We start from the raw sequence: 143,599 nt of genomic DNA, 5'->3' as shown, positions 1-143,599 counted from the left end.
TTTCATGTCACCTCATGTAAAATAAAGGTACATTGAGTGGAGAGATGGTAAACCCCTTTCCACAGTCCAACAGTAGTTAAGCAAGTTAGATGCGAAACGGATGATGAAAGGTGAAGCAACATTTTCAGATTTTTTCTTCTTCCCTGTCTGGATTTGACGCTGTGATCAAATAAGCAGGCGGTCTTTGAAAACTAATAGGTATCTATTTCAGCGTCTGTTTGCTATGTTCAGACAGCTTCCAGCATCAGAAAGGGTAGACTTGAACACAGAGTTTAATAAGATCAGAAAGAAATAATTTTGAATTATCATTTACATAGTTTGGATCATTCGGAGGCTTAAAGAACCTTTGGAATTGCGTGGCGCTTCAATCATTGAATTGTAACCTAATTTTAATAATATTAAAATTTGATTAATAACGATTAATAACGAGCTCCGATTTTATTTGTTTTGTTATAGATTATAGATAATAATCGTGTGTGAATCCTCGACGTTGAATACATCTCCCCGGAGATTGGGATAATTATTATGTGAGACGTAAACCGCACATTTCCTGAACAAACAAGAATGTAGTTCCTGTAATGCTCTGGATTTTCCTACACAAATCCTCATATCCAGGTCATGGTGACAATTCACAAGAACACACCATCTAATGATTATGTCTAATTAAGTTCAATGTCAAATCCAGGCGATGTACAGTATTTCCACCCCACACACACTGCAACAGCGACTGAACCATATCTGACATTAATGCCGGGTAGAAACAATCCTTAATAATGCTATAATGACGGTAAGAAAGAGGTTTTTACTTGAGCATCATCATGCCAGACCAAAATGAGGGAAACCTGCCTCCACTTTGAGACACCCTGAATATTTCATGACACCACAGGCTGTCCGCGGTTCACTCCATGTATGCAACAGCAGCAGAGGCCAAGATACTGTTCTTCGAGCTATAAATGATGTATTGACAATAGCAATAGCGACACACAACACTAATGGGCCACTGAATCGGAATCGGTATGTGGGCCGGTTGTGAGAAAACGGCATGGAGATCAAGACAGTGGTGGGGGTCTCGTCTTTGGGGCCTGAATTTGAAGACTGCCCATGATTTGATGATTTATTGAGGCCAGTGACAGTCTCACTGGTGCAAGTGTGTGGGAAGAGACCTGGTGCTATCTTTACCCTTCCCTCCACCTCTGCCCATCGCTCCCCTTCCCTCTCACTCTCCTCTATTTATGGAGCACTGCAGTGTATATGGCAGTTCGGCGCTGGACCGCAGCCCACGGGGGACCCTTCTCAATCTGACCAACCTCCGCTGAAAAAAAAAGCCAGCAGGAAAGATAGGTATAGGCAGAAATGGATGCGACCTATTCACCCCGCATTGGTGGCAAATGACTACAAACAGTAAACCCACATGTACGACATGCAGTGAGATGTGGGTAAGACGCCGCACGGCTCCCCGCGTCTTTGTTTTCTTCCCCCGCTGAAAAGCCGTGCAGTCTGAGACAAATTGCTGCGTGGCATTAGCACTACAGTGAAGGATGAAAGTGCACCGAGCAAGGCAAACAAGCATCCCATTACAACCGCCACTTAGCAACAAACACATCTATTACAGCGGCTGAGCAAGGCTGGAGGTGAGCCTGCACACACCTCCAACAAGCTGCTATCCAGGGCAATGAGATTCAGGATAAACTACACTGGGAATTTCAACTAGAATGAAAGGGAGAAAACAAATGGTCTCCCAGTTCCTTCCCACCGAGGAATCAAGGGCCACAGCCCACTGTTTACATACGTGGAGAAGGAGTCTCTTCATCAGCCGATGTTTTATGATTTTTTTTCCTGCTGAAGCCAGGGCCAGTCCCATTTCCACCATCATTTTTTACCATGGACATGAGCATGACATCACTTCCACAGAGACGGGCTGCTCGATTCATTGGTTCCACTGCATCATAGTGATTAATGGAGGTCTTAATACACTGGGCTACCTGATACAGTTAGCCTTCTGCTTTTCTCTTTGTACTCCAGCTCAGATAGTGCTCTTTTCTCTCCTCTGTCTTGCTCTCTCTCTCTCTCTCTCTTTCTCTGCCTCTCTACCCACAGGTTCATCCCCAGGGCTGCACCTTACACTGTGATGTGTGTCATATCAATTCTCAGACAAAGATGCATAATTCCCTCTTTTTTTTTTTTTTTAAACCACACTAATTACTCCGGTGCAAATCCTGACTGCTGTTGTCATGGTAATTGCCTTTCGGGGGTTACGGCGCCACTAATGCTCAAGTGACTGTTGCTGAGAGTGAGGGGAAAATGAGAGGAAGTTCGGATAAGCTTGCTAAGGAGACGTTCATTGTGTTCACCCACTGTGTGCCAACATATTTCATGTTTTATCTTGTTCCATAGCATGTACTATTGGCAGTTTACCTTGACTCGAAATGATCTGACCATGGTACCGCTCCGCGCCGATGCCAGAAAATGAATTTGATGTGGGTGAGTGGGGATAAGTGTTCTTTCAGCACTGAGCGGGGTGCCAGAGGTCCCAGCATAGAGATCCGCTCTCCGCCGTTTATCCACTGCATTAAATGGATGTGCTGGGTTCAAGGAGGGGTCAGGGAAATATAGGGGACAACATATGTCAAACAATACATATAGGAAGGGAAAAGTAGGCTCATAAAAAGCCTTTTATCGTTTGGCAACCTGGCCTTCCCCCGTGTAAGAAAAAAAAGAGAAAAGCCCCATGGATTGAAGCGCTTGATCATCATTATGGAACAACAAGAGGCACCTCTGACAGTTGGCACCGATATAATGCTCAAATGAGAATGGTTTAGATTCTCCAAGGTCTTAAGGTTCAGAGCATCTGTGTGTGTGTGTGTGTGTGTGTGTGTGTGCGTGCTTTGGCTGTCGCAGTGCCCTTAGGATGTCCTTGTACAGTGTCAAGTGTCCTGCTATACACCATAGAAGCATGACTGGCTTTCTGCTGCACACTGTTGTTATTTAGACACTTCATCACCATCATTATCCTAATATGACCTTCATTAACTGTTATACTCTCCTTGAGATTCTCTCCTTTTTTTGGTGTCCAGTCAGTTTAATTTTATGCGCATTGTATTTCATATTGAGGTGGATCAGCGCTACCTGCGTGGTTGAAATCCAAATCCGAACTTGTTCACATGAGAGTAGTAAGTGTATTTTCCTCTACACACACACACAAAGCGGAGGCTAATGCAATGTTCCAGCTCTTGTTTGTGTAGTCATGGGCAAACAAAAGGCTATGCTAATGGATTACTGGTCTGAATGGGATTTATTTCATTGAGTTTGAAAGGAATTGTTAAGAATCTATTTGCCAATCAATTCTACACACAGAAGATCTACACTGTGATAATAAGTACACAGCGCTGTAATACTATTCAATCCTTTATGACTGGTGCAACTACTGCAAAATCTTTGCAATAATTTCTTGCCAGATGCTCTAATGATGTAATCATGTGTTCCATGGTAACACTTGAAACTGTGTTCATTTTATCAATAAATTGGATGTTTTGTGAACTGGGTGTAAAGCATGAAGAAACTATGTATAATATTTCTGCATATTCTGACTTAATGTTGAAATATTTGCAATATAAAAATGATGTACAAAATATTAGATGGTAAGAGTATTCATTAGAGTTAGGGAATGATCTTTCAGGATGAAATGTTACATAGCCTACATAAACCCATATGAAGAGAGATTATGATTAAGTGCTTAAGCAGAGATTGCGGCGTATGCTGCTGCATGAACATATTTGACATATCTCTAACCATGGGAAGGTAAATCACCACAGTACGGTGCGGGGGCAAAACATGGCAGTGCATTAGCTCGCTAGTTGCTGACAACAAGCAAATAAAAAAAAAAAACAGCAAATGAGCAAGTCTTATACCGTTGCGTTTCACTTGAACTGATGATACAGTACAGTTAAGATATTATGTTCTGGGGAAGAGAAAGCTGCATTAAGAACACTCCCAAATTTTTTATTGAATCAGTCAAGTGTTTCGACTTGATGACCTCGTTCAGGATGAAAAGGGTTAGCGTTCTCCTATCTTTTCTGTGGACTGACTCACTCTGCCTGGCACTCACTGTACCAAGCACTGTAGCTGGTACCGCTTGTTTTCATTTCAGCTGAAGATGTTATTTATGACATTTACTCTGGAGTTTGTCTGCAGACGATTTTCATCACAACAGATAATGGATTAATCACCGCCGTCGTCCTATTGAGACGTGAAATCCTGCGGATGCACTGAAGCCTCGAGAATGTCCCGACAATATCGGTAGAAATAGAGGCCAAGAGGAGTTGCAGCCCTCACAACCGCCGCAGCTATCTCTCACTCCACGTTTTTCCGATTAATTCAAAGCATCCCACTGCCTGGGAAATGACAACACTGCGGAGACAGCCTGAAGTTACACTTTGATGGACACAGTGGTCTATCTCTGCCGTTGACTTCAGTGGTGAAATTGTGACCCCCTGGTCATTTTGGCGGGGGCCTTATCAGCGCCGGCCAAGCGCAGGGAGTCTGATGGAAGGACTAAGGAGATGATTTGTGGACAGTCTAGCACGCTAATGCTCTGCATGCTGTCCACATTGTGGCTGCAGAATACATTGTGGAAATGGGACGGGGGACTCGCATCCAATTTGATCAGGCAGAGATGGAAAACTGAACCACTGTTGGACGAGAATTCCTAATAAAGATTTTAATTATTTTTCATGCTCTTAACATGAATCAAATCATTAGTACAATGTTTTACCATAGGAACAGCATTCGAGGGCCACCACAGAGGTAAATGTCAGGCTGAAGTTTATACAGTGTGGTGCAACCTTTTAGAGTGTGATCCTACCTAACAGAGAAAATCCACTAGGTACAACCTTTAGAAGCAGGGGATCCTCAGCCCTCCCTAACTCTTGAATCAGTGGCAGAAAATCTATATCCTCTTAAAGAGGAGGAGTCACAACAGATAATAGATATATGAAATCCATCTTGTTTCTGAACTCTGTCCATTGAAGGAAACAGATCAATGGGAAAGCCTCTCCTTGAATTGCCCACAGTAACACTAAAATGATGGGCCTGATAAAAAAAACACACAGTGGAGGTAATACAGTGGTGAACCACTCTCCGCACTCTATGAAAGTCCTGGCATGGATAAAGGCATAAACCCGCGTATTAAATATCGGACGGTTTTTCAACAAGATTACCCAAAATCTTGACAGTCATCCAATGTGATACAATCTTGTAATATTCTATGCCAGTCATAAGAAGCCTTTATTTTACAGCAGTGAATTTGTTTCCAATGTTTATTTTTGACTTGCCTCGCAAATGTAATCAAATTATGATGATTCAGATGCAATCGTGATAAAGTCCCTGTATTCAAACAACCATTTAGGGATACTGGGAGATAGTGTTCTTTTATCATTTTCATTATCTCAGTGAAACGCCAAGGAACAGGAGGTCCAAAATATGTATCTCAAATGAGATGAGATGATTCATAAATACGCTTGCATTTCTCTAGGGCGAAACTATTCCAAATGTACAGTGCGAGTGTATTTTCATTTTCTACATGATAAGTGCATGTTTGTAAGTGGAGTCTACAGAGCTATGCAGACAAGTGCCTGAGAGCCTTGTTGCTCTCTCTTTCGACATGTCAGGTGCCGTGTTTGTGCAGCCTGTTGCCCGGCAACCCCCGCCAAACAGACTGGTGGATGAGGAAAGCTGTAAAGCAGCAGAAGTGGATGGTGTCATCAGTGTATGTGTCTGTGTGAGTGTGTGTGTGTTTGTGTGTGTGTCTGCGTGTGCGGGGAGTGTGTCTGCAAACAGGGACGACTGCTGCCCTCCATGGGGCTTTACAAGCTGTTGCACCTCGCCCATAAACCTTCCAAACACTGACATGGCAAAGATTGATTCTGGGGAAGAGTTAAATAAGGAGCAGAATACAGGAAGGTGCATCAGAAGGTCAAAGTTTTTAGTTATTTATGCATTTCCTCCCTTTAAATAGTGTTCAGGCAGGCTATTTTAGGAATCAATACAATCAGTGCCATTGTAATGATGGATGATTTAAAGGAGAAATCCACCCTAAAACACTAACATTGTTACAAAAGATTCCATTTCTGGGCCCATTTGTTGTTGGATGAGGTATTTTTCTCATTCACAAAAATAACTGGCCAAATCTAGACGACATGACATCACGTCGAGATGCAATGGAGTTTGATAGCAGAACATTTTCCAGCTAACATTAACTGTAAACATCAGGTGTTGGGCTTGGGCTTCTTCTAGACTGACCATTTTGCACCGACGTTCAACAATCATACAGGGAGAAATCCATCATAGAAGAAGAAGAGATACCAATTGCTCCACCGACAGTAGCCTCAATAGATCAGAATGCAATGCAGCCACAAGACAAGGGACAGGACTCTCACTTATTCTCAACTGGAAAACCTATCGCTCCAAATGAATGCAACAAGTTCTGTTCACCTGTTCTCTGGCGGTTGTTGAAAAGCATTCTGGGAAATGTAGGAAATCACTAACTGAAGTAGAAGTAGATGAGGCTGGTTGAGCGAAAGAGGGTACACCAAAAAATCACAAAATAACTCCTTGAATGCATTGAATATCACAGATTGATGATATATAGCGGTGTAATATTATAAGATTGTAGGATTTTTCCTTTAAATTCAGGTGAATCCTTATGAGATGATGAATTATTCTAAATCCACATTATCTAAGAAGGATCAGGTATGCCGATGCCTGTTGCAGAAAGCTAAGCTGGTCGAAAACATAAGAGGGAATCAATCAGCTAAGCTCCTTTGATGAGAAAAATAACCGAAGAGATTCGTCCTGACCTTAAAAAACATGTGACATTTCCCAGTCGAGGAGCTGGAACCCATCCTCTAAGATAAGGAGAGTATCTTACTTAAATGTCACAGCGCTGGACAGAATACCTCTGATATTGTTGAGGAACTGCTGTCCTGGTGAGATGCTTTTTTTTTTTTTTTTTAATCAGTCCATGTGAAACTACAAGGCAATTTGCTGTGGTATCTCATTAAGTCCTGTAATGCCTTGCTAATAATTAAACTTTCACATTTAGCTGAAAATGATTCTGCAGAGTATATCACAAGCCCGGGTTTCTGACAAACACAGTAAGTCATGCTTTGACTATAATTGACTTTTCACTCTGCCCTGGAGTTACAGGAGAATAATGGGGCTGGAAATAGCTAGTTAACCTTCTGTCAGGTAATACATAAAAGGAAAAACAAAAAAAAAAAACAGTCTTCACAGCAATATACCTAACCTTCTCTCTGAGAGGAACAGAGGGATGTCAAGGTGGGAATTGTTACACTAAGTGATTTTATTAAGTGGAACACCCACTGTGAGCTCAATCTGCCATGCAGGGATTGTTTGACGCAAATTATACATAATTCCTGGTGCATGACAAAACATCTATAACCCACACATATGGTTCAGCGGTGCGGCACTGCTTAATAAAGACAACAAATAATTGAATAGTACCTGTGAATGAAAAAAATGCCTTGATTTGCTAGTGTCTGTTTTAATTAAGGTGCTCACACCGACTGACGCTGAGCATAAGGTGTCGACATAATGTCGATCATTATAGTTGGTGTTTAAACAAGCATTATTGCATTTCCAGTGTGTGCATCGCATTGAATTATAGCAGTGTATTTGCTAACACAGTGTAGTTGCTGCATGTCAGTGTTGCAGTGATGATATTATTCCTCTCAGTAAATAGTAGCAAAGGAAACATGTTGCCAACCCCCTTCCCTCTTTCTCCCTGCACTGTCTCCCTCTCTCTCTCTCCCTCTCTCTCTCTCCCCCGTCTTCATTGCCCATGGCCTAAGGGAACAGTTGGCTTTCTGAATGCTCTTCCCCCTTTGTGAGCACACATTGATTGGCTCGCCGCTCCCCAAAGCAGAGCAGCATGGGGCGCAGGCAGCCTGCTTTCTGCTGGTGCTGCTCACCCTCGCTGTAGAGATGAAAAAGGAGGGAAAAACAAGGGGAAGGAAATCGTCGAGAGGCTCCACCAGAACCCGTCCCATGGTAGCCTTGATATGTCTCGCTCTCTCTCTCTCTCCGTGTCTGTCTCTCTGTCTGACTCCCCCGCTCTAATGAGAATCAATGGTGCTTTAATAGATTTCCCTCATGTCTTCTTGTCAAATGGCGCACTATACTGCCGCTCCTCTCCTCTGTTTGCAGATCCCTGTCCTCCTCCTCCTCCTCCTCCTCCTCCTCGTTGCCCCACTGACTCCCTCCATCCCTCGCAATCCTATTTGTTGACCGGCCTCCGCCGCTGCTCAGTCTGCGGCGCTGTCACCGGGTCACACACAATCCCATAACACAACAAACCCCAATAACAAAGTTGTTTGGGCAAGAGGCACGCGGGGGCTCAGGGGCTCTCCAAAAATGAAAGTTTTCCCAGATTGAGAGCATTGATACCATTGTCTGCAGCCAAAAAAAAAAGAATAATTTAACTCTCATGTGCTCTTTCATTTTCACGTTTCAGCTAAAGAAAGTGAGGCAAAATATGCCAGCGCAGCTCTTGAACATTGTAGTAAGTGGACCCTTGGGAATTACGTCTCCAACACAATCCCTTTCTCTCTCTCTCTCTCTCTCCATCTCTCTCTCTCTCTCCCCCTATCTCCCTCTCTTTCCCTCTTCCTTTCTTCCCAGACCTTTGGACGCGCCGCCCTGCTGCATGAGCTCTCTATCCGCAGCGCAGGCAAGTGTGCGCCGTGAACATTTTGACTGGAAGACAGCCAGTGGTTGGTTGTGGAGGATGTGGGCTGGTCTCTGGAGCCTGGCGGTTGTTCATTCATAAACCAGGTGGGAACTGTAAATGAAAACACAGACATCTCCCTCCCTACACTTTCAAAGATCACATTGTGCTTTTTTTTTTTACATGAGGAGCAGTAGGACTTGCGGGGTGAAGTCCAGAATTTGAGCTATATTTTGCATTTCTCTGAAAGGCTTTGTCTGCGTGAAGACAATTTTAGATTCACGATTTGAAAAACACAGGTGATGATCTCAGCAGGAAAACTACAAGCTGAAAACTAACAGCACAGAAATGCCAAAATATTCACTTCATTTTTACTTAAAGATTTAAAGATCTAAACATGGGTTTTACACAAAAAGTTGATCTTTTTAATGAAACTAGCATAACCAAGATAGGAGTGACATTTGGCTATAACGGCTCGACTCTCTTTCTCAACTTTCTGAATTTGGAAATGACTCATAAAATCGATACTCGCTTCCGCTTCAGGATCAGATTCACTGCTGCTAATTTTGTCATCAAACCGTTCAACATAATATGAGAGCTAGAGCTGGTGTTGCCCCTTACAGTCCATCTATCTTCACTGGCAGCCATCTGGCCGAGTCAGGAGTGCTGGGCTGAGTAAATGTTACAGGCTCTATAGTAACTACACAACATGGGGTTCCTATGGCATGAGTGGCAGACTCTTCATACAAGGTGTACATTGTTTATGTGTTTTTAAATCTGTTTTTGTTAAACACACAGTGGACAGTGACAGGAGAAGCAGACAATAACAGTTTCATTCATTCATCTTCTCTACCAGCTTAATCCCTTTGGTCACTATCCCAGCATGCATTAGGTGGGAGGCAGGGAGACACCCCGGACAGGTCATCAGTCCATCACAGTGCTAACACAGACAGACGGACACTCACATTTATACCTAAGGGCAATTCAGAGTCTCCAGTCCACCTGACTTGCATGTGTTTGGACTGTGGGAGGAAACCAGAAGAAACGCAGGTGAACATGGGAATCAAACCTGGTTCTTATTGCTGTGAGGAAACAGTACTAACCACTGAACCACTGCACCCCCATCAGTAAAGCATGTCAGATAAATTTGATGTCACACACGCACCTTAGCCTGCTGACGCTTCCCTTCCTTTTCCTAAATTTGTGCAATGAGCGCAACTGTCTTCCATTCATCAGGAATTTATTTATAACCCAAATCATCCCCATTGACTGACTGTTTTTGACTCCGTCTCCTTGACCCAGTTGATAAGAAAAAATTCCCCTCTATATTTGGACGAGTGTGCCGTCTGTGCTGGCGAACATCGCGTACGTCACATCATCTCAAGAGTGAAGGTGTCACAACGCTGTGATCACAGGTCTGACATGCTGGAAAATGTCAAGAAGAAAACATCTCACTGGTATAGTAGAGGGGAAATCCAGGGAGGATACAGTATCATAATGGACAACCATCCTGTACAGAATATTCAAATCGAGGATTTTCAATAAACCATGCATCATATCCTTAAATGTTGCCTGACTGTGGCTTTATTGTCCTCTGCATTTTAAACAGCTGCCTGGGATTAGGAAAAGCTTTTTGAACGCAATAAGCAAAATTTGAATATCCCCTCCCACGCACCTCCTCTCCCCTCCCTGTGTCCCCAAAGTACCTCTATAGGTCAAATATTTAACCATACATGCAATTCAGCAGTGTAATTAACCTAAATGTCAGTAATAAACTATTTCTAAGAGAATAGGTCTCCCAACTGAGGGTGACGAGCTGAAGTGGCTTGGAAGAACTTGAATGAGAGCTATTGAAAGCAACTAGCGCTTAAACAAGCTACAATTTAGGAATTTCTTGTGGTGAGGGCACTAAATAGCCGCCTAGCTGCATTTTAAAAAATGCTGAATGGCATGAAATCTAGATCGAAATGACTTCATCTCATACACCAGGCCTTCATTTGAGGGAATTAAATGTAGTGATTTTTTTTTTTTTTTTTTACCTCATATTCAAATGTCATTTTGGCATCTAAAATGAAATTTTAGAGATACAGAGCTGGTTGTTCTATGAAAGGATATAATATAGGTTTTAGGGTAGACATTAGCCTTTCAAATTCCCAGTTTTTGATTCACTAAGCTTGAGGCGCTTTAGCAGCTGCAGGGTCCAAAGCAAGTGAAATATTATTGAGCAGGATAGGCTGGATCTAATTAGACTAAATCATCAGGCTATCATGATGGTTTAGATTTGATCATTTCAAATTTTGTTGGTTTTGTCTTCTTGTGTTTTGTTGCTCTCTTCTTTCTCTCTATACTGTTGTGTGTGTGTGGGTTTATGCTTTTTATGTTGCACATTATTGGAATTCTCAACTGATAACGAGAGGGCTTTATTGTAGTTAACAACTCAATACTATTGATGAGGCTTCGGTGTCCTGGAATCAAAAGATAATTCCTTTATCGCAATGCAATTACTGCAAATCGCAATCAGTGAACATTTTTTCCACTTTCCATAAGTGGGGAATATTCACATTAGCCAGTTCGGGGATGGCTTACATGCCTGGAACAGGCTGAAATCAATGCTTCCTGTCACCTTTTAGCAGGACAAATGGTGCCTATTGTTCCAGCCCATCCCTCCCCCTAACTTAGACAGCTGGGGTGGATACACAGGCCAGAGGAGCAGGGGCTTGGAGGACTAACACATAATGTATCAGTGTGTAGTGTATAATTAAAAAACTATCAATCGGTACTTCAAACAGATAAGAAAAAAAAAACAATTCCACAAAAAGATTTAAAAAAACCTCCACTCTGCTTAAGCACATCCCAACTTTTAAGACTCTATTAAAGCATGCAGGCTGCTCCTGCTATTTCAGGGTGACTAGCCTGAGATAACTTTTGACAAGGAGAGCTTCCAGGCCGCAGCGGCGGCAGCAGCAGCGGCAGGTCAGGCAGTGTGGTGGTGGACTGGAGTCTGGATGCTGCTTGGCACAGTCATGGCTCCTTGACGTCAGCACTCAGCCCAGCCTGCTGCTGATGCCGCTGCTGCTCTCAAACATGTCTTTGTTATTCAGAGCTTTCCATCGGAGACCGGCGACCTGCAAAACGCGGAGGGTGGCGTCTGCTGCGAGAGGCGGATCACACGGCGACGGCGTGTGTGTGTGTGTGTGTGTGTGTGTGTGTGTGGGGGGTGGGGGGTGGGGGTGGGGGTGGATTAATGGCCTTTCAGAGTATTTACATAAGTAATAGGGGATGGATGAGGAGCTGCATTATCATCATCATCATCCTCGTCCTCATTATCGAACTATTTTCTCATTATTATTATTATTATTATTATTATTATCAGTAGTAGTAGTAATAGTAGTAGTATTAAAATGATTATTTCATTACAATTAAATAATCATATGATATCATTACAATTATATTATTCAATTATATTATTATTAGTTATTATTGCTGATACTATATTGTAATAATAAAATTACGTACGTTATGATATGATTAATTACTAGAGCTATTATTATTGTTATTAATATTAATATTAATATTGTTGTTATTATTATTATTACTAGTAGTAGTAGTAGTAGTTGTAATGATGTAATACTACATCATTAGTATTATTCTTAGTATAATTAATATTAGTATATTAATATTTTTTTATATATATATATTTTGATATTTGATTCTGTTATGCTAAAATAATTCATTATGTGTGATTAAGCTTCAATGATCAATACAGGGACACAAAATAAAATGTTTATCGCATTAGATTCCATTCTGTTGATTCAAAATATGGAGCAATCGGTGGATATCAAGCTATCAGAGTGTGTCTTCTCTACAAATCCAGGTTGTATGTGTATAATGCAGCAGAGCAGACCCAGGAAACACCACAGAGAGCACGGTGCTCCAGCAGATCCAGTGTACCAGATGGCTGCTGAGCGACAGTCCGGCTCCGGGCCCGCGCGCTTCCCAACGGCTGCTCCGCGCGAATCCGCGACACATTTTGTCAGCAGCCACCGAGCATGGGTCCCTTTGGTAATAGAATAGCCAATGTAATTTGACACTTCAACTTACTGCGCTCTCTCCTAGTTGATTCAGTTACTCACCCACTGACGTTGAGCCCATTCTCAGTGGCCGTGAGGGGGGAAGATATTTAAAAACAAGAGCCGAAAATTACCGAGGACTTTCTCTGGTTAATCATCCGGTGAGTAGTAGTAAACTTAACGTCGGTTGTTGCCAGTGTCGCGTTGCACACCTCTCGTCTCGGGGAGGTTTTGTTTCCACTTTGGCTCAGATTGTTTCTCAACAATAGAGTGACCACTTGAACAGGCACTGAGCAGCACGTCGTAGCCCGGAATAATAAACCCAGGCTTTATATTTACTATTACGCCGCTCTGTGCGACCGGGATTCAATCGCCGGTTCTTAAGCAGGTTGTGCATTTCGCCAGTAACAGATGCCGCGTTGATCTTTAAGCGTCGGGCTTGTGGAGGCTACATTGTAGCAGCCTATGCATTTCGCTTGCAGAATGAATCAAGCCGCGATGCGTGTGTGTGTTTGAGTGTGTGTGCCAGGTTTAGAGGTGGGTTTCGCTTTACTTTTTTTTGCAATGGATGTGCAGAAAACACATGGTTCGTCTAATCTGTGTTTAATCGTGCTATGGAATCGTAGTGATACATGCAAGCTGCAGACTAACTACCAAGACAAGACAGCGGTCACTGCAGTTTGAATGCCTGTGTGTCCGCATTATTATCTAAGTGAAATGTTATCTTTATTTCTCAACTTTATTAGTAGCAGCACATGTGAATACTCCGGACTGATCATTGTGTGAGAGTTGGATATCTATCTATCTATCTATCTATATATATGTCACAGGCCAGGCTGATATTATTGCTGTATAGGTCATTATTGCTTCATATGGGTTTAACAAGTTGACTCCCCAAATTCCTGGTGTCTGAATGTGGGTCCAGTTGGGACTGAGGGCCTCTCATATAGGACTGGGTTCCTTTTCACTGCTGTACATCTGTCCAGGAAGCAAAAGAACGGCCAAGTGGAAAAAAGTATGCCAGACACAGCTCCCTGATCTGCTTTCTAACCATTGTCAATGAGAGAGAGAGAGAGGGAGGGAGGAAGAGAGAGAGTGTTTCTTTCAAAAAGTCAGCTCAGTGTGAATAGTGAATGTATACATGCTTGTATGCCAGTGCTTCAGCTTCTTCAAATCCTAGTTTTGGGAGCATCCTACAAAATACACATGCAGATGTTTCTCCTCTCTTTTTGGGGCGAGCGGTCTTCCTGTTTTGTTTTTCTTGTTGCTGAAAAGTTCATTCTCCTTTTCCCTCTCTCTGCCTTGAGCTGCAGTGTCTGAATTTGTCCTGTACATGCGTAGCAGACAGCTCCGCTTGGACACAGCTGTTGTGGGTCATTTGAAACTTCTGTAGTGACACCAGCGATTGAATAGCCTCAGTCACTTCAGGGCAATTCCTACGCAATGTGTTTACATTTCTGTCATGTAACCCAAGTGTCTTGTTGGTTTCGATAGCTAGCCTGCAGCCTCCTGGAGTGAGAACCTCGTGGACGATCCCGACTGGTGCGACGTCCACCCGTCACTTATAGTAGTTTCTGAACTTTCACATACAGCACTGATGCTTAGATGCTTTGCAATGCAGGTTGGGTAATGATGTCAAACTAGGAAGTTGCCATCTTTCTTTATGCACTCGGTCCATTGTTTGCTCAGTGCTGCTCGCCCAAATCCCTGGATGGGACGACCTCCGATTTGCATGTCAGAAGCACTTGATGGTGTGTGTGATTAAGCGCTGATTGAACTCTGTTTGTCTGGGGAAACATCTGGGGAAACTTCAAACTTCCAATCAGTGGCTTGATTGGAATCAGGAGCCACGGTTAGTGTCAGACGTAGGAGGAGATTTTCTGTGCTGTCTCCTCCCCCCCCAGGTTGAGCTCCTGAATAACCATGGGGCAGACCCCACCAGGCTGACCTTCCTCTATTCAAGTTGAGGATGTTGAAACACCAGCCGTCAGACAAAAGACACATTGAGATCTGCAACCCAGCACGTGCGTCTGGGCGCTGAAGTAGACCATTTATTAACTCTGCTTTTCCTACTGACCAGTGAAAGGCGTCAGCAAGCACATAGCAAGGGGGAAATAAAACTGCAAAAGCACATTCAGCTGCTTGTGTCACAGATTAGCGCATGAAACCTCAACTTTAAACAATTCAGTCCAATTTTTTTAGCCGTTTGACCACATACATAAAAATAAATCTAAAGCCTCGTTGCTACTTCACTCTCTTTACCAAACCATACATCTGTGAAACACAAAGCTATTCAGCGTGGATCGCAGCCAGCCTGAGGTCTGCGTGTGGCACTGTGGATTGACAAAGGCAACACGTTGCCCGTGGAGGGTGGGATGTTCGCTCTCGCCTTTCCACCCACCCGATGAGGTGAGAGCATAGGCGGAAGCTGGAAATGGCTGTGCCACATGGGAAATTATTCAACTCTCAGATCAGAGAGGACACACAAGAGGCCTCATTACCTCCAGCAGCACTGCTAGCCTGCCTGTGTGGAGACCAAACGCCTGTGTCTCTCAACTAGCCACACTTGCCCACTAAAACGCTGTCCGTAGCTGTGGCTCTCGCATGCTGCCTCTGCATTACACCGATGCCTTGAAATGTCCCTGAAACGCAATATACTACACGGCGTCATTGTACACCCAGATGACAAAGAGATAGTTTAGAGATAATTGCTGCTGCTTGAAATATTGCGCATACCGCTTTGCACCGCATTGTAGCAGGAATACTAAAACCTCTCCTGTCGGTTTGCATCCATTAACCGACAATGTGTGTCTTAAGTAGCTGGTAAACACGGCCGTTTGGATGGTGTGTAATGCCATAATGTTGCTGATTTGTCTTGGGAATTCCACTTGTGGGGAGCAGCTCCTGAAAGAATGTGTACAAAAAGCCTCCCTAAGTAGTCTAACAGGGGAAAGTCGAAGGGAGTAAGAAACCAACTGCTCCTCCTCACCGGCCGGAGCCTGTGGGAGGTTTGTGTAGGTTTCGCTCAAGGTCCTTTTTGTGTTGTCTTTGCTCGGCAGAATGAACTCCTGGGATGAATCACCCCACTGGTATGGCTATTTTCACTGAGTAAGAAGAATGCAGGGCAAGCCTGGCGCTTTCCGGAGAGAAAGTGTGTCACTGGCCACTTGTAGTACCTTAACCTTGAGCTTTACAGCGGTTTCATACATGCATCCCGTACTTCCTTTTTATTCATGCTGTGTAATTATGTTATTCATGTGCAATTACAGCATCATGCGGGCTAATTCTCACAGTGAAATATCATCTCTGGCAGGGGGATTGTTGCAGGATAGCAAGGTTAGCGGTTGCCCCACAACACCATGCCTCCTCTCGCATGTGCTGGGTCACAATTCGGCATTCCTCATGCATGTGTTTGCGAGATTGGTAACGCTCCACCTCGGTGACACAGAGCCGCGGCGACATGTGGAGGGAGCAGATACCCAGCGTCGGGTGTATAGATAGAGAGAATGGTCATACTGTACCTGTCAGCTTGACTGTTGACTGTTAATACGGCGCTTCTATTTTCAAAACACGGCTCAGGGAGAGGGAATCTGTGTGTGTGTGTGTGTGCGTGTTTGCGTTTGTGCAAGAGGGAGATATAGAGACGAGCGAGGGATGGGAGAGGTGCTGGGAGTGACGCCAGACCACAGATCATTTAATCATATTAGAGTGTGCAACCACTCTGTGCGTATTTTCGGGTGCATTGGTGATAGGAGTTGTTATTGTACAAACTGAAGCAGTGCACACAGAGAGGGCCTGACAGCAGGGAAGACGGGGATGACAGTTTGACTCGGAGAGGAAAAATATCCCCCAGTTTTGGTTCTGAGATTTGTCAAATAGTGGATTTCTTTAGCCAGGCGGGTCGGCTTTTCATGTGAGGGAATAAAAGTTGAAGATGTACAATTTTTCTTGTTGATGGCACTAGTCAAGTGAGATGAGAACACATTCGAAGCAACAGCATTTGAGACCACTTAGAGAAGTTGAGCTTGTGGAAGGGTGACCGTTGTGCGTATTAGCGTTTGGATTTGAACGTGTCCTTTTGGCTTAATCCCACTGTTGACTCGTCTGCTAAGTACTGAGTGTGTTATTTTTGCTCTTTTTAGGGAGCCCCTCTCTGCATAATCTCACTTAATCTAATCTATCCCCTTCATAATAGACTGTGAATGATGTGACTTTATAGAAAAAGCTTTAGTGTAGATCCATACCAAACAGACCAGTGTGCGTGTTGCTTCCTCAGCCCCTCTGGCGAGGCTCTTGTGAAAATGCAAGTGACCTCTGCGCCCCTTGTTAGTCTGAACAATAGGCCTGCCTTCTCTTACAGCTGCAGCCATGCTGGAGGGGAAGTTAGCAGTAACAGAAAACGCACATCTCACATGATTAATAGGTCTAAATATTTCTGGCTTGATGCCATGCTTGCTTCATATTCCAGTGTAATTCTTCTTCGCTTTGAAGTCTCAATTAAGCGTAGGTTTGATTGGATTGGAGATATTTTTGCGCTTGAGCTGACTGACAGCGCTCTCGATGAAGATAGGGATGACATGGAGGCTAAATGTGAAATTGAAATGTATTTTCCAGCTGTAAATAGTTTGTTTACATCTGTATTGTTGGCAAGCACTGGAGCCAAACAGAACTGCATTTTGAGTTACAGCATGATATGATCGTGAAAAGATTAGATTCAATCAGCAAGAGCTAACCCTCAAGAATATATGTATTTAACCGTAATGGATATACTCAAAAAAATAAAAAAATAAAATCCCGGATTGGAGCTTTAAAGACCCGCACCAGTCACAGGCTCATGCATCTTAAATGTGACACGCTGTGAAAAACATACGCAGAGGATGTCACAATGCAGCGCCCCAGTGTAAGTGTAAGTGAAAGGCTTTGAATCATGAATAACATCCAGCTATTCCAAAGTCTTGGGCTCTATAAATTAAACAAGGTCCAACCCGGGGAAGCCTGAAGGAAAATATGACTGTCGAAGTCGCGGAAAAACGTGGAGAACGGCATATGTCGAGGTCGCGCGGCAGACGGTATTTCCCACCCGAATTCCCGTGTAGCCCGAGAAACCGGCAGCTCCACTTGAAATCTGAAAATGTCTCGAGAGGTGTAATCTCACTATCAAAAAATGGGCAGTGGAAAGACTCCTCTGGGGCCGGTGTTGAAGCATCGACTGTCGCCGCGGCGTCTAGTGTGTGCTCCCGAGTTTTTTAGGGGAGAAAGATCCACACACCTTCCGGTGAGTAATGAAGGTGATTCTGTGGAAGTGGTGGAATTACATTCAACAGAGCCCGCGGGGGTCCATATCTCATTGTTCTCTGACAGGGCAAATTAACTGGGATTTACTAATACACAGGGAAACGTCCCCCCCCCCCCCTCCCCTATTCTCTCTCTCTATTTTCCCTCTCGCTGTCTCTCCCTGTAAGAAAAGGTCTGAGGGTAATCTCTTTCCCCGGCAACGTTACCAAACCCCCTCACCCCACCCGAAAGACAGGAGGAGAGTCTTTGTCAGGTTTGCCTCCAAGATGTAAAACACGAGTCGATAAAGTCCCCCAACATGTTGCGCTCTTGCTCGCTCGTCTGTTGCCATACGCCGACACACGAGAGCTGTGATATTTCAATATCCGTTTGCATATCACCTGTTTTCCTTTGCATATTCAGTGCGGCAAAGCCTGAGATGACCCTCGGTGGACGGGGCTTCGTTTGAATGTCAACTGTGGCTCTCGCAATAGTTTTCTCAGGTGAAGGACGGAGCCGCGTGAAATCGTTTGTTATTAGATAAACTCAATAAATTCAACCTCCTGATGAATTCGCAGTGCGTTTGCCTGTTTGGAGTCGAGTGCCTTGTTCAGAGGCACTTCAGCAGTGTCGATGGGCACCGTAGGAGTAATCCCAGCCGTCCTCCTGTTGCCACAGTGAAAAATGCGGTGATAAGAGCTGCAGCAGCTAACGGGCTAACTGATTATATTTTTGCCAAGTGGCCTGCTCTTTGTTCAGGCTGTGACTAGTGGGATTTGGGTTCAGCTAGGCCGTTAGCTTTGCTGGATGCCATCATTACTCAGCTCTGTTTGCCAGCTATCTGAGAGGTCTTACCTGTAAAGATGTTAAATAAATTGGGCGTTAAGAGCTGAAGTTAATATCGTGTGTGATGTAATTCATGCAGATTTTCGTTCTAAATTGTGAGGCTTCTGTTTTCTGTCTACACTGGGCAAGATTTGTATGTAAAACTACAACTGCTTCATCAACCTAAATCACAAAGTGGGTCTACGACAGAGGAGAAGGTCACATCCCCTTTAAATGAGACCCTGCAGCTTCACCCTGTTCGCCCAAATGAAATTCTGGTGTCGGTTGTGGTCACTTCTCCCCTTCCAGGAAGTGATGAATCAAAGCTTAAGAGCGAAATACAAAACTGTCTCTAAAACTGTCTAAACAGCAGTGAGTGAGCGCTGGCCTCACCAATGTCAGATCTTTTGCCTCTTCTTGTCCCTTTGGTATAAAGTGATCTCAGACCGGCCGGGTTGGTAAACATGAGCGTGCTGTGTGCAGTTTACTGATGTTGGCATTACATGATTTCTGGGTATTGAAGTTGAAATTTTGCAAACGGTTATCTCTCGCTGCCATTTGGATCCGGCAGCGCGCAAAGTTGCCCGGCGCAGCTTTAAAAGTAGTTTAACAAGTTCAGAAGTGGTTTTTATCCTGATCTGACTCTTGCCTGGCATGCAGAAGCGCTGGTCAATCAAACCTGCCTAATGAATCACAAAGCGCTGGCAGCACTGACGCCACACCCACAGCCCACGCGTCAGCTCCCACCGTACCCTCATTCTAACGTGGTTTTTGTGTGCGGTTACTCAAACTTGGCTCAGGTGCAAAGCCTGCATCACGGACCAGCGCTGATACACTGACTTGACAGCGGTGGGCAATAAATGAAGACCGTAATAGAAGTCTGGGCTCTAGATGGAGCGGAATATGTTAAGAAATGGTACGTATGTGCCTCTGGATGACCTGGGATGTCAGGATGCGAGTGCGTGTTTGTGTATTGGCACGGTGCGGAGGTGACTAAAGAAATGGCATGTAGCCACGCGCGTCGCTGTCCTCCTCGGCCGGGGCCGTCCCAGCGGCGACTTTAAATAACTGTTCTGTAAACACGTCCTGTCCATTTCCTTATGTACCCCCATCCGGTGGCTGGCCGGCTGTCCCGGCCTCACCGGCAGCTTCAGGAAATGAACGGTTGCCGCCGCAGAAACAAGGGATTGTTACATACAGTAATAGTAATCAACGATAACATAACGACTACTGTTGCTGATAAATGCTAATTAATTGGGCAGTGACTGTGTATATAAATACACAGTCAGACACTCAGGCGCACACAAACACACATTCACACTCCTATTTATAGGCACAGATTGCATAAGCTTTTTTTTTTGCAGACAAGGGTGTTCTCACTTTGTCAGTATCAAACAGAGAAAGGCTGTGACTGACCAGATATTTTTACTCCTTTATGGCACACACACACATACACACACACATTGCACCTCTACTCCTTCTTGGCAAACGCCGCGCGGCCCGACGGGTCCCACGGCTTACAAAAATGTCGATGGCGAACGCTATTTTTGACCATCTGCTCTTAAAGGAGGGCATGTTTGAGTCACAGGCGCTGCGGTGTTGGGCTGCGCTGCCGTGCACTTGGCGTGTGGAGAGAGGGAGAGAGAGAGAGAGAGAGAGAGAGATGCTCAGAGGGCAAGCACCCGAGGGCCCAGCATCCTCTTTGTCGCCCCGCGCCACACCGGCCACACACACATGTACACGGTGCACACCCGCTCCTCATGTATGTTCTGATAGCACGAAGAGGAGGGGGAAGCCTTCTTCCGCCGAGAAGAACAAGAGAGGAGATATCCTTGTTCTTGACTCGTGGCGTAAACATCGTCAGCGAGATGAAATAGTTTGAGGTTAGAAGTGTCTCAACAAAAGAGTGTCTGTCTCTCATCCCACGTCTCTCCCTCCTGTGTTTTTTTTATATTTGTGAGGTAGGAATGTGAAACCTAATCTGGGCAGGCCGGGGGGGGGGGGGGGGGGGGGGGTTGGGCACAGTGGCTTTCTCCTGGAGAAATACCCTTATGTGTTGCCACTTCTCACAGGTTTCCAGCTCTGTTTTTTTTTTTTTTTTTGGCCCGGCGAAGTCCAGCCACCACACCACTTTGTAAACAACTTTTAGAACCATGCTTTTCTGTGTGTTATTTAAAATTTGACACTATTCTTTACATTTATTTATCTTCAGCTTTGCGTTTTCTTACGATTCTGTGCATTAAATGTCTTCATATTTCTGCTCGTGTCTAAATGCGCCGCCAACACTCTCTCAGCATGTTTCCACAATATTTTAAAGCATCTGTCCTCAAAATGTTCCCCCATTATTCCAATTATTAGCCGCAGCTGTTGTCTTTAAGAGTCACCGCACACCGTCCCTCTGCGGTTTTGGTTGACCCTTCCTAAGTATGAGGTCAAAGAGCGTGGCTGGGTTTTGGTGCACAGGCACGCTTATCCACGCCTACCGGCCTAATTCAGGTAAAGTACCTGCTAATAAGGCCTTGCCACTTGAAGCGCTGACACATTCACGATGGTTTATGTGGCTCTGGTTTGTTGGCACCGGCTGATCTTGATGAGCAAATTGAAAAAGCGCATTACTTGAGGCTGCCGAGCATATCTTCTTTGTGCGGCGGCAGGCAGACACTTCCTTGGAGGAGGGAGGTGGAGAAGATCATGTGAGCTGTAATTATATTTATGTTAGGTTCCATTCAATCTGTCACAGTAAATTTCGCCTGACTTGTCATTGTAAATCATTACAGCGGATTAAATGCCGGTTATGAGCTCAAAAGGACGGGGGGAAAGATCCACTTTTGTCCTCGCGATCTCCGTGTTTGTTTGTTTTTGACAAGCTCGTTGCGATGATATCAGCCATACCATACTCCTTGGATGTTTTTAATGTATAATAATTGGGAGAGGAGCGGGTAATGTCACAGGCGTTCACTTTGAAGGAAAAAAACCCCTTGAAAAGAGTGGGCAGCCCTCCAAGAGTGGAAGAATGCCTCAGAAAAGCCTCCACGTTTCACAGGCGATCCTCAACTTTTTGTTTTCTCTGTTTCTCCGGGATCAAAAAGCCGGCGATGAGCAGCGATGGAAAGTTTGACTCTTTTCTGGGAGTGGGCTCTTTGGAGGGAGCGTTTCTTTTGATTCGCGTTCATTTCAATCGGTTGCCCAATGCTGGAGCAGGGTAGACTTCTGGTGACTGATGAAAGAGAATCAAGAGTAATCGGTTCCGCATGCTTCTCCTATGCTGTGAGCCGCTCGGTGTCCAAATTCAAACAGTGATTGACTGTATACTGGCTTGTAGCAGTGCTCAGTTGACACAATATTATTCATAACTATCCTAATGATTAGTTCAATCCCTCATTCATTAGCGAGTGGTGCGAATCGTTACTCCCAATGCACTAAAAAGATTAGTTCAAAAACGAATGAATTTTTCATGCGCCGCATACTTGTCGCACTAGTGATGAGCCCCATCCCTGTTTTCTGACAACAAACTGTATTGTTAGTCTTCATTTCACTGTCCCCAGTAAATTTATGCAGTGAAATCAAGTTGACGCCATGATTTGTCATACGTGCTTTCTGCCGCCTTGAGCATAACGACAGGTGTAAGCCTCACATGTCTGAGCAGTGCCCTGATTTGTCTACGCAATCCTTTATTTAGAGAGGCCCTGCATGTTGCATCCCTCAATTTGTATGCGAATCAGATGTAGCCAAATGAAGCCTCATAAAAATTTCCCTAATGTTCACTGCAGCAAAATCACAATTTGGCCTTGTTTATACTACTGTATATACCTGGAGACATCATTTCTTCCTTAATCTTTTACAGTCACCCTAATTTACTATATATTATGGATTAAGCATGCCAGCGGTTCGAACAAGGAACTGCATGAATTATTTGTATCATTACTTTTGTTGCTGATAGGAGATATTTTGCATAAAAAACAGCCAAGACAACAAGTGAAAAATTAATGAGCAATATTTTTCTGAGATACAATATGTGCGGTTTGTGGCGTTGCGTTTGCCGATGAATAAAAAAAACTCTTCTCTTTGGAATGATTGTCCACCAATATTCAAAATGTCGTTGTTCAGCCACTGTTTGTTTTTATTAATCTCACTAGTTTGTATTGTCATGTTAATTCAGTCACAGTGCAATGAGGCTATACATAACAAGACTCACTGCATTCTGCATTTTTAAGGACAACGAGAATGAAAGCGGTGAAGGCAAGGCAGATATCAGAGTGGAGTAGGATATGGGAAAGGAGTAGTCTACACTTAGTTGAACTCCCAAAGCGTCTTTTTTTAATATTTAGCTCCTGTCAGTTAAAATCAAAAAGTTTCTCACTTTCTCTAAAGCTTGCAGAGAGGGGAAACTGCTTCACGGGTGAAAGCCCTTGCACATGAATATTTAATGGTTGCATTTTAACCAGAGTCATAAAATCCAAGAGGATGTGGCTGAGAAGAGAGCAGTGAGGAGTGTGCAAAGTAGGCTACATTGTTTCTTTATAGTCAGGGCTGGGGGCCTAAAAGTCATGTTACTCTTTTCTGGCCAAACAGTGAATCAAATATGTGGATGGTGTCAGACTAATTTAATGCCCAGGCCACGTTAGCTACGTGTTCCTGCCTGTTTTGTGCAGGGTAAGCAGCGTGTTCTACAGCACAGTGAATAAGTCTCGGACTTTAAGGGCTAAATTGAAAATGTTTCATTTTGACACTTTTTCAATGCACTCAGCAAAATGGATTTGATACACTTAATCCGTTTGGCCAATTGACCAGATTCAGAGTGGCAACATCTATTCAATACCCATCAATTTTAGCTAATGGAGTTTCAGCCAAAAATGAGTTGGGATCTTCCGATATTTAATATGCAACCTCTCCTTCATACACCATTTGCAATGTATTGGTCTAGTCTTGTCTTGCATTTTTAAAATTCTGCTCAGCCCTCCGCTGAGCCAGACTTGCAGTAGACACTGAGCTGATTGTTAAGTTTGATAAAGCTTAGTATTTGTACGTATCGCCATTATCTTGTGTATGCAAGCTTTACTTCACTGAGGTAGTCATTTGTCATCCAATATTGAATCAAGTTAAATGGACTCATAAATTGCAATCACTTAACTCAGCCCAACTATTATGTTCAATATTGCTTTGTGGAAAAGGTCAGCCAGCAGTGGATCTAGTCCCAGACACACAGACAGCACACTGATAATTCAGCAGCCTTTTATGATTCTCTGTGAGTTTTTTTTTTAAGCTCCGGAAAAATCAGCAGCCTGGCAAGCCGACGGAACTAAATTGCAATACAGGATATGCAGTGACTACTGTTTATGTTGTCTATCCTTAAGATATCCTTAATGCAGTGTTTAAAGTGTGTGGTTGTCAGGTTGCAGATAAACCACAGTGGATGCCCTTAAGGGGAACACAATAAAAGGCTTCCCCGCTGAAAGGTCCAAAGTGCAGTTGTCCACTCTGCACGGCAACAATGGAGTAGTTGTGCAAACGGAGCCATCAGCGGCGCTGGCAAGCCTGGCAAACCAGCTTATCAGGAGGCAGGGTGCAGCGAGCGCCGGGTGGGAGGGGTGGAGGGAGGAGGAGGAGGAGGAGGAGGAGGAGGAGGCAGGCTAGAGCGTGCCTGTGTGTGTGTGTGTGACTTTGCATGGGCTCCGTGATTGGTAGTGGTGGCACACAACCCCTCAATTCATTTGGAGGAGGGGGGGGGTCTGAGCGGCAGAAAGCGCCCCCTGGGACTGTGGAGCTGCAGCTGGGTAGGGCCCGCACTCTGCCCATGGCCCCTTTGTGTTCACATTCTATTGACAAATAGTTCAGAGTGTGTGTGTGTGTGTGTGTGTGTGTGTGTGTGTGTACCCAAAGAGCTTCCCACCTACTCCATTAACTCCCTTGGTCGGGGCAGCAGTGGGCAGATGTTAAATGGCTTTACCTGGACAGGTCATGTGGACGAGGGCGGCGAGGACTTATCAGAGTGTCAATATTTACATGGTTTTGCCTATCACAGTAATGCATTCACTACCGGCTCTCTCTTCTTTTTGTGCAACAACTGGATATGCAAAACCACCAAATGTGAACCCTTCCTCGTCTCGTCACACAGGAAAGACAGTGATTTTAAGTAGGATAGATTGTCGGTGGCAGAAATGTCTTTCTGCTGGCTGTTGGTGGAATGCGTTGCACGCTCAGAGTTTACTCACTTGTAAGCTAGTGTGTAGTGCTTTCACTGCATTTCCTTTGGGACACAACACTTGGAAAAAAAAAAAAGTGTGTCTCAAGGTGCCTGTGTTAGGTTTAGATGTGACTCAGGGTTGGTAAATATTTAGAGAGCAAACATTTTGATACCAGCAGCGGGATTATAGTCGAGGGAAACATGTTTTTCTAAGAATGTAAATGTCAGCATATTGCAAGGCATAATGCTACAAATTTTATTTTAATGCCAGCCTCCAAAACAGCAGTTTAGCAACTTAAATCCCAAGGAGGCATCCAAAATCAGATTTGTGTTTTCCACAAGTCCGGCCTGTTTTGATGCCGCTCGCCCACTGAAACGCGCTCCCTTTGTTCGCAAAACCGTCCAATTCATCAACAGGGATTGTTACCGCCCACAAACAACTAACATATTTGTTCTGCTGCTTCACCTTGTTGGCTTTGTGGAGGGAAGGTGCCAGAGGTGGATGTTAAACATGTCAAGTGCTATCTGCCTCATTTACTTGGTCGCTGAATATTCATGGCCCCTGATACTGGTGTCAGCCTTCAGCCAGCCATGCAGAGAACCAGAGGCAGCCACTACAGAAAAAAACAGTCTACCAGGATGAAACCAGCTTGATCCGCATGCAACTCCCTTCCATTCTCTGTGCCTCTGTCTTCCAAAAGCTCTTTTTTTTTGCGACTGAGGTGGTGATTTCCCCGAACCTGACAATTGTTTCCTGTTCTGATTTGTGTGGCATGCGAGAGGCGCTCTGGGACGAGCCGGGGAAAGGCACCCCGCGAAGAGAAGGAGGGAGGGAGGGAGGGAGGAGTGTGTGGTGGTGGGGGAGGGAGGGTAACCCCATGTTCTGCAGTCATGCCCATTTACTCCTCCTGACACCTCCGGGACGCGCTCTGACCTCCGCGGGGATCTCGCTCCCTCTCGCTCTCACTCATGCGTTCCCCCTCTCGCTCCGAGGAAACCGCACCAAATTCCTTGTGCATTACAAGAGCTTTCAGGAGGCCCCCCCCCCCCTTTTTTTGCCGCTTGGCCGTGTCTAGACTGGCGTGACTGTTGTTTGGCAGCACCGCCGGGCTGTGGTGCGGGGGTCAGGCTCACTTAGCGCGGCAGCGTAGATGGCAGTGGTCGTCTCATGAAATCTAAAGTTTCCCGTGTCAGAGAGGGGCATAAAAAGCCCATGCTTAGTCTTTGTTGTTCCTTGGCTTAGCTGAAAGAGAGAGCCTCTATAGGCACCGCGCCTCTTTGAGAGCAACGCTTGACACTGTCAACATGTTTAATGCTCTAGATTAATAATTTGCAGGATGTTGCAATGAGATCTGGGAGAGGAGGAGGAGGAGGAGGAGGGCGAGCCTGAGTGCAGGCTAAGTCCTGATACATGAGAGTTTGGCTGCAGCAGAGGGAATTTCATCCCCTGTCATCTACCCGTTGATTAGTATTGATTGGTTGGGTGAATTGGCCTCTTGAATGGGAGTTGCATCAAATAATCCCTCATTCCAGTCTCCCAAATCCATTGTGAGGATTGGAGAACGATTGCATCAGTGGCTTTCCGACGGCGCGGCGGCATGCTGAAACATTTCCTACGGGGGTCAGAAAACGCAGGCTTTTCTCGCCTCCGTGTTTTACCTCTTGATGAGATTGGGGGGAAAGTTGACCTACCAAGTAATTGTGACAAACATAGCCGAGGGGGAGCCGAGTGTCGCCCTCCCCTCCCTTTCACTGGGGTGGTAAAAAAAAACTCGCTGCACCTGTGGTTTGTATAGAAATGAATCTTTTCCCAGACAAAACCAGGAATTTGCTTGAGCTCAGAAGGCCCCCCTGTGGTGCACGGATGACACGGTCTGCTGTGTTGCTGCTGGTTGGCTTTCGATGGGGGCAGCTTGAGTGTAATGATGAAATGGAAAAGTTCCAGTGCAGTGAACACTCGCACGCAGAAGGTAATTGGAGATTGCCACCGAAGAACTCTGCACGATATGCTTTCAATTCCACTCCAGAGAGAGGGAGACCACAAAGTTTGATTATGTTTGCTGTCTACCGAGGGCCTACTGTAGTCGAGTGAAATGGAATCCTGTTCAGAAATGGAGCAAGGTGAGAAGGCAGCGGCTTGGGCTAAATGCACACGTAATTATTTGTTTTCCTATCAAAATAGCTTTGGCAAAATAGCGTTATTTCAGAGTGCCGTCTGATGCAATCTCAAGTTTGCTCTGCTGGAGTGTTTTCAAAACACGAGGAAGCGTGCAGTCAACACACACTGAGAAATGGGTTCTGGCATCCTATTCTTAATTTATGAGACCAGAATGTGATGTATCAAATTGTTGGTTGGGGATTGCTTGGAATGACCACATTTGCATAGCATTGTTGAGCATTTTGAGAGCGGGCGTTTGAGGTTCACATTAACTCATCAAATTAAGGCAAATCTTTAGATTGCGGTTCCCCACCCACTTGAAGTCTGATTTGACACTGGAGGATCGGAGTGTTTTCAATGGAAACCAGATGAATGATTGATAAGAGAAGCAAAGCTGCTTCAAGTCCTGCTCCGAGGACATTAATAATGAAGGGCACTTTCAGTGCTTCAGTGGCATATGGAAGACTAGAGATTTCATCACCTCCCGCACTTGGCACTATCATCTCTACCAAGAAATTAGTCATTTCATTTTATTTTCAGTGTAATTAAATCCACTGCATGGTTGGCCTCAGCCACTAACGCCCCTACAATACATTTGTAACTTTTTTTCTGTTGAAAAATGTATGCTACTTTTACTTGTATGTTATTTACATCATAATTTACATGCATTATAATTCAGATTTAGGTATTTTATTCTCTTCGTAGCCTCTACTGGCCTTTTTCACTCCACAAGGGTGTGCTCATATGGGCACTAAATGTTTGACTGTTCACCCTTGAGTCATAAATGGCAGAGGTGCCAAAACACATAAAAGATGGGGGAAGAGGAAAAAGGAAGAGTGGGAGATTTTTTGGCAGTATTGTTGTTCTGTGAAGCCTGCCTCTCCTGTCTGCAGTGTAGATCCTGTTGCTGTGTGTGTCTGTCAGGCTCCATGTCATCCTGCCATTGTTTAGGCCAGAAATCAGCCCAGACATCCATTGTTCTACACACAGACCCGCAGCTCCAGCCTGTTCTGTCCAATATCTCTGCACTTTGTCAAGTTTGCAAAATTGAGTGTCACTCCTGTGTCATCTGTCAGCAGGTGACGGTTCCGATAAGACGCCGCCACGAATTCTTCTCCTTGTACTTTGTGCTCCCGGTGCTCCCCACTGTCCGCCTGCTCATTGTGGCTTGGAATTGACAGTGACAATGAATGCCTCAAACATGGCATAATTAGTTTACGCCTTCATCTGAATATGGGATTGAAGAGCCAATGCGGCAAATTAGCCCGGGCTTCGGCGCGGAGGGGACGCCGGGCTTCTCCTCTCCCTCGGCGTCTGCGCGGAGCGAAGCCTGGCCCGACTCTCGGCAATAGAGGAAGACATGCCTCAAACTGGATCAAAGTGACTCTGCCCTCCCCCTGTCTAAACGGAGCAACATGTTGACATGGTCCCAGTCACAAGCGCAGTCGTTTGTGGAGGAGGAGAGCGGCGGAGGTTTTCCTCCGGCTCGTGGGAAAGCACTCTCGCTGAAAAGAAGTCCTGACATTTGTTTTCCAAACATTGTTTGTCTTGTTTCATGTTAAGGGGCAGTGAGGACCTCGGTCTGAAGGGGGAGTTTGCTCTGTAGTCTGCTCAATAGTTTTTCTGTTCTGTGGGGGGAAAGCGTCGGTGTTGATGCAGGCTGACTGCGCGCTTCTTTTATGTGGGCTGATTGTATGTACCTCCTTTCATGTGGTTTTATTTTGTGAACTACCTAACTTAACACTTTCACACCGCCGCTCCATTTCTTCAGCCCGGGAAGGCTATGTGTCCCGCTCAATGGCCGCACAGCACGGCTCCTCGGTGGGCAACAGTAAGTAACCTTTAGTTCAGAGGGAAAAATCTATTTTCTCAGTCAGACAGCCACTCCTACACCACACACACACTCCTCGGCCCGGGCAATATGTCCCTCGCACTGTTGTCATTAAGTGCTCTCACATCGAGCAAAATAAATGATTACGATTGCATTAAATCCTACAGAGCTGAAAAAGCGCTGGATGCTACTAACTCTGCAAGAAAAACAATGACAGCGGAGCGCAATATATTACACACTGTATATTTGTTCTCTCAATGCCCACTGGACTGACAACACTGCCATTAGCTCTCGCTTTCTTGGAGTGTTTTTAAGTGTGTGTGTGTACTGGGGGGGGGGTTACATCCTCATTATTCAAGCTACTGCCAAGGAACAATTTGAATGTAATCATCTACATTTAATTGAATCCTTAATTTGTCCTTGATTGATGCAGAGTGGGTAAGAACATATGGCGGTGGTGGCTGTAATGGCCTGCCGGGTTCAGAAGTTTTTGCTTCAATAAGCCGCTAGACATTTCTCAGCCGGGCGCCGCTTTCGCTATGACACGCGAAGAGACCGCAGATGAGAATCACCTGTCTGCGGTGAGCCGGGGGAAGCGGAGCCCATCTCCTCTCAAGGCGGGCTGTCACCGCGGCTATTAAGACTAATAGCGGCGGCCCGTGATAAGCGCAGTTAGCCGAATTCATGACCCGAGCGGCCGGAGCGGGCGAGATCGTTTCCACTTGTGTGTTTTTCTGCTGATGCGTTTAATTTTTATCCCGTCCGGTGGTGTGGCACAAGAGGGAAAAGCGGGGGAGTGCCAGAAAGAGAGAGAGAGAGAGTAATAGGGGATGAGAGAGAGAGAGAGGGGGGGGAGGGAGTGATGGAGCCTTAGGTGAAATATCGATCGGTACTATCCAGGGTGAAAGCATTGCAAAAATGAAGTTCTGGACCCATACCAGCAGCGGAGGTATAATGATATGAACTTAATTGCATTGTTTATTGCTGATTGCACAAGACTCACAACTCGCACAAGTCCATCCGTTATTATCACTGCCTTCCTCTTTTGTTGTTTCCATTTTCCGTATTAAGCTGATGCTGCAGCAGTAGAATAAGCTACAACTGCTGGATCACCAACATTTACAAGCAACCAATAATAATGAGCGCAAAGGTCGTGGCCTCGGTGCCCTTAACGATATTCCTGTGACTATGAGAATTATCATGTAAGAGCAAAATAAAGAGAGCTAAGGAGAGCGATGTGGAAAGGCGAGGGATTCTTTTAAAGAGAAAAATTAGAAGTGGAGGGAGGTTAGACACCTCTTTACCTTTCCTCCTCCCACTCTTTCCCTCCAACGCTCCCTGTGAAACCCAGCCAGATATGTGGAGAGCATCAGGCCCTGTCAACCCCCCTCCCCCCCTCCCCCCACCCACCACCACTACTACCACCACATGGCCGGTATTAGCCGATTTCCTGGAGGATCACTGGAGGATGCCGTCGGAGTACTTGTGTTTCCCTCTCTCTCTCTCTCTCTCTCTCTCTCTCTCTCTCCCTCTCTCTCCCGCTCTCTCGTCTTGCTCTCCGCGTAGAGTGGCCCGCTTAATGCATTGTAATGGTTGACCATTATTTACGCAGGGGATAAACAAAGAGAAGCGATGAATTGATGGAGTAATCCACTCTCGCAGTCATTAGGCATTGAGATGGAGGAGCTGGTGGGAGCAGCCTCCTCCTTATGCCTCTCGAGTCGAGCAGCTAATGGAAATGGGACTCATTAAGACACCTTATACTCCGACGCACCCAAGATCATGAGCAATTGCTAATTGATTGTCGTTAGCGCTCTCGCAATGAGACGCTCTGCCTGTTTTCTCATTTGTTATGAACGGCTTTGTTTTCTTCCTCCTCCACCCCCCTCCCCGTCTCCTTCACTTCATTATTGATGTTGCTTTTTCTTTTTTTTCCCCCCTCCTTTCTTTCTCTCCCCCCTCTCCGTTTGCCTCCTCGGCGACCGGGCGCTAGTCGTCTTCCGTTGTCATACCTGGTTAGCGGCAGCAGCACAGGCGTCCAAGTGAATGTTTCTTTATAAATATTTGACGCGCACTTAATGTATCGCCTATAATAAGGCGTATTCACATAGCAGCAGTGTTTTCAGAATCAATATTCCAGACCCGCATGTTAATGACTAATGAATGTATCTGTATGAAACACCACAAATGCCACAGGCTATAGTGTAAAAGGGCGGATGGTCATGGTTGAATAGCAGGGAGAGCCAGGTCTCCATGTGACGCTCTGCTTATTGGCTCTGGAAATTCCATACTAGCAGATTGTATTCGTCTTTGGCTTTATCATTTCCCCCCTCCTCCTCTTCCCCTTCCCAGTAGTAATGTTCTCTCTCTCTCTCCTCCTTTTGATTCCTCTGTGTATATGTCCGTTTCCCTCCCTCTCATTGCTTTTTTTCTTATTATGAGAACGGGGGGGGAAGGAAAAAGACAAGGGAGGGAGATAAAGAAAGGGGTTGAAAATGCAAATACAGGTCCTTAGCTCTTCCTTGTGACAGATCAGGCCTCATTACACCCACCTCTCCACTGCAATTGGCTCGGGATGATCTCTCTCTCGCTCTCTCTCTCTCTCTCTCTCTCCCTCTCCCTCTCATCCCCATTACATTATGAAGTCTTTCACCTCTAATAAACCCTCCACACTCCTCTCCTCCTGGGCCAGTGAAATGGTGAGAATAGCCAGGTGTCCGACGAGGACTCCTCTGGCCACGGGGCATGCGATTTGCTTTGCAGATGAAGCGGGACAGAGACAGGGGCATCATCTTTATGTCTGTGGACAGACAGCGCAGTGTGTCTTTGCTTTAGCACTCTGCCAGCAGCCTACACCTCTATCTCTATCTCCCCTCGTGGGAGTTGCTACCACCTTCTCACTCTGATAGGGAAAGACTGGAAACAAAGGAAGAAAAACACAGGCGCCCTCTTGGGTTGCTGTTGCTTTTGAAACAAGATATACTGTAGAGGGCGGAGGAGGAGAAATAATATTGAAGCCGTCAATTCCTGTAAGAGTCCTATCGAGCATTCCTGAGTCTTTTCATCTTGAAAATTATAGTTAGAATTTATTTGCGATGGAAGGAGTTGCCTTTTTTGGCGCACTTAATTCAATTTTCCATTTGTTTAGTTGAAATGTGATCTGAAATACAAACAATTGATGCTAGAGGGCAAAGTGTTTGATAACACATTGGGAAGATATGCGCAGCATGAAGTAAATTACCTGCATTTGCATAAAGAAGACACATAATTGGTGGTTGCTATGATGCTGGTGTGTGTTGGCACACGGCATGTGTGTGAGTGCTCGCCTGCTTGTGCATTGGGGTGCTGAGAGTGTGTGTGTGTGTGTGTTTTTCCCATGTGTGTACATATAAGTGCCTGTGTGAGAGGCTCCACATAATTACAACAGTGGTGGCTAACTAGCAGCAGCATATGTGGTAATCAGCAGAGAGTGAGAATTGGAGAGCTAACAGTGCTGGTGTCTCATATTCTCTAAATGTATCACACTCAAGTCATTATCTCTAAACCTATAATCACCACGTGCATATGTGTGGAATAAGCACTAGTACACTAAATTAATACACTTTATGTTTATAGCGGTACCCCCCCCCTAGGCACATGTGACTCATAGCCAACGTAAACACTCCATATGGATGTGGCATGTGTTTTTGGAAGGTGTTCGTCGGTGTCATCATTGTGAGGAGGGCTGATTACCGGTGTCGCAGCGGGAGCTCTTGTGCGTGTGACATCGGCGCTCCAGGTTTACACATAGTCGTGTTTTTATCCTCTCCAAACGAAAACCCCGCCACTTCCCTCAAAACCCATCACAAATGACTGGCTTGTCGTTCCAACGTTTGCCTTTCCAGCATTCCTCCTTTGCGCTTCAAGTGGCTCCCTTTGAGGGCTGAGTGTCTTTTGAAACGCAGAGATGCATATCGCGGTTGATCTCGCATGTCTTGAGCGTATTAACAACAGGAAGCGTCTAAAGGAGCCGCCGTGAGTCCCGCGCCGACGGAGTAACGTGTAGAAGTGCGGCGCTGCTGCGGGGGGAGGTCACTGAGAGGTCAAAGTTTCAGAGCTGTTATTTACTGAGAGCATGGTGGTGTAATTAAGAGCATTCCTTCTCTCGGTTCTCTCTGCTTTTGTCTGTGAGTCGGCTGCTTCCTCATTGCTACTTATCAGTCAAAAGGTATGTAGTGAGCAAGTAGATGTCTGAAAGTCTTCAAAAGTCTTGCCAAAGCACTTCTATTCCCTGACAGTCTCAAGCGGTAGTCAATCCAAATGATATTGAGTTCACTCAGCAAACAGTATCTTTACTTGGCCGTTAGGTTAAGTAGCTCTTTGCCATTTTCTGTTTCAGAGCTATTTTATTATTCGTTCATTATTGTTTGTTTCTCATATTCCGTTTAATGAATGCAACATTGATTGAGGCAAAAAAATACTCTTTAGTCCCTGTAACATCCTTTCCTAGTTTTCCATTGGTTCAGATGCTTCATGTTCATGTGCATGTCCATACAAAACCTACTGTATTTACCAGTTAAAATGCAAATGCGGCCCACTGGGAACAATAGCCAGTGAGAATTGGCTGGGTGGGCAGGCAGCCTGCGGTTCGAGAGAGCTTTTCTCACAGTGTTGAGAGCGGAGCCAGGTGAGCCCTCTCTCCAGGTGTCCCTCGGCTGCCATTGTCCAGGCTTGGCGGGTGGCACCCGGCACCCCCCCCCCGCCCCCTTCCACGACTCACCAGAGGGCTCGCAGGTTTCATGGCCACTTTTCACAGGATGGCTGTTCTTCATTCCCAGCAAAACCCGGCGCTGACTAGGAAGGAACAAGCCAATCCAGCTCCGGTGGCTGCAGCGACTGGGGGTTTTGATTCCATGAGGACCCAATTAAACCTGGGAGGCCCTCTCTGAAGGAATAATAACAATGATAAATGCACCTCTATGGCCGACTTAAAAGAGGCAGGGAGAAATGTTTTATTGTGTCGGCCTGTCTTGACACAATTTACTCCGGGCTTCCTTTTTCTGCCATATCAGGAGGTTTCTAGATCTCACCTTGTGCAACTGTTTTTTTCAGGAGAAACATGGTGTTATCTTATGGACATTCTGATGAGCTGGCTTTGCTTGAGCAACTTCAAACCCTTTCTGCGTGTGCTTTGAATAGGCTTGGGATGTAGTGACTGCCTGCCAAAAGTGCAAATAGAGTGTTTGTGTGTGTGTGTGTGAGAGAGAAAGAGAGAGAGAGAGAGAGAGAGAGCTGCACCATGATTAGAGATATGCAGGTGTGTATGAATATGATGTGTGTGGTTTGTTGTCGTTTGAATGAACTTCTGAATCCTAGTTAAATGAGAGAAAAACCTCATTTTACATTGGTTTCAATTTTCTAAACTTTAAACTACTATTTCAGCAAAGCCTTATGACACCAATTCTCATTTTCTCATAATAGAAAAGTGTAACTCTTTTCATTATAAGGTGACGTAGATACTAGATTTAATATATTTCACGAGCTGTTCTTAGGTTCAGTATCTTCATAAGGATCTCCAGTCATTTTACAGTTTTTTTTTATTTCTGCCAGATGGCAGTTCTTATTTGTCCATCAGAGAAAAACTCCTTTAATTAGATAACAGACCTCTGTATTCCAGATTTGCAGTTTGCCGTCAGTTTATCAATTACTGCTTGTGGTTTCATACTGCCAGTCAGTCTTTGTCTGGGCGCCTGAGCCTCCTCCTCGCCGTGCTGCAGAGCCGTGTTATTGTACTTAAACAAATCAATTCTGTTGCAGTTGAGCTTTTTTTTTTCATCCCCCGTCATTATGAACTGTTTGCAGTGCAGAGCACATTGATTTTTCACAGCCCTGGAAAAGCTGTTGATGAATAGCACAGAGGTATCTGGGGAGAATCTGGCTTTAAAAAGGAGGCACCCAGCGTCAACCCCTCCCGCGTCAACTCCTCTTTCCCCCGACCCATTGAGCCCCCAGCGCTCCTCCACTTTCTCTTTTCAGAGCGCGGCACTTCCAACAGGGGAGAAATGCTGCCCGAGAAATCTTCCAATGATAAAAAAAGAGGATTAAAAAAAAAAAAGTGCAGGGCGCAAGGGACCGCCTTCTCCCACCGAATGTGAAATTATACCTTGTGGTTAGACAGCTTTTATATATGGAGCATTAGCCTTGTCCTGTCAAGCAAAGCATGAGCTGAAGAGAAGCCAGAGGTGTTCTGGTCGGGGATAGAAATGGCTAGCATGCTGTGTGTCACTAAGAAGGCTGCCTGATGAAAATGATACTCCTAACAGGATATGGCTAGACTGAGGCAGGGGGATAAATGAGGGGAGGGGCGGGGGAAAATGGCATTTGTTACACACTCGCGCACGGCACACACACACACTCACAAACCTACAGCAGGCCCAAACACCCTCCAGACATTTTTATTTTTTTATTTTTCCATCCCATTCGCCTCCTTGAACTCCCATAGTTCAACAGTTGAGGAGTGTGAAAAAATAGTTTGATGATGCCCTCCCACTTTTCCGTCAGTCACCCGTGAAAATGGGTGTCGTGCTCTTTGAACAAAGGAGAGAGTTTAAAAAAAAAATTTAGTGCAGGACACCCCCGAAAAATGACAAGACCCTGCAAAAAAAGAAAGAGCCAACAGTTTCTGTTTATATTCTTTCACTTGCAAAGAGGCGATTCTCAGGCTACCTCACAGACTGCTGACTAAAACTATTAAACACCTAACCTTCACCTAAACCCAAGCCTCACTCAACACACACTGTCTTCACTTCACTATCGTTTTCTCTCGAGGGACAGTAAAATATCAAAGATCAAAGTTTGAGCTTTGCTACACATTCGAGGACTTACGGAACTAATAACTTAAGTCATACCATTCACACCACACACACACACACACACACACACACACACAAACTCACACACAGTCACAGTCACACCACACACACACAGGGTCTGGTGGTTTCAGCCTTTGTGTGCGGTTTAGCGCTCAACCGCTCAGTTGAATATTGAAATGGTTGTAAATATTCGTAGCCTTTTTTTTTTCTTCTGTTTTTTAATTATCTCTCTCTCAGATGCCAAGAGAGGCAAGCATGATTTATAGAAAGATAGGACATGCTAGCATTCAGACAATGCTTATTAAAGCATTTCCCATTATGCTAGTAATTATAACTACTCACAGTGATTAATTAATTAAGGAAAATTAAGTCACTGTACTTATTTGCTTGGGTGAACACAGATAAGACAGGATTATTGGCAGTGTGTGGCCCCTGCTAGATAAATCTAATTTGCTGTTATAAATTATATGTACAAAATTACAGTATTTTAATCAAAAAATTTGCTTGGTTTACTCTGTGAAATAATGACTTAACTGGCTTAGATGTAGTGTTTACTCACACGCTGGGTCTCACCTTTGGTACACCCCCAGCACCTAATGTGGGCATTTGCAGGGGGCTGAATGTCACCGGCCATATGCACAAGCCCTGCCGGCCGGGGCTAAGTGCTAAGCTATAGAGAAGGCCTCTCTTAATAGGCTTATCTGTCAATCGCGAGTGACTTGCGAGCCGCCGCGAACGTGCCACGGCGGTGAACTTACTCCGCGGCGGATGTTTACGGTGCTCGGGCGATCACGCGAAGTATCGGCCCCTCTTTTGATTCGTCCTCCATGGGCACGGGAGCGTGAAGGAGCTTATCCATGCAGCGAAGAAATGTATCACGTTAAGCATGGCAGCCGCCCGGAGCCCCGAGGAATCTGCGGGGTAGCGATACCCGCCGTTTGCACATTGAACCGGCGTGATTTTGAACCAATGTCATTACCAGGGTGGGTTTTGGAGATCGGTGGATAATGCAGTCGCAAAAAATAATACCTATTTTATCCTGTTTGGTTTTCTCTCAGGGGCAGAAGACGAAGAAGCGAGGCGCTGGAGTGTTTCTCTTCCTGGTGTGTGAATGGGTGGGGGGGTCCTTCGTGGCGAAGAATCCAGGATTGAAGTCAACACAGGTGAGTGACATTTTTTGTTTTTTTTGTTTTTCACCTTCTAAATACCATCATGATTGAAGGACTTTCCTAAGTTTGCTGAGGAAGTACCTTCCACTCCGGACAAGACACCGTGCCTCGCTATGAAAATGTCACAAGTGTCTGTTGAGGTTGGGGGGGAGCCAACCGATGAAGCATGTCACTGGAAATAGATATCAGGGGTTGGGGGGGGGGAGGAGGGCACCCAGATACCAGGCCCCCCTGTCACCAGAATGATCTAAAGGCTGCGACTCTGTTTGCGTGGCCCCCATTGAAGTGGATTTGATAAACCTGTGCGATGGCGACACGGTTTCTGTGTGGCCGGCTCACCTCACCCAGCATGTTGATTTCATCAGCAGCTCCTGGGGGGGTCGCTGAATATAACAAGCTGCTGAGATGTTGCGTCTGTTTGCGTTTTACGCCGGGGTCCGGCTCCATATGCGGGCCGACAAACAGCTACGTGTCCCGCGGCCACCCTGGGGCTCACCCACAGTCACACACACTACACACACACACACACACACACAGAAGGTCATGGCTACCCTCCTTAGCTCAGTGAAATACATCACAAACAAGCCACCAGTTCATCCCCTGTGTTTATGCAATATGTAGTTCAGTGTATCACAAAATGCGGTGTTCCACTAAAAGGGAGAATTATATCGGTGGGTGGGGGGAATGTAATTGGTCAGTCCACTCTATTATACAATACAGTTACGGCCTCATGGCTTAGGAATTGGGACATCCAGTGTGCGCGCAAACACACACACACACACACACACACAGAATAGATAAGAGTGGTTAATCTTGATTAGAGCAGTGTGAATGCTGAGAAATACGGTGCCCTGACAAACATCTGCCCACCACACAGCTGAGTGGGATAAACCAAAGCGATTATTGTGGAAATGTCAGGCGAGGTAGACAGTGAGAGCTAGCGAAACGGGGGGGGGATGTGACATGAACAGGGATATGACATGAGTGGCACCGCTTCTCTCTCTCTCTCTCTCTCTCTCTCTCTCTCTCCCTCTCTGTCTCTCTCAATGTCAGACTCTCCCTCTGTGCCGACGCAGGCTTGGGGAAATCTAGCAGGGCGTGATGGAGGGGCCGCGTTCAAAGGAAAAACAACAACGGCCCTCAGTAGAGGAGTGTAATCTCGCAGGTTAATGGCCAAATACAATCTTCCAGAAATGGGACGTGTAGTAGTTTTGACACCCGGTCTTCTACCTCCGAAATGAAACATTGCTCTCTGGAGCCAGGTAGCTCTTTGTCTCCACCAACACCGATGCGTGCCCTAATGAATAATTGCTTTCCTCTGTGAAATGTGAGGGGTGCAGACATTCTGTTAACCTCGCTAAAGGAAATGGAGGAAAAAAAAAACTCCCCTTCCTGTCAGTGGTCTCTCTCTCTCTCTCTCTCTCTCTCTCTCTCTCTCTCTCTCTCTCTCTCTCTCTGTTCTTGTGAGATCTGGAACTGATAAGTGTGAGGCCTCTGGTAACCGAACAGGAAGGATAGAGGGCCTGGCCTGGGAGCCCCCGCCTCGACACACATGTCCACCTCCCTGCACCGCTCGACAAAGAGAGCAAAGCACACCACTTCATTCCAGCTTTCAAACGATTAAAGCCTCCTAGAAGGATTATCAACAGTTTTTGCACTGAACTTTCATTCTGAGCATGTTCAATCTGAAGCCACATTTGTTTGATAAAGTAGACCGTGGCCAAATGAACGCTTTGCAGCAGCTTCACAGCTAAACACAAACGCAACTCGACTTGTTCAGTTGGCTAGTGTTGCGTCAAGTGGAAGTACTTTATTATACAAGGGCATGGCAGGCAGAGAAGTGAGAGTTTGTCATTCATCTTGACCACCCCGGGGGTCTGAATGACAAGCTGTTAAACTGATAAGCTTGATGGTACTATTGTAGTGAGTGAGAAAATCCACCCTAAAACACTTCAACGCTGTTTAAAAGAACAGGCATTAGTGGTGTACTTTGCATTTCTGGCTCCATTTTGTTGTGTGGTGGATAACTGGCCAAAATTAAACAAAGTGAATTTATATTCATATTTCCAGTGCAGCTACAATGGAGTTTAATAGCAGGTTCAGCAATCATATAGAGAGAAATCCATCGTAGAAGAGAGAGAGAGATAGCAATCTCTCCACCCACAGTAGCCTCAGCAGACCAGAATGCAATGCAACAAGACATGTTGTTTTTTGAGTATGTTTTTTTTCCTCGGCTGGAAAAACTCTCACTCCGCTCCACATACATGTATAACCCACAGCTGAATGCAACAAGTTCATGTACGTTCTCGGGGGGTTTTTCTCGAAAAGCATTCCGAGAAACGTCGGACATCACTAGCCGACGCAGAAGTAGACGAGGCGGATTAAGTGGGTACGCCGGACAAGTAAATTACGACACTTTATCACAGAATAACTCCTGGAATGCGTTGTACATCACAGATTGGCGATATGTAACAGTGCAAGAGTATCTGAGGCTGGATTTTTCCTTTTAAGCCTTTGGAAGTCAGCGCGGCAGAGTATTGACTCAAGGATTCATCATCCGTGTGTGTGTGTAGCGGGCGAATGGAAAGGATTCGCCTGTACAGTGCCGGGCGGTAGTTCTGATGATCACATTCACGTGAGACCCGGGCGTGAGAAGATAGCGCTGCCTCCCTCGTTGTCTATCACGTCGACTTTTCTGCTTTTTTCCCCCCCGTATCTATTCGTCAAACGGCGAAACAGTCAACTCTCGCGTGGGGAATTCCCCCCTCTGATCACAGCCCCCCCCCTCTCTTGCTTACATCTCTATACGTTTTGTCAGGAAAGCAACTTTGGGAATCGTAACGCATATCTTTTAGGGCAGGGCTCCGGCGGAGACGTTCCGGGGTGGTATCCTTCCACGAGAACGCGGGAGATAACGTGCCAGGGTGACAGCTGAATTATTAGCCCATTAGTCACCGGAGAGAGGTGGATGAACATGGCATCCGTCAAGAAAGTGCCTCTTTTTTTTTTTTCTTCCCAGATAGCCTCACTAACTGCCAGGCCAGGAATCTTGTAAGGAGGGGGGGAGGGGAGGGGAGGGGAGGGGAGGGGAGGGGGGGAGGGGGGGTCAGAGAGCAGAGCTGGAGCTCTCCCGGTGCTCTCTGCCGCTGCTGATGACCCGACAGCCTGTCCTAGGAACAGTGCAGCATAACACAGAGGCAGAACTCGGTGTACCGGACTAAAAATAGACCGTGGCGTCATCCCCACTTTTCCCGGCCGTCTCACACACACACACACATACACACACGCGCGCGCACACACGCACGTAGACCCCGAGCTGGTGTCTTCAAGAGAGAAGCACAAACCCTCGGTGATAGGCGGTGACATGCCGGGACACGTTTGATTGACAGGGCGACTGCGGCGGTACAAAGAGTCCGCCTGGTCGGGACAGATGTTTTCCACAGCCGTCTGATGGTCAAAGTTGACTTGTACCGGGGGGGGGGGGGGGGGGGGGGGATCTTAAAGCAGTACTTGGCTCCGAGGTGAACTTCGCTAAACTGGCGTCGAATCTTCAAGCCCCAACATCTCATTGCGTCTTTGTTTAAGCTATCCGCCCCGGCCGTACCGGAACAAAGACTCCACAACAAAGCGAACGAAGAATATTGAACAAATGAAGTAGCGCTCGCTTCCTTTGACGCGAAATTAAAGCTGATATCCCTTTGACACGCTAGCCACGGATAACTTGTCAATTTCCTGCCCGTGATGAATAGCTCGAATATGCTATGCTTCACAAGCCAACAAATTAATTAATGGCTCGGCGTAATATGTTTTAAGAACACTTGGCATTGAGATGCTGTTGGCTTGTGAATGGTCTACCCCCATGCTGTTTCTTGTGCACAGCTTGAAATACGACTACATTAACAGGCCTTTCTTCTGCCTAATGCTGCCATATTATTACATTTCTCTTTGTCAGTGAAATAGCGACGGCGGCCTCATTAGGTTAGTACATTCTTGTTGGAGAGTACAACCAAGACCCAGCAACCTTGACTTTGCACTCCAGCTACCATTTCCACACAGCTTCGACTAAATGTTCTATTTGCAAAGTGTCTCTATAAAGCAAATGAGATAATGACAGTGGCAGCACTGCAGGGCCTTGAATTAGCCATCAGCTGATCTGACTGCTGGTCAAGTGGCCCAGTTTGGAGATGTATTTGCAGCAGCGGGACAAATGTAACACCCCAGTTCTTAGTTGTTGTAGCTGAAGCACAGCCTTGGCTGTTTGACACTTGGCTATTGATTGATTGAACATAGTAGAAGATTTTTATTAATTATTTTTAAGGTCATTATTAGAGGATTCAGTCACTACGCAAAACACAGTGTAATTAAGAATATGTTTCTTTGTATTTTCACAAGGTATTTCATACAATGTGGTGGATATTACCAATTTATCTCTTCTGCTTCTTTAGCAAGACTGAGTGTTGTACAGTGATTTGCATTCAAGGCTGTTTGAAAGTTCAAGAATTTGTGGGCAGCCACGAGCTGACAGTCGTCAATTTCAAACTTGTTTGGTAATTTTGGGATCAAAGACGATGATGAGGATGATGATGCCGATGCTAATCCCGCTGAAGGAGATGATTGAATCATCATGGCGAAACAGCTGTCTTATGTGCCGCCTCTCTCCCCACTAATGGTTGATGATGATGGTAGCAGAGTGTAAGTGAGTGCAATTGACAGCGGAGTTTGAGCTTCCTTGGGGAGGAGAGATAGGCTCTGTCTGAGCGGAGGGAAGCAGGAGAGGAGGCAGGCAGGCAGCAGGGTGGCCATGAAACATTCATGCACCTGGGGACTCTTAGCACAAGGAGAGCAAGCTGAGCCAATAATGAAGTAAGGAGCAGAGGACTTTTAATGGCTCTGTTAGACCTTTTTATGAGATCAGCTTGTTGTCTGGGTTTTTATATAAATTGCATTAAAAACCTAATTGCATATTGTGATTTAATGATGACTTGTTGTCACAAAGAAATGTACATAAGTACATACAATACCAGTCAAAAGTTTGGACACACCTGATGGAATGTACTATGTTTTTCATGATCTTAAAGCCATTTTGATCTAAAGGCTTATGCTTAAATGCTTGAAATTTGTTTCTTAGACAAATATAAATAGTGAAGTTGATGCCTATGTATGAATTTCCTTCCAGAGCCTTTGCCTTTCCATCAAGGCAAAGGGCGGCTACTTTAAAGAATCTAAAATATAAGATAGTTTTGATTTGTTTAACACTTTGTTGGTCACTGCATGATTCCATTTGTGTTATTTCATAGTTTTGATGTCTTTACTGTTATTCTAAAAAGTGAAAAATAGTAAAAATAAAGAAAAATGTGGTGCGTCCAAACTTTTGACTGGTAGTGTAACTATGCAGTGCTGCAGAGCCTTAGGCGAAATAGGATTTGTAGTTGGAATAATATGATTGTGGTCAGCTATGGCACCACAGGTGTGCAGCTGGTTATAGAAGTAGCGTAGCTGGACGGCAGAATGCGAGTTATTCCCAGCCCTCGGCCGCTCTGGGCTGGACTGTTGACACAACGGTGCGCCAAATGCGGACTTCTCCACTTGCGCTGGTTGAACAGTTGTCCCTCCCAAACTGACCCTGCTCACCGGCTGCAAGACAAAAAGTGCAATGCGCTCGCACAGGGACAGAAAAGGCAAGAGAGCGAGAGAGAGAGGGACGGGGACAGGGGGAGGGAGGGAGGGAGAGGGATCGCAAGATGAAGAGGAAGAGAAGGGAGAGGCAATATTTAGACAGCTGCACGTGTAGTGTCGTGTATCCCTGTCAGTGGTCGGGGGGTAGAGGTGGAGGGATATTTCGGTGTCCTCAGCTAGGCCCGTGACACCCTCAGACAGCCACCCGCTGCACTGTTGATGTCACTGCACCCTTCAGACAATGGCCTATAAATCACACAAACATTAGTCTCAGTCGTGCGCCTGCTGCTTTGTCGTCTATGTTCATAAATGAAACTAAAAGTGTGGACACACCTGATTGAATGTACTATGTTTTTCATTCTCTTAAAGCCATTTTGATCTAAAGGCTTATGCTTAAATGCTTGAAATTAGTTTCTTAGACAAATATAAATAGTGAAGTTGATGCCTATGTATGAATTTCCTTCCAGAGCCTTTCCATCAAGGCAAAGGGCAGCTACTTTAAAGAATCTAAAATATAAGATAGTTTTGATTTGTTTAACACTTTTTTTGGTCACTGCATGATTCCATTTGTGTTATTTCATAGTTTCGATGTCTTTAATATTATTCTAAAATGGGAAAAATAGTAAAAATAAAGAAAAATGCGCCGTGTCCAAACTTTGCACATTCACCGCTTGACTATGACAAAGTTTTGTAATGACAACGGTTGGGGGAAAAGTTGCTCGAACATTCAACGGTTAATGCATCCAAAACAAAAAAACAAAACTTGATATCACAGCTCCCTGCCAAAGCCTCTATCTGTGTGCTCACCCCCTGACTGGCGAGAGGTGGTACAGTAGCCGCGGTTGTGTGAGACAGCTGGTCACATGTCTGCGGTCCTGTGCTAGACTGGCCCTGTGCCTTGACCATGAGGTGGTGGATGGCAGCTGACTGCTCTGATTCACTGGGAACTGAACTTGTGTGTTGTGCGCCTCACAATGGATTGACTCACAGGGAGTCGACACCGAGCTTTTTTCAGGCTCCATCTCTTTGCCATTTTACTGGCAATCGCTGTTTGACTTCTTTGTTACCTCTCGGTGACGGCATTTTTGACACAATGGTTATGTTCACTCTGTTTAATTCGATAATGACGGGTGAAAATAAAATTTAGATATGGGCACGAAATAAGGCCCATGTACACACAGTGTTGCCTCTTGTCTTTCAGTGGATTTTTGAGAGTGTTTTGAATCCTTCAGTCCACAGTGTCCTTGATTTGCTGCTGTCCTCCTCTGTCAGACGTCTCATTCAAGTCTACAGAGCCAGTCTCAAGGAACCACAGATTCAGTATGTTTCCCATTCAGCCGTCTGATCACCATTGGGCCGCTATTTGTCTGTGAGCTCTTGAAGGCATTGTTTTGCCTGGTGATAGCAGGCAGCCAGTGAGAAACATGGCATTAAACCACTACCTGCGGTCACACTTGCTCCCCTATCACATAATAACATGTGCAACACCCTCACAGCAGCCACTAATTGCTGCTGGATATTAGAGTGAGGTCTCCTAAGACACTGACCTTTCTTTTGCCAATCATAACAAATGCGTGTTACCGGGCTGAGCTCTGAGGAAAATAGTCCCCGCAGCACGAACAGGCCGAATTAATTATTCAGATTGGCTGCTCGCATGTTTTGCCGGCCACCGCGTTTAACGACATCTATAATGGCATCTTTGCGAGAGATTAATCGTGATGTAAGACTATCAAAGCGAGCATGCACAAAAGACAAGCCAGGCTGCTCCCTGTGTGCCAAATACAAGCACGAAGGGATAGATGGGAGCGAGTGTTCCGTGGCAACATACAGAGTTTTGTTATTGTCGTGCATTAATCGAGGATGTTCCTTATGCATAACTTGTCTCCATATTTTATCCTTTGCAATCTGGAACATTTTGTTTCAAATTGACAGCAAATGAACAAATGGTAATGAGATTTGTTTAAATATTTATCATGTGAGGAAATGGAGAGGTAAAACCCCTTGGATGGCTTTTTAAACAGAGTTTAGAGCCTTTCCTCACAATATTTACATCTCCGCCACCGCTGTTTAGGTTCTGCAGCTCGAGGAAAAGACCGATTTTTATAACGATCAGTAGTCGGGTTTCCACTGACATTTCATGAGGCGGGACAGCACTTGAATGCATTGGGAATGTATTTGTATTAGTTAGGAAAAGGGCACATGGGGCCTTTGAGGAGACTCTGTGGGTGTTTGGACTTGGTGTTTTGTTGTCTAGATGCTGATGCTTTGGCCTGGGTGACTGTCCTGCTGGTCCTCGCTATGGATGATAACTTTAACAGTCACACAATGATCATTCAGTTGAAAAAACACTTTTTAGTTCATTTATTGTGCATATAAAATGATAAAATAAAAGAAAGAAAATTCAAGAAAATTCAGTCTTGTCAATGTCAAAACATTAGTTTCGGACAGTTTCCATCAGTGCTTTTTCAGCCACATTGCTTTTGTTGATGACTGGAGAAAGTTAGTTGAAGTTCAAGGCCAGTGAATGAGTTAATATAAGTTGAAAACTTGAGTCACTATTAATGGTCTGGATATGCTGACTGCCTTAGTGAATTTGTGACTTGAAGTTGGCCAAAGGCTGGCTTCAAATATGCAGACCCAATTACAGCTATAACAGAGTTCAAAGTGTATTAAATCTGCAAGTGATATTCTATCAAGTCAAAGGCAAGCTTGAAATTGGATGTGTTTGCGTTACAGTGAAGAGTAAGCTGTTTTCTGTTCTCAAAACCATATGCTCACCATATAAACTATCGATCTATCGATCTATCGATCTATCGATCTATCTATCTATCTATCTATCTATCTATCTATCTATAAGCAGGTTAGTAAAAAACTATCAAGCACAGCAGCTCCTCTTAGTTTCTGTGTATACACTGTAAATAGTGCTGAGCAACAGCAAGGTGAGTGACTCGTTGCATCTGCATTATGCTAATGTAATGAGAGCAGGAAGCCAGTGGAGGCTAGTTGCACTGGATCGCTACGGGACACAAACACAAGAGTCATCATGCAAATTAACAGGATGGCTGATCGTTCAAAACAAAAGTTTAAAGGGAGATAAGCGGCGAAACACAACCGCACCTCCAGTGGCGGGCCGGATTCTGATGCGAGTTTTGTTTTGATATTTCTCTCTAACCAAATGTTCTTATCGTGGCCCCCGAGCAAACATGCAAACAATCTGGCCTGTGTGTTTCCAGTCACATGGGCCAGAAGTGCTGGAGAGTCAGCGTGCCTGTCCTGGTATTTCCTGAGGCTTCGTAAACATACATACACTCTCTCTCTTTCTCTCTCTCCGCCTCCCCCTCTCTCTCTGTTTCTCTCTCTCTCTCTCTCTCTCTCTCTCTCTCTCTCTCTCTCTCTCTCTCCCTCTCTCTCTCTCTCTCACACACACACACAAACACACAAACAAACACAGCAGAGGTTCCACTTAAACATACCCATAAAGCCCATTATGATCCTACATGATCACAGATGCACTCTGTACTGAACTGTTTGAAAAGCAAACATGCACACATCATTATTTCTTCTTTTTTTTCAGGTTGTCCTTATGCTAACTTCTTCAAAATTAGATGAATTGTGTCCCTTGTATTTTTCGCTACAGTTTCCAGTAGAATAGCTGCAGTCATTTTGAGGGTAAATCTTTGCTTCCGACCTGTGGTTGCCCCCAAGTCAGAATAAAAAGCAGAAGGAAGTGTGACTTTCTTTCGCTTCCCATGGTGCACTTCTCCTTTTCTTCTTCTTCTCATAGCCATCAACAAATATCAGGCTTATTTACAATATTCGCTAAAGGCAGATTAAAACTTCAAACTGCACAACTAATACACAAATCTCCAAAACTACGCTACCATGGAAAGCAATTTAGTCCCCTTCTTATGCATTTGGATTGCTAAAAAGCACATTTTTCTGATTTAGCAATTATGCTACCCTCACTAAAGAAATTAATGGATGTTGTTGCTGTGTGTGTGGGTGGGGGGGGGGGGTCTAAAGATTAGTATGATTATTGCACTGGACTTTGCCAGAGGATGGCCATGCATTAAATCATTATTCGATTTAACCAGTTGAAATGTCTGTGCACTGGTTTATCTAATTGATTTGGAGTGTTAAAGTGCAGGGTTCAATGAATACTCTAATCAAAACCTCAAAGGCTAATGCTAAATGGTAAAGAATGATTAAACGTGTCTAGAGCCTTTTTTGTGCCCACAGTTGTTAAGTGGTTTCTTCTTAACATTTTAGTTGGGTGTCCCACGGTTTAGAAAGGGTGTTAACACGCATACAGTAAACACACAAATTTTTGGATCTTTCTAATTGGAATAAAATTGAATAAATGTGGAATCGTGCACAGTCACCACACATTTCACCCTCCAGATGCGTGCGTGGTGTCAGTATCTCTTGCCAGTAATCTCCTTTTTTGCCCATTTAGTTGCCATCTAACACAATTTCATGGTGTTGATGCGTGATCTAAAATTCAATAGCTAAACATGTATGCCGGGATTATAATTTGGAGTCTCTGTGGGGGGATGTAGGTCAACTGGAAGAGTCCATTTCCTCAAATATTGTAATCCCCATTTGTTCTGCTTTGTCCACCAGAAACGCAGCTCTGGAGCCTTTGTCAGACTACAATGCCCTGGGCAGGACAGTAGCTCTTAATGCTGCTGTCTTGTTTCCAGATGATTTGTGTATTTGCATGCCAGTCTGCTTCTTTTTTTCATTTCTAAACAATATTAAATTGCTTGCTTTACCTTAAATCTCCTTTTATAACAGTTCGGATCAAATGCTGGAAAACGTGGCCTTAGTATCCTATGTATCCCTTTCAGCTTGAGCCCTTGGTGGCTGAGCTGTCCCCTCCACTCTGCTGGAGTGCACGACCGAAGCGGGTCATGTTTACGGTTGAACTGGGGAACGGGGTCAGCAGGATATACCCAGTTAACCTTGCCGGGGACCTGCTGCACACGGGAGAAGGAAGTCATTCATTTTGTCCCTGGTGATAAAGCCTGGGTGAATGGTTAGCACCGTCTGCCTGTTCATTGATAAAATGGAAAAGAAACCGGTTTTTACCATCGCTTTCTCGAACGGTTCCGCGCATTCAGTGTATTAGCGGCTGTACTCAGCCAAATGAATTTCGTGCCCATTTTTCTGGGCTCGAGGAATGGTTTTGTGAAACCATGCATGAACATGAAAAATTGATTTGTTTATATATCATTTCACTATAATGGGTTTTTGCCCTGATTCAATGACAAAACCTGATGTACCTTGTAGGGAAAAGGAAGGATTACCCTACTCCCTAGCATGTTAATATTCTGGTCCTATGGTGTCTAAACCTGATAACAAGTATGGCATAAGGCAGGCTGTCCATTGTGGAAAGAGCCCTTTCCACAAAAGTCATTACGCTGGATCAATGCTCCCCGGAGAACAGGCAGGCTCAAACGCCACACACAGAGATGGAGGATTGCGTCAAAAATATAACAGCCCAGGGCTTCCTGCTGCTACATACCACATACTTGCAATATTGTGGATTTTTTTTAAACCCAACTCGTAGCATTCATGTAACGTCTTTCATGCCTTTCTCTCTGTCTTTCCTGACAGATGAACTCCAATCTCAACAAAAGTAAAAGAGAAAAATGACGCGGAGCGATCTTTAAAAATAGGGCAGCCCTAAAGTCAGGAAACGGAGACACATGTAGACGTGTACAGAAATGTACACGGGTGTCTACCATTAAATCATGTCTGCCTGTGTGTCTTTGTCAAGTCAGCCCATGTCTTGTCTGGGGCGGCTCCACATGACAGCGGCAGCACGCGCATGTATGGGACCGCAACATTTAGCCTCCCTCCCTGTCCTCTCTGTCTCGTCTTGAACGGTTTGCACCCATGGGTCAAATAGCATGTCTTGTGTGTTTTTTTTTTTCTTCTTTTTTTAAAAAAAATCAGAGTCAGAACACTGTTTCTGGCGGGAGGGAGGGAGGCAGGGAGGGAAGGAAGAATCTCCCCGCGTTAAAGGACGGAGCTGGATGCTCTGAAAAACGAGGCGAGTCCCTCCCCATCTGTCTGCATGACTGCGTGGTACACGGAGCTGCGTGTGGTGGATCCGCTGGAGGGGGTGAAGAGAGGAGAGGGAGGGCGGAGGGGAGGGAGGGGGGGGGGGGGGGGGGGTGTAGGGAGAAAGAGAGGGGGGGGGGGGGGGTGTTTCTCTAAATAGCCCACCCTGCATTAAGAGCTGGAATGCCGGTCTGCGCAGCCCTGACCTCACCAGCCTAGACGCCGCTCACATTTCTGCGCCGGGCCGGTTTCTCCACTTTATCCAGGTCAGATCTGATCTACTCTCACTAGTAAAGCACTGACGCTCATGACCCCGGTGCCCCCCCCCCCCCCCCCCCCGCACACCCCGCACACCCCCACCCCTCCTCGCTGCCAGCCGGTGTCAAAATAACACACGGAGGGAGCTCGACGGAGGGCCTGCCTCCTGTTACGAAAGCGCGTACTCTCACTGCCCTCGTTTGGATTTGTGAATACCTGCACTCACGCCTCGCGCTCGAGTTTTTTTGGGGTTTTTTTGGGATCGAAAAACACAAAGAGCGCCGAGCCGATTCGATTTCAGCCGGTCTTCACATTTGTTCTGTTTTAAGAGAGACGGCGTCGTGTTTTTTTTTTTGCCTCGCAGCGTATGTGCAGTGGATATGTGTGTGTGTGTGCGCTTTGGAAGTAGGTCATTGATTTGGAACTTGGACACTGATTATGTGCTGGCCTAGAAATGGGCTATAATCGGTGTCTCTCATACCAAAACAGCTTTTTATAAGTGGCAGTTATTTCAAGGTCGGGACAACAATTTGTCTCGTAGCCACACATACATACAGATCTCAGATATAGCTCTCTCTCTCTCTCTCTCTCTCTCTCTCTCTCTCTCTCTCTCTCTCTCTCTCTCTCTCTCTCTCTCTCGAGTTCAACAGACTGCAGGTTGTAGAATCTGTCCAACACTGTTAAGGATGATCAGTGATCTCGCCGTCCTCCTCCACTGTAAGCAGTGCCGTGCGAGTGTCATGTTTATCTCTCTTAATAGGAACTAGAATCTGCCTCAATCTGCAGGCATGTCCTGTTCTGTCGTCCGGGCAAAGATTCCTTGATGGGGGCTCGATGTGCTCACTCAGATGCCATTTGAGCCAATAATGTAAATATCCGCGGCCTTTGAACAAGCCGAGACGTGATCTAATCGCTCTCCGACGCGAGGTCTCCGGCGAACGCGTGCTCCCGGGACACACGGGGAAAAGGGAGTTTGCTTCACGACCAAGTTGGGACTAAATCTTCCGCTCAAAGCTGGGAATTAACTGTCAGCTAGCGTCGCCGCAACTCTCTCCATCTCTCCCTCCCTTTTGTTTTTGGTAGGTTGAAGCTAGCGCCGTATTAGTATGTGCGGTAGATTTCCCCCGGAACGCCCTGAGGGTGAAGCCCTGATGTTGTTTTGTAAATGTAGCCGAGCATAGATTCAGCCCCGCGTACAGTAGGAACTGATATTTAGCCTGAACCACCAGTGGTGCTTTCTGAATGGTGGTTGAGGAGGTCAAAAGGGCATGTTTGTGTACTTCCTGTTCTCTTGCTTTGTCTTGGCTAGTGTGCTTCAAGAATAAACACAGGGAGCGTGCTAGTATGAATGGGAAAACACTCAATATGAAAGTGAAGGTATATCCACTACATGTTGCTTTACTACAGCGGCTATATTCCCCGGTGTGTTGTTGTTCTGTCATTGTAGCAGAGTTAGGGGAACGTCTCTCACAACGATACCGTATATGCAGAGGGAACAATTTGAGCCGACGGTTTGCCTATCATCTCGGGGGTTTGCGTGAGACGAGTGTTGCAAAGCGTCCCCCCCCCCCCCCCCCCCCCACATGAAAGATCCTCACGCTCTTGTTTAAATGAGCCACCGCCATGTTTGCATTTGTTTAGGCAGAGAGGCAACAACCAACAAGCAGGCGCAGACAAAAATCCTATCAAAAATGACATCACCCGCAACAGCTGCAGGCTGTGGCATTGGGAGGAGAGGAGGGAGGCGGACCGAGAGAGAGAGAGCTAGAGAGAGAGAGAGAGGGAGAGAGAGAGGGAGGAGAACAATTGACCAGAAGCGACACGGGAAAGAGAGGTGACCTGATTGCTCAGCTGGCCAAGAGCACGGGAAGGAAGCGGCAGGAAAGGCTGGTCCCCTCAGTCTGGCCCCGGCTCTCCGCTGCTTCTGGTGGGTCCCTCTGCGGCCTTCCTCTCCTCCCTCTTCCCCTCCCCTCCTCCTCCCTCCCTCCCTCCTTCCCCCCGTCCTCCTTCCCGCACTGCTGCCTGTCACGGCTCACTACGTCGGAACAAAATGATCAGCTCTCACCCTCCTCATGAACACGGGTCATCATGGCAGCCATGCAGGGGCCGGGCCCTTTGTATTAGATAGGGATCACTGATATCTGGGAGGAGGAGGAACTCTTGATTTAACAGCCAGGCTGGGGAAGTCATTTTTGTCAATATTGTTTTGGTTTTTTTACTATGCATATTTTTAGGGGTGTTTAATTTTTATTATTTTATTTATTAGCGATGGCCTTGAGGTCGCCGATTTTGTGCCGCTATGAATTTCATCTCGCGGCTCTCTAGGAATTATTGGATGTGTGCGCATTTGTGATTCTTTCCTCTACAAGGAAACACGTCAAGTACCTCTTTCACAGTTCCTGTAGCTCTGAATGTAATTAATTCTAATCGCAATCATCGTAATAGCTTTTCAGATCAAATACCCAGGAGCGGTCCTAACAAAATAATCCATTCCTCTGAAAAACAAACACCCAAACTCTCTCTCTCTCTCACACACACACATACACCCTCTCGCTCTCTCTCTCTCTCTCTCTCTCTCTCCCTCTTTGGCTTGGAGAGAAGAGCAGTCAGTTGAAGGAGGAAAAAAAACATCAGAAAAACAGAAGGACCTGCACCATTTGCATACCTTTTTAGCATGTGGCTGAGGGAGCCTTTATTAAATCAAACCCCCCCCCTGTGGGGTGGGCCATACTATGGGGGTGGGGCACGAGGGCTGAGGGGAAAAGGAGGGGTGGTCTCATCCTGGAGACAGGAGGCACCATCTGAGCCAGCGGACAAACAATGTTTCCAGACACGAGAACAAGGTGGCAGCAACGGCAAACTGTTTTCACCAGACCGCTGCCGTCCCCGCCTGCAGGAGGAGGGGGTGGAGGGGGGTAGAGGGACGGAAATTAGCTTGAGCACCCCGAGAGGGTCCCCTTAGGTAGCAAATACACTATTGACAGTCAAACCATTACACTGGCTACATGCCAAACAAAGTGTCTGCAGGTCTTAAAATATCTTAAATTGTGTTATCTAAACTGAGCTGAATATACAGTGGATCTAAAATGCTGAATATAGCATTTTAAGTCAGATTTAGAGGGCCTAAAAATGTTGTGGTTTCCTTCGGTTCTGTTTTTTTCTGGTGAGAAATCAGCTCAGTCACGCACATCTGAACCTATTATGATAGTCTACAGTTGTTTTCATTTTCGGATTTATTTCAATTGCGAAATTGGTTTTCTATTTCACTCTAACTGGCATTCAGAAAGTCTGAAATTTAACTTGATTAAACTTGCAGACACCCTGCTAATGATACCCTGTTAGCAAAGTCATTGCTTCTTGATACCCCCACTGTAGGAAACACCTATTAGGATTGGATAAGACCTCAGTGGTGCATTATGTTTGTGTGTGTATGCCTGTGTATGTGTGTGTGTATGTGTGTGTGTGTGTAATGTGTCTGAGGTGAAGTGGGGCAAGCCCAACAAGCTGTAAGTATCTGTTCAGGCAGGCTGAGGCAGCTTGTGGTTGTACCTGGGAGGTGGCTGAGATAATGAACCTATCCAGTGAAGTGAGCCTTTCCCCTGGCAGAGAGGGATGAGCTGTTAGCACGCTACGCTAGCTAGCCTGTTAGCTTCCCTAATGAGCCATTCACAAACGACTCTACAACGGCGCGGCCGCTAAATCACAGCTTATCCATAAGCAATTATCACGGAACGCTCTCTCCACCTCTTGCTTTTTGATAGTTTTGCTCTTAAAAAATGTCCGTTCTTTTCTGCTTCCCGAATTTCTCTCACAACAGCCGGAGAGAACATTCTTAACACTTGCGCTAACCAAAAAATGCCCTTGCCCTTTGCTGTTTTTGTAAGCCCCACCTTAGCATTTGCTGCACCCAGGGCGAGGGGGATGGGAGAACGCGTATGAAGTGAAGAAATATCACAGATGTTAGCCTGCATGAACTCCTTCCCCTTTACAGCCTTCCTGCTCAATCTGGCCAGTTTAGCACAGTTTTTTTTTTTTCCCCCTCCGCGAAAGACAAATGACTTCTCCTAACCTAATTTCAGTTGCAGCATGCGAGGGTCTGCCTCAGCGCCTGCCGGTCAGCACAGTTTCTTTAGACACTGTGCAGATTCACTCCAGAAGTCAGTCAGCCTGCAGTCTAGCTGGCTCGTCTGACAGTGTGCGGCTTTCAGGGGGTTTTTTCCGTGCAAAATTTAGTAAACAACGTACATTTTCTCACATTAACTTAACATAAAATTGCATCTTGTGGTGTTAAAATATCGGGTGTTTTGACATCCAAATAAACATTCCAAAGATTAGTCTGTGTGTGTGTGTGTGTGTGTATGTGTTTGGTTGGCTATTCATGTATGTGTCTTGAGAGTGTTTTCTGGGCCACATGCTGCAGGGCCAGTTGTCTGTTTGAAGAGTGGAATGGAATGAATGGATACAGCAGGCTTAGGGTTTCAACCTGTGCGACCGCCACACTGTGCGTCTGGGCCCCGACTGCGACAGGGGTCACAGTTGTGCGGCATGCCAGGGCCAGTCTGCTGCTACTGTTGTGTGTGTGTGTGTGTGTGTGTGTGTGTGTCTCTGTCTCTGTCATCACACTGTCACTCATCCGGACACTCAGTCAGTGAACCTGCGTTGTCATCCACAGTGTAATCTCGCTCGTGTTCAATTTGGTTAAAGCGAGGAAAGCCGCCTTAACCTTATCAAAATCCCAAACCAGGCTTGTTGAGATGCTCTGTGCTGATAAAGGGCAGGAAGTGGCGGAGTGTCTTTGATTATTTGGCCTTTTTCTATTTCCCCGGGGTCATTTCGCTGCTCCAAGCCTGGCAGATCCTTTGCCATTCCAGGAGGCACCTTTGATTGGTTCCTGATGTGTAGACAGCAGTGCTGTCCCAGGGGTCCACAGCAATTTATCCAGAGGATATTAAATGACCTAATGGCCATATTATTTAGACACGACTAACCTGGAGGAATCTCCATCTGTTTGTAAGGTGTGGAGACGTCTAGCCACTGTTCTGCCTGGGTGTTCAGTTGTCTGAGATGTAATTTACTGCACTGTGAAAGTGTGTGCATTCTGTATTAAAGCAGACAACTGGGTAATGTCATTGTTTAGTGTTGTTTAGTGGGTCTGTTAACTTGAAAAGACTGTGTTGTGGCTTCTCAGGCTGAAGCACAGTCTGATGGGTTATGAGTCTGTGTGATTTTGGCCCCAGCGTGTGAGGGAGGGCCGAGCAGCATGGCAGTAAAAACTGGGCCGTGTTAACGCTGGCCTCTCTCAGCTCTCTGTCCTCCTCTTCCCCCAACAGGAACTGGCTAATTTCCTGAACTTGATATACCATTTGGTCGACACAGAGGGAAACATCTGAGAGAGGGGATCTCAGAGAACTCTCCACTTTAAAAAGCTTAATGAGTGTTCAAAAACTTTGGGTCAATGCTTTTTAACGTTTTACAGGTGGCGCGCAGTTTTTCTCTCTTGACTTTTGAGGCGCCTTAAAAGGAAAAGTGTGCACTCAGGAAATGAAAGTTTTGCAGGGTAAAAAAAAAAAGAGGAATGGTTTTTGGTTCCTCAGATTCCACACATGCTCAGTCTTTTGCCTCATTAGCAAAGCAAAGATTTCCTCTGTCTCCTCTGCAGAAATCTCCATGTCAGCGTCACTGTTAGCCCCCGGGAAGGCTTTTGGATCGCCTGCTGGTGCTTCCAGAGGCTGACGCTTGTCTTGGATCAATCTCGGTTAGCGGAGAGCGACTGTATCTGTTTCTCCGGCTGTTGTGGGGCGCTCCGTGTCAAAGGCCACGGCTTCAGCTGGAGGTCGTCTCTTTGGTCGGCCGCTGGTTGGCGGGGCGACCCTCACTCTTGACGGGTTGACCTCTCCTCCCCTCTCTCTCGCTCTCTTTTCCCGCTCGTCCTACAGGGCGGCTCGCACATGCAGCACTTCCTCCATTGACTCGGACGAACCCTCGACCGCGGTGTGATCCGCTCGCGCCGATCCCCCTCAAGAACCCGGGAGCTTCGGTCGTCCTCGTCCGCGCCGTTGTGCGTGTGATGCACGTAGGAGGGCCGGCTGCTCGTGTTTTGGTATCAAACAGCGGGGCTGGCGCAATAAAAAAGGAATAATTTCCAGACAAAGCACTTGTCTGCCTCTGTACAGCTCAAGCATTAAACTTGTGCAGAGTATTACTTGAGCCTATTGATCGGAGTCCTCTGCCGGAGAGAGGGCAGTGTGCAAAATCAATGCTTTATTTTCTCCTAGGCTACCCTTGTTCATGCTTGTTTTTGTCGATGAAAAGAAGACAGAGAGAGAGAGAGAGAGAGAGAAGAGAAACCCTTTGCATCCATCATATTCCTTCTCTTCTTTTGACTTCAATTACTTATTTTGGCAAGAACTCACCCTTGTTCCCTGTAATCTCTTTGGATCATGTATTATATCATTTCACTCCTTATCTCCATCACACTCGCGAGGATGAATTCACCTCTTTATGGCGCCCAGTGGTGGGTGGGTGATGTCATGCTTGTTTTTGCAATGGCAGTGCTGTGTGGCTGTGTGTGTGTGTGTGGGGGGGGGGATGGGCATGGGCAGACCTGCTCTATGTCACTTTTGGGAATGTACCGAGGAACCACACCTGTGTGTTTGTGGGTGTGTGTTGGCGGATGCTTGTTTTTCTGCCTATCAACAGAAAGTGTCTATTCTTTTGTATGCGTGTGTGTGTACATCTGTGAAGTTCGGCCGTGGCTGGATGTGAAGTTCGAAAGGGGACAGAGGAGCACAAAAAGGGGTCAGCGGACAGGAACATGGCCGGTGACAGGCTGCCTGTATGTGGGGTGGTTTCGCTAACGAGGAGCCATTGTGCCCTCGGTGAAGGTTAACTCTCTGATTCAGGGAGGCAGGAAGTGTTAGCTGCCTCCCCTGCACTTTTCCCATCCATGGCCTCTGCCAAGCCTCAACAGAACAATCCAGTCCCTGTGACTGAGAGGGGAGGGAGGGAAAGAGAGGGAGGGAGGGAGGGAGGGAGGGGAGAGTGGAGAGAGAAACAGAGAGTCAAAGAATGAGCAGAGACAGAAAAAGGGAGGACCAGAGAGGGGGGGGGGGGGGGGTGAAAAAAGAGTGTGTGTGTGTGAGAGAGAGTGAGAGAGAGTGGTCCAATTCTGCAGGGTAACGTCAGGCTCCTACGTTATGCAAGTGTTCCCTTTTTGTTTGTCTCACCCGGGGTTTTGATACAGATTGCATGAAGCATAATGGTAATGCAGAATACTCACTCCGTCTCCTCTTCACTAAAACAGGCTCCATTCAAGGCAACCTAGGCATATTTTCTCCTGCAAATGGATTTGAAAAGTGGCCAGCGAAGGCCAGGCTCCGGCGGGTTTAAGTTGTGTACACACACCACGGAATGGATATCGCAAAAATGCACACACAGACAAACACAAAATAGATATCTCAAAATGCACACACACACACACACACGCTGACACACACACACGCGCGCATGCTCATAACTCTCGACACCTCATACCGAATCAACAATCGCATCTTTGTTAAATTATCCAGGAAATTGTTTGCGGTGCTTTGATAACACAGGTGTTTATATGGTAATAGCTTCTGGAGGCTGGGTAAGAATGAAACAATAAAGTCATTAGGGTGTTACAAGAAGAAATGAAGCCGGGCTCCTTCACACACTGCAACTCATAACCACCCCTCCTCTTGGCGGTGGAAGAGGCTTTTGGCTGGACTCTTATACACAAATTCGTTTAAAAAGAAGAAGAAGAAAAAAAAAAAAAGCCTATTGTCGGCTGCCTTAATGACGCCTGTTGTGTGTGAACCTATGCCAAGTTGTCCGTGCAAAGGCATTTTATCTTTCAGCGGTGTTGTGGTTAGATGGAAGATGAAAGAAAATAGGATTAAAAAAAAACAATAGATAATAGGTTAGGGTTGGCCTTTGTGAACACGTCATAGTTTGGTGGCGGTGTGTGTGCCAAGCCAAGCCGTTAATATGGCTCCTCTTAAGTGCTGAGGTTCATGTAAGTAATCACTGATATGAGATGCCCCCTCTTTCCCCCATGCGGTTTTCATACTGACATCAGGCGTATTTCCCATCTGTCAGCATGTCATATCCACAATAGCCTGTTATAATTCACTCTAGCCTGATAGCGTCTGTCAGTAGCTTGTGTTTCGAAGCCCAGTTACAGGTCCATGCGAAATGGTTTCGCTCGGTCCAGCCCCCTTTTGGACACAGCTTGACCTTCCCTTTACCTTTTTGGCTTGGAAACCCTTCTCCCATCTCCTCTCCTTTCCCACCCTCTCTGGATAAGTGGAATCACCTTTTTCCCAGACGACAGAAACCGAGTAAAAAGAAGGCGCGTTTTGTCTGTTCCTCTGAGCGAGCGAGTGGCAAAGAGCGACAGACAGGCAGGGTGTGAACAAAGATGTCTATCCACAAAGGTGCCCTATCTCATCTGATCCCGACACATCTCTGCTACAAAGGAAGGGCTGTGCGCTGCGTGCAGACGCGGGTAGCCTGCCTCTGTTGGTAAATAATGAATAGGTCACACCTGGTGGTCTCTTAGAGGCTTGCTGCAGCCTCCTTCCCTTTTCTCTCCCTCTACAGTGCTGGTTTGGGAATGTGTGTGTGTGTGTGTGTGTGTGTGTGTGTGTGTGTGTGTGTGTGTGTGTGTGGTGGAGGTCTAACATTAATCAAAATTCTCCTGCAGTCTCCATTTTTTTGTTGTGTTTTCTTTAACCTTTAGCTACATAGAGTGTCCTCTTGTGTCACACTCTCTAAAGTGCTTTAACCGTGTTTGTGCTCGTGTAGGTGTGTGTGTGTGTGTGTGTGCAGCAGTGACATTGAGAGGCAATGAGGGAGCGTGTAAGAAGCATGAGCCGGGCCTGTGTGTTGGATATGTAGCACGTAACGGTGTGTTTATTGCCACTGCAAGATGGCGAATGAATGACTTACAACTCTACAGGGAGCTAAAATTGAGACTTAAACGCATGCACAATATAGTGTCCATCATTAGGACAGATGATTTCTTAAGAGCCCTATTTTTAGCGCGTCGGGACCACAAATGGCCAGAAGCTAAATCAGTATTATTATTTGTGATCGCTCCAAAAGATATAAAAACGACATACATGAAAGATTTCTAAAAAACCAATTGAGATGTAGTGTATCATCACTCATGCCAGCAATCCCCCTCTATCAAGAAGGCATGTCTCATTAAAAATACATGTGGCGTATTGAGCTGAAGTGTTCCAATTATACCAGCTTTGCCTAAAAAAAAAAAAACTCCTGCCGCTGCTTACTCCTTAAAGTCGGCATGTAATGACTGGCTACAGGCTCCGGCGCGTGTTCTAGCTTTTTTTGCGGCCTTCCGGGAAAAGGAACGCCGCAATTTCGGATACGTCGCTCGTAGGTAGTAGTTTATTTACTCGGGAAGAAACTCTTACAGAGGAGGTAGATACGAGCGGTTCAGCCCTCACCTTATCAGCCATGCAGTCCATGTGTGGCGGAGATAGCGTGCGGCGAGTGCGTCACAGCGAGCGTGTGATTGGAGCCGGATTCAGGAGTCAAAGAGTGTTTTTATCTCTTGTATATCAATCGGCGGGCGCGCTGTGGCACACGAGCACCGGAGCGCACCGCCGTGTTTGTTGTAGCAACACACCCGCTGTGAAGTGGTATTGTGGTGCCCTTGGTTGTGGGTTTTTTTTTTTCTTTTTTTTTTTTTTGAAAGGTTACTGTTGCGCTGTCACGGAAAGCGTCTTGGATGTGGCGGAGCGGAGTCCCCAGACTGTACGCTCGCGAGGCTCGGAGGAGGAAATCATATGAATCCTATTGACAGCGGTTGCACCAGTCAATAGTCTGTACGGGGGCTTTTGTGTTAACACGGGCGCCACGCGAGGCGGCAAGCTGCGCTCTATGATACGCGTTCCGTTTTGCAAGATAAACTCTTGTCATCAAGGAATTAGAGTAACTATCTGCTTTTTGTGTGTTTTTCCTTGTGAGCAAACAACATAACAAATCAAAAGAATGTTTACTGGGCTGCGAGAGAGAGTGGAAGTGGAGAACAACACCATGTTTCCTGTCTGGTGATTTGTAAAACTCTTGAATTAATTTTGGCCTGGAAAAGCTGGCTGTGCTTGCAGGGAGTTTTCGCTCTCCTCTATAAACAGTGGAAAGGAGACCCTGTAACTCTCGCCCCTCTAGCTCTTTCCATTCTTTCCACTGTGTGTGTGTGTACATGTGCGTGTGTGTACATGTGCTCACACACACACACTCACAGACACACAGAGGCACATTCACAAACACACAGCCTCTCCCCTGTTTGGATTTTAATTGTTCTAAACATTAAGTCTACTTGTAGTTATTTTCATTGTTTGCACCCAGGATATTAATGATATTCACATGTTATGTTTTATAGATCAAATCAAGTGGAGGTTACTTAACAAGAAGTCATGTAGAAAGGTCCAAGTCAACCCAAACTGCTGTAGGTCATATATTATCAACAGGGTGTTGCATCCCTTTTAAGGGCCAACGATACTACTTTTCATTTGTCTTCCTTCCCTGTAGTATTTTTTGCCCTCTTTGTTTTCATGTGTGATCAAGATGCTAAATTTCTTAGCCTGAGGCAATTCTCCATTTGTGGTGTTACTCTTTGCAACACTCAAGTCCGTGGAGGCCAACAAGAAAAACAACTTTTCCAAGTTTGCTTGTTGAACATAATATTGAATCGTGAACATTCATATTGACTTGTGTCCCACTAGACCAATTTAATCTGCGATGCAGGTTGTACAGTGCATCTAGTGGAGGGAATCATGCTATTAAGCCCCCTTAATGAAACAGTTAGGATGGACTCTCCATATCTCTTCCTCTAAAAAAAACTCATCTAAATGGAAAACACATTGTCTTCATTATTTGCAAGTGGTGAATGAAGGCAGTTGCCATGGTTACAGCCATCGGAGGCTGAAGCCTGGTTTGAGGCCAGAGGAGAGGAAAGGGGCTAGAGGAACAAAGTGGCTCCTAATGGTGAGATTGTACAAATGGCTCTGTGAGAGGGTTATATAGTGCTGGCATTTCCATGTTGGCCAACACAGCAACAGCGCAACAAATGATCAGTTTCAGATCATATCCTCGTGTCAGCACCGGCTCTGGTTAATGAAACAAGATGAATCACGGCGAGTTATTTGCTATTCTACAGCATAGCCCGCTGAATGTTGTAAGAAATATAAAAAAAAACGACTATTCTGTGCCGTTTTCCATGGCATCAGCTTTTAAGAGCCGTGCGGAAACTTCCAGCGTACACCAATCAAAATGCAGATTGTCTACACAGCATGGTGTCCACCCAGGAGAATTACAGCTGAATACTAAGCAGGGGAAAGCTATCCGTTTTGACTGGTGTTTATGCTTTGGAGAGAGCGAGGCGAAATGAGAGGGAGAAATAGCGGCGCTTAATTCATTTTCATGTCTAAATGTAGGTTAAATTACCTTAAAATCCCACACAGAATTGCACGTTGCAGGTAAATGAGTCACTTGGCTGCTGATAAGCAGCAACGGCGACGCGCTGGGAATCAGGGACAAGGTGCCTTTTGCGGAGAGAAAGAGACACATTGCTAATAATAGAAGAAATGGTCGTGTGGGACCTCTCTACTCTCTGATTCATGTCAGATAGTAATTGGTTTACCTGATACAATGCCCTGTGTTTGGACGGTGATGGGGCAATGGTAAAACAAATTACCAGGGGGTTGACCTTCCATAGCATGGCGCTGACCCCAGCTGTGGAGGCTGCCTGACAGGACACCTCACACTCCTCGGTGCCGTAAGGTGCTGTGAGTTAATGCAGTGACATTCTGCCCATTCTCTAATTTGCTGGATGTTAGTGATTGAGTAGGATTTAATATATAGACTCTATTCAGAGCGACTTACAATGAGTGGAACAGCAGAATAAGCTTAAATTCCCTGATCGGCAACACTACAACCAATAGTAGGCGATACAAGGGTCAAAGCCACAGTGCCCAGACAATAATATATAAGAGTTTTGGTGTTGGGTGTTGATTTAAGGCTGTTTTTTGTAGACTTGGTATTGTAAAATAGATCAAGCGGGCTAGTGGAAGACGGCTGTATCTTCACAAGCTTTATTTTACCCTAGTGAACAGGTTGTTCGTACTTTCAGAAGTGATCCGTTTGTGCTGCAGCCGGCCTTAAAAGCCGTTTCATGTCTTTGTTTATCCGGAGAAGAAGAGTTCTCAACTCTCCAGACTTGTTTGTCCTTCCCGGGCTCAGGCTCAGACTCTATAGTGTGGCTTTTCTGTGTCCCCCCCCCCCTCCTCCTCTCAATGTTTTCCGCGAGGTGTGATTCATATGAGGCTGATGAAAGGGACGGAGAGCTCTCGAGGGCCCCGCATGACGTCCACAATATCCATTTTTCTGTAGATCAAGACGAGATAGAGTCTCAATTTGAATTTAAATCCCGGGGAATTGTCTGCGGTCCGCCGGGTAGATCCGCGCACACGCCGCCGTCTCAAACAGCCGCCGTTCAATATTGTAACACAATTTCTATGTTAAAAAGGTGGCCCCTATTGTTTGGATGTGTTTCTAAGTGTGAGTTAGTGGCAGGGGTGTGTGTGTGTGTGTGTGTGTGTGTGTGTATCGACCAGTGGAGGATGTGTCGCTGACGGGGCAGCCTGCACACCACCTCTCTGGCCATTGTGCTGGGGAGGGGCGGCTGCTTGCTTTCAATCCATTATTGACTAATCTCATTAGCCGAGGATCCTAACGCTGAATGAGCCAGAGAAACTGACTTCTCTGCCTCTCATTCAGATACACCCATCACACACACACACTTGCATATGTGCAGCATACACACTCACACAGATATTGAAGCCCTCTGCCAGAAAGAAGAGGGAGTCACTTGTAATTATAGACAGCAGTTTTGAAAGAAAAGTTTTTTTTTTATTGCCCTTAATTAATCATTTTAATTAAGTGACTGCCTATCTGTGCTTTCTACAGGATTAGCTAATTATATGTTCAGCACTTTCCTGTTGTATCCTGCCGTATGTGCGCGCCCTCTCGCCTCTCTCTCCCATGGCCGGACGCACTGTATCACCATGACAGCCTCTGGTCTCCTCATGGATCACGCTCACCTGTGTGTCTGTAAAAACAACCGCTTTGCATATCAGCTCGCTCCCGACAGCGTCAACCTTGCCGCCGTGGAAAAAGGAGATGCAAAGTATCGGTTCGATTTACACAGAGGCTTAATGGTAGACGGCGACTGACTTCAGCGACTGTTTGTTTGTTTTTTTCCTCTACCTATGTGTGTGTGTGTGTGTGTGTGTGTTTGTTGCCGGCCAGGTGACTGGGGGCCGTAACACCTCTGCAGTATCACACAGGAGAGCCGACCACTGCAGAGAGAGATTCATGACCCAGCCAGCCTGTAATTGCTGATGGTTCAGCAGTTTTCGTGGGGCTGAAACAGGAGGACACGGAATTTCTCAGCTTTTCCGCTTCTCGCAGCATTCAGTTCCTCCTTTTTTTTTTTTTTTTTTTCTTTCTGATCGAGCGCATGTCTGTGTGTCTCTCTCTGTCTCTCTCCCTCTCGCCCCATCTCTGCTTCTGTTTGTCTGTGTGTGTGTGTGTGTGTGTGTGTGTCTGTGCTTTAGACTCCTAGAAATGCGACTGCAAGCAGCATTGTTTACATTCACCTGTCAAGCTACCTCAACTTCCCTGATGGATGATGCAGACTTGTGGTGCTTGCCAACAGTTAGAGACGGGTCATAGCTAAGTTATACCTATAAATGTACAAGATAGGAATACGCGGAGTTGGTTAATATTAATATACGAGGCGTGATACTGTGCCATATGCATAGGATCCTCTCTTCAAAAGGGATGTAAACTTGATTAACATGCAGAAAAATATTGATATGTGGAAAGAAACATCTCTAGCTGTGGATTGTTTTATTTATGGAGCAATACATCAGGCCTAGGAGGCTGGGATATGATGATTTAAGCACCCTTTGATGACAAGGAATAGAAGAAATAAACAGTCTCTCGCATTATGAAGCATGTGTGCATGCTAGTTTATTTGTTGAGCATGTATGAGAGTGATTTGTGTGTGTATGTGAGGTTTGTTTGTGTGTGTGTATGTGTGTGTGTGAAGAGATGGCTGTTATCGCTTCATTTGACAGCTAAAGTCTTGAATTGCGTAACGCCTGCAAACTGCCTCCTCTGTCCTTAGCATACAATATTCATCAGATGCTATTTATAGCTAGCCGTAAGATTATATAAAATGAGACGTACAGTTCCACAAACATGTGATCCGCATCGCTGACACTACTCACATGCCGTGCGACTTGCTTTTTAATATTTTTGCACTATGGTACGCATTCACTTAGCAGGAGGACAACAGCAGGATAGGGGAAATAATGTACATTGCATGAAATATTCAGGATGCCCGCGGTATGAAGGAGACACATCCACCAAAAAAAAAAAAAAATTGAATAAATGTCTACACTGTGTGATTGAGGACTCTGCTAAGTCTGCTCCCCCTGAGAATCTCCTTTTTCTCCCCAGACACATTGGCATTCTTCACAGCCACACGCGAGATGAGAGGCTTCCTGATTCATTTACACAAGGACAATCAAAACATGGCAGCCCCACAATCTCTGGCAAATTAGAGCGGTGCAAAGCGGCGCGGCCTGGACCTGAGCAGAGGCCAGGGGCGGCGGTGGGCTGTCTGTTGCATGGGATTCATCACATGCCTGTGTGTGTGTCCCTCTCTACACCCCCCATCCACCCCCCACCCCCTTCCCCCTTCCATAGCTCCATAAGGAAGATTTGTGACACAGATTTACGGCAGCCTGTGCTGCCTAACCTCTAAATCAGCCCCCCCCTCCCACACGCTGACCCTCCCTTCCATACAGACCCGCGTCCCCCCCCCCGCCCACCCCCTCCCTGCACTCTGCCTGGTCATGCAGGGGGAGGGGGAGGGAAGAGAGGCCGAACCGCCACAGTCAAAAGCCTCCTCTCTGTGGATCAAGCGTCCGCCTGTCTGGTAATGCGTTGTCATTGACCAATTAGGAAATCCAGATCAAACAGGCGCAGGGAATGGCCCCTTGCTGCCCCTCTCTAAGCACTCTGCTCTTTTTAATTGAGCACATTTGTGGAATGAGAGGGTTCTCCCTGGAGGGACCAATGGCTGCAGATACTAGCAAGCTGTTAACACAGGATCAGTCCACTCACCAAGCTTATCAAACAATCTGCTGCTATACTGGGTATGAGAACCACAAATATGTTTTTTTTATGAGCGATGCCAGTCGGATGATCCTAACGCAGATCTGGAAAGTCTAGATGCCGGTCTTTGAAAGTATGGACGCGGCAAAAAAAACCTGAGAAAGTTAAGGAAAACGAGACGTGCTCAGTATTTGCATTAGTCCATCGTCAAAGGTGTAGAACAGCGAGTGATGCGTCTGCTATGTCTGACAACCGAAGTTTTGAAAAAGTGTGGAATTTTAAAATGGGGGAAAAATGTGTGTCGAAACGCTGTTCAGGTCATTATGAGCGCCAGCAGTGTGATGGTGTGTCTTCACGGAGTGTGTGTGTGTGTGTGTGTGTGTGTGTGAGAGAGGGAAAGCTCATGTTGTTGCTGTCCATCTTGGCAGGTTGAGCTCATGCACTATTTAAAAGCTCTCCCTCTCGCTCGCTCTCCTCCCATTCACTCAAACAGCGGGGAGAAGTCACAGCGGGTCAAAGGTCGCGTGCACAATGGAGACGAGGAGGTTCGAGGCTGACTGACCACCCGACCCCCCCCCCACACACACACACACACATACACACACACACACGCACACACACCTCTTCCCCCCCTGCCACAGCACACAAAAACATCAAACGCACACACAAGCCAACAAACACACACAACCGCCCCCCCCACCTCATCACCACCAATCCAGCGACACACAGCCTCACCATACACACTTAGTAGTGAAACTAACACACACACACACACACACACACACGCAGGCGCACCCTCGTGTTCTGCTCTCAGCCTTCTTTGAATTCCTTCCCATGTATCTTGCAGCTCGGCTGTCACTCCTCCCCCCAGCACTATCAGTCTCTCTCTCCCAGACCTCATAATGGCTCCTCCTGGGTAGCGGCTGCGTCTGCGGCTCCCGCTATTTCAAAGTTTTAGCTGGCCGGATTAAGCGCGGTATGTGGAAAATGAACAGCCACTCACAGGAGGACACATGAGCTGAATGCATAATAAACCAGGAGACTGGCAGGGAAGAAAGAAGCGGGGAGCAGAGAGAGAGAGAGAGAGAGAGAGAGGGAAAAAAAAAACACCCTCACTCACTGCAAGTTGTCTGAAGGAGTGTCGGTAACTACACACCAACAATATCACTCACCAAAAAAGGAGGGGAGGTGGTGTGTGTGTGTGTGGGGGGGGGTGGAAATAAAATGCCGTCTTGACTTTTCCCCTCTGCGCTCGCACAATCAAAAGCAATTTTTTAAGACAAAGCGTTTTTTTTCTGGGACGGAGGGGTAGCGGTGGCGTCTCTTTGTGAGATGCCGCCACGCCGGCCACGCGAGCGCAGATTCACCTCGCCGGGGAAGAGGACGGGAATCGCAACAATAGCTGCGGGTTTTACACTTCGGCGTGCCGGTTTCATCATCGCACGCCTCCCCCCAAAAAATAAAAAATAAATAAAAAATTCCTGGAGGATTGCAGAGGAGAGAGGAGCTTTGGCAGCGGCGGGAGCTGATAGAGTACCGCAGGCAAAAACGGGGGGGGCTGTTGGCAGGGAGGAGAGAGAGAGAGAGAGAGGGGGGGGGGGGGGGGAGAGAGAGCTGGAGGAGAAGGGGGTTAGCTGCGTTAGCTCCACGCTGCTCCTGGGGGTTTCGGTGGGGCTCCTGGAAGCGACAACGCAGTCATGTGGCTCATCTGTGCTTCTCTGCCCCCCCACCCCCCCCACCCGGGGGAATTGACCTCCCCCCCCTCCTCCCCTGCTATTAGCGTAGGGTTGGAAGGAAATGAAAAGAGTAGCTGTTTGGAGGGAGGTGGTAGAGGGCATAGAGGGAAAGAGAGCGAGAGAGAGAGAGATGGAGGGAGAAACCACTGTGATGCTCCTGATGATAGCATGTGGCTACTAATACTAGAGTGGACCATCTCACCCCCCCCCCCCCCCCCCCCCTACTCCTCCCTGCTCCGGAGGCCGGGGATTGGGGGTGGGTGGGGTGGGGAGGGGGCGCTTGGTGAAGAGAGACCGCCCCCCATCTGCCTTTGTCCTTTTTTTTTTTTTTTTTATCACAGCCGGTGATCGGCCTCCAAGACTTAGTGAAACGTTACACTTGGTTAGAGAGGAGATATTGCTTAGGCCCCTCCATGATCCCGACCCTGTGTTTTCTTCTTCTGCTGCTGCTGCTGTGGTGGTGGGGGGGGTGGTGGTGGTGTGGGGGGGGGGGGGGGCTTCCAGTGCGCCCGCCCCCACCATGCTCCCTTTGCTTTTCTAATCACGCTGCAGATGTGCCTGATGGCTGAACAATCTCTGTGTACTGAACGTGGGGCTCCCGCAGGAATCCAGGAGGCTTGCTTATGTGAGCTGTCATGAAAAAAAAAAAAAAAGAAGTGAGAGGGCGGGAGGGAGAGCGAGAGGAGGGAGGGAGTAAGGGAGGAATGGTGAGTGAATGTGGGTCTGCGTGAGAGAGAGAGAGGGAGGGAGGGAGGGAGGGAGGGAGAGAGAGAGAGATGGGGGCACAGAGAGGGGAGGGAGCAGAGTGAGTTAGAGGGAGAAAGGGAGATGGAGAAAGACAGAGGGGAAGAGGGAGAGATCAGTGAACAGCGACCAACACAGCAGGGCTCCTTGGCTTGAGTGTGTGTGTGTGTGTGTGTGTGTGTTCGTATGCGCGCGCACGTGTGTGTGTGTGTGTGTGTGTGTGTGTGTGTGTGAGTGCGTGGCACGGCGGCGAGCCTGCCTTCCCCTCACGGTTGCTGCTGGAGCTGCAGACCAAACCACATTAAATAAAAGAAATCCATTCCCAAGCCTGTTAAGGAGCCATGTGGGGAGGTGTGAGAGTGTGTGTGTGTACTCGAGTGCCTGCGTGCGTGTCCATATGTGTGTGTGTGTGTGTGTGGCAGAGGAGGGGCGGGGGTGCATGATGGAAGGAGAGAATGGGGGAAGGGTAGAGGAGGAGGAGGAGGCTGGGCGGGGGGGGTGGGAGGTAGAGCAGGGAGGTGGGACGGGCAGGAGGCAGCTCATATTATCCTCGGTGCCAGCGCTGGATGGAGCCTGCCGGGGATTATGGCACATTCTGTAAGGCAACAATGGAGCGCGGCGGAATAGTACACATTTCCATCCTCTCTGCTTTTCCTCCGCATAACAAACAGAGCTTTGTCCTCGCTGCCTGTCTGGCCACTTACCAGGCAGAGAAACCAGGCAGGCACCTGGAGCCTCAATACTAGCCCCCCCACCCCACCCCACCCCTCTCCAAACTAAACACCACCCCCCCCCCACCCCCTCCCCTCCACCCACCCTCCCTCCCTCTCCCCGAGTGTTAAAAGACGGCGTCTCTGCGATGTTGGGATAATTAAAGGGGGGGGGGGGGGGAGCGTTCACCCCGGCCTCGGCCGACAGTCGGAAGAAAACAAGACATATCGCGGAATCAAAGCTCATTAAAATCATTGGGGGTGAAGGGATGCTTCCTCTCCTCCTCCTCCCTCCCTCCTTCTCGCTCGTCTTTATATCGCCCCTTAAGCGAGCGCTGCAAACAGCCGAGCCCCTAGTCAATGATGGCGCAGATTAGTCCTTTATTGCCTAATTCACCTACAATAGTCGACATGCTGGGACGCAATCACCTTGAGCTGCGCGTCGCGATGTGTCCCCACGAGGTGCGAGAGTGATGCTGATTTCCTCCGCTCAGGCCACCGCGCTCCGTTTTAATAGTGTCAGCAGTACTTTGGGCTTTCGATTAGTGTGGTGTGTGTGTGTGTGTGTGTGTGTGTTTCCGTGTGTGTGTGTGTGTGTTGGAGAGGGGGGGTAGGGGGGGTCAGTGGCTGTGGGTGTGTGTGTTTCACACAGCTCTGCGGAGGTGTAACACCCTGCCTGTAGTGTTGTTGTAAAGCACATTAGGAGTGACTGAGGGTGTTGTTATGGTATCATGATGCCGATCCAGCACTCGGGGGAAGGTGAGAAGATCTGTGTGTGTGTGTGTGTGTGTGTGTGTGTGTGTGTGTGTGTGGTCGGGATGGTGGCCAACACACCCCACTAGCTCTCTCTCTCTCTTCTACTCCCTCGACCCCCTCCCACCCCCCACCACCTTCCACCCCCCCCTATCGTCGGACATACTGCGTCCGTCTCCCTCCAGCCTCGGCCACTGGAGGGAAATGTGTCTTTATTCAAGGGTTCCTTGCCCCCGGGAGCAGCGTGCGTGTCTCCCTTAATGACGCTGCGCCGGGCCCCGGAGGAGCCTGATTGTTTTGGTACACAAGCCATTTATATGAATAAATTAAATCTGTTTACCACTTCCCCGCGCCTTGACAGCTCAGCTGAGAGACTGTGTAAAGCGGCAAGGGTTCGTGATCCATTTGTTCTGCTGTGATGGCGGGATAAAGCTAATCATTGTCTCCCATTCTCCCCCTCTGAATGTTTTTATCCTGCCGAGCAGAGGCGCGCGATTCGTCTACATTCTATTAACAGGCTAGCAGCTCGCTTTGAAGATGTAGAGGACGGGTTTGGGTGTCTGAAATAATATTTAGATGTGTCTGCCAGAGTGTGTGATTGTGACAGTTCAAAGAGCAATCCCTCTTACTTTACTGGAGATATTGTTCTGCTGTAGCGTCTTTGTTCGACATTATTTAGTGTCACCGTCTTGCTGTCCCTACCGCTGCACACTTTTGTCATCAAATTAAATCTGCAGAGTCTCTTTCAAGGTACAATTATGTAACACGATCATGTAATGAGACAAACACGGACCCCGCTTGATGGGAGACGATCCCGTCCTCCGCGGGGTGCCGCGTGGAAACACAGCTTTTTTAAAGTGGTGGTACGGGGGGGGAAGAAAAACATTGTTTTACCCCAGAGGTGGGCTGATAGCACTGTGAAAAGCCCATTTGAAGAGGTAGGCCTCATCTGTCAGTGGGCAATGGAGAAGGCAGCCATGCAGAAGCCCCCTGATTATAAAGAGATAATTTCATCCAATCCTCCGGTGGTGCTCCATCGCCTCTCCGCCATACTTCACTGCCTTTCATATTTGTTCCCAGCCTGCATCTCCTCACCCGTTTCGTTTTATTACAGCTCCCACTCAATACATATATTTTAGCTCCCCCTTGAAAGGGAAAGGAAAACGAGTCCCCCCCCTCCTCCCGCTCTCCTCCTCCACCCCCCCACCCTCCCGCCCCCCCAAGTCCCTTTTGTTGTGCAGGAATCCACAGCTCTCTAACTTGTTGTGTAATGCCTGGCTTGCAATTGCAGTAAATTAAGCTCAAGTAACGCATGTATTGGCGCCGATTTGCCCCTCGCACGCGCAAAAAAATAAAAAAAAGTGTGCAGCGGGATTTCTGGGTTAACTAGCTGAATCAAGGCAAATAAGTTCACATAAGGTAATGGCGCAGAGAACATAATAAATGATAACATCTGCGAGATAGAAAAGAGCAAATAAATAGGGGAAGGCTCATAATTGCATCTGTTGTCATATCTCCACAGCATCCTGATTTTAATCTTTAATTTGGCTCTTGTTAGTCATTAAAGCTCTAACAAAGGACTGGCGTTTAATTAGAACAAGTGAATAACCGAAAATTAAATTACTCCCTGACACTGTCGTCTCATATTATTTTTTTTTTACCCCGTGGCCTTGGGAAGAAAATAAGATGTTAATTGTGATGCTTAAGTGTAAAATGGATAGAGAGGTCATCCCAATCACACGTGGTCATTCATTCTCTACCCTGCTCAGGCTTCACACTACAGGACTGTGGAGTTCAAACGTGCGTTGAACAGAAAAAAAAAAGGAAAAAAAAGACGAATAATACAGGAGCGGTAAAAAAAAAGGCAAGCCTTTCCTCTCTGTTTCCTCCCTTTTTAACTCGCTGCTGGAGGTGAGAGAGATGACATGGAGAGAGAGAGAGAGGGAGAGCGATACAGGAAGAGAGAGAGAGAGAGAGAGAGACAGGGGAAGGGCGAGAGGAAAAGAGGAGAGAGCGTGAACGAGGAAAGAGAGACAGAGAGAGAGAGAGCGGGTCGACGCGCTCATCAATAACCACAAGGTCAGACAGGCAGTGCTGGGCTGAGTGGGCCCTGTTAGGAAGCAGCAGCTGAGGATTTGTAGAGCTTGTAAAGGCTTAAAGCAACACCGCTCCGCCTTCTTTGTGCCACTGGCCAGGCCTTTGAAGGGGCAGGGAGACACCTGCTGGTGGCTCTGGGGCACGATGGCAGAGGCGGGGGGGGGGGGGGGGGGTGCCGGGGCCAAGGCTCGGCTCGGCTGCTCCGGCACAGCAGGCACCGAGGCTGCTGCTATGGAAGCACACACCAGAGAGAGAGAGGGAGATGTAATATGTGAGTGCCTGAATATATCCAGGCTCAGGGTGAGGCTCCTTCTCTTGGCTGACATTGAAGATGTCTTCATTCAAAGTAATATATAATAGGATCATTTCTCATTGGTTTTGCTGGTAATTGTGTAGGTGATGATTATCCTTGAATCATTGTTGATGCTTGGTGTAGCTGATGACTACATCCAGGTTTAAAGCTCCTGGAAGAGATACTTTAATCTGTCACGAGAAACTCCCGCAAAATAACACACTTGATAAAAACCTGTAATTACACCCCACCCCAAACTTCACACACACACACACACACACCCTCACTGTGTCCGTCCCGTCAAACCTGCCAACTCGTGAAGGTGTTAACAAACAAATACATTCCTTACTTAGGCAAAGAAGAAAAACTCATCCGATGTGTGTTTTTTTTATTTATTTTTTTTATTTTTTTATGAGCTTTCTAATTTATGGAGAGGAATGCACTAGTGTGCCCTTCTCTCCTCTCAAGTACAGGCATGAGCAGCTCCAATAGGTAGCATAAAAGCTCTTTAGCTGTCTAGTGGAGTAGATTACTGGCCCTGCCGTTAAATCCAGCTAGAGACCCCTAAGTGAGCATTATCAGTATGGTGCAGCATGCCGCCTGCTCTCTCTCTCTCTCTCTCTCTCTCTCTCCCTCCCTCGTCTCACCGGTACTTTGTGTGCTGGAATTTTTCACTGTGTGATGGTAATGGAGAAAGAAGGAGGGGTGGGGGTCTGAACAGGGAGAGTGATGAGGCAAGTGTTTGAGTGAGAGATGATGCGCCGCGGGAAGAGATGCACTGTGCAGTAGCGAAAAAGAAAGAGATAGACTGAGACAGGGTGAGATAAAACTATGGAGAGAATGGGGGGTGGAGGAGGAAGAGGAAAAGGAAAGGAGATGGGAGGAAGATGGAGAGGTACCCCCCCCCTCTCGCAGATATGTGCTTATTAATTCACTTGGCCCTCCGCTTGAAGCTGCAGGTCACTATGAGTTATAGCCAGCGCACAGAGTGTGATATTTATTTGACGTTGAATGCAACATTAAATCAGCACCCCCCCGGGCAAAATTGATAACCTTTAATGTAGGGCGTAATACTTTTAACTTGTGATAATGTTATGTAGCATGTCAGATCACAGCCCCTATTGTTTGCTTTCCGTGAAAAATTATTCCCCCCCGAAAAAAAAAAAAAGAAAGAAAGAAGAAGGAAAAAAATGTTTTCCATAAGCCGCTGCTCCAAAATCAATAGTGCGCTTTAAGGGGGTTGTGTTAGAGGAACTCTTATGTAGCTGTAGTGTGGAGGAGGAGGGGGGGAATGAAATGTAGAGCATGTCTGGGCCCAGGGTACAGATAATTGTTAACCAAAGATTACATAATGGCCAAGTAATGTAAACAGAAAGCACATGCCAAGTTAATGTTCTCACAAGGGCTGGATGGAAGGTTTTCTCTCACTCTCTCTCCCTTTTCTGAGGTAATGCTTGACAGACTCGCGGGGTGACCTGGCAGCACAATATGTGTGTGTGTGTGTGTGTGTGTATGAGTGTGTAAAAAAAAAAAGACATCCAGCGGCTCTCCTCCACCTCTGTTCATTTTCGCCCCGGGGTGCTTTAAACACGGTCAGACATCCTCTCTAAGTTGGCCAATGTGTCCTCTCAAAGGTGTGTCGGCCCGTTGTACGGCAGCGTTCGGGGCAACCGCCAGGGCTTGTTAAGGGTGTCACAGGAGCTGAGAGGAATGTCATCCTTTGAGCTCTCTGAGGTGCTTGTCACCTGCCAAATCAATATCTCCCTGCTCGGCTCCCCGGCGCGCACGCAGAGACACACACACACACACACACGCACACACACGCACACGCACACGCACGCGCACGCGCACGCACTAACCTGCAATATCCTGGCGGTGATGGGATTGGCAGCTTCCCGGGGAAGAGCCGGGCTGTAACACTTGTCTTTGTCTCTCTTCCAGAACGCTCCAGTTTAATGGCTGGCAGGTAGAGGCCAAAGAGGGACAATCAACATGAACTCGATTCCGTCGATGGACAGACACATACAGCAGACCAATGACCGTCTGCTATGTATCAAACAGGTGAGTTGGCATGGTTTGGCCAGACCGTTTGTTTTCAAGGATTTCCTCATGGAAATCTGATATATGGCCATATACTGTATGTTATAATGTGAGAGAGGTTGACATACAGTATATGCTACATACCGCATATGTTTATATATCTGGATGTAGGCAAATATATGACATATATTAGTTACATAATATGGTATGGTACGTGCAAAAACAGCCAATTCTCGTTGCTGTCAGGTAAAAACCTTGTAACTCCAATTTTGACAGTTTTCATGTTTTAACTTCAGTTGAATGATTATATGTTCCTCTATGGATTGAGAAAATTCAACAACCCTTGGGCTTATGAACTTTTTTTCCATAACCAATTAGATAAACTCCAAAATGCATGGTCGTCAAGCTAAAAACACGGCTGTTGACTCTAAAGGTGACATGTTGGAGTTATGAGGTTTTCACCTGACGACAGTGATGTGCAACACATACGGACATCTATGTCATTGCCAAAGCACATTGTAAAAATAAACACTTCACTGTTCAGGGATGTGATTCGACATACAGTACACATTCACATTCATGGCTAAAGCAGATCTGAATCCTCCTGTCCCGTCTCTTCTGGCCACTGTAAACAGCTAATCTGTTAGGGCCTTTTATCAGGACTGCGGTGGGACTCAGGTTACTGACTGGGGTCAAAGAGAGGAGACCCCCCCCTCGACCCCTTCCACCCCCTGTCTCCCCTCTCCCTTCCAACCACTATGGACTCCCCAGCAAGTCCCTTTGTTCTCCTCTCACCACCGTTTACTACAGGATGAATCTCTGGCAGAATTAAATGGGCCTACGTGCGTAACCCAGGCTATAGGTCTATCCCTTTGATCTCCCGCTTAACTGACGACCCGTTTTGTTTCTTTGCTCTGCGCTGGCTCTTGTTGTTCGGGTTCCAGCTCTCGGGAAGTACAGCGGAGAGCCTTTTGTGGACGACGTAGGGGCCAGCGTGTTAGCGCATATGTGGACGTGGCAATTTGCGTCACCCTCGGCGGGGAGTTCCCGGCTATTAGGGGGGGGCTGTGAGACAGAGAGAGAGAGAGGAGGGAGAGAGAGAGCGGGGAGAGAGAGAGAGAGATGTTCTGGGACAAGGCAAGGCAGATAGAGAGACAGAGGGAGGGTGTTTAGGGAGCAGACAGAGGGAAGCCCCCCAGTTGACGAGGCAGGCTTTGATGTTCTCAGGTAGTAGGCTGGAGAGAGGTAAACCAGACACATCCACTATTTAACTCTCTCTCTCTCGCTCTCTCTCTCTCCCTCTCCACAGTTGTTTATTGCATATTCAATATTCACTCCTTCATTAGTTATAGGGGAGGTGAAATTGAATTCTGGAATTAAGATCCTTTCATATTAATGCACTGTATGATTACGTTGCTTTCATGGCGAACAGCTGATGGATTATTCTATGAAGGCGGCACTGAGAACAGGACAAAGGGGATTTGCATCTGCCCAATACAAAAAGTGTAAACAATTCTAATGTCGGGGTCAAATGTATTAACCCCGCGAAGCAAAAATTTAAACAAACATGTCCCAATGTTAGCGGCCGGGGGAAGCAGCACATGGGTAAACATGCCAATTAGAGGGATCCATGGCATACAAGGAGGCCTCCAGTTCATCTAATAAATGGTTAAGCGGCGGGTCATTTCAAACCAACCAGTGAGAGCCAGCACCCTGCTAATAGAGGCAGCTTTGTGCCGCAGACAATCAGGGTTTGGAAGGCCCGTATAATAAATACCATTTATGTCCTGCCAATTAGACTAGCAGTGAGCCCATTCAGCCGGCCTTCTATTCTCCTCCCCGCACACAAAGATGATCATCAGGGGAGATCAGAACAATTAACTCACTATCTTCTCCCCCTGCTCCCCATTGTCCAATATCCAAGCCATTAAAATAATTAAGGAAATATTGTAAACCAATCCAGCTGTTTGCTTTAATTGAAAGTGTGCACATGCTGAAATTTGGCATCTTGAAGGCAATATGATGTGGCGGAGCAGGAATATAAATGAAGCTCCCTCTATTGTGTTGTTGTTTTCGGGGAGATGTGACACGTCTGTCTGAATAGTCCCAGCCACTGCAGCGGACAGGGGAACAAATTGATTTTGTTGCTCAAATGATGAATTACTGCTGAGCGCGATGATAAAGTGTAGGAAATTGGAATCGGTCGGCGTGATTGAATCACGGGTTAAAAGTTAAGTCAGAAATTATTACAGTGGTAATTTTCAAATTAGCGGCTTGTTGTAAGATTATATTAATGCGATTTTTCAACAATAACAACTTAGCTGGACTCTTCATAAACTATGAAAACACGGTTATTTTTCACTCCCACGCACTAATTTCAACATGTAAAGTGTTTAAAATTTAAACACTTCACTCCCTCATTAACTTCTCTATTGCTTAACATTGGTGTTAAAAAATAAGTCCATAAGTTAATGCCATGCACTTGAACGCTGTGACCCAATCCTTGCATAATTTAATATTTGGTTTGAATTAGTTTATAGCAATGAATTATCCCATTAAGATTAAATATATAATAAATAAATAATGATTATGTTAAACATTAAATAATTCGGGGGGGAAATGTAACTGAAAGTATTAATGTGAGCATCAGCTTACTTAGTGGGAGAAAGTAAGCAATGCTGATTGATTTCTTTGCTGATGCAGTGTGCAGGGGCTGCTAAACCCTCTGCCTCTGTGTGCTTTAAAAGTGATAAAGCAAAAATAAATATGTTCATTTGTTTCACCTCCAAACACAGCGGAATGTTTAAAAAGTGCTACAGAAAAAAACTGTTTATCTGATCTCAAGCCCAACACATTGTTTTTCAGTGGCAGTTTGTTTTCCTCCCGTGTCCTAGAATTGCACCATTGTGAACACTTAGGAGGAGATGGGCTGCTTGATACTGCTGGTATCTATTTCAGAGACAGTATTTTTCCTCTCACTGTGGGGAAGCCAGTTTGCTGTCAGACTCTCCAGTCGATGATATGTACGGGGGTTTTGGCGGAAACTATGAACTATCCTCTCACTGCGGGAACACTTCCTCAAACTGTAAATGTCAATATTTCAAGATAAACTGGAAGACCCCTCTCTGTATCACTGTACTGGCTGTGCAGCTGTTTTTTTGCCTGCCACTGTATCCCTTTCCGCTGTAATTGTCCCCATTAATATGTTTTCAGTGCTCCGGGGGTGTCGCTGAATGCAGAATGAGTGCGGCGGCGTAACCAAAAGCTGCGATTTCTTTTTTGAAAGGGAGGGAGGATACTTCGCCGGATCGCGCGTGCTGTCACATTGAGTTTGGCTGCAGATGTGCAGATCAAGTCGTTTTTTCCAGACGGGGACCAACAGAGGTTGATTGTATCTGTAGAAAGCGAGTATTCTCGGGACAGCGCGATTCCTGTCTGTCTTTGTTTCTCCCCTCTGGCTGGGCCCGAGCTTTAGCTGGAGTGGGGCTTAGTGTAAATGTTGGAGGATCGCTCGCACCCAGGGGGACAGTGGGTGGGTGGTGGTGGTGGTGGTGGAGGGGGGGGGGGCTGTCTCTTGGCCACTAGTTTAGGTTTGATTGGTGGGTTTTGGCCGGAGAAGGGGGAACATCTGTGGCATGGCACTGCCAAGCTCGCCGCGTGACAGCCACACTGGTGGGACCAATTGTTCTGAGTGCAAAGAACAGTAATCACTTCAAGCCGAAGTGGTGTTGTTGTTATTTTTTTTCCCTCCCCTCTACATATTCCCCCTCCTCCCCCCGTCCTCTACCCCTCTCCCCCCCCCCCCCCCCCCCCCCCCCCCCCCCCCTCCACCCCTTTTCCTCCAGCCCTCCATCCTTGGTACACTGATTGCGTGCGTTGTATAGCTTCCAGACTCATCTAAATTTAGCATCTGTGAATGTGTGTTTCTCCAGTAGACTTTATCCACTAGCAGAATTCACATGCTCAGCAACCCTCTGTCCCCCAACAAAGATTTTACCCCGTGGTGGGGAGGGAGGGAGGGGGGGGGGCACAGTCTAGGACAGCGCATAAAATAAACAGGACTGGTTTCATCCGGCCCTTGTCAAACGCTGGCTTTGTAAATTGATATGAAAGCTGCCTAATCAAATCCTGACCTCTGCTGCCCCCTAAAGAGCATACAAGAAAAAGCCCTGCGAGGCAGTGACTGTGCCACTGTCACTTCTCTCCCCTCCCCGCCTGTGACAGCGGTATCAAAGCACACAGACGCGTTAAGAAGGCAGCCATTCACTTTAAGCCGACAAACCTCTCTATTTACCTTTGATGCCACGGAGTGGGAGTCCATTTGTTTCTGGTTTGTACAAGTGCACTACAAAGGCTTGTGTGCATAATCTCTCCAAAGGCAACAGATTACCTCTGAGTGGAGGTGGTATGTCTTATTCCTCTCCTATATATATATATATATATATATATAAAGTGATGCAAACTGAGGATTTGAAGGCGTTTGGAACATAAATGACCGAGAGTATGGCCCATCTGATCATTGTAACCTGCAGTTGTCCATCCTTCAGTTTTCAGTGTGTCTTAGAGATGTACAGTAAGAGAGACAACAGGATTAGTGAGTGGGCTGCTGGATCTAGCGGGGGAATGAATGCCATAAAGGGGGGCCTGAAGGTCAAGGAGCCTGTTGTCAGATAAAGTCACACCACAGCTCAGGGCCGAGCGGTGAAATAAGGGCCTCCGCAGCTATTCACACAGCCATACAGGGAGATTTATTACACTCAATGGGAAGGCGGTGCTACAGAGACCCGGGGAGAGTGAAGTGGATGCATGATTGTGTCTGTGTGTAATGGGGACATGCCCCTTCAGCCCCATCCATTAATGCCGTTAACCTCCGCTGTAAGCCATCTTAAATGTGATAGGCAAATTGTCTGGTGCCACTTCCTGCCAGCAAGTGCCATGGAACTTGGTTGTGAAAATGCTGCTTATTTTTGTGCTTTTAATTATTCATCATGCTATTGGTTTGCCCCCTCTCCTTGGTAACAAGCCTCTTCCGCAGGTTTGGTAGTGATTTTCTGTCTCCGCTATTCTCTAACAACGCCAGTGTATTGCTTACTCAAATACATAAATCTAAATTGAATCTTCATTGTGAATATTTGACCTCTGAATGTTATTGGTCCCATGATGTAGTCCTAATGTTTCTCTTTGCCCCACCAGCACTTACAAAATCCAGCAAATTTCCAAACGGCAGCGACCGAGCTGCTAGACTGGTGCGGCGACCCCCGGGCCTTCCAGCGTCCCTTCGAGCAAAGCCTGATGGGATGCCTAACGGTAAGACGCCAGTCACACACACACACACACACGCCCCCCCACACCCCCTCCACGGTCTCACACTTGAGGGTTCAAGGACAGGGAAGGGCTGGTAAAACAACTGCTGCATTGGCTCTTTGGAGAACTCCCATAGGGAAATGAGAATACGAATGTTTTGCTGCTGCCTGATCTTCACTAAGGTCATTGGCAAATAGCAGGCGCTTCACCCCATAGAAAACTACTGAAATGTAGTCACCTTTCACTGACTTCAGTTACAGTTTGCGCTGTGGCTTATGAAATCGGCACAGTGAAACGCTGAAAGGACAGGTGCAGCAAACCACAAAGCAATCAATGCTCTTAAAGAAATAAGGCTCCAAAGCCTTTAATTCTCCCACTTAAATGCCTAGGGGCTTTTGATTAATTGAATAATTAGTGTCCCAGGACATTTGGGAAAAAAAAAAAGTATTTCATAGTGTATCCTGTAAACTTAACAAAGACGAAATCTGGGCAAAAGAAATTCATAATGCATAATAGCAGCTGGGCATGTTTTGACTAGATCTCAGACACATAGGGAGAGGCTGTTTGTCTACAAGGTTGCACCAAACTGCCTAAAGACAAACACCTTGTCCTTGCACTCTCAGGTTCAATGTAAATGTAATAACAACCTCGTCTGAATCATCCCATGTCAATGCAGACAGACAAACTGCCACACTCCATTACCCTTTTAGGGGAATTACTGTGTCTTCCGGAAAGTTCGGGCCTCGCACCTCTCCGTCAGATAGAATATGGATGGACTGTGGAAGTGTCACTCACATGTCACCTTGGGCCATACCGCGCTGTAACATGCAGATTGTCACGCGAGTGCCTCCAGCGCTGGTTAAGAGATACGTATAGCTCCTCTCAGGGGTACAATTTGTAACCCCCGCAAGAGCAAACGCGGTTACAGCCGGCGAAGGAGCGCGAGGGATTTGAAACCACTGTGACGGATCTCACCGTTCGAGTGATTGTTTGTATTATTGCTTTAATGTGCCAGCAGCAGGTGCCTTTTCCTCCATTTCGCCAATTCAATTTGTTTCCTGCAGTGAAAATCTCAAGGCTTTTCAAGCAGCGCGCAGGGAAACTGTCCTTTTAGTTTATAGGTTGTATAGACCTTACCCTGAACTGCATGAAGAGGGAGGGAGCACATAGATTCTGATGCGGCTGCGAAATTGCCAGCTCCCATATCTACCTAGGTAAACACTTAACCCTGGTGCCTGCGTTTTTGTGGCTCTATTTAGTGCAGTCAGGCGGTTGACTAGTAAGCACAAACAGTTTAGGACTGAGCTAGTAAATAATGTAATTGAGCCTAGTGATTTTTAGATTATTCACTAATCGTAACATGGCAATGCATTCATTTTCAAACGCATTCATTTAAGTTAGCACACTGCTGGGCTTTAAAGCTACACCATGCATGCCCAAATGATTGGATTTATGTCTGTCAAACAAATGAGAAGATGAATGCTGCTTAAAGGCACATGTTTACCTTACAGTAGGAAATCCACCGCAATTCTACTGACCGTGTACAATTAAGGCGCCGAAATTAGAACTACTTGTTGTAACATCTAACACTAGAATTACCATTTAGGAAAATGAGTTTAGAGTCTAATTAGACAGCCTGCGCTCATATATCTTCTTCTTAATGGGAGATTGCTATAAATAAGGGCCAGATATGCTCTTTTTTGGTGTCACGTCGGGACTATACTTACAGAAGATAATGACACGGTACGGGCAGCGGCGTTCGGCTGTAGTACCTCGGGGCTCGTCTTGAACTTCTGGGTGCGACAGCGGGATCGCGGGTATGAAAAAAGCCGCGGAAGGAAGGATCCGTCTCTCCGTGGCTCGGGCCGTAATGTGTCCTTAAGGTCAGAGGGAGCGGAGGAGGCCTCTTTGAGCAGATAATGGGACTGGTAAATCAAAGCAGCGTGTGCCACATAAGGGTGATTTACAGGGCCTCCCCGTGGCATGTGGAGGTTTCCCTTAATGTTTCCTCTCAGTGGGCATCGCCGCACTCCGGAGGCCGCGTTCTCTCCTCCTCTTTCTGTCCACCGCCTCGTATGGAACTGATAACCCCATTAGTGCCTTTGCATAGCTAGAACTGGATCTTTGATGTAGCCAAACTATACTCTTATTTCAGATTGTACTACATTGAGAAACTAGGATATTCAGTCTGTTTTATTAATTTACCTACTAGGATTGCGCCTGATTGAATACATTTTTTGCCAACTAATCAAATAGTCCATTAAATTGTCAAACCCATAATGCAGCATTTCCTACATCACTGTCTTCATACAAAAATGCAGTAATTGACCTCTTAAGACCTCATGTTTATCAAAAACCTATGCATAGCTATGTATCACAATATTTATGCAATGTCAGACATGCTACTAATTTTCCAAGAAATAGCAAATACATCAAAAAAGAAAGTCTTACCTTAATTATTTGAGCAGTTGTCTGAATAGCAAAGACCATTGTACCATACTGCATATGCCGCAGTCTGTCCTCACTGGGTGTGGTGGCTTGTTGTCCTGTTCAGGTGGTCAGCCGCGTAGCCGCACAGCAAGGCTTTGACTTGGACCTGGGCTACCGGCTCCTGGCTGTGTGCGCTGCCAACAGGGACAAGTTCACTCCAAAATCAGCAGGTAAGACCAAGAGTTTTCTCAGCCGCTCTCCCCGTCCATCTGGCCATGCTGGCCCGTCCGGGGGAAAAAAAAAAGTTCCTGTCTGAATTCTTGTGCCGGATTTCATGATGTAACCTAGATTGCAGAAGATCCCGACTCTCCGAGAAAGTTTGCCTGCCTGTGTCTGTCACCGTTCTGTATCAGATGGTCACATTCATGTTTTAATTCATCCCTATCCTTTTGAATTGATAACACACATTATTAGATTATCTGTTTATTTCAAGCAGAGTTGAAAGAGAAATAACAGATGCTGTTAGATAAGTGTGAAGCTCTCTGCATGATATACAGTACAGTACTAGTTTCTTTTTTTTTTTTTTTTTTTACAATAATGGTTACGCTAAAATGCTTTTTCCTGTTTGGCAGCAATGAAGAAAAGAACTGATACCTCCTATGTTTGAATATTATCCTCTAATACCTGCGTAAACATTGACATCTTTATATTGCATTTTACTTCCGAACTTGTTCCGTGGGAACTACAGTAGCACAGAGAACTACAGCGACTTGTTTTGTTTCCTTGTTCTCTCTACAAACAGTTTCAGACAGAATGGGTGTAGCAAAATGCTCCATTTGTTACATGGGACTGAAAAATATTGTGTCAGTGATGAGGAGTTCCTGTTTTCATACAGTACCATCATCAGGGTATAGTGATGGATTATTGAGACAGATGTGGACTGCTAAATGTTGTTATCAAGCTGGGGGAAAAAGCATGCTGAAGCATGATGGGAATGAAGATGTATAGGCTGTCAGCGGCTCGGGAGATAACTATGGTAACGGAGGAATATTTTGTGGCCCTTTAACAGTTTTTGATTTGTGGTTTCCACCTGTCTTGGGTTACGAGGAAAATGTGTTGTGCAACTGCTGCTGTGTGCTCGGCCTCTGCTCTCTCTGCTGTCTAAGTCTACTAGGACATGAAAGTCAGGCCCACATACTGTTTGAATTTTCACTTTGTTGCCAGTCTGATTTATGCTGTTCATGTTTTTTTATATGATTACATGAGGCTTCAAATCATGTGATATGATCCCATGTCAGCCATGGGAGAGGAATCATTCTCTGTCTACAATTAACTCGAACTACCAAATGATAGAATTCTGGCTAATTCTAAATCAGATCTCTGGCCCCACTTCATGGGTTTCCATAAGATTGCCAATTGATTCTCTGTCTGAATAATTTCCTGCAACAGTAGTCATTTGGAAAGCAGCGAGCAGTCAAGTCTAGGCAGCATCCCAAACTGCATTTCATGCACAATTATGTATATGCATAAATATTTTTGAATGCTCTAGTTGAGAAACCTAGAAAAGTCTGGATAGAGAAAGACAGAGGGAGAGGGAGGGAGGGAGTAAAAGTCAGTGGAAACCTCCGCAGAGGCTTTGCATTCTCCTGCAAACTTTGCAAAAGCGCTCCGGCGGAGGCCCCAGTCGAGGAGGTTGTTAAGGCGGAGAGAAAGCCCACGCTGGCAGCTAGGGAGACAGCTCCTAAACGACACTCCCACAGGGCCCCAGGGGCAGGACCCGCTCCCCGGCATCCAGCAGGGCCGTTGCCCGGCGACGGGGAAGGGAGTGAATCACATGATGGGGCCGGGATGGCGGCAACAGGTCGGCCATCCAACACCAGAGACAGGCGAGTCAGTGTCTGCCATTCAGCGAAGAGGCTGCTGGAAGCCTCAAAGAACCTAACAGAGAACAAATCAACTCTGGAATGCCAGATTAGTTCAATGTAGAGAGGGAAAAAGGGGAGGGAGGGGGGGCTGGATGTGAGGGGAGGAGGTGAATTTTGTTTTTAATTAAATACAGTGTCCTTTGCATAATGTTGTTTTAACAATAATTCACTTAGCCAAGTCTGCCAGGTTTCCTGGATGCGATCCAAGCTGAAGTTCAATGAGGGTTTCATAGATTTCTGCTCAGAGCAGAAAGTCCCTTTCAAATCCTCAGCTCAATCATGAATATGACAGTCTGCCATTTGTTGCATAACAAGCCTTTTTTTTCCTTTTTGATTTTTCTAAATGGAGACATAGTAGGAATTGTTCCACCTCATGTTTGTTTCTTATCTCCGCTGACAAAGGGGCTTGTGTAGTCCGAACCCTGGGAGTTGCTGCTGGCTTTGTCTTAAAAGGAAAGCGTGAGTGTCCAGGGAGCATTTGAGGCCAAATCGTATTTTCATAACCACTGGTCTGCTCAGTCACATCGTGCGTCTTGTAATCTGCTCCGAAAATCTGTGTTGAGAGTGGGAGAAGCTAGATATCTGATCAAGAGTGGGGCTTTCTGCACACAGAGAACATTAGGTCAATGGATGAACACTAATAAGTAAATCAGATTTGGTGTCCCATTTTAACTAGGCCTAACTTGTACCCGAGCGCTCTTGGCTCTGACACATGAAGCGGTCAGCTATTACATTTCTGTTATGTCATCTGAATTCCTCCCCTGAACATGGGAGAAAATTGAGGGGGAAATTGTGCTGAGGAGAGCGGAAAGCTAATTTCAGCGGGAGGAAATCAATGTTCACAATCAACTTACAGCAGAAACAGGTTGGTAGGTATGACGAATCCATTCATCACAAAATCCACTCCCAACAGTTTAAGGCGCCGCTCGTATTATTTGTTAGTAGGGGATAAGCTTAGCGGTGCGAAGCTCAAAGAAATACACCTTGACCCGGGTGACACCGCCGCCGCGTGGAGCTTCTGCCTGCGGGGAGCGTGTTGCGGGAAAGCATCAGGAGAACGATTCCTTATCATCCCCCTTGTGCTTTTAGTTGGATTTTAACAATTACCCAGCCACCTTCACGTGTGACATCCATTTTATGTATCCGAGATTTTAGTATTGTGAGTGGATTTAATGGTCTAAAGGAGGCCAGATACTGCTTATCGTTATTTGGAATCATGACTAATTTTCTTCTGCCTTTCCGATTGGCTGGGAAGGGAGCCAGTGTACGATACGCACAGCGTGACTTGCTGAATTGAACCGCTGATCGCTTTATTGGATGCACTTAGCAGGATAGGCTAGTTTTAGTCCTCTAGCCTTTTTGCGAGTGGCCCACAATGCAGGGGGGAGCGCCGGGGGGGGGGGGGGGGAGGGGCGTCCGTCTGCCAGTAGTGACCTCTTTGTGAATGGGATTAGCCTGCTCTATTAATCTGTGATTACTTGGACTGTCTTACCACAGGGCAGAGCCACGCACGTGGAGCTGCGGTGCGGTCAGAGAAAAGGGATCGCTCGCTCTGTATGGATAAATTCATCAAGCCCCCCCCCCCCCCCCCCCTCTCCATCACAAGATACATTACAGGCCCTGTAGGATCTGTTTCATCGGTGTCATACGCTCACTTATCAGAGAAGGAGCGGCCCACCCCTCTCTAGCGGGAGCAGTGGTTCAGTCTGGTACAAGTGTTTAGACAAAACGCTTAATCACGATTCTTCCTCTTTGTGGGTCAGAGTGGCACATTCCCAATTGCTTGCGCCTCAGCAAGCTCTTGGAATTCCTCAGCTCTAAAAGAGTGAAAGAAGGCGCCAAGTTATAAGAGGGGGAAACCAGTCAGACTGTTTCAGCTCCTTTGGCCATTCATTCTCTCAGTGTAACAAACGCCTGGTAAACCCAACTATTCAACAGATAATTAGTTGGGCTACAACTCTCCCTCCGTCACACTAGTTCATCTCTATTACTTTTGCTTCATTTTACACCGTGTCATTTTCCAGTTTTGATAAGACATCTTGGGTTGTAATTACTGTGTACTTTGTTATGAAGAAATATGTGTCTGGGGGGAGCGAGCGGCTGGTGTTTCTGTCCTTCCTTTGGTCTTGTTTAGTTGTTTTGACAAGGGGAGTTTTTAAGGTGTGACTTCAGAAGCTCGTCTTTCTCGGTTTTCCGACCAGCCCAAGCATGAACTGCTGGAGCCAGTTTGGGAGGGAATGCTGCATGTGTTTGCAGTTCTACTTAAGCAACAGAGGTGGTGACCAACTACTCCCCAAGGGCTAGTAAACACTTTTATGGTTATTATTTCCATACTATAAAAATCATCTATTGCACAGAATGTCCATCTTAACAAGTCATTTAATATAGTGAAAATGTCATTTTTTTCCAATGCAAATCAACTTGTTTAAATGTTTTTTTTTTGTGATCTACTGCATTTCAAGGCACCTGTTTGAAGAAAATTCTCGACAAACAGGTAAAACTACATTGGAAACAAGTGACCCTATTGGCAAAAATTGTCACTTGTTTCAAGGAAAAAAGATTTTAACACTCAATACCAGACTAAATAACTTGTTAACATGACATTTTTTGGAGTATAGGGCAAAGCATTTATTCTTCAATGGACGTTATTTAGTTGTCTAGTATAAGTCTAATGTAAATTCCCCTTAAACTGTAGTTAAAGTGGCGATTCTATATGGGCTTTGTCCATGCCTTCCAGTGAAACGGTGCTAAAGACATAGCAGTCGGACATGTTGTCATCACACTGTGGAAAGGTCTCAGATTCTACACACAATGCAGAGGTCAGACACACACAGGCCTCCAGGGCTGTAATTTCTCTCCCCAGAGCTTTCCACACCAAAATGTGTGTTTTTCTCTCTCTCTCTCTCTCTCTCTCTCTCTCTCTCTCTCTCTCTCTCTCTCTCTCCCCCCAGTCGGCGTGCTTCGACTTATAGTTCGGCTGCGGCTTTTCCTAAATAGAAAATAACATGGACGTCTAAAAACATTGTTGGTGGCCTTGAACATGTTGGACTGTCAGCAGCATTTGAATTGAATTGAAGACTGTATCTGAGAAACAAACAGGCGCTCATTAAACAGACTTTCAGAGTAAAGATGTAGTCGTCATTCTTGTATAGCTGCTTAATATTTAAGACCGCTAGGAATGAAGTGACCAGGAATACTTTAATTTCACTATTATTTTGCTCCCAAGAAGTGAGAGAATTTATATTTTGACCATAGGTTTCACTCTTCCTACTGCAGCTATCAGCCCACATATAGCATAGACAGTTATATAATCCTGTACCAAGTCATATTTAACCACAAAAATCTCCTCAGATGAAATACAATGTAATCAGATGGGGGTCCATGGTCTGCTTATGGCACTATTATTAGTATACAAGTGAATTAATGTCTCCCACCTAAAGCAGCTTTCATAATCATATTAATCTGTATTTCTAATTCCATGACATTGTCTATCAAACTTACATTTACCATCTGGATATATTGGATTCTTCACAGGCAGGCTTTTCTTTCTTAGGGACTTATGGGACTACTTTTTCCCCACTCTTCCTCTCCATCACCTTATGCCCACTGTGGCTGTGTTGTGTCCAGAATACGTAGCATTACAAATCACAATTTTGTTTTTTGGAGGGTCCGATATCAAGTGTGAGCAAAATCTGTTTTTGTTTGGGTGATAACAGTTGCATTACTAGAAAGTGTACGAGTACATAACCTGTACTTTTTATGTTTTTACGTATCTGTGTTTTTTTCTGTACGAGCGAGTTAAGTGTTCAAGTCAGCCATGATAGATGCGGTAACTTGCAGTAGGGGGTAGGGCTGTAACTCACCCGCCATGCTCTCAGTTGATAGTAAATGCCAGGAGAGCAAATACAGGGGTGACTGAGATAAGGGATGTTTAGCCTGTCTGGAAGCCTGTTTGTCCTTCCTCCCTTCTTGTTTTAGCAAACAGAGGCTTCTGTCTGCTCGGCAGCATCTCCGGCCGCTCCGCACGGCTCTGCGGCATCACCTGCGTTGAATTGGGCTGTTTGCGTATTACAATTAATGCTATGTTGCACCTTGCGTCTCAAATTAAACGCTCATTATTTGTGTTTTAGCCGCAGATCGGTCGCACTAATTTGACAAGCGAATAGATCCCGCTGCTGGAGAGTGAGAATATTTTTATTTGCGGATGACAATGGAGGTGCCAGACTGATATCGACCGCCTCAGGTGGCGGTGTCTGCCGTTTACATGTTTTATAGTTGTGTAATTATTTATCCAACGCCTCGCGCGGGCTCGTGTGTTGCTGAGAGACAAATGTGGTCTAATTGGCCCCTCCCTCTCCGGCAGTCCTGATTCCAGCCCTCTGCGCATCAGGAAGCCACCGTGCCCAGCCTCCTCCTCCTCGTCCTCATGGCCCTTAATTACAATGACTAGTTTGATGGATTAAGTCGACAGTATGCAAAGACAAGGGTGGGGGGGGTGAAATCACTGCTTAATGTACCCATCCGGACGGTTTCTGTTGCCACTTTTCGGGTGGACTTGTGGTGCTTCTCCCCTGTAACAAATGTTGCTTTAAATGAATTGATTGAGGCTTCTTTTACTCGTTGCTCTGGACGCGGGCCAAGATACAGGCTGTCTAGCACATTAGGCACCACCCCCCTTGCAAGTTTGAAATGTGAGCTGCCTGCATTTTTTTTTTTTTTTCCTTTTCTCCCTCCCTCCCTCCCTCTCTCCCTTCTGGCGAAGTGGCTGTGGCTGCTTCTGTGTGATGTGTGTATTGGGAGAGCAAGCAATGGATCACTAGACAGAAAAAGAAGATACATCAATAACAGCTGCATACATCCGAGGTGAGGAGATAAGCATTTGGTTCTCTCTCTCTCTCCCTCTCTCCCTGTCCTCCCACCCCCTCTCTCCCTCCCTCCCTCTCTCCCTCTCCCCCTCTCTGTCTTTAACCCTTTAGTGCTGCAGAAGCCGGTTCCTGATTTTGCTGAATTATTTGTGACGATCCATACCTTTCTTCTCCTTTTTTTTTTTTCTTTTTTTTTTTTTTTTTTCGCCTCTGATCACAAACGTGTGTCCTCCTCCTGGCTGTTAGTGCTGTATGAAGTTTCCCTTTTTTGCAGCTTATCCCTGTTTTCCCTCCCATTGTCTCTGGGGTATTTGTTGCCTGAGTGCAAAGAAGCCGGTGGCAAGTACAGCAGGAGCCCATTAGCAATGACTCCATCTGTGATTGGTTTTGCCTGTGAAACGGAGAGAGCAGCCATGAATAATTGATGTGTATTGTGCAGTCAGTCGCTGGACACGCAGGGAGAGAGGAGAGGAAAACTGAGAGAGAAGCTGCTGCCCTGAGACACCGAGGGAAAAGAAGGGAGGGGGAGAGGAAGAATGTTAGAGAGAAGAGAGGAGGGTGGGAGGGATACAGAGACACACAGAGAGAGAAAGCTTTAAAATAGCTGCTGGCTTCAATAGTGCAGAGATTAAGGCTGCCCTGTATCGCCTTTGTTCTGCTATCGCAGATTCGTTGCTCAGAAGTGTTTCTAGACACATGAGTCCCCCTTTTTCTGTGCAGTGAAGAGTGAGAAATAAGACAGACAGGCAGGGACATTGGCGGAGTAAGTCTGCTTGAAATGCGGGTGGCATTTTAGACAGGGGGGGGGACTCTCTGCTCCTGTGAATAGGACAGAGCTGTGAAGCTGTGAGCTGTCAAAAGGAGGAGACAACACTTGAAGAGGGCTGTGTTTGTAGGGGGCACATTCACTGACAAGAGGGAAGGTGGATGTGCTGCTGAGAGGAACTTCACATTATTTTACCCCTGGGGGGCAGATGGAGGGTTGATTTCTTCTTTTTTTTTTTTCAGCGGTGGGTGGGGGTGGGCACCCTGCCATGCCTTAAACTAATGGAATGGAGTTTGACAGTATGACTAGTGCCTTGCAGCACTCCACATGATAGAGTTGCAACAGCTGACTGCTGCATTTGACCCACTTACTGCTCACACAGAAGGGGTCAAAATGGCCTTGATTATCTCTCGGAGTCGCGCTGACCTACTTGAGGCGGCATTTTCTGCAAGACTCTTGGCAGTTTAGCACACTCACTCCCCCGGCAACATACAGCGTAATCAGCCAGCTTCGCTCCAAAAACACTGAGACTGATTTGGTGCTTTTGTTGGTGCAGCCATCACTGGTGCATACGGGTTTTTAAATGAGCAACAGGTTTGAATTCAAGGTGTTGTGTTCAGTATCTGAGACGCTAAGATACCAAAAAACGCAGGTTAAGCACCGATGCTGTACAAGCAAAGCCGAACGCGCTTCTGTTTAGAGAGAGAAATTCAGCTGGTGTCATTTTTTTCCCTCTTGACCTCACTTGAAAAATTATATTCCGGTATGTTGGTTTAACACCTCCTTGAATTTTTAGTGTTATTGTTCACTCGCACTTCTTCAGCGGTAAACACACAGCGCCGAGCCATTCATCTCCAATAGGTAATAAATCACGTCCTGCTTTTGGGAATTATTCAGTGATTTTTCTCTCATATGTTGTCTGTGGGACAGTTCCCAACATGCTAAGACAAGAGAGGTTTTGCAACAGGCGGTATTGTTAAAGAGATGCCTGACTAGCTGTGCTGCGCTGTACCGTTCCAACCATTCATTAGCGTTGTTGTGTGGGTTTCAATGAAGCTCTTGTTCTCAGTATTGGAGATGTTTTTGCAAGTTGTGAAATCACGCTAACCTTTTCCTTTGAAGTAACTCCCCCGACTTAGCTCCTCCATAAAAAACCCCCAAATCAAAACAACAGCTATCGGCATGTATGAGCAGTCATTGCCGTGTATTTTCAGAGCATCTAGAGGCCTTTTTTTCATGTGGCTTTAATGAAAGAGATCCATCCAAACACAAGTACAGGTTATGTACTCATACACGTTTTAGTAATGCAACTGTTATCATCCAAACAATTTTGCTCACACTTTATATCGGACCCTCCAAAAAACTGATTTGTAATTATACATATTCTGGACACACAGCCACAGTGGGCATAAGGTGATGGAGAGGAAGAGTGGGAAAAAGTAGTACCAACAGAAATGAAATTACACACAGCCATGGGAGAGATATGACGAGCGTTTTCAGGCCAAGAGTAGACGCCAGGGATGCGATCTCCTTCAATCCGATCTTGATAATCAGATCTTGGAAATGGCATTGTAATGACAGGTGTAACCGCAGCTAGATTCTCTCCACCTGACAGCATCTCCTCCTCAGAGAACAAACAACAGAGGCCAGCGGCCGCATTCAATCGGCGGACCATTCATTGATCTTAATTTATCGCGCGTCCCGTAGATGAAAAGTAATCACACTGTACGTTTGGTCCCCGTTGTAAGCTGCGGGTGTTGGTATCAGAGGGTAGAGCAGAGGAAAGCACTCCACTGCATGCATATCTACAGCAGAGTGAGTTACCTACTAGACAGAGAGAATAAGTGGTTGTGGGTTGAGAGGCACTTAAGAGGAAACCAGAAAATGAGGCTGAGGCAGTTAGGAGAGATTACAATTGACAGTGTTGGACCATGTTAAACCAGCACATTAAAGGAGCATTAAGCAATCGATGACCTTTGTCGACCCCTATAGGCGACCAGGAGGAACTGTAACAACATCAGTAGAACTTGCCTCCTACTCAAGTCTCTGGCAGAAAACTGGAATAATAATATTGCATACTGGCTTGAGAACAAGGCCTTTTAGCCTCCTTAGATGAAATGTGTTGCAACGTTTTGAAATCTAGAAGTCTCAGCACCTGGCCAAGTAATCGTTGAGTCACTGGTATTGATCACCAACCCTATCAAACCTTCGCAGATATATTATGGTCTTTTTGTGCTATGGGGCAGTATAAATCTTGCTTATTGCCCCTTTAATAACAGCTTGAGCTCTTTGCAGTTCCATGTCTCTGCTCACTGTGTGATGGTCATATCCATGTTCATATTCATCCTCTCCTGCCTTTCAATAGGATGTTTTTTTTTTTTTTATTGGATGTTCTGAAACTTGTGCAAGTGACGGAGGATCTGACTACTATAAGCATATCTGTCAATCATCCAGTCACCTCATATAGGTTGGGTGTTTCGAACAAGGGAGCAACCCATGATCAAGTATGTCTGTCATCATTCATTGAATACCTTAGAAATGTTTCAACAGTTCTGCATTATCGAACCATAGTAAAATGTTAAATTTGAACCCTACAGAAACCAACAGCTGCAGGAGATGTCAGGCTGACTCAGGTACTGGTTGTGTGTTCTGTACAGAAAAGTCATAAGCATTGGCTGGATCCAACCATCCTCATCGCAGTCCTTGCATTTTATTCCTTTGCGTCCGCACGTTGGACCGTGTAGACATACTGTACATGGAATGACATCAGATGTGCTTTTTTTAGTTGGTCATTTTAGAAGAGCTACATGGCTGCTGTCCTGTCGTCTGTTGGAGTTTTATGAAGCATGGTTGTTCACACATGGTGTTTTATCATCTTGCTTTTGTCATAGTGCACACTTGTTTTCTGGGCTGTTCATCGAAGCCATCAAACAATCTACGTATTCCCCTTGTCCCCCTTGTTGATTTGTATGTTAATTATATAATCCCCACCCCACCCCTCCAAAAAAAACTGATTCTGTGAATAAAGCTAGTAAGAATTGTGAACCAAGCTAACATCAGAGTACGAATAAGATTAGATGAAACTTTAATGATCCCCGTGGGGAAATTGGGCCACTGCACAAACAAAAAACAGAGTATAAACAAGACTATAGCAAATTGGGGGTTATATAAACATATGCAACCGACAATTTCAACGCTAGACCATGTTATGTAGAATGGATAAATGAAAAGTACTGGGGAAAAAGTTTGGATTTTAACATTATTAGTTTGTGCCAAATAACAGCAGCAGAACTTAGTGAGACAAAGAAACGAATGAAAGCAGAATATGATATGGAATTATTCCAAAACTAGGAAATATACGCAGGATGAAATAGGTAGAAATATTATTAAAATGTTAACAGAAATTCAGTATATCATAATGAGATAGGTATGTGAATATGAAGAAAACAGATATGTGAACTTACAGCAAATATACATCATATTAACAAGTCTACTTAAGGCCATACATGTGTATATAAAGGTGTAAGGATAAGCGCGGCTCGTTCGAGGAAGCAGAGAAGGTCTGAGTTTCATTGTTTCCATGCGGGCTGAGTGGGTATCATGAGGAAGGGTGTTATTCAAATCCTGGGCTGCTTGCACATATGGATGACTCTAATGAGCCTAGAGGGGTGCCAAGATCCTACCCGGGCTCCTCCAGTGTGTGTTTTCACCGCACTTCTAAAGGGAGGCTCCGACCCCATGCCCACTGTGAAAAGGTCACAGGTGAATCAGCCGCCAGCGTGTGCCACCGTGGCACTACCGGCCCTGCCCAGCACCCCGAGGTGGGCACTAGTCTGGGCGCATCTGCTCCACACCTAATTAGTATCATTGTAGACAAGGGCTTAAGGCTGGGCCTTCGTTAATAGCAGCCTGTTGCTCGGGGAAACAGTCTGGCTCCTGTAAGCAGCTTCTTTCCAGGTCTGCCTATCTGGTAATCTGGTTACAGGAGCGCACACAGTTAAACACACACTCTGCTCTGGTAGAGGCAGCTTCATGTAGCACTTGGCTGCTGTTAGGAACCACTGTGGTCAGATGAAAAGGTCAGACTATCTAAATTCAGTGTTTGCTGGATTTGTCTCATACAAATCTGATAACATGTCCTGTTTTGATTCATAATGTGATTGTCTTGCTTGGTTTATCTTGTATTAATAACACGCAAATCAAGAAAGATGCTTTCCCTTCCTTGGGTGGCTCCAAATCATGACCTTAGACACACTGTAGCCACGTTGGCAGATTGCAGCCACTGAATTAAGACATAAAGATGTAGGTTTGGAGGGAGTTTTGCTCCCAATCAGCTTACTGTTGCACGGAAAGACATGCATTAACAGATTGAAGATTGAGTTTTGGTTGGGGGAGATTTCTGGCTTTAACGCACAAGGAATTAATTCTCAGTAGGGGGTGACTGCTATAGATTTCCACCTTCGTGTTTTCCAGGCAGACTCAATGGCATGCCCTGTTTTTAAGGAAGAGATTTGTCGCGTACGCCAAGAGAGATTATCTTTTAAAACACTGGCCTACTTAGGCAAAGGTTGGCTACTGTGTAAATATGACCAAGGAATGACAGTCAACAGCGTTGAGATGTGCATAAAATCAGCTTGAGATTGTGGCACATCTCATGTTCCAGTTAGTATTCAGTTAGTGCCAGATGGATTTCTTTGAGGAGGTATAATCCTTATCTGAAATCTGGGAACACAGATTTTATTTGAAGATAAATGTCTTATCTATGGCATTATTGATTTTTATTTAGCATTCCTGCAGGTATATCTCATGGCTATATGTGCATGGATCGAAACTTATATCACACAATAGCTTGCTGGATATTCACAAACGGCCAAATATTAAGATTGAGGCTTTGAACTCGTATTATCTGGATACTGAATAGTGAACTCTTAATATCTGAATAAGGTTATCCTTTTTAAAATAGCAGAGGCGGGGAGCTAAGTGGAGGAAGAGGGCGCTTTTCAAAGAACTGTCAGTAATAAGTGCTCAGAGGCTGTTGACGTAGCACCAAAGAACACAGGATGTCAAAACGGCAACCCAGATACACTAAATCCATGGCATTTTCTTTCTCTCCTTGTGTGCTGCTTGCCTCCGCATTGGCCACATATGCTTCTGGCCTCAGTAAAACCTTCTTGGCACGCGGCCAAGCGTTCCCCCTCGCCGGATGGACATGGCACGACACTGTGGCCATGTGGCCAGCAGGAGGCTGTATTTAAGCTGGGGCAGCTCTGAAATGGGCCATAAAACCTAGCCAGCAAGTCTGGCTCCCCATGAGGCAATGGGCCTAAGTACTCATTGACAAGACTCCAACATCACTGGCTTCCCAGAGAGAGGGAGAGGGAAGGATGCAAGCAGAGAAGCGTCAGACAAAGATGAGGTGCAGAGAGGAGGCAGTTGTCTGCCCTAGATAGACGGGGCTGTTTTATAACTGTTAGGCTTTAAATCAACAATGCATAGCTGCTTTCCCCCATGCTCTCCCCACCGCTTAAATACTTGCTTTCATTGTGATTGTGTAATCTTTCTTTCGGCTAAAGACGCATTTCAGTCACGGCTCACCCGCTATAGTTTAAGTGCTTAAGAGTTCCCCGTATGCCGAGGAGGTCAGGGGAAATATCATGTCACATTCTGATGACACATGGCAGCCATGACATTCACATGTATCCACTTCACACGTCCTGCCCACTTCATCAGCTTTCTGCACACATTAATCAGTCACACTGAAATATGTCACGAAATGTGGAATGACTCACCCCCACTTTAAAAACTTTGTAACCGGAGCTAATGAAGTCAGTTTACTGACTTAGTTTTACAACCCCCTATTCACACTTGCCTCCATGCCAAAGGGTTATTTTCCCTCTATTGAGTGTTGAGAGGGTAACCAGAGATGTAGATGTGTGCCATGTGTTTAAGACAGTACACCTGTGAGCTCAGTCTATCCCGCCACACTGGAGCTTCGACCTAATTATCCCCCCATGGATGAACAACTAGCACAGCTGAACATGCCGGCCTGTCATGGGTTGACAGGTCCGTAACCTGTTATACCCACTCATTGCCACTGAAAAAGATGGTGTGATGGACACACATGCGCGCGTGCGTGCGAGGCCAATGCCTGCCGAGTCGTTTCTGTTTCATTATCAAATTGGCATCGATGAATAATTTGTGGCATCTGGGTAAAGACAAAGAGAGGCTTGATGGCTGCCAGGCAGGCGTCCATGGCTCCGTGGTGACTGTGTCAGAGAGCTGCGAGGCAGAGCGGGACAGATGATTTACGACCCCGGGCCCAGCTCAGGCCGGTAGCACACACAGGATAGTTTGGCGCGGGGCCTACGTAACTATTGAAGCAATGTCATAGCAACCAGTTATTCATATAGTTCCCCATATTTTACGAGGTAAATCCAGGCATTTTAGAGTTCCAGGAAGCCTGCGAGCCCGTATTGCGAGGAATTCTTTGGCCAAAACCAGACATGAATGTTTTGCATGGCCTCTTAGGTGCGTTCAGTAACCAGGGATACTAGGGCTCCCTAGCCACTCTCTTATTTTAATTGATTTTGGCCTGCAGGAGGCCTGCATCCATTCAGACCAGTCTGGTCAGGGAGGGAGGGAGGAAAGAGGGCCTCAGCCCAGAACAGAATGTGAATAGAGCTCCCTCAGAAACTAAAGAGCGCAGCCCGCTAGAGCCGTTCTTGTTAGTTTGCTCATGGTCTTTGTTTTCCTTTCAGCCCCTCTGGCTAAACGTCTTCAAACAAACCATTTGGGGGTCATGATTCTGTCAGACAGGTTTACGGCGCAAACCTCCGTTGGCCTTTACTGTTACACCTAGTATGAAAATGAGTGATGAAGTAGCTGCAGATTTGTGTGCGCATGCGAGTGGCTGGAAATGTATAGCGGTGCGGATGGCGAGCGTATTGACCGAGCCATGTGGGATGATGCCAGGTGGGAGTCCAGGGTTCTGGGTTGACAAGGGAGCAGGTGTCTATTAGATAGAGAGGGAGAGAGGGAGGGAGGGAGGAGGAGGAGGAGGAGGGGGGAGGGGGGGGGGGGGAGGATCACAAGAGCCCTTGGCATCTGCCTTACCTGCTGCCTCCCCAAAGTCCCCTGCCAGCGCACAGAGGGAGGGAGGGAGGGAGGGAAGGAAAAGAGGGAGAGACGAGGGAAAAAAACGAGAGGAGGAGGGAGAGACCTCTTTAATGATAGCCACTCATGTCTGCCTCTTTTTTAAGGCTTATCCTCTCCCGCAGATTTTACTCACAGAACTTAGTGGCGTTTCCTTTTGGCCGGGGGGGACGTTTGCTGTGTATCTGTTTTAATTTAGCAGCCATTTTCTTTTGGGGAGAGAGAGAGAGAGGGGAAAAAAGAGAGGGAGACAAAAGACAAGGCATTTAATCAGCACACTTTCTCTCTCCGCTTCCCATTGCAGCGTCTGCATGTGTGGTGAGGGGCGGCGACGGGCGGGCCGGGGGGGGGGGGGGGGTGCAGCATTATCATTGGAAAGAGCATTGAACAACTGTCAGGGATGCAGTCCATGTCATTTGTCATGTCTCCCCGGGGCATTATGACAGAGAGTGAAGCTGGAAGCTGCAGCCCCAGCTACTGAACCACCCATCTAGTCCCAGCAGATGCATTTACTGCCCTTCGCTGTGGCTGACCATCAGGCTGTGCAGCTGAGCACCAGAATATCAATACAGCTCAGACACAGCCGGGCCCCTGGGACTATCTACAAGGCAAACAGGATAGGCTCCTCTCCTCTCTTATGGGGGAGCGAGACCCGCCGTCGCCCGGGAGACTAAGTACAGCAGACCAATGTAAACAGGGCCGAGTGATGCTCTGTAACAGTAAATGGCGATTTTATGCACTCCGGTATAGTTGTTGTGGAGTGGCCGGGGTGGATGAGGAACACCTGAGACGATTATCTCCAGTTTTGGCTCTTCTCGTCGGGACTGCGGGGAGGGAAAACAGATGAGTCTATTGAAGGGCTGGCTGTGGGAGGAGAGCAGAAGAGAAACAGTAATCCTTTTGTGCTCGTCATCCGCACTGTCCTAAGAGACGTGCGGGTGAAGAAGGGAGGAGATGGAGGAGGAGAAGTAGGGAGAGACTTGTGAGGAGCGGAATGGGTTGGCTCCTCTTACCCCGTCATATGAAACCTGAAGTTTATCCTTTGACTCGGTGACAGAGCGCCTCCCCTTTAAACAGGTTGGGGCTCAGCGGAGGTGGTAATTTTGTGGGGCGATAAGCCCTTTATCTAATGGTGGGGTAGAATAATTCCCCTTTAAGTGGCGGGGCGGGTGCTTCTCCCTGCCTCACTCTGTCTTTTCTCCCAGATATGCATTGTCACTTCTCTGCTCGGCTCCGCTCTTCACACAGTGTTGTTGTTGTGTTTTTTTCATTGCTTTCACTCTCACCGCAATAAACAGTCCTGCGGCTGTTGATGTCAGCCTCGGTGTGAAATGAGGATACGGTCCCCCTAGCCAGACAGTCTCACGGTGGCACGGTTTGGGGATAAATTGCGGAGACATGTTTATCAACATAGGAGAAGTGCAAGTTACCCCTTGTTGGAAGAGAATAATGGGACCTAATTGAGCTGTAACATGCTGGCTGGTCGCCAGGCTCTCGAATTGAAAACTCTCTCCATCAGAAGGGGGTCTAGGGAGAGGGAGGGGGCTATTAAAACAGCGCGGGACGTTCTGACATAGATGTGAGACGGTATGCTCGTAAACCTATTAGCTGCACTTGGACCAGCTTCTTTTTTAATTAAAATTAACCTACCAATCCAGTACTCTACCCGTGAGGTTTTTTTTTTTTTTTTTAGAAGGGCACCTGAGAAACAGGAGCAGAGGCCCGTTCTGTCAACCCCAAGCGCAGCCCCGGTACAGTCAGATCGATCCTCTTGAGGAACCGCACAGTCTGTCTCCTGGCACCTGCCTTGCCAAGAACAGGGAGGGGGGGGGGGGGGGAGCGAGGGAGCGCGGGGCGGGCGGGAGGGAGGGAGGGAGGGAAGGAGGAAAAACCCAGCTGCCTCTGTGCCTGGGCCCCGTGCTGCTTTTAAAGGAGTGGGAGGGAGAGGAGAGGAGAGGAGAGGAGAGGAGGGAGAGAGGAGAGGAGAGGAGAGGAGAGGAGAGGGAGGGAGAGGCAGGGAGACTGCTGGCACCATCTGTACACGTCTTTTGTATTCCAGCCCTCATCTTTACACAGAGCGAGGCTGGTGTGCTCAGTGTTCAAATGAAAGGAGAGGTGCCTTTTGGGGTGAGATGCTCTGCCTCAAGTGGGCTGAGGGAGAGGAGAAGGTGTGCGTTTGTGCGCGAGCGTTCATATTGAAATCCCCTTTTGTTCTCGCACTCGGAAAATTTGGCACACTCGGAGGACATCTCGTGTCCTATTTATTTTGACAGTGTGTGTGTGTACATGTATGAATATGAGCCAGTGTGTCTTTCTCTATGTGTGGACTGGGATTGTGTGTGTGTGTGTGTGTGTGTGTGCTTATCTGCGAGTGAGTAGGCATGCACGGTGTGTGCAAGCACTCATGTGTGGTCAAATCTCTGGGTTGCCATGTTTGTGACGGGAGTCAGAAGCTTTTGTTTGTTCCTCCCTCCCATCAGCCCCATTAGCCTGCTGTCTCCTCTCTCACTCACTCACTCACTGATTCATTCGCCCTCTCTCTCTTTTTTTCTCTCTCTCTGTCTCTTGCCTGCTTATTCTTCCCTACCCATCCCTCTCTCTCTCTCTCTCTCTCTCTCTCTCTCTCTCTCTCTCTCTATCTCTCTCTCTCTCTGTATAATATGTGCCATGGTGGCCTGTCCTTGTGTCTGGCAGCAGGGTGGATCTGCCTGCGAGGACAGTCTGCGCTGCTGTCATATTGACGTGGCTTTTGCGTGAGCCGTAGCCATAGCTGAAATCATTGAGCACTCTGCTTCACCCCCGCTCCTCAGCCCAGAAGTGCCACGGCTGTGAATCATAAGAGGAGGTGGCTGCCCTCCTCTTTGATTGGATCCACATTCCCTTTCTTTTCCACCGCCGGTGAGAGGGGCAGAAGGAGGCAGAGAGAGAGAGGGGGGGGGGGGAGAAAAAAGGAAAAGTGAGTCTTTTGTAGTTGGCACGGTGCAAAAAGATGCACTGCAGATGAAAAGCATATGATTTGATCAAACGCACTCTGTGGTAGTTACCTAACCAAGCGGTAGGTAGAAAGAAGGGAAGGGCTGGAGTCCATCTGCAGGCCCAGAGTGAACCCTAGTGGCCGAGACCAGCAGTGACACGCCGGCTGGAGGCTGAGCTTTTCCTATTGCAGTATATCAGGCGCCTCCTTTTGTCTCTTACGGGGGAATTTTATACATCGTTCTGTCAGCCGGGCCATTGCTTTTCGATTTGTTTTCCTACTTTGCTCAGAAGCTTCTGTTCCTCCGTTGTTTATGTTTCATCTGCCCTCTTCCTCTCACACATTCAATCTCCCTCAGTGGGAGGTTCTGTAGTGCTTTGCTGTGAAGGGCTGTTATCTCTGCAGTTATTTCTCACAGGAGTGTGACAGCACTAATACACTCTTCCTCTGCTCTCCTCCTCCTCCTCCTCCTCCTCCTCCTCCTCCTCTCCTCCAGCTCTGCTGTCCTCCTGGTGTGAGGAGCTGGGACGCCTCCTCCTCCTCCGCCACCAGAAGAACAGGCAGAACGAGCCTCCGGGAAAAGTGCCCATGCAGCCCCCCATGAGCTCCATGAAGCCCAGCCTCTCACACGGGTCAGTGTTCACACTACTGTGCCTGTTTGTGTGTGTGTGTGTGTGTGTGTGTGTGTGTGTGTGTTTGTACAGACAGACCAGGCCCTCGGGGAAAGCCCTTGCTCTCCCCATGAAGCCCACTGTTCCTTATGGATCAGTGGCCAGACAAACTGCCAGACTAACTGCTTGTAGCACCGTCAATAGAGACAAGCAGCACCTCGCCACCCCTACTATGAGCGGTTAATAATTACAACACAGTGTCAACGGGTTGTGAGTGGAAGAACGTGCCTTTTATTTTATAATCCTAACACTAAAAACCTTTGTCTTTCCCAATGCAAATATGCTTTGTGCGACCGTACGGCTCGGCACGGCGAGTATTTGTCGTCTTTTCTGCTTTGCCAACACGGTGTGTGTTTTTGTCCGTCCCTCGCAGAGATGGGTCCTTTCCCTACGACTCGGTTCCCTGGCAACAGAACACCAATCAGCCGCCGGGTTCGTTGTCTGTAGTGACGACTGTCTGGGGCGTGACCAACACTTCACAGAGCCAGGTGAGATGCCGCACATGTACAGTAGAAGTGTATCTCAAGGTTGATTGGGGCTGATGGGGTTGTGTTGTTGTAGTCCTGCGGTGCTGCTGCAGGAGGTTCTTCATCACTACTTATACAGCTGTAATATTAGCAGGAAAGTGTTGGAAATTGGACCACAGAGGGATGCAACACAAGACTCTGAGGTCACACACTGCAAAAATTGGGCATCTTAGCCATTTAATCTTGTATTGAGGCCTATAATCTTACTTTTCTTTAAAAAAGTGAAAATAACTATCTGCCAGTGGGGTTAGTTTCCAGTGCAAGAAGTGATTATCCTATTGATATGATTATTCTGAAATAAGGCAGATTACTCCACTAGTTTCAGGATAATATCCCTTAAGAAACTTCTTGGAAAAAGTTGATTTGCATTGTAAACAAAGGAAATTATCTCACCCCGCTGGCTGACTTTATTTTGAGGGTAATAAGATTTTAGGACTCAATCGAAAAGATGAAATGACATTTTTTGCAGTGAAGTAATGACAGTGTGACAACAACAACAAAATATTGGTATTAGAGTGTCTTAGGTTTTCACTGTTTCGTGTTATCTGCAGCCCATTGGAGAACTGAAAACAAGGACTTTCTTGTGTGTCATGGTATATGGTCGATGGTTGGGTTTTGGGTTTACATTGGGTTTACATGCACCCATAGGTGTTGTATCTCTGTGGTGTGGTTTGATACCCACCAACCCGGTGTCTTCTTTGTATGCTGTGATGAAGGTCGCTAAGATCCAAAGCCCAGCATTAAAAATTAAAATTACCTGGATTCCAGGGTTCAGAAGTTTTAAGCTATTTGTGGAATGGCATTAGTGTCTAACAAAGTTTCTGCAGATCCTGTAAAAGTCTTAAATGTCTTAAATGATGTTATCTGAACTCAAGGCCTTTAAAGGTCCTGAATCCACTTAAATGTAGCATTTTAAGTTGTAAATTGAGTTTTAGCTGCCTTAAAAAATTTGGCTGTGGTTTCCTTGGGTAAGTTGTTTTTCTGGTGGGATATCAGACACAGGACTATATTCTGTTTCTGAGTTGTTTTGATTTGATTGTTTTTATATGTCATTATAATTTCTATTAAAACCATCCTAAAAAGTTGATGAAACTTGCAGACACCCTAGACTAAAAGCATCCAACATTTACCCATGTTTATTTCTATGCATGTCTACGTCCAACAGGTGCTGGGGAATCCCATGGCCAACAACAACAATCCCATGAACCCCGGGGGCAACCCCATGGGCTCGGGCATGTCTGGTAACAATCCAGGAATGAACTCCCCCCAGTTCCCCGGCCCTCAGCAGCAGTTCCCCAACAAAGGCAACTCCAACCAGGCCTACATGCAGCAGGGCATGTACGGGCGACCCAACTACCCTGGTGGAGGAGGCTTTGGTGGCAAGTGAGTGTATGGATAGTGGATTAGCACTGGTGACAGTGTCTAGAAGTTGTGAGAGGTCAATCACAGTTTAATCTTCAGTAGTACACCAAATATGCATTGGGTGAAAAAACAAAAGATAAGGAGGGCTTATCATAGTATTAAAAATGTCTGTTTGCAAGTTTATATACTGCAAAGAAAGTCTGTCTGAACAAGTCATTTCATCAGTCGTTCAGTCTATAAACAAGTGAAAAATTCTGCCGATTCCACTGCAATTTTCACTTGTTTCAGGAATTTTCTAGGAACAAGTGTCAGTGTTTAGAAACAAGGCAGAATGAGGCAGATCACAACACTAACGTCAAGAAGAGGACACTTGATTCAAGTAGCCTAGATACTTGACAGTTGATTTACACTGGAAACAAGTGAAATTATTGCACCCATTTGGCAGATTCTCTTCACATATTTAAAGAAAAATAGGATTTTAAGACTCAATACTGGACTAAATGACTTGTTAAGTTATTTTTTGCAGTGTTTTGATAGCATCTGTTTTCAAGCAGTGGATGCTATTGATGGTGTTCTTCCACTAACAGGCCATTTCTTGTGTTGCCTTTCTCTTTGTCAAAGTTACCCTGGAGGGCCTAATGCTGGACCTGGTGGTATGGGCATCCCCCCACACTCCCGTCCTCCGTCAGACTTCACCCAGCCTGCCGCTGCTGCCGCCGCAGCCGCAGTCGCCGCTGCTGCTGCCACGGCAACCGCCACTGCCACAGCAACGGTGGCCGCCCTGCAGGAAACGCAGAACAAGGACATGAACCAATATGGACCGGTAGGAGCAAGAGACACACACCTAGCTTGTGTTGATTTGCACCATTACAGTATAATATCAGTATCAACTGAGATCAGCTACGCTGATAAGGAAAATATTGGTTATGTGCTCTTGGCACTTTTTGCACATCGTACTGTTCTGATAAATATCAAACTGACTATTTGGGAGCCTACTTTATGCTCATTGACTTTTCCTGCAATTCTATTCAAAAATAGCAAAAGCACTAGAACAGCGAGCTGAGAGAAGTGGATTTAGGCTTATTGTTGAACATGGGTATATCAATGTTAAGAGAGACTAAAGAGCTCAACTAGACTGTGCAAAGGAGCCTGTTGGCACACTTAGCTAGAATAAAAGTTAACAGGCACGTGTTTTTCTAGCTCTATAATAGACTCTTTTAGGTAGCAAATTTGCAACATTGACAGACAACTCTGAGATGGCTGACTGAACCTGTTTTGTCTTCCAGATGAGTTCCTCTTTCCAGATGGGACCAAACCAGGCGTACAACAGCCAGTTCATGAACCAGCCAGGGCCCCGTGGCCCTCCATCCCTCCCTGGGAACATGGGCACAGGCATGAATGCTTCCAACATGAGCGGCCCCCCCATGGGAATGAACCAGCCCAGGGGCCAAGGCATGGGGCCGTTCGGGGCCCACGGCCAAAGGATGCCTCAGCAAGGCTATGCAGGACCCCGGCCTCAAGGCATGGGCATGCAGGGCATGAAGAGACCCTACCCAGGGGAGGTGAGTGGATGAGAACTTCACACTTGCACTCAGCCTAACGTTCAACTTCAAGTTAATTCACTGTATGTTGAAAATGTATTTTTCATAATTTCTTGCCCAGCCAAACTATGGTGGGCAGCAGTATGGACCAAACAGCCAGTTCCCTAACCAGCAGGGGCAGTACCCCACACCCAACGCCTCTAGGCCGCTGCCCTCCCCCAACTACCCCGGCCAGAGGATGCCAGGACAGCAGATCCAGGGCCAGTACCCCCCACCCAGTGGTGCCATGGGCCAGTACTATAAGGTACAGTATTGCTGTATGTTTGTTCAATGTTTTGGAGCATTTTGTAGTAAATGCAAAATATTAATGATTATTTGAAGAGTTTCATACCAAAATGCCATATATACGCTTTGGAATTTTATTCTACCTAAAATTAATCAGTCAGTATTTAAAACTCATGGATGATTCTATCCTCAAAAACATAAATATTGTGAAAGCAAAGGTCTATAAATGGCTCATAATTTTCATAGCAAACCACAATGTGCTTTCATGTCAGCAGTTGTTTTGTGAGAGTAGACACCTTTTTTTCCCCTAATATTGTAATTTGATTCATTTTTATGTGTTTTACCCAATTACAGCAAGAGCCACCTTTCAATGGCCAAACCAATAACTTTTCTGGGAGTGGATATCAGTACAGCCAGGGCAATATGAATGGGGTAAGTTAATTACTATAACACAGGTGGTATCTCAGCTTGATCACAATATCATACTGTATACATACTCTGGACACAGGAATGTGTTTGACTTACCTATTTTGTCCTCATTATAGCCGCCCAGACCGGTGGGTAACTACCCCCACTCCCCAGTGCCAGGCAACCCTACTCCACCAATGACCCCAGGCAGTAATATCCCTCCATACCTGTCGCCAAACCAGGACGTCAAGCCGCCCTTCCCCCCTGACATCAAACCAAATATCAATGCACTTCCTCCTCCTCCAGGTGGGTATCGGGTAAACGTCCTGTAGACCAGTGTCTGTCCGTAGTGTCTGTGGGCCATCAAAGTGCCATGAAGCGATCCCAGACAGCTGCCAGGAAAATAAAGAATATTGTAACACTGGTTTATTCCAAAAGTTTGCTACAGTCTGACTCTGTCTCCTCTTCACCTACACAGCCAACCCCAACGAGGAGCTGCGTCTGACGTTCCCAGTGCGGGACGGGGTGGTCCTGGAGCCCTTCAGGCTAGAGCATAACCTCGCCGTCAGCAACCACGTCTTCCACTTACGGCCCTCCGTACACCAGACGCTCATGTGGAGGTAACGCATCACCCACTGGGTCAACATATAGTACATCCTTTCGATAACCTTCCAGATATTTTATACAGCCTTCTTGTGTAAAGTGTGAGGAATTTCTGAAAAGACATCCTCCTGCTTCCAATATACAGTATAACCTTGGGGTCCCACAGGGCTCTACTCTAGGATCCATACTATTTTCCTTGTACATGCTCCCCTCTGTCAAATTATCCATAAACATGTCCTTCCATAGTTATTTGGACAACAGCAAGTTATAGTGTCCTGTCTGCATGAGCACCTTTTAGAGATTAAGACCTGGATGTAGAAGAATTTCCTTCACCTCAACGACAACAAATCACATCGTTCTTTTCCGTCCCCCTGAGACTTTGAGTACGAGCCACAGTCAACAGGGGAACCTGCAGTTAAGAACCTAGGGGTATTCTTTGATTCCAATTTAACCTTTGACAAGCAGATTAAAAAGGTTGTGCAGCTAAGAATTATTTCGAAAATCAAACCACAACTATCCTCAGCTGACTTGGAGAAGGTCATTCACGCATTCATTTCCTCTCAGTTAGATTATTGTAATTCCCTTTACTCCTGCCTCACTCAAAGTTCCCTCTCACACTATACAGAATGCTGCTACAAGAGTTCTGTCAAGTTTTACTACAGCAGTACCACATAATGTTTTTTCCCTTTGCTTGGCTTGGCAGATCGGATCTGGAGCTGCAGTTCAAGTGCTACCACCACGAAGACCGTCAGATGAACACCAACTGGCCGGCGTCGGTCCAGGTCAGCGTCAACGCCACGCCCCTCACCATCGAGCGGGGCGACAACAAGACCTCCCACAAACCCCTGCACCTGAAACACGTGTGCCAGCCAGGAAGGAACACCATCCAGATCACGGTCACCGCCTGCTGCTGTGTACGTAAAACACCTCCAGAAGTAATAATATTAAACACCTCCAGAAATAATAATAAGAGGGTATACAAATCCCTAAATATCAGAAAATTGTGATGTATGAATTGAAATGATATGTAGTGTAAAATGTTTTGTCTACCAGCAGGCTCCATCAGGTCTTTTTTCTTTTGGATCCACATGTAGAAACAATGGAGAAACTAATACAACTAACACAACTAGGGAGGAGGATGATGATAGTAATGGTGACGGTTTCTTCCCACAGTCGCACTTGTTTGTGCTGCAGCTGGTCCACAGGCCCTCGGTCCGCTCTGTCCTCCAGGGCTTACTGAAGAAGAGGCTTCTGCCCGCAGAGCACTGCATCACCAAAGGTATGCACACGTTGCCCCACAGTGTTTTTAATACACACCCCCAAATCCAGATTCTTCCCTTGGCCCTTGCTCACCCGCTGTCTTTTTCTCTCTTTCTGCCCCAAAGTCAAGAGGAACTTCAGCAGCGTAGCGGCATCGTCGGGCAATGCCACACTCAACGGAGAGGATGGCGTGGAGCAGACGGCCATCAAGGTTTCCCTCAAATGTCCAATCACCTTCCGGCGGATACAGCTTCCAGCAAGAGGCCACGACTGCAAACACGTCCAGGCAAGTGATAGATTGACGCATTTGGTGTCAATAGACGCCTCAAGGGAGAAACATTTTGAAGAATAGTGCACTGGATAACAAATGTGTGATGCTATTTTGTCTTGTTCTTGCAGTGTTTCGATTTGGAATCATATTTACAACTGAATTGTGAGCGGGGGACATGGCGATGTCCTGTATGCAAGTACGTTTTTCCAGCTCAAATACATAACAAGTTGTTAAGTATTTCCCATGCATGCACAGCATTTCAACTGCAATGTCTTTTAATTGTCTCTCTCAGCCTTTAACTCCTGTCTCAACTCTCTCCTCAGTAAAACAGCGTTGTTAGAAGGACTCGAAGTAGACCAGTACATGTGGGGAATCTTGAATGCCATCCAAAAGTAAGTCAAGACTCACATCTTAGACATCTAAAACTCCATATCGCATCTGTATCAAATTTTCTCAGAATCACTTTGAACAATAACCACTGATGATGTTAATTAATCGCCTTGTAATTTCAGCAGTTGATTAATACCTCTATCTGTTTTTCCCCCAGCTCGGAATTTGAGGAGGTCACTATTGACCCGACATGTAGTTGGCGGCCTGTGGCCATCAAATCTGATATCCACATCAAGGAGGATCCAGACGGACCACTGGCCAAGAGGTTTAAGACCATGAGTCCCAGCCAGATGATCATGCCCAATGTGATGGAGATGATAGCTCAGCTCGGCCCCGGCCCCTCGCCCTACCCCTCGCTACCCTCTCAGCAAGGGGGCAACAACAGTGAATACGGCAGCCAAGGTAGGACAGAATCAGAAGAAGATGAAAATTGTATCGATATAAGAAATTTTCCCTTTTCCCTATGGATCTGATCATAACTAAGAAATGTACGTATTAACTGTTTTGTCTTTGTGTGCTAGGCAACAGTTACCAGGGGCACGGGAACTTCGACTTCCCTCACGGCAACCCCGGTGGTACGTCGATGAACGACTTCATGCACGGTCCCCAGCTGTCCCACCCACCGGACATGCCCAACAGCCTGATGGCCCAAGACAAGCCGCTCTCCCACAACATGCCTGACTCAGTGAGTTCACCCACCAGTCGCAATCACTGTCTAGCCTCTCCAGTAGTCTCTCCGGGCTGCACTGTAGCATCTCTCCAAGTCCATCATTCTTAGCTGAAGCTCCAGAGATTGGAATCCAAAACTGTGCCTAATAAACAAGCTACTTATGAGTCTATGTGACTTTTGTTTTCAAGCCCATGGTTACTTGTAATTGGGCAGAATACAAAAATGCAACTTTTCTACTATGGTTCATACCAAAGAATAACTTGTAGATGTGATCGCACCGTTAGTCATCAATGTGAGTTTGTTGTTTGGTCTGAATATTCTGCTCATCACAGACTTTTTTTAGTAACTGTCCCCCCTCTCCTCCTCCCTCCACAGATACCTCATCCTGCCGGCACTGACCAGTCGCACAGCTCGTTGCAGCAGAGCTTACACGCCTCTCCGCACCCCGGGAACCAGTCGGGGCAGCAGCTACACCACAGCGGGCCCCCTCAGCCCTCGCGACAGGCTCCGCCCCCTCAGCAACAGCAGCAGCAGCAGCAACAGCAGCCCGGCCCCAACAGCCACCCCCACAGTGACCTGGCCTTCAACCCCTCCAACAGCCTGGACAGCCAAGCGGGGTCGGACATGCCGGAGCCTTCTTTAGATGTGAGTGGGGATATTGAAACCGTATAGATTTAACAGCCAGTGATCTCTTTGGTTCACTCCAGTTCACTTGAATGCCTAACTAAAGTTGTGTTGTTCCTCTCTCTCCCTGCAGCTTCTTCCAGAGCTCGCTAACCCAGACGAGCTGCTGTCCTACCTGGATCCCCCGGACCTCCCCAGCAATAGCAACGACGACCTTCTCTCGCTCTTCGAAAACAACTGAGGCGATTCAGACACGCATAACTATAAACTTTTCTGACTGCCTGCAGTTTTTTTCCCTGAGACCCGGCGCAGTCGCTCAGTACTTGATAAACACAAAGATGCACTCCCTTTCTCTTCTTCCTCTTGTACAGTTTTCATTCGCCAGCGCAGATTGACTGAACGAGGTTCAAACTCAAAAGACACGGCGGTATGCGGGGTCGGCCTGCCCTCTTTGCCCTGTGGCGATACCTTTGAACTGTGCAGCTATATTCAGTTGATTTTTTTATGCCACACAGGTGTATGTGTGCACATTAGGAAAGTGTTGTAGCATTTTTTATTCATGTTTTGTTTCCTTTTCAGAAGAAAAGGAATCCATTGTATAAAACAGAAAAATAACTGAAAAAACCTGCGCTATCTGGCCAGTGTGCATTATGTCCATATTGTTATTCCAATCTGAGAGGCCACAGCCTCCCAGTGTCACAGCTCCTTTCCCTGACTGGTTAGTAGCACTGTTTTGTCCGCCACACATCATTTAAAAGCACAAGAGATTATGGCAATGCAAAAAGAAATACTTATCTCTCTTTACAGAAGGAAACAAGTGACATGATCAATTAGAAAGCTCAGCTTTTGTCTGTCCTTGACAAAATGTTTTTTTAAAGATTTTTTTTTTTGCTGTTCCCCCAAGATTTTAAAAAGATTTTCGGGAATGATCGGCTTCCACTTTGTCTACAATTATTATTGTGATATATATATATTTTTGTCAAAAAGAGATATCCCTGCTTTTCAATCCTCTGAGGGTTGGCAGCTGGAACGGAGAGGATTTTGGCCCGCCGTCTCCCGAGAGAGAGAGGCTCCACAAAAACAAACGCTGAGATGGGTGTTTATACTGCAAACCAAGAATAGCATACTTGTGCTTCTACATATTGTATAGCTATCATCCTCCTGTATAGGGGAGTGATATTCACGGAAAGGAAAGGTACAATATGAGAGAACGGGGGTTCCTTTGACTATCTTGCTGCGTTTATTGCTTCTAGCTAGAACTCCTTCCATGCTGTCTGCTCTGCATGAGCCCAGCGTTGCTTCTGTCAGCATTTTTGCAAAGTTGCATCTCTCTCCCTGTTAAATGATGTACTGTTTAAGTAGTCTACAAAGTGCATGTGTGCCAAGCCCTTGTCTAGTGATATTCCAAGTGGTAAAAGATAGTGTGGTTTTATCAGTTGCTGTTTCCACAGCCCTTTGTTTGTTTGTATGTTTGTTTTTCATTTCTGTCCGATTTAGTATGATTTATTTAACACTAACATTTGAAGGGATAATGCTGATATCGGCAGTGCATTTATCATGTATCTGCTTGATATATTGTGTTTGTGTTGATTTGTTTTTTGTTTTTTTTTTCCTCGTTTTTGTTGCTGCAAAATTAAACTATCCATAAATCTTTGGGAAACTGCTCAACATCACCAAAGTTAGGGGGATGAGAATGGAGATGTTTGTGTTTGCCTGTTTCTGTGTGTGATTGAGTGTGCGTGCATATCTGTGTGTGAGCGCGCGAGTGCGTTTCTATCGGTGTGATGGGAGCTAATATTGATTTCAAAGATATAGGGGGAAGACAAATATACAGTTTATCCATCACTACTGTTGGAGATGTGGTTTTTCAAGCAGTATTGGAGCAGACCTTTTGCCACATTTGTTTTCAATTTCACTTTTTGAGAAGAGTGCTGTTCAGTATGCAAATGTATTATTTTTTAAGAAAAGCTATTGTACTGTAAATATCATTGTGAATATTTTTGTATCATCTTGATAATGTTTGTCCTTTCATAATTAGTCGTCCAACCTAACCCGCGTATGCTCCCGACCTCCATCTGACCACTGACTTTGTTTGTAACCAGCATACAATAGATGTCTTCTCTCCTCACCGCATAAGCTATTTCCATTCACTTTGCCCCCAGCGCACTCAGTAAGCCTCTATAGTTTATAGACAGGCGTCTCTCTCTGTCTGTCTTATTCTCCCAGCTCCCCATCCCTGCATCAGGTCCAGATGGTCACGTAACCTAATTTCAAATTTCAGATGTCAAGCTCAGTTTGAAGCAATATTTTCTTTAACGCTCAGATGTATTAGATTCAAAATGATCAATGTTGTCTATTCACAAATTTACGTTAACATTTTATCAGTAATAACGAACAATAATTTTTTCAAAAGCTGTGGCATCAGCTGGCTTTCAGTGTAATTAGTGAACCATGTGAATATCATAATTGTTGCTAATTGTCAATACACAAGTGGTATTTCAAAGATATATCACAACCTTATTTTAAAGAAATTCACAATATTGTTTTTATTTTTGTTATAGAAAATGTGGCTTTTTTAAAAGCTTGAGACCATTTACATTTTTTATCCCGTTTTTGTTTCTTTTCTTCTTTTTTTTTTGGTAAATTATTTTGTACTGGTTTTCTTTCTTATTAAACTGTAAGGTTAGAAATATAATTTCTTTCAGCTGTAGCAATGTGCTCATGAAAACACCTTGGTTATATGTAAACATTATTTTAAACTTCATTATGTTTTAGAAATATGATTTGTTCCAGTACAACAGTGACATATTGTTTCATATTTAAGTCACAAAGAGATATCAACCTTGTACCAATGAAATCAAAAGTCCATCTTTTAACAATACACTGCCACATTATTGTTTCTTTTTATTCGCTATCTGAATTGAAACCTTTGATCAATCCCATGGAAATAGCTATCATTTCACATTTTGTTCTTATTTACATGTGAGCCAATTTTGTGTATTAGGCAGCACCCCAAATTTGTAGTTGCACAATCACGATAAAGGGCCATTTCTCTGGGGGAAGTTGTTTTAAAAAAAGGAAAAAAAAAATTTACTGAGAGGAAAGGGCACGTTCATCTATTCTGGCCTAGAGAGGATCTTTAGGGCAAGGCTAGGTTTAAGTGGGTAAACGTCCCAAGGATGCCTGTATATATGTAAATGAATATAGAGACATGTGAACAGAAATGTATTCATTTTCCCTGGGAATGTGCATTGTTTCTTCAGAATAATAAAAAGCTTGCAACCCCTCTACTGGAAGTGGCTGAATATGGAAAATGAAACTTGTTAGTTAGTGTCTGTGGGTATCTCTCAGCATTTTGTTCCCCCTCTGTAATATACTTTGACCTCTTTTGTTAGGGGAACTGGGACAGCTATGTTTTACATGTAATATTTAGCCTAAGTGTTCTAGTCTGTCACCTGCATACTCTGAGGTGCTAAAGTAAAACAAAAAAAAAGTTACCAAGAAAATACTGGGGAACGCTTGGAGGGGCGGAAGGAAGGCGTCTTCGGTGGGAGGGATGGGTCCAGAAGATTGTAACCAAATCCATAGTTTGTACAATTTTTGATATCATGAGCAGATGGAAAAAACAAAATGGTACAATCTAAGGTGATTCATGCAATGTGGCCATTGTCTCTATGTTTGTACATTGTATGTACAATCATTTCATATTCTAAACTGGTCAGAAAATAAAGGAACTAATTGTGATTTTTAGTCTTGCAGAATTGTATGTAGTTAGATGATGTGACAACCTAATATTTATCTAATAAATATGTATTCAGATGATACCTGTATGCCGCTGTGGTCTTGTCTTTTGTGCACTTAAATCATTAGCCTGACAATCACCTACAGTTAAGTCATATACTTATCAAAGCACTCAGTGATAAGAGTATCAAATTGTATTGATATTTATATTTGCATAGCTGAAAGTCAGCTTGCTTGTGTGTGGAAAAGGAAACTGCTGCAGAATGCCCACAACATTCCTAATTTTGCAATAAGCTTGGTTGTGTAAGGGTGATGGGGGGGTTGCCAGTCTGCTGAAATGAGTGATGTTGGAGGGGAGTTGTGCAGTTTCTTTATGAGCTAATGTGTTCAACAAGCAGATGATAAAGAAGAGAGCACCGAGGTGATGGATGGGCACTGATACAGACAGGAAAGGGAGGGGGAGCAGATAAGGAGAGTCTCTAATGTCAATATTAATTCACATTCTCTGTCTCTCCCTACTGAAGCTGTCACAACTCCTATAATTCCTATATTCCGATAATAAACAGGACGTCTTTGTCTTCTCTTCTGTAATATATTTTATTTGGTGATAAACAAATGCATGAGACTTCAAGTTGACTTCTCCTAAAACACTAAAATGCTAACTGGCTAGCTACGGCTAATGACAGTTGGTCGCATGTTGTGACAAGCATATGTTTCCCCAGGCTATTTGGAAAGTTTTGAGTATTTGCAGTGCATAAAGGCGCACAGCTAGTCTTTGGCATTTTCACAATTGGACTGAAACCGGTTACCGGGTGCTAAAGCTAGCTTGCCTACTAACGTTAGCTGTCACTTCAGAGGTGACAAAGCTGTCATATTTAAAGTACTGGCAGTGCCGCGCGAGCCCCCCTTCCATGGATGTATTAAACTAGCCCCCTTCCCTTCCTTTCTCCTCGCTTCCGGGTTGGAAAGCTCGGATGAATTCTACTTCCGGGTGTGGAAGAAAAAACTTCCTGGTCCACCATATGTAAGCGTGACATTTCTTGTGCAAGTTAATTGAGCCGGACAAGCTTCGAAATGTTACTCTTATCAAACAGGATAAAAATATGTTCTTTGGCGGTTACCGCCGCGCGGCTGTGCAGCAGCGGCCCTGCTGCTGCCAACAAGAAACCGACCGTCTACTTTGACATTGCTGCAGATAATGAGCCACTTGGGAGAGTAACCTTCGAGGTGAGTTCACAGGAACGCAAAAGTCTGCATGGCATTGGCATTAGTGTATATATGTATGCTTTTGACTTAATATATATAAACCGATATAAACCCAAAGTCCACCCAGTGTCCATTCAGTAAGGTTTACTCGTGGCGGACATTCATTCACTGTTTATGGAACATGATGTTCGCATTAGGCCTCACTCATTTCCATTTATTTTGCAGCTCAACGCCGATGTTGTGCCGAAAACTGCAGGTAACCATGGATTCCCAAAGGGTTTCACATCAAACACCACAGAAAAAAATAAAGATTGGACCCCATCTGATGAGACTGTGTCCCAATGAACCTCACCTGTGAACATTTATACAATATATAACTGTAACTGACACTACTGTAGGTGGAGTGATAACCGGGGCTGTGAAACCTCTGACCAAAACTGTCATCCTTACTTACTCTCAATGTATTAACTGCTAGTGAGTGAAATAATAGTAGCGTAACTATTCCCTTTTTTGCTGGGGACCCCTTGGTGCCCTTTGGTGTCCCTGAACCCCACTTCGGGGACCACTGACCTGTACAGATAAGGGTGTCATGAGAGATTCTGACAAAGTGTTTTCTTGTAGAAAACTTCAGAGCGCTGTGCACAGGGGAACATGGCTTTGGCTACAAGGGATCCATTTTCCACAGGGTGATCCCTCAGTTCATGTGCCAGGTACGCTCCCGGTCCCATACTGTCTGATAAGTGTCCAGTGTGCTGTATGTTACAGTGAGCCTGATGTCAGATGTGTGTTGTATGTTGCAGGGTGGAGACTTCACCAACCACAATGGAACTGGAGGGAAATCTATCTATGGATGGAAGTTCCCCGATGAGAACTTCAAACTGCAGCACACCGGACCTGGTAATCCTGCTGCACTGTTTGTACACTGATGATGATAAGAAGAATACAATGCTGTACAGTTTGTTAATTACACAGTTCCCACTGTTCATGTGATTTCTGGAGTATCGTTGAATTTTCAGAGTGTATTCCAGACAGGGATAGTCAGGGAATTTGGTAAATTGTCCTGGGAAGTCAGGGAATATCAAGGAAATCTTCCTCATTCATTACCCAAGCTGGTTGTCTTCAGCTGTTTTTCAGCTGTTTACCACTTGAGAACTTTTCTGAGCTGAAAATTAACATTAACAAACCAGAAAGAAAAAGATTTTTTTTAGGGTTAGAGTTATGGAAAGTCATTGAATTTTTACATCATGGCCACGTTGGGGAACTTTACATTATTAAAAGTGAACACAATTAAATTACCATCCTTCCTTGTAACATGTTGTGGTCACACTCCTTTTTCACCACCAGGTGGCAGCAGTATGCTGATAGTGTTTCAGTGACCTGTTCATAATGAACTCAATGTGTTTCGAAATGATGACCTATTTTTCCTTAAATTTACCTGAATTGACTAATTTTCTGGTGTATGTAATTGATCCGTGCCACTTGTTGATGGATTTGTAACTTACTGTAAAGCATGTTTTATCAATACACTCATCAGTTTATACCCATTCTCCACAGCTCTCTATTATCTTGATCTAGATGAACTTGAATTGTGGATAGTGAGGAAAACTAAGCACTATTTCACTTTGTTGTACTTCAGGTATCTTGTCTATGGCCAATGCTGGACCCAACACCAACGGATCTCAGTTCTTCATCTGCACCAGTAAAACAGATTGGTATGTGCTGAGAAACAGACCATTGTACAGGCTGGTGTTGGAGTTAGACTGATGTATCAGGCTGATATTGTCCTTTTTTAAAAAGCCTAAAAACCTGCAGTAAATTTGTTTTCTCTACATATTTTATTGATTTCATTTAATTGTTCACTGATGTTTTTTTATGAATTAATTGTTCATTTAAAGGTAGATATCTATGCCAGAATTTCCATGTCACAGAATAGCTTGGGTGAATCACCCTGCCTTAAAAATCTGTGAGTTTCAAGTTTTAGTGTCCTATAAGTGCTGTTTCAGAGGCTTTTTCACCCAGACAAGAATACAATTCTGGGGGAAACGCTGAATTCTTGTATTTTTTTTTTTTGTCATGAAAATGGAAAAATGTCAAAATTGAATGAATATCTGCAAAAAATATCAGCTTTTGGCATTTCAGTACAAAAATATCGACATTGGCGTTCAAAAACCCATATCAGTGGGAGCCTACTTGGTGCGTTGTGCATAGCTTCACTGTCCGGGGCAATGATAATAAACCTCTTCTTTCTCCATTTAGGCTGGATGGCAGGCATGTTGTGTTTGGCAGTGTGAAGGAGGGAATGGACGTGGTCAAGAAAGTGGAGTCCTTTGGTTCGCGGTCTGGGCGAACCTCCAAGAGGATCACTATCACAGACTGTGGAGAACTCCAGTAGACTTCATGTAGGCAGTGGGCATGGTGCTAGTCTCATCTCCTGCTGTAATTTCAATGTGACATAGTCACTGATTTACAGTGGCTCTTCTCTTTAGCCATGGCACAGAGTGCTACCTCTCTTTACTGACAATTAGTTCATCAAGTAAAGTTACATTGTCAGTCCTTTTGTTGGTACATAAATTCTATGTTAGTCTTTCAACGGGTAATGACCAACAAGCCGTGAACTGTTGATGTCATACTTTTCAATGTGAACTTGCGTTATAAAATAAAGTAGACACTGAATATTTTCATTGTATGTTGAAGAGAACTATGCATTCATGAACCTGCATTTCAACTGGTTTGGGAAGGGGACATTTCATTATATAAAGTCATTTTTACTAAATATGTGAGTATTTTGTTTCCATCTGTTTCCACACTACTTACCAGGGTGATGTGACGGTATTATTGAAATCCCTAGCAGAAAAGGAACTACTGCAGTAAAACACTAGGCTGAAATGAAGCCATTTCAGTCTAAGGCATGTCCATTTATTGAGCGATTGTGGAGATTGTGTTACCGGGTGAGCAGTGGGATCACTCTTGTGTGATTGTTTCTACCACTTCTGGTTTCATTTGACTAATGAAATGAGTCAGTTAAATATTTATTTTTGCGAGGTCTGTCCAAGAGCATTAGATCCTACAATATGATCAGATATAATTGCTTCTGCGTAGCCAAAGTGTTTCTTTGTAGGGTGCCTGACTGCATGTGCTGCAATCCATTTTGTATCAGTTTGGATTCAGCCAGTTTCCGTAGACGAGAAGTCGATGAAGCAAAAACTGATCTTGCATTGCCATAACTAAGTCTTGCCAGATGCTCAGTCTAAGTACAAACAGAGATCCAGATTAGTCCTTTTGTTTTATGCTGTGGGGAAAAAAACACAAAATGGAGAGTATAACCTCTAGATCAGATAATGGTGATTATTTGACTATCAATTATCAACTATGTTCTTACTTGGTTCTACCTTCATTAGAAATGTGACTGTATATTTCATTGAACAGTAGAAGAAAAAGGAACACATTGAAACAATAGTTATAATACATTTTAATACAAATATACAAAGAGATTAAGAGATCCAGTTCATGGTTACTCAAACTAAGGCACGTGAAACAGTGTTTCACACATCACAAACACCAGGAGATGTAAGACTTTGGGTATTGCTGTTACATTTTCCCTTTTTTTTAAATCATAATTTCAGTTTCCTTGACAAAATAACCCTCTAAACACAAACAGCATGCACATGCAACTTTTCCTTTATGATTTTTTTCACATTGTACATTCAGATTTTTTACTCCTTTTTGGGCTAATGTTGCCTGGATGGATATTGCAGTCTAAGATCCATCAAAAAGCACTTTGGTGAGTCTTTTCTAGCACTAGCTGCTGAAATATAGCTGTACTCTAATTTACACTTAGTTCCTGTTTGTGAACAATTAAAATGGTGCTACAATATTGCATTTGTTAGACATTTCTTAAAACTTTGGAATAATAACAAACTGCCTGAAAGATGTTTTCACAAATAAGAGTAGGCACATGGTATATAAAGAACAGTTGTTAGTAAGCTAAAATTCCTTCACATAGTAATAATCAACAAAACAGTAATGGCTTTAAAATATATTCAAAAATTATGTACCATCCAGTACTGATAATAATACAGATAATAATACAGATACACATTAATATATCCTCCTTAGTAAAGATTTGTTGCATATTTTATACAGAAAATATCATGGTACTCATATATTTTTCCATTAATTTATTTCTGGAATATACAAACACATGTAAAAGAAAATCTCTGTCTCGTAACTCATCACATGACAAAAAGAAAACAATACGCAGACCTTTGTTCACATGTCGCACATGAGAGGAGAGAGTGACAGATCCACAATTTCTTAATTCACAGTTGGTAAGATTCACCGTTCATAGTTAAGACTTCAAATGAATATTCACATAATGAAATGGGTCCAACTGAATGAGTCAAAAGAGCCCAGCAAAGCACTATAGTCTCCACTGAGAGGTGCTGTAGAAAACTTCCACCACAATGAAGCTCTAATACTGAGAGTCATAGTGTCATAAAGCATACATTACAGGAATAAACAAAGAGTTAGATACGTTACAGTACAATAAAAGTTTATTATCAGGTCTTTTTAGTAGCTAAATTATAACTTCTTGATAAATCTTTGGATGAGTATGCGAGCGGAAGGCGAGTAGTGGGTGTTATTGCACGCGGCGGCAGTAGTAGCCGAGGACTTTGCATTTTTCACACAGGTGCTGCGGATGCTCCTTGCTCTGGTCGGACACATCCAGCCCATCCGGTTTCTCCAGAGGTCGCTACAGCAAAAAAACAGGTCATTACTCTCCAGTATCACATACTGTATCACAGAAAAAAAAAGTTCAGAGTGAAGAATTCAATTTACAAGGTTTTTCTCCATTTCCAGGATGACATTCAACAGGGTGAAACCAACAATTAATTCGGATATATTTAAATCCATGTTGGGATATTGATGGGAAAACAGTTCAGCGAGTTGCCCGCAACAACTCCTCTTGATGCTTTATCTGCACTGACAGTTATGAGGTCTTGTTATTGTTACTGCTGCTTTTTCAATTGTTGAAAATGTTCCCATATATTAAATTTCCACAGTAAAGCGGGTTACTGTGGGCCACAGAGAAAACACAAAGCAGCTCTTATATCGCCTTAAGGCCTCAAGGGTCAAACTACAAGGCAATATAACAACACGCAGTTGCAAAGCATAAATTGGCTTAATGTCGTGTTGTGTGCTGTGAAGCGCTGGGCTCCTGAGGGGATTCCACCGCATAGGTTTGCTGAGTAGATAATGAAATGCAGCGAGACGAGGGGAGAAAGGGCCATTGTCTGTGGTTCAGGCTGAGACGAGGGAGTCGGGAGGGAGCGTTACCTGCTTGTGAGGGTAAACGTTGATGTGGCACTTAATACATTCTTGTCCCATGTTGGCCCAGGAGTTCCCACTCATCCACTTCCGCTTGCATTTGGGGCATTTGTATTCACCGAAACACCTCTTCTTTCCCTGATATGGGGTCAGGCCTTCGCCTTTGGGTCGAGCCTGTAAAGCAAAATTGTCAAACATAGGAACATTTTTTCTTTATTTTTACTATTTTCCACATTTTAGAATAATAGTAAAGACATCAAAACTATGAAATAACACAAATGGAATTATGCAGTGACCAAAAAAGTGTTAAACAAATCCAAACTATCTCATATTTTAGATTCTTTAAAGTAGCCGCCTTTTGCCTTGATGGAAAAGCAAAGGCTCTGGAAGGAAATTCATACATAGGATCAACTTCACTATTTATATTTGTCTAAGAAAAAATTTCAAGCATTTAAGCATAAGCCTTTAGATCAAAATGGCTTAAGAGAATGAAAAACATAGTACATTCAATCAGGTGTGTCCAAACTTTTGACTGGTAGCATACTATTATATGCTTAAAAATTGAGACAATTCTCAGCGTGTAAAACTCAGGGGCTTTGAATACATTTTGGTTTTTGCCTCTCACCACCTTTTCCTGGAGGAGACCGACCTATTTGGTTTCTTTGGACGGCAGCCAAGTCAAAGCGCTGCGTGATTGTAACGGGAAGTGATAGCAGCCTCACTGGTGGTCAAGAGGGTTAGAGTTTATGAAGTGGTTCAGCATCAGGGATGGGATGACTGTTTATGGTTTCTGTCAATACAGGGCAGAAAACTGCAAATTTGCTTTGACGCTTGCCATATTCTACATTGGGAAATGAATCCTTATGCATTTTTTGGTTCTGGGAGAGTGAGCACTACATTTCAAGGGGGGCCTTTCTGATCTGTGTTATGTTAAAAGCTATGGGTGTGATACTTTTTGTAGCAACCGGGAACTCTTTCTACTATAGCAAAAGTGAAAACTTTAATGCTATATTAGCTCATTGCGAGGGAGTTGGAATAGCATTGTAATTGCGAGTCTAATTTATTTATAAGGCAGAAAAGAAGGAGTCTCAGCTTTCCCATTAGAAATGAATTCCCTCCCTCCAGCTGTGTTCCCGGGGGACCATAAAGGAGGCCCAGGCCTATGGAGGGACCAATGGGAGAGGCCTCTCCGCTACAGGACAAATACCTCAGGCCCTCAGTCATCCCTCCCAGCTGGCCCCGGCCCACCAATCGGGGCCCGGGGATCTTAGTGGGGAGGAAATCAAACCCAGATGAACCCTGCACTTGTATAACATGACAAAATCCTAAACCCATCATAAAGAAATCATCTCGACAAGACTGGTTTGAATTAGAAGCACCTAGGCTGGAAAGTAGGGCAAGTCAAAATTAGGGGGGCCGAGACGTATTGAATCTGTACCACCCCAACGGCCTACATCAAACCTTGTTTTGATTCCATACGAAGAACACATGTCGGTTTCAAAATGGGAGTGCATAAAACCCATCGCAGATTATTTCATTTATGGGCTAAATCCAGACAAAAACTAAACTCCAAAAATGTGTTTTAAGGCTCCAACAGCCAAGTCTCATAACACCCAAAGCCACCGTTATGTGGATGAGTGATAATGAGCATTTCGAGGCCTGTATTTGCGCTGTTCCGCCACCACGAGGCACTGTGGGAGGTTACGGAGTGATAATATGTCTGACAGCCCTCTCTCTCCTCTCTCTGAAGCCCACTCACAGGCAGAGCATCGTCTTCCTGACGGAGGAAACAGCTTTCACTACAGCACAGCAAGCAAAACAAACTCTGCCTACACTCTGTCGCTCGTAGGGCACCAAAGGGCACGGCACACTCCAGAGTTTCCACTGGTCCCATCAAAGCAGTGACCGACAAGCGACATATGGAACTCAGGACCGGACACAGAACGGACACTCTAGGCCGAGAAGGAGAGAGAGAGTAAATGCTGAAAAAATGCACGATTCCATCATCAAGACGCCTGCATGCATGATAAAACTCTGTTAGTGGATATGCAGTATGTTAGAGAATCTGCTTTTAATTGTATGTCATTGAATTGGATAATTGTTGGAATATTATTTCAATATACACTACAGAATTAAAAGGGGAGCAGAGGTTACGCTTTTTTTTTTCCCCCCTAAAGCAGATTCTTCCTATTTGATTGAAGATCCTCACGGCCAGAAAACCGCAACATGTGTGAAGCTGTTTGAGCGCGAGATAAATGCACATTTAAATTCATTTATGAAGTGCATTACTAGGCGTCCCATCCAAAAGCCCATAACTTAAGCTCTGTCTGAGTGAAATCAGACCCAGAGTCCTCAGTGGCAAGGTGAAGCCAGATTTCCTCACGGCACCAGATAGGCTTGGCCTGGATCCTGGTGCCTGGTGAGAGGGGCCCAGGAGGTTGGCTGCCTCCCTCTGCCATCATCTGGAAACCATCAGGATAAACAATGGAGTACTCCAAAGCCCTGCACCCCCCCCCTCCAATCCCCCCCCCACCCCCTCCCACCTCCCACCTCCCCCCCCTCTCTCCTTTCCCTCTCTCTCTCATTCACTCTCTCCCCCACTCCCCTTGCTCCCGTGGGACATTCATCCCGGAGACCGCAAGAACACTGAGCCCATCGGATACCATGTGGTCAATTACTCCACACTAACAAACCCAAAGCTCTCTCCCTTGCTGTGTTTAATTTGGATTGGACCCCCAGCGGCAGGGAGAAGCCCAGCTGTTACCAAAGGAAAACACCAGATAAATGCCTGGACTGACACCCGCAGCAAAAGGCCTTGTGTGTTTTAAAGGCTCCCATGTAGGCTTAGGTAATATTTTTCATTATCTTGTGCAAGCAGTCGTCTACCTCCAAGAAGGTTTCACAACCTGGATATTAGAGAGGAAAAGTCATCCGTGTGTGATGCATTTTAAGACCAACGGACGCCATATCAAAATACATTTTCAATAAGAGCTGGATGCGGTAACAGTTGCCTTCCAAATGAATCCAGCTATTGTAATAAGTGGATATTCTATATACAATGAACATTTCATAACCATATAACAAAACTGTCTTTGACTTTTTGATCTTCTATGGGAATCTTATTGAACAACTTTACTACCATACTTGACAGGGTTGGGTAGTAATGGAATACAGCACTACTTCTAAATACAAAAAAATGTATCTGTATTCCATTACGTTGCCTAAAAAAAATCTATTTGGATTATAGATACTGTTGAAAAAATAGAGGATTACTGGGAATGTTTTTAAAGTGAAAGTAAGAAACTCAGAAGGCTTTTATCAAATTTTAAGTATAAATATGACAAAGTAATATGAAAATAACTGAGAGAAATACAGGGATATTTTTTCTTACAGTTTTGATGAGCTAAGTAGTAACCAACTGAATACATTTTTATGGTAACCTACCAATCCCTGACCCTTGGGATGAATTTAGTACATATAGTAAATATTTCCTCTCACACCCCTGTACTATGACATAATAATTAATCTCCCTAAAATGATGGACTTGTACCCATCTGCACCTTTATCAGCTTCATCTAGACAACTGTGCATTAATTGCACTTGTAGGCACTGCTGCAACTGAGGCCCAGTTGTGCAGATGACGACGACACAGTTAACACAGTCCCAGTTACATAGTGTGGGTATCATAACTACACAGATGCCCTCATTTTGTCCACACACAGCTGCTCTCACTGTGCCACAGATGCTGAACTCAGCATTCCCGCTCTCCACATACATTTGAATGCGGATGAACCGACTACCAACAACCGATACTCCCCTTCCCCTCTTAAGCACTCACAGTGCGCTTATACCACAAAAAAGACTAGAACCAAACCAAGAGCGCCAACCACAGAGCCGTGATTCAAGGAAATGAGATGTGAGACGCTCCCCATGCTCAGCCAATGGAAGCAAACTTATCCTGTTTTACACAATGGCATTTCCTCTTTTCCAGAAGATTTCAGTCCAAATGGTCCACAAATGGAAACATCCAGATATCAAATGATTCTACTCGCAACATGAAGCGGTAATCCTCCCATACACCCTTTCTACAAATCTTGCACATCAGCAATTTTGCTGGGATTAACCTTCCCTCCCCCAAAATAAACACGATTAGACACTAACAATTGAAGGCCAAAGACCAGATGATTGCTTTTCTGTTTTCCTACATGACTTCAGAATTTCAATTGTCCTTTAAAATTGCAGAATGATTCCCACCCAGCCCCCGGAGACACACACACACACACACACACACACACACATAGTGTTTCCATTGACATTACACCTCTTAGCATCTATTTCAGACGTAGTGCCGCTTTCACGGAGCGAGGATCATCTATCAAAGAAAATCAATGGTGATGTCTGTACACACACTGCTCGCCCCGGAGTGGGACGGAGCTCGGGTCTCGGCCGTGGCCAAGTTGACGACTTGTACAGCTGTACGCCAGCGTTATGTTTCACACGGGGTGAACGACAACGGCAGGTGGGCTGGCAGACAAACAAGAAGCGCAACAGCCAACTATCCCCCTGCTTTATTTCAAAACAGCGGCTGAGCGAGATTCAAGAAGGGGTTATCAAAATCTCATGACGGATTTGGGGAGGGAAAGTTATTCTTTGTGACGATGGGTTGTGGCAAAGCGAACCTGCGGGCCCCCTAAGGCTCCTCCAGGGCCTCCCAGGGGGTCCCTAACAAGATGACAAAGAGCTTTATCTCACTGTCACATGCAGTAATTGCTGCAGTAAGATGGAGTTGTACTGGGGGAAGGATTATTCTTTCTGATCGTAGGTTACATTCCCTTCACTGATCACTGTCCCGCCAGGAATACACATGAATATATACAATTCTGCCCTAAATCACATCTTAAAGCCAAAACCTTCTTTGATTTGAGTCATAGTAGGTATTTACAGCGGTGGCCAAATGTACTTGGAGGCCCTAAGTATGGAAAAGCATAATAATCCATTAAGCGTATGTAATTCTTTTAACCATTTTTCTGTCTTTACCCTGACTGAATGATATGGTGTGAACAGGGCAGCTAATTCACCATCTTGAGTCAATGTGCACCTCATTCAGCTGTATGTGCATACAGATGAGTAAGACTAATAGCTCTTGCCTAAGCTATAAGAAAAGTTTCATTGGTTTACATGGTGTTTCGGCAAGATGTCTGCCAATTTCATCAAGTTAAATCTGAGACTTTTTAAGAGCTTTTTGTGCTTGTTAGAATTAAATATAAGACCAATTTGGCCACTGAAATGAATGTTAAAACGAGAAAAGAAATGTCCGATCAGAGAATGGGACTACATAGGGCTGATTTCTCACTAGAAAAACATTACACCAAGAAACCACAACATTTTAAAGATCTCTAAAACTAAATTTAAGATGTAAAGGCAGTATTTAACAGTACTCTTTTGAGGTCTTGATCTTAGGTAATTAAATTCAAGACATTTTAAGACTTTCAGGACATGCAGACACCCTGCTCTGAAGTTAACAACCTTTCATACTCAACTACTGCATTAGGAGACAGAACAATAGATACAAACAGAACAGAGTGTCGATAAAAGTTAGTGTGCTGATAAATTCAAATTATGCAAATCACACAGAACTGAAGATGTGGACATAAGCGTATTTAGAGCCACAGACAGGCTTACTTGTCATGTCACACTCGCTTGTACTCATTTCCCTTTCCTGCCTCTCACATGTCCTGGAAAATGGAAAGATCATAATGCACAACGACCAAATCCTCCAGGATGCCGTCTAGTCCTGGAAACATGTAACCATGAGCTCAGACACGAAAGACAGGGAGGCGAACCAAGTAACGGAGGAGATTCAGATAAACCGAGCTGGACAACATTCTTATTATGTTCATTAGGTCTGACTGTATGACGGCCACTGGTTATCAGAGGGAGTCTATCTGCCCCACATTCCAGGGTTTCCTCTATCTCGCCCGTCCTCTTCAGCAGATGCTCCGGCCAAAAGCAACAGAAACCACAGTCAGGACAGATAACACATTTATCAGCAGCAAAAACAAAAGGACCAAAGCAATCTCAGTCAGCCGGTGTTGCTTGAGATTCACCAGTCGCACACGCAGCTGTGAATTGTATCAGTCCACCTGAATAGAAATACAATGTCCAGTACAATAACAACATTGATGTCTACCGGTAAATATACTGAATGTGGATCTTTAGACTGAGACTTTCAAACATGAAACGAAATGTCTATTTTGGTTTGGAGGATATTTTTTCTCTTTTTGACACCAATTCTACTGTCTTCAAACAGAAAACACACACTTCAACCAAAGACCCATAGAAAGTCCTAATCAAAGACCATCTCTTCACAACTAGTGAGTGACAGAGAGCAACAAAACTTCAAAGCATTGATGTAGAAAAAGGTTAGATCACTTCATTGCTTTGCCAATATATCGGGCCGATATTGACATTTTTATGAAGTGAATATAGTGAAAATACTATTTACACATGTTTTCTAAGATTCACAAATGTGAATAGTTTTGTGAAGTGAAAAAAGACAAACACACTTGTGATTGAAGATTTGTGAACAGCAAACAACATTCGCTTGTGTAAATGTATTTCCTCAAATGCACACTGTTGTGTCTTACATGTGCAAACCTGTATTGTAAGTCACAGATCTGCATTTGTGCATTTGTAAATCTCATCCTACAGACTGATGCAGAGACACAAATCTTTTTTGCACTATTATTCCATGGGAAGTGGGGGGAAATCCAAGTTTCCTTTAGCCAAGTTTCCTATAGCCGATCAGAGCAAGAGTAAGGCAAAGGCTAACTTAACCAGAAAACAGTCCACCAGTTGTTATATGTTACAACGTAATCTTTATTCCACAACTCAATATGGATGCTTAAGTTAAGGATCTCTGTTTGATATATTTTAATACAGAATTGGGTGCTACTCACTCGCGCACTTGCCATGGCTCACGTAGGCTTCCGCCCCACCTGCCTTGGCACTTGCCAACTTTGAAAGGTCAAAGGATAATTATGCTGCTCATTGACTTTTTTATTAATTTTTTTTTATATATTATTTTTAGTTATTACAAAGTCTTGCTCTGACCGGCTATAAGAAACTGCAGTTTGGTTGTTTGGTGCATGTGTGGCTTTCCCCCCAATGAATTCTGCATTTAAAGACCTAATGTATCCCAGAGTTTCCTCTACTATTGAATAGACAAGGTTGGTCACCCTGCTAGCCTTAAAAGAGTTTCATTAGTCTGAGTTTCAATGGAGAGATTTAGTGTCTCGTGGTCTAAGAGGCTTTTCCACCCTGACAAGGATAGAAGTTCTGTGGGAAACGCTGAATACTGAAAACGGTCAGAGATAAGATAAAGTTTAAGATATTTAATATCTGCACAATATATCAGCTATCTGCAACTTCAGTCTAAAAATACCGGTAGTGGTATCGGCCTTCAGTCGAACCCAAAACCGAGACATTCTTCTTCTAACCCTCGCGACTGTGAAAGGCTTCTCTGTCCAAAGTCTTCTTCCCTCCATTCAAACATTATTAGATCCTAAATCAGGACGCGGTACCTCGGGTCATTCATTTCCTCCGCTGCACCGTGTTTCCAAAAACATGTCGTGCCATGTTTTGGACGCAGAGGTCTGTGTGTAGCTGACCACTGGCCCTTTAAATGAGTGTCCGATAGCCTGTCTCTCTGCCAGCAGGGTCCTCTGCACAGACAGAGCGAGGCGAGGATGACTGCAGCCAGGCAGGCAGAGCCGAGCGAACAATACAGCCTGACTTCCTGACCTTTGGTTCCACAGCCCCTTTGGAGAAACAATACACTCCTTATTTAGCCCAAGCCCTTCCCACCATAGAACCATTTACTGTCAGCACACTGTCACTTGTGTATTCTCTTTACGGTAACAGAGTTCAGCAACTTAATTGGCAAGGGGTCACTAAAATGTTATGACCTTGGGTTGAGGGGTGGAAGGGGCTGAAGTGGAGACACCTTTATTACAATATGTGGACTGATCGGGTAAATAACATAAGCTGTCATTTGTTGGTAGAGACTGAAAGCAGCTTGATGATCAAAAGGATACAGTGTGTGGGTGATTTTTACACTGTAAGGCTGGATATGGGATTTCTTAACATATCTAAAAAAAATTTTGAAAAAATTTAGTTTTTAACCTCTATAGTCTATAGTGATTTTCTACTACCCAACATACAGTAAGAAATGTATAGTGTACCTATTTCAGTTGTCTTGAACACACTACAAATGCCTCAGATTCCAACCAACAAGAACAAAAAGCAGTTTGTTCATTAGCTCCAGCTACACAGCGTTCAGCTTGAAGAGGCCTTTTGTCGTGAAGACGGCTCCTTCATCATTGCTTTGGGTCTGAAATATTAGCAACACATGATAAAATCTGACATCATCTTCCTAAAGCGGAGCAAGAGCGGCATTAAAGCCAGCAGAAATGGTTTCCAGATTTTGCACATTGGAAGGGGCGGGGCCGTAAAAAGGAATCGTAAATATCTCCAAGTAATCCTTTGACGTCTTAACCTCCTGGTGAAGCGAGTAACCTAACTCTTGACTATGCTGTCAACAGGATGTTTACCACCGCAATGACCAGGATAGTATATCTAATGCCTTTAAGCAGAACTGCAGCTTCTAAAGTCATGGGCTCTACCTAAGCTGGTGTTTTTCTCACTTATTCCTGATACCAGTGGAAGAGCACATGATCCCTAACAGGCTACCATCGATGTTTCCTATGTTGCATTATTATTAAAGGAGCAGACTTGCAGAGTTGGCAGGATGCGGGCCCCAGTCCGCTCTACCTCTCTGGCTGAAAGGCTGTTAAAGCAGAGTGGACACCCTGCACACCCGCTTCCTGTGTGCTTCTTCTCCCTTCTTACTGAGCCATGACATTCTTTGATTCCTATCCACTGCAGCTCCAATCCAAACCAGTCAGCTATGGAGGCCCGGGACAGGCATTCCACAAACCCATGCATACTACTGCTAACAATATTCTGTTCACTCTTAACAAAGGCACTTAGAAGTACTTTGATTTATCCATTCATTACCATAACTGATCTCCATTTGAAGGACACATGTTGTGCCAATACTTCTGTTTAAAAGATGCACATAGTCCCCCTTCCCCCACTAGAGTCGGCCGCCAGGTCAGACATCAGAGAGGTTGAATCTAAGTTGGGATAGCAGGGGTTAAGACCTCAGGCACAACATGACAAGTGGTACTTAAAGCAAAGCAGTGTCATAAATTGCCAAAAGACCAAAGTAACATTATTTGTATGATTGTCACAACATGTTACTGCTTTCATGGCTTTTTTTAAATCTTACACAATTTTCTAACCAAATAGGTATTCATTATTCATTTCAGTGTTTTGACTGGATTCAGATACACACTGAGAAACAGGTCTAGTCATCTGTTGTCTGTTTGGCTCACAAAAGGAAGCAATTACACTTTACTTTACATAATTGACCATTTAGAATTTTACCAACTTTTTGAGTTGGACTTTACTTTTTCGCTCCCTATTTTCTCTAACACTGCACAACCTGAGCATCCTGTCCATCAATCATGTGACCATTTCCATTACATCTGACAAATGTCAGCTATTTCCCTATGAAAATGATCAATGGGAAACTCCAGCTGCGCAGAAAGTTGTGGTAATATTTCTTTCCCATTCTGAGTGGAGCTCTTGCTTAGCTCCACAGAAAAACCTATCGTCTTTCATTAAGGCTGGCTTACAGATCCAATCTAGCATCTGCTGCTCATTACCAACCTGTGGTGGTACAACCAACTCAAATATGTGCATAAAATATATGCCGTGGAATCTATTTCATATTGAAAAAAAGAGTATGAACATAAAACTGACTTAATAAAGTTGTGGTGACTAATAAAGTGCAGCGATAAACGGTGGACATTGTAGATTTTATCAGAAATAGTTATGAAATCTCTTTCCAATAAATCCACAAGTGCCTAAACAGTGTCAACATATTCACTTAACCAATTTTCTCTTTAAATCATTTCATCACACAGCACCTCATTTGTTCTTGGAAGCATTTTGATGAATTTAATACACAGCTCAAATGTTCCACTTACACACCTGTTTCAATTTAGGGCCACTGCACGTGTGTGTGTGCATGTGTGTGTATGTGTGGATCTGCACCTGACTGTACTTTTGCCAGGAGGCCGATGTAAAGCATCAGAGGCCACATCATCCGGCGCTCACCTGAGGGCAGTCTTTGATGTAGTGTCCTTTGTTGAAGCAGAGATGGCACAGGTAGTTGGGTGGCGGCCTCTTGCTGGGCTTGCGTGTCTCCGCGGACAGGGAGAGCTCGGAGAAATGGTCCGTCAGAGAGCTGAGGCCCTCCACGATGTTGTTGAGGGACCCGTACGGCGAGGAGCTCTTGTAGAAATTGTTGTTCAAGGCCTGTCGAGCGGAAACATGACAGAGAAAACGGCACCGTGTGAATGCAGGGATCGAAACATTGGGAGCTTTGGACACATTTCACACAAAAACACAGAAAAATGTCATTATATCCCTTTGTGTAACTATGGGAGGATGGGACAGCATTTCCCTATCAGTGGCTCAGTCCATCACACTGATTGATTCTCCTGTTTGCCAGTCTCTCTGCTCCATACAACAGAGGACAGTTTGTAGACATTATTCCATTTCTGCAGATGTGCTGCATTTACTCTGTGAGCTAATAGTGTCCATTTCCTTGACAGAACAAAATGCCTTTGTCGCGCATTATTCCGACCGCTCCTATCAGGGCGGCACAATCAGCATCATTGTGCCCGTGGAGGAGATGGGTGCTATGGTACCGCACAGCAAGTGTGAAGGACAGGCTTGCAGACAGTGGCTGTTTACTCTAAAGGCATCGCACAGAAAGGCGATTGTGTTCGGACGCACAGTGATGTCCATTGCAGCGGGTGATGTTTTGCCCAAGACATCAATCTGCTACACATCCATGCCATGTGTGTGTCGCCCTGGAGGGATAAACATCCACTACTGGAACAGTTAGACACACGTGGGACCGGACTACTCCCTGCTTGATGCACTTACAAAACACCTACAGCTGTGTGGCAGAGATAGTTTCATTTTGAAAGTTAACAGTGATAAATAAAGTGACAGTAATTGGTGAAGTTTTGGTGCCAACAGTGATAAGTAAAGTGAAAGTAATCAGTGAAGTTTTTGAAGTTTTGGTGAGTTTAATAGTGTTATGTTCACACCGGTTTTTAATGCTGCATTTCTGTTTCACTCATAATGTATTTTTCAGGCTTTTCCTCAGTGGGACGGTAATTAAATTGAGCAGCACCAGGCCCCACTGGGTGAACACCGCACACTCCTCTGACCGAGGGGAGGCCGACCTGGTTGAACTCTCACATTCAACTTTTTGAAAACCTTGTGAGAGGCCTTTCTCAACCTGCCATACCTCCTCGAGCTGCGCACTGACACCAGAACAGTCTGAACACACACAGGCACTATACCAGCGTACAAAACACATATTCATATACTACCCACTCACCACAGTGCTACCCAATGGAGGTATGCAGGTGAGGTTTACTGTATGGGCAACAAAAATAACCTGGAGTGAAATATGTGAGAGTATAGCAAGCTTCTTAGAAAAGGTTTTGACATACAGCAGAAAAGTCACATCAGTCATCAGACCACAATAATGCATCAGGTGAATGATCTTTAACAGAGCAGTTTTCCAATAAAACATGGGAACTTTGTGAACTGCAAAACTGCCGTGCAAAGTGTAGCCTAATAGATGAATACGATAAAAATCGATATGACAGTAACAGCACATGAACTCTACCTCACTCCTCAGATGTAAGAAGTTGTTGAGATAGTTGGAGCTGAGCGCGGAGCTCAGATCAGCTGCGCTGCGCTTGGCGTTGTTTAGGTCCTGAGGAGAAGACTCCGACTCGGGTCTGAACGCATCGAAAGTGTTGGTCTGAGTGTCTTGCAAAGACATGTAGACCCAGTTCAGCAGCTGCGCCGGTTGGTACACCGGGGTACCCGCGTCTATGGCAGACATCATATTGTTTTTTTGTTTTTTTTTGGAAGAATGCGCCTTTTGGAACAGCACCGTCAGAACCGCCGGATTTTCTAAATCACCCAAGAGTCTTCTCAAACCATCCCACTTCTTCGGCTCTGTGGATTGGATTCTTGCATTCGCCAGAGGAGCCCTAGGGGACCCCCGTTCCTGGAGTGTGGTCACTGGGGGACCGCGGTGAAAGCATGACAGAGCGAAAAAGTTTATGCCAGTCCAAAACCTGTGCGCTCTGAGCTGCAGCGCGCCGTGCAGGAGTCCTGGTTGCGTCACTCCGAATAGGAGGTCCAACATGAGTTTGTATGCACTTCATTACATTACCTCTCAAGTTTTTTTTTCTTTTTTTAAACTGTGTATCAATCTTGCTATAATACCGCCTACTCAAATCGTATCTCATTTTCTAACAAATTTTAAGTTAACCCTATACCTCCATGGATTTTGCAGGAACATATAGGCATAGAAATGTATGATAGAAATCTATGACAGTACATACACGTTATCCCCAATAACTTACTTACTGATTACCTAACCATAATCCTCAACATTCTTTTTGTCAAAAATACATATATTTTTTAAAATAATAAAGTGCATAAATAATTTAGACAGTAATGTTGTATTTTAATACAGTTACTATGAAGTTACTAATGTGTAACAATTTGAGGGTTGAGGGGAAAGTTATAGAGGGTTGTGTTTCATAATGGGATTGAGCTTGGCCTGCAGCTCTGAAGCGTCTAAATGTCACTATAAGAATATCTTACTGTAACAAGGATGTAACAGTAAACTGATTACAAGGCCAGTAAATAACGTCCTGCCACAGCCTACACATCTTGACTGGAGGCACAGTAGCCTGCTGCCATCTAGTGTTTATGGTCAATACTGACAAAATTCACAGTTTGACATAGTTCTCATATTTCATTGGACGGTCATTGTTACCATAACACTAGGCTACATAACACTACTACTTTGAAGTAGCCTAAATGTAACCCTAAAATAGGCTGTTATATTATTTTGCCAAAATACTGAATTATTCTGCAGGGGAGATGGTTTATAATGTGAGGACTTGTTTTACCCATCTAAAACAGAGCTGGAGAGACAAATGTAATCATGTTTCGACTATTCAAGAGTGGTTTTACTAATCAAACGAGTCCCACATGTTCCTACGGTCTATAGGTGGGCCCAGAGACATTGAGATACAGATATCTCAATGTCTCTGGGTGGATCTAATCTAATGCTGCATTCAGGGGCTCCTCGTAAACTCATTCCACCGAGATGCACCACAGAGCGTCACAGGAACTCATTCCTGCCTGTGGCCATCAAACTTTTCAGCTCCTCCCTCAAAGTGTCAGACACTCTGAGTCAATAGACTGGCTCTTGGACTTATTTCACCCTGTCAGCAGCTTATAACCTCATAATTTATAACTTATATTTAAACTGTGCAATACAGATTTGTTGTGCAATAATTCAACTGTGCAATAATTATTTAATTATTTAACTATTTGCACTGGTGTATATATTGGCGTATGATGCACATATTGTACATAATTCTTATTTCTTTTATTTCTATATTATTATTATTATTATCATTGTTATATATTGTAGTATAATGCACATATTCTACATATTTCTTACTTTCTTATTTCTATTTTTCTTATAATTTCTTATAATTTCTCTATGCTTATATATATTCTCCTCTACAATGTGAGCAACTGCAATGTAACCCAATTTCCCCTCGGGGATCAATAAAGTATTTCTGATTCTGATTCTGATACTTTCTAAATCGCCAGTTGTAAATACAACTTGTTGCGCGTTCAAGTACTTTTGGTGGAAAATAATCACAAAATGGACTCTAACAAAAGTAGTGATCCGGTGGCTGTTGTTATATTTTATCAAGACGCACAGAGCCACTTTGCAGCCACAGAATGAAGACGAGAAAATGGGCATCATGTAGTCCTGCTGATGTTAAAAAACATTTGTTAGCCATTAGTTGTTGTAGGCCTATGCATCACTAACCTCAAATGTTGAAAAAACACTCACACTTTCCAAGTTGTATTAACCACTTTGTTGCGGCATTTACGACACCAGTAAAGACCGCATACGTAAATAGCCTAATGTATTAGCCTAGTGAATAAACACACTCATTTCACTGAAAACATTTACTAGCCTAATGAGTTTTAGCCATAACAATAACTTCAAATGCCAAGTTATCAATTTCAGACAGTTTGTTGTGATAATAATGCCTTTGCTCGTGCTCGTGCTCGGACATGACAGACCCGCTGAATCAACATCACCCTCTCCCCGTCCCCCTGACTTTGGACAAACTGAGCAAAGGTTAACGCTGCAGGACGGAAACAAAGCTGAGGACCCACCCACTTCCAGACTGCTGTACATACACAGGCTGCACCCTACCCATCTCTCTTCCTGGATCTGAAGTCCGTGTCGGTAAAGTAAGTTACGCTTTTGTATTGTTTTGCATTGCAAATGTCAGCGAAATATTACTCTGCATTATCAGGCGCCAATACAATTCAATGTACTTCAATGTAGAATTCAACATTGAATTATCTAACCTTATCGTAATTACTTATCTGGCAGTATAATGTAAACTAGCCTCGCCTAATGAAACAGTCCCACTATGTATTCAGCCACTGAACCGCTGAACAGAAGCAAAGACTGGACTTTAAACGAGTCCCGCGGGCGAACTGCCATTTTATTTAACGAATTTTATTACTTAATCGTCTCTTCCTGTTTGCACTTTACACCTAGACTGGATGCTAAATGCTACACTCACTGTAACTTCGCCCTAGTGGGATTATGTAACGACGACGGGGTCGGTACGGGCTTTAGCAAGAAAGACAGATGCTGTAATGAACTGGCAGCACACTCTATAGTCATATTATGTATTGTGTGTACAGCTGTTTCTGAAAATAGATCAGTGCAGGCTAGAAACTGAGAGCTTGTTGGCGACGTGTTCAGAATCCACAGGCCCATCTAGATGCTTCGTCAATTTGGTGTTCTGTTGCCTTCAAGTGCTCCTCGAAAAATCGTAAACTTCCCAGTTCGAAAGTTGTAATTAAGACCGCCGTGCCCCTGTAGTGCTTTTTGTCAAAAGTGGTAATAAAATGGATCATGTAATAAAAGTAGCATTTGGAGGCTATTTGTTTATTTTAGAAATCAAGCGGCACTGAATGCAGTGTCAGAATGAAGAGGAGCAATGTAAGTAAGTAAGTAAGTAAAGTTTATTTATGTAGCACCTTTCACAGAGCAAAGTCACAAAGTGCTTCACAGTGAGTAAAATAGTTAATATAAGACCATCAAATAGTAAGAAACAATAAAACATAAGGAAGGACATAAAAACACACAAAAATACAGACACAAAAGGCTAGACAAAGGCCAGTCTGAACAGATGAGTCTTTAGCTGCTTGTCAGCAGTGTCAGAAGAGACAGCAGATCTTAAGTCCAGTGGAAGAGCGTTCCAGTTTAGGTGCCACAATTTCAAAGGCTTGATCACCTTTTGTTTTGAGCCTAGAGCGAGGGACAACCAGCAAGCCCTGGTCAGAAGACCTAAGTGACCTTCTGGTAATGTAGGGATGGAGTAGGTCGCAGATGTGCACAGGTGCCTGACCATGCAGGGCTCTATATGTGATTACAAGAACCTTAAATTGAATCCTAAACTTGATGGGTGTGATGTGAGACGTCCTGCTGGACCTATTCAACAGCCTTGCAGCAGCGTCCTGGACCATTTGTAGACGGTCCAGGGATGACTTGCTGAGGCATGTGAAAAGGGAATTACAGTAGTCCAGGCGGGATGATATAAAGGCATGAATAATCCTCTCCAACTCAGCTTGTGACACAACAGACCTGAGTTTGGCAATGTTTCTAAGTTGGAAAAAACATGTACGGGACAATGACTTAATATGTTGTATTTGTATTTGTATTTGTATACTTTATTATCCCTGTGCCCTGTGGGGAAATATGTCCTCTGCATTTGACCCATCCCATACACACACTAGGAGCAGTGGGCAGCCGCAGCACAGCACCCGGGGACCAACTCCAGTTCTTTTGCCAGTGCCTTGGTCAGGGGCACTGACAGGAGTATTAACCCTAACATACATTTGATCAAAGTACATAGCCTTATCAAAAATAACACCGATATTTCTAAGGTTGGACCGTACAGTTGAGGAAAGGGACCCAATACACTGAGCAACCTTGGAAATGATACTGTCTGAAGCAATAATAAGAACCTCAGTCTTGTCTGCGTTAAGCTGTAGAAAGTTGTTGGCCATCCAGTCCTTAATGGCAATCTGCCAATGCTTCTGACGGAAACCAGACTGTAACTTATCAAGAATGTTGTGTGCATTCAGAACAGCAGTGAGCTGTTTGGCAACAACTTTTTCTAAAATTTTTGAGATAAAAGGCAACTTGGATATAGGTCTGCAACATACTGCATTAGGCATGCAATTGATGTTTACATTTACATTTACATTTACATCCAAAGACTGAAATGCACAGAAACTCATTGCTAAACAAAGACTGAAAATAGAAACATACAACAATACTAATAATTTGCACAGAAGGCTAACATTTAAGAATAAAATAACTTACATTACCTTTACATGCCATCAATTGTTGGCACCTACCTATTGGGTTGGTCGTTCATATGTGCTCAGCTAGTAGTATGGATATTTGTGACAACACTTGAAGGCATCATCCGAGTATTCCAGGATCCCAGGGAGAAACCTGGAATGCGTAAACGAAAGGAGGGGGGCGTCTAACACTAAATGCCCTTCAGCAAGGGGTGTATGTGTCACCTCTAACAGACAATGCCACAGTTTCTAGCCCTGGAATTATATTACCACTCATTATAGCTGTTGGGTATGCAACTGCAACAAGTGTTTTGCTCTTTTAGTCAGTACTGGAGTAGTTAAATGAAGATTTCTATGGGATGATGCACCTTAATCTTGCATAGGCAGCTATGGGTGGGATGGCATGGACAACATCTTATTTGTGACCTAAAGTGTAACAGTTTTTTGGACCCTTGTTTTTGATTGCATAATGCAATGTTCACTGTAGTGTTTTTTGTGACGGAGGAAGGAAAACTTGGACGGAAGTTTGAACTCCTCAAAACAATGAGCATGCTCTTATGTAATCATCCCGTGCTTGGGGATCTAGACACATGGAAATTGTGAGTTTCTTTCAACATAATGGACTTTGCCTGTGACAATAACTGCACAATTTGAAAGCAATTATAGGGCATGTTAGTATGTAGTTAGTATGAGTGTTTTTCACCGTTTTTTAGTGTTTTATTGCCTTTTATCTGTTTTTGCTGGTCAGTGTTACCATGAACCTGACAGCCTGTAGAGTGTAACCTGCAGTAAACTCTTCTGAGGCTGTTGTCCAAAGGTGCAGCCCTTTAATGAACCTACTGGAGGGAAAGGGTGGAACAGTTTATTTGGCCCATGCTAAACGGGTGCAGAGTGAGGGGTTGGGGGGGGGGGGGGTGTGTCTTTGCCATTTATTATCAGCTCAGAAGGACATTATCTATGATAGCCCATACTGTACATCACAGTAATAAGCCATGACTTTGTCTCACCTCTAGGTCCTGAAGATGAGCTACCCTGGATACCCTCCTCAGTCCGGTGGCTACCCACAACAGGCAGGGGGCTACCCGCCCCAACAAGGGCCATATCCACCCCAAGCAGGCTTCCCTCCAGCAGCAGGGGGCTACCCTCCTGCACAAGGAGGCTACCCCCCACAGGCAGGCGGATACCAACCCCAAGCCGGGGGTTACCCTCCCACAGCAGGCGGTTATCCTCCAGCAGCGGGGGGCTACCCTCCCGCAGCTGGAGGCTTCCCCCCTCAGGCAGGAGGCTACCCATCCCAGTCTGGAGCAGGAGGCTACCCCCCCCAGTCTGGAGCAGGAGGCTACCCACCCCAGTCTGGAGCAGGAGGCTACCCACCCCAGTCTGGAGCAGGAGGCTATCCCTCCATGCCTCCAGCAGGTGAGGCTCCATGTTGTCCACACTGTTGTCTGTTAATGGAGTCATTAGGACTTGCCTTTATTTGCCATTAGTTTCTTTCCACAAAATTAATGCACCCAGTAAAAACCTTTTTTATGATGAAATATCTCTGGTTTGGTTGTTAACCCTTTGAATGAAATCCCTCCATTTGAGTCTAATGTCAGTATGTTCTGCAGGAGGAGGTTGGGGTGCAGCACCGTCTGGCTATGGAATGGTACATTGAATCTTATCTCACTCCTCACCTCTGCACTACTAAGTAACTAATAACATATGGACTGACTTAAGCTAAAGCTCTTATTTGCTCAAATCATCTTATCTACACCTTCTAAGTCCACCCCACCATGGCTGTTTGTTCTATATGAAGCTTGTCACCATGTACTTACCACTTACAGCTGTCCTCTGTTTGCAGCCAGGAGCGGCTCAGCAGGGATACCCAGGGGGCCCTGCCCCGGGCCAGCCCATGCCAAATTACCCTGGTGCCCCAGCAACTAACCCCTCTATGCCTGGATATGGAAGTGGTGCCCCTTCCACCCCACAGGCACCTGCCATTTCTGTATGCCTCTTCAAGCTTCATTTCTATTCATTCTACAGCTTTGTTCTGAAACTGTTTTCTGATGCACATACTGGTGAAAATACATCTGTGCCACTTTTCATTAACTGTGTTCTGTCTTGAAGTGCTTTTTGTTTGTTTTTGTGTTTTTATGAACAGAAAGGATACAGGGGTTCTATCAAAGACTGTCCAGGTGCTGATCCACTGAGGGATGTGGAAGTTCTTCGAAAGGCCATGAAGGGTTTTGGTCAGTAAATTATGTTCATTTGCATAATTGATGTACACACTGTACATTTGATTAATGCATAAATCATTTAAATAATCCTTATTGAACATTGATGAGCAATTTGTCTTAATAAACCTCTTGAACAGGCACTGATGAGAACGCCATCATTGAACTTCTCGGAAGTCGCACCTCTAAGCAGAGGGTCCCGATGGTAGCTGCCTACAAAACTACTTATGGGAAGGTAAGATGCACAGAAAAACAGTTGAAATTGCTTCTGCGGGCACCGTATGAAAGTTATATCCAGGATGATCTTGTTTTTTCTTTCTTTTAGGATTTAAAGCATGATCTGAAGTCTGAGCTCACTGGAAACTTTGAGAATCTGGTTCTTGCCATGCTGATGAAGCCTTCCCACTTTGATGCATCTGAACTCAGAGAGGCTATAAAGGTTGGAAGCTCAAGTTGTTGCTTCAATTTTGGTTTTGCAGTCCAAACCACATTGTGTGACTCATCATGTAATGGGAGGGAAAAAGGAGAACAAGAAGTTCCCTAAATGAGAGGAAAGTTCAGAAAAGTTGAGACTTGCATCATGGGTAATAACCAGTGACTGTTACAGTTACTTTAAGTTCATGTCCTCTTTCTGTGCAGGGTGCAGGTACTGATGAAGCATGTCTTATCGAGATCCTGGCATCACGCAGCAATGCAGAGATCCATGAAATCAATCAAATTTACAAATCTGGTAAGTTTTTGTCTTGTGATTTCTATTTTTAAATCAGGTTTCCATAGTATAAAACCATAATAGCGCTATAATTACCATGTACTCGCCACAGAGTGAGAGAATAGTGTTAGATTGTGTAATTGTGGTGGCATCCTCCCCCGGGAGAAATTTTTTAAAATTTCAACAGCAAAATGCATCAATCTGGTGTAATTTGACATGAACATACATGGGTGTAAATGAAGCAGCTTAGTAAACAGTTTGAGCAGCAGTCTGTACAGGCCAACAGTGATACAGTATATTGTAGTCTGTCTGTCTCTCTCCTCAGGCCTGCCTCCTTAATTCTTCTCTTGACACTTATTTGTCTCCTCCCCTCATCTCTCTTTGTCTGTCTCCTCCTCTCTCTTGTTCATTTCAGGTTTTGCAAAAAATGAACAGACACAGTTATCAATTAATATATAAAACTTTAAATATATATATGATATACAGTATGTGCTCCTCACTCCTCATCTGTCTCTTTACTGTAAAAAAAGACCCAATCCAATCGTAATCCAGTGAGTTATATTTAATCAAAACTTATATTTCTATATATTTCACTACCTATATCACTATATTACTACAACCTAATAGTGGGCTACTTTGGTTTGTTTGTTACGTATGGAAACTTAACTATAAGCATAACTCATTTTAAGAAGTAAATTATTTAACCTGTGATGTCCTTCTGTTAGGAAGCTGATATTTTCAATGCCACATCAAAGATCACCATCACCACCAAAGCCGGGCTTCAAAGCTGGCTCACGTAAAATAACCGGCCTGCTCTGACTACTAACTCGAATTTACCTTGCACTCTGTGCGGGCAGATCTCTGTAGACAGCACTCACAATGGAGCGTGGATGGTGAGAGGCGACAGAAATCTTGAACAATGTAAAACTTCACTTAGGACTACATATTAACTGATCAAAAATATTCGGGGCTAATCTCAAAATATTCGGGGCTTAAGCCCCGAAAGAAAGACCCTGGCGACGCCACTGTTGATTAACAAAGACTGTCATTCACAAAGTCCTGAAATGTATAATTTTTGTCTAGATGCCATAATATTTGGATAATACTTCCAATTATGTTTATATATCTACATTCTCAAAGGAGTCAAACATGAACAATTTTACTGTTATAAATGCCTAGGAATCTGCCATTGTGTGATTTGATATCTGATAGATATCCTTGATTCTATGTTGATCAGATGATTTTTATCGATTTCCTAAAATGCCACGCTTTCCTTGCAGAGTATGGAAAGACCCTGGAGGACGCCATCATCAACGACACCTCAGGCCACTTCCGTCGACTCCTGGTCTCTCTCTGTCAGGTACTGTAGCTGCTGCACAGTTTACAGTTGAAAAAACAGAGTTCAGTTTGTGTACACTTCAATTATTGACTTGCAATTGCAATCTTTCTTCCTCTCTCCAGGGAAATCGTGATGAGAGGGACACTGTTGACATCGCCCTGGCCAAACAGGATGCCCAGGTGCTGCTTTAATGATTATATGGTTTTAGAACATTTGTGGGAACTAATGATTATGCTGTTGTTATGTATACGATGTTCCTGTTCTTACGTGTGTGTGTGTGGGTGACAGAAACTGTATGCTGCCGGGGAAAACAAAGTAGGAACTGATGAGTCCCAGTTCAATGCCATCCTGTGTGCCCGCAGCAAGCCTCACCTTCGAGCAGGTGTGTATTTTAACATGTTTGTCCTTCCTCAGCTTTATCGTCGCTCTTCCTCATTCACACAAAGTTCCTCATAAGACTTCTGCCTCATTTCGCCACGGTGTCATAAACACACTTGTTCAGCTCTTGGTGTTTCGCAAAGAGGAATTTGCCAAAAGCTATAAAAGCATGGCTTTCATTTCATGCATTGATTACATTTATTTGTTATATATCTTGATAGTTTGCAGTGGTAGGTGACTTTTCCCATATGATATGATTATAACCATCCTGCCTATGACTCTTGCCTCTGTCAGTCTTCCATGAGTACCAGCAGATGTGTGGGAGAGACATTGAGAAGAGTATCTGCAGGGAAATGTCTGGAAATGTGGAGTCTGGCATGGTGGCTGTGGGTACGTTACAATAAGACTTCACTTTTCCAAACCTCAGACCAAACTGAGTGGTGTAGTGAACAAAATATATGGCAATGCCAAAAATGTATTCTGTCTTATCCTTACCTCTATTCAATACCTATTTGATCTTGTTCCTTGTTGGTAAAATGAAATTGGAGCATTTTCCTGTAACCTAAATGAATGATGGCATTTACCAGAGTATATATTAGTGAGGTTTTACTGAATCATACGAGACTTGTCCATTTGGGTCTTTATAGATTTGAAATGAAGTACACTGGTTCTGGTCACTAACATCAATATTCGTTCCCATTTTCTAGTGAAATGCATCAGGAACACCCCTGGCTACTTTGCAGAAAGGCTCCACAAGGCCATGCAGGTATACTCATTGTATATGTCTCATTGTAAATATCACTTTGTAATACTTTGTATTTGGACAGCAGGGTGGTGTAGTGAGTTGGGAGACCTCCCCTCAACCAGAGAATCTGAGTTCAACCCCCCCATGCCAGCAAGCATCCGCCCTGGTGAAGTGTCCTTGAGCAAGACACTGAATCCCTACCAGCTCTGATGTTGGTGTGGAAGAAGGGGAGGCAAAAGAGAATTTCCTTACAGGGATCAATAAAGTATCGCATTGTGATGTGTTGACAGGGAGCAGGGACCAAGGACAGGACCCTCATCCGGATCATGGTATCCCGCTCTGAGATTGATATGTTGGACATCAGACAGGAGTATGTGAAGACCTATGGCAAATCGCTGTACACTCACATCTCAGTAAGTCAAGTCAATAACATTATGGCAATAATAGTGTCAGTCACCTTGCTTTGTACCGTCTTTATCCGATAATAAGTTTGCCTGTAGCTGGATTTGTGGCTTAATTTCAAATTTGAAACAGGATTTTGAAGATGGTATCTCTCTCTCTCCCTCTCTCTCTCTCAGGGTGACACCTCTGGGGATTACAAGAAGCTGCTGCTGAAGCTGTGCGGAGGCAGTGACTAGAGGGACAGGAAGACACCTCTCATAAGGACAGTATAGTAGTCCATGTTGTAACAGTGTCACAGGACCTTATATCAGCCTCTGATGCATGCAGTTAATGTTATTTTTGTTACGACAACACACAGTCAATATTAACTTTTTGTTTTCTACTATATTCAAAGACATGTTTAATTGTTTGCTACTGTGTTGTACTAGATGATTGCCAAATAGTAAATATATAGAGATTTATATCAAGAGTTTTAAAGACGCAATAGATAACTTTTCATCATTAGGTGAAACATGAAAGCCTAGAGCAAAAAGTGTGTCCCTGAAAATTGCATACTTATGAATATTCATATGTGACAGTACAAAAAATGTTCCTGGCACACACCTTCACACACACCTTCCTGACTGAATCATTGTCCAGATGGCATTTGCAACTTGGAAGGCCATGGTCAAGATACTATAACGCTACTGTGGGCATCAAACATCACAGACATTATCTAAAATGTCCAGTAACATACTAGCCTATCAGTCTACCTCAGTTTGTATTTACAACTGATGAATCTTTCCTTTGGGGAATCAATACACTATCACAAAATAAGAAAATGTGAAGACAATGAGCAGGAAGAGAATATGTATTGCAGAGAGTTTTGAGAGAAATAAGCCGGTCTGTGCTGTGTTTCTGTTTTTAGGGTGAGGGGAAACATTTTAGCACATTACACTTAATGCATATTTAGATGTGTTTTAGGTAATGTTTACCTCGTTGCCAAGCATTTCCACCGTGTCATACAGTGTCATTCATTTGTGAGTGGGTAGGCTCTGAGAATGTAAAAAAAGCTGTGTGAGATTTCAACGATGTAGGGTTGGCCAAATTAAATAGAACTTTGGATATCGCAGATGAAATGCAAAGTAAATACATGTGGCCATTTGATGATGCCTTTATTGGTTGTCACAATTAATTTTATAGATGAATTTTGAATATAATGAATAAAGATCTTGTTCTGCAAAAGTTATCTACAGCGTCTTTAAAATGTCCATGCCAACTAACCAGAGCTTTACTCCTGCTTGCAAGTCTATGCAAATCAGCATTACCATTTCATCTTCATATCAGCTACATACTGCTCTTATTTTGTTTCTGATATGCAAACATTTCAATTCATTGTTCAACAGCTATAGACACAATGTTGCCTTTTATTGAATGCTAAAAACCCAAAGCATATAGGGAAAATGTCATGCCTATGTCAGGGCTGCTATGTAAGCTACGTGGTTATACGATACGTCCATGTTTCACTATCTTTTGTCTTGCAATCAAACCATATCCATACTTGAATTAATAACAGAAATATAATCATTACATTGTTCATCAATCAATATTGTGTTTATAACATTTCCATTTATAGAGTATCTGTAACTGGCTGTATGTTTTTTTTACCAGTAGAGGGCTCTTGGTCCACATGAAGTGTCATTTCTTATAGGTGTGTGATTGCTATTGACTGCTGACTGGAGTTTTGATTTAGAACTCAATAGCTATTGCACTAACTCTATGTTGCCATTGCAGTATGATAATGGCTCAGTCGTTCAATGGATGCCTTTGCCATTTTGTAACATTTGCCATTTAACAGTTGTGCCGTCTCCTGAGACGTATATAAAGCCACCACTCAATTCAATAAAAACATTTTGACACATCAGGATTGTCTTTGTGAAACCGGATCATGTGTTTGCATAAAACATTGACTGCTGATTCTCCACCGTGAGCCGGCGCACAATGAACAATTTGCATTTCAAAGCCAGTTCCACTTTCACCGCCTTGGCCTGTATTGTGACTGCAGCGAGCGAGTCAGCCCTCTTCTTCAGAGGAATATCAGCAGCACCTTCTGTCAAAAGGTGCAAGTAATACGGCTTACATAAGTGACTTCTCCGTGCGTGTGTCTTGCTCTATAATCTGAGCGGGGGGAAAATGTTCAGGTTTGCTTTACAGTTCATTGGCATGAGCAGTGGAGTGGCATAGCGCAGAGAGCTTTTCTGCAGGCTATAAATAGTGTTCCATATTGGAGACACCAGCAATGTCCTAAAGTCTTCTTTCTGTTGTGCTCGCTGGCCTTGAGCTGAGCTTCAGAGAGAGTCAAATGACTCCACTAAGCACTCACCTCTTCTACTCCATTCTCACTTCACTATTTCTTATATATGCACAGAATGGAAAGCACATACCAGCCTAAGGACAAAGGGGGATAAATATTTGATGTGGGTATTTGTGTATTTTCTCTGTTGTGGCGACTGTTTGCCGTGATACCTCCTGAAATATATAGGTCAAAAGGAAACCGGGCCTCCCATTTGGTTTGTTTTTATTTTACTCGAGAGAGAGACAAAACAGAACACTTCCCCGATCCTGATTTCTAGACTAAATGACTCTTAATTATTAACATGTGGACGTGATAGGGGCCTATTTGCCAGTGCTGTGCCCTTTCTGGGACTTGATCACACACACACACACACACACACACACACACACACACACAGGGTTACACTTTTTATTGGAGGTGGTGTCAGCAGCATGTGCTTATGGGAGCCATGCCAATCAATAATATCCTTCTGCGTCATCAGTACTGGTGGTAGACAGGAGCTGTCAAGGTCAGTCTGATGAGCTGTAGGCCTTCACACCTCCTCACACCCCTAGAGCTTTCTCTCCTCTTCTTAAGTGGTTTACAAGAGTTTCATTCCCAATTTGATGTATCCATCATTTGGAAAATATGACCCTTAATCTTACAAAATTGTTCATATCAAAAAATGAAAGCAAATAATTTGGTGGTACCTTTTGATTTCACTGATTGACTAAATGATTTTATATGGATATATAGTGTTTTGGAATATAAAACACTATATATCCATAAGAAAAACATAAGATGTAAAGAGAAAATCACTTACCTAAATTAAGCATTTTTACCACAGATAGACTCACAACCAGTCTATCTCATCTGAAACATTATGGGATTGTTTCACAGACTCAGATTAAGCATTGCCCAAGAATGAAAAATCCCACTCAATGCAGATCCCTCCCTATTGAAATGAATTTGGTCTACAGTTTACCTTAATCCACATCTGCAGCACCGGCCTGTAATGTTACTACTGCGTTATAGACTTACACAATCAGTAAAGTAAGTATTGACCAAATAGTTGATTGGAGTGGAATTCCCCCAAACATCCAACGAGGAATGTGTGGTTAAGTGATATTTGGTTGCCAGGGACATAATCCCGCTTTAAACTTGCATGTGCATAGGCTATAAGCAAATCACAAACCTAAGGATTAGATGAACAACACACGAGATGTAGCAGCAGATATCACTATCCAATCTGCAGAAGTCGAAGCAATGCACGCTCCTGACGTTCATCTTCTGAATATGAGAATAAAACCCTATATCCAAACTGCTCCTTTGGTTTGTTCATGTTTTGTTTGTGTGTGTGCAGACAACAAACTTCCAACTAAAGAGGCTTTGAAGAATAGGTGCACACTCTATCTGCTAGAATGACAGCATGTCACTATAAATGGCTCCCACTTGTCTTTATGTTCACCCTGCAAAACAACAGCACAGGTTTAAAGGGAATAGCCCCCATTCATAACTGGTGTGATGGTGTTAAGATATTTGCATAATTCCACAGCATTCCAGCTAGTTTTTCTTTGGTGGGAGCCATATGGATTTCCCCTGTTAGGAAAATAAATTAGCTGAGTTGTTACATAATCAGCTGCATTGTTAAAGCTGTTTAGAACTTAAGTGGGACAATGTATAGGCACACTGTGGACCAAATTAATCTTAAAAGCCTGGCCCAGTATACTTACTCCAGATGAGTATCATTTACAATCCCTATAGGCAATACACTGAAGTCCCATAATAATATAGAGTATTATCAATAATCATGGTGAAAG

The 143,599-nt window shown here is 45.0% G+C and overlaps 4 protein-coding genes across 7 annotated transcripts; 3 read left to right on the top strand and 1 right to left on the bottom strand.

Annotated features, from left to right (window-relative positions):
- Positions 1-72,633: 72,633 nt before the first annotated feature.
- Positions 72,634-110,527, top strand: LOC139647503 (zinc finger MIZ domain-containing protein 1-like). 3 transcript variants are annotated; one of them, XM_071523410.1, is made up of 21 exons: positions 72,634-72,738; positions 77,911-78,024; positions 80,576-80,681; positions 98,630-98,765; positions 99,178-99,292; positions 100,497-100,714; positions 101,315-101,516; positions 101,998-102,255; positions 102,356-102,538; positions 102,880-102,951; positions 103,065-103,233; positions 103,406-103,547; positions 104,234-104,444; positions 104,704-104,809; positions 104,916-105,076; positions 105,190-105,257; positions 105,385-105,453; positions 105,609-105,853; positions 105,973-106,136; positions 106,497-106,766; positions 106,879-110,527. In XM_071523410.1, the coding sequence occupies exons 1-21, from the start codon at positions 72,670-72,672 to the stop codon at positions 106,984-106,986; spliced, it is 3,186 nt and encodes a 1,061-aa protein (XP_071379511.1). In that variant the 5' UTR covers positions 72,634-72,669; the 3' UTR covers positions 106,987-110,527. The 3 variants fall into 3 exon arrangements, with proteins under 3 accessions (XP_071379511.1, XP_071379510.1, XP_071379512.1); XM_071523409.1 differs by having other exon boundaries at positions 101,980-102,255; positions 102,874-102,951; XM_071523411.1 differs by lacking the exons at positions 72,634-72,738; positions 77,911-78,024; positions 80,576-80,681 and adding an exon at positions 87,183-87,239 and having other exon boundaries at positions 101,980-102,255; positions 102,874-102,951.
- A 959-nt stretch (positions 110,528-111,486) lies between these two features.
- ppifb (peptidylprolyl isomerase Fb) lies at positions 111,487-114,449 on the top strand. Its single transcript, XM_071523395.1, has 6 exons — positions 111,487-111,713; positions 111,918-111,948; positions 112,314-112,402; positions 112,493-112,589; positions 113,329-113,404; positions 113,949-114,449. The coding sequence occupies exons 1-6, from the start codon at positions 111,561-111,563 to the stop codon at positions 114,082-114,084; spliced, it is 582 nt and encodes a 193-aa protein (XP_071379496.1). The 5' UTR covers positions 111,487-111,560; the 3' UTR covers positions 114,085-114,449.
- Positions 114,450-115,141: 692 nt separating this feature from the next.
- Positions 115,142-129,199, bottom strand: LOC139647527 (zinc finger CCHC domain-containing protein 24-like). The gene is made up of 4 exons (XM_071523444.1): positions 128,860-129,199; positions 127,266-127,466; positions 117,030-117,194; positions 115,142-116,445 (listed from the first exon to the last, which is right to left on the bottom strand). Exons 1-4 carry the CDS (start codon positions 129,082-129,084, stop codon positions 116,332-116,334), a joined length of 705 nt encoding a protein of 234 aa, XP_071379545.1. The 5' UTR covers positions 129,085-129,199; the 3' UTR covers positions 115,142-116,331.
- A 2,282-nt stretch (positions 129,200-131,481) lies between these two features.
- LOC139647501 (annexin A4-like) lies at positions 131,482-141,366 on the top strand. Of its 2 annotated transcripts, XM_071523406.1 has the most exons (15): positions 131,482-131,540; positions 134,690-135,092; positions 135,287-135,324; positions 135,520-135,663; positions 135,820-135,907; positions 136,033-136,127; positions 136,218-136,331; positions 136,532-136,622; positions 137,882-137,961; positions 138,063-138,119; positions 138,229-138,322; positions 138,613-138,708; positions 139,026-139,084; positions 139,354-139,476; positions 139,642-141,366. In XM_071523406.1, exons 2-15 carry the CDS (start codon positions 134,699-134,701, stop codon positions 139,699-139,701), a joined length of 1,533 nt encoding a protein of 510 aa, XP_071379507.1. In that variant the 5' UTR covers positions 131,482-131,540; positions 134,690-134,698; the 3' UTR covers positions 139,702-141,366. The 2 variants fall into 2 exon arrangements, with proteins under 2 accessions (XP_071379507.1, XP_071379509.1); XM_071523408.1 differs by lacking the exon at positions 135,520-135,663.
- The last annotated feature ends 2,233 nt before the right edge of the window (positions 141,367-143,599 follow it).

The sequence above is a fragment of the Centroberyx affinis genome, unplaced genomic scaffold (genome assembly GCF_046629955.1).
Source record: "Centroberyx affinis isolate AG114_WGS23_722 - 3 ecotype Tasmania unplaced genomic scaffold, CSIRO-AGI_Caff_v1 ptg001088l_1, whole genome shotgun sequence".
Lineage (NCBI taxonomy): Eukaryota > Metazoa > Chordata > Actinopteri > Beryciformes > Berycidae > Centroberyx > Centroberyx affinis.
Note: the sequence above shows the minus strand (reverse complement) of the source record. Positions and strands in the feature narration are given on the sequence as shown.

Coding starts and splice junctions, on each gene's coding strand:
- ppifb (XM_071523395.1), top strand. CDS start 111,561: ATGTTACTCTTATCAAACAGGATAAAAATATGTTCTTTGGCGGTTACC. Junction 111,949..112,313: donor TGTTGTGCCGAAAACTGCAG/GTAACCATGGAT, acceptor GTTTTCTTGTAG/AAAACTTCAGAGCGCTGTGC. Junction 112,403..112,492: donor TCCCTCAGTTCATGTGCCAG/GTACGCTCCCGG, acceptor TGTATGTTGCAG/GGTGGAGACTTCACCAACCA.
- LOC139647527 (XM_071523444.1), bottom strand. CDS start 129,084: ATGATGTCTGCCATAGACGCGGGTACCCCGGTGTACCAACCGGCGCAG. Junction 127,467..128,859: donor TCTTACATCTGAGGAGTGAG/GTAGAGTTCATG, acceptor TCCGCTCGACAG/GCCTTGAACAACAATTTCTA. Junction 116,446..117,029: donor ACGTTTACCCTCACAAGCAG/GTAACGCTCCCT, acceptor TTTTTGCTGTAG/CGACCTCTGGAGAAACCGGA.
- LOC139647501 (XM_071523406.1), top strand. CDS start 134,699: ATGAGCTACCCTGGATACCCTCCTCAGTCCGGTGGCTACCCACAACAG. Junction 135,664..135,819: donor CACAGGCACCTGCCATTTCT/GTATGCCTCTTC, acceptor TTTTATGAACAG/AAAGGATACAGGGGTTCTAT. Junction 136,332..136,531: donor AACTCAGAGAGGCTATAAAG/GTTGGAAGCTCA, acceptor CTTTCTGTGCAG/GGTGCAGGTACTGATGAAGC.
- LOC139647503 (XM_071523409.1), top strand. CDS start 72,670: ATGAACTCGATTCCGTCGATGGACAGACACATACAGCAGACCAATGAC. Junction 99,293..100,496: donor CCAACACTTCACAGAGCCAG/GTGAGATGCCGC, acceptor TACGTCCAACAG/GTGCTGGGGAATCCCATGGC. Junction 101,517..101,979: donor ACATGAACCAATATGGACCG/GTAGGAGCAAGA, acceptor TTTGTCTTCCAG/ATGAGTTCCTCTTTCCAGAT.